Here is a 117,357-nt window from a genome sequence, read left to right on the forward strand (position 1 = left end):
GGAAAACCATTTAGGCTACTAGAAATGTACCAGAAGTCACACACACTGTGATAAAATTTGAAGCCAAGGTGAAAGTTGAGTTTGCCTAGCAAAAGAGGATACAGCAATAGTTCTCATAGTGTAGTCCCTGGACGACCACCACCACCAGCAGCATCTGGAAGCTTGTTAGAAAATCCAGTTTTTCAGGTCCCATTCCAGACCTACTGAATCAGAAACCTTGGGGATGGGACACAGCAATCTGTGTTTTGATAAAGTCTCCAGGGCATCCTGTGCACACTACAGTTTGAGAGGCACTGGGACAAAGAAAAAAAATGGAAGAGAGCTAAAGAACCCAGTTGAAGGTTTGTAAGGCTGAAGAAGACAAAAAGAAGTCCCAAAGTTGGAGAGAGGATCCATGGGAGCCAAACATTCATGGAAGCCATGGGAGGAGAGAATTTCAAGAAGGAGATAATCAGTATTGTCAAATGTTATAGGAAGTTTAGTTCAAGTTGGGGCATTTGTACTAGTTCACAAATAGTACAAATATGAACTATTGTGCAAGCTTCTTAACCTTTCTGAGCCTCAATTTGTGCACCTGTAAAATGAGTCTGGAATCATGCTCTTCCAAAAGTTTAAGATTTTTAGTGAATTCAATTATATACTAGATGTCAATTATGAAACCAGATGATTCATGAAGTAATCTTTCTGTACCATAGCCATTAAATTTGGCCATAGTTCTAAAACCTAACTTCAGTATTAAAGCTCTCAAACTGGTGATTTTGATAACAACACTCCCATATACTTGCATGAGTTAAGTGATGGTAGAGCAGATACTGGAGGATTATGTAACTTGGCTAGATATCAAGAACATACTAGTGCTGAGGGACTGGCATGGATGGTGCAGATGCCTTGTTTTCTGGATGTAAATTCTTATAAACTGCCACATGGAAGTGTGGCAGTTAAGATGGCTGGGTCAACTATTTTTCTGTTTATTAACACTAGAAACACACAGATGGGATTTGAGTCATATTTATGGGAAAGCAGCAGAAGCCATGCTGAAGAGCTATTTTGTGTTTTTTGTGAGAATTGTAAAATGATGACAAATATCACTTTGATTTAACAGATAGATATACTAAGGTATACAGTAGTCATGCTTAAAGTGAGAATATATATTATTTGTTAGGTTCTTAAATTCCTCACTGCCCCAAATTTTGTTTCATGAAAATCTTCCAGCATACTTGTAATTCTTACTATTTATTTGCTCCTTCAAGATCATTTCAAGGTTCTTAATAAGTGCTTATTTGGATGATGGACTAAATGGGAGACTGAAGACCTATATTTACTTAAATTGAATATATGCTTTATCTGAAAAGAATAACAGATTATTAGCTATTGTATTACCTAGAATACATGTATATGATTTAATCCATTATTAACTATTAGCTGAGTGCCAACCTTTATTGGAGTCAGATCCATAAGGTGACATTTTATGTAGTGAAAAGGTAGGAAAAGGTCTGGACTTTTAGAACAGTGTCCTTGACATTTAAGATATGAGGAAAAGTTGGAGAGGTAGTACACTTGACTAACCTGGATGCTGTATGAGTTCTGAAGTATCAAAAGAAGTGAATAAGGTGAGAGGCAATGCCATATACAAATTTTTGCATACTTCACAATATATTCTCTAATAAATCCTATGGCCCTATATGTTTCTGTCTCTGCACAGAGGTGGATTAAACAAACAAACATACAACAAAAAGTGTAAGCCAAGCAATTCAAAATAAAATACAAAGGAATCACAGAACTGAAGGAGACTCTATTCATAAACCAAAGCAACCCTGTTCACAAGACCATCTCTGCAATCCTAAATTCTCCTGTATTCTACAACTGCTCCAGACTCTTTCCCATGAATCTAAATAATTTTCTCCCAGCACTACCAACTATGTAGTGTGACTTAACCTCTTAGGCTAAGTCTTCCCACCTTTCTTACTGCTCCAATCCCCAGGTTTGCAAGGTGTCTCTTTTTTGGAGAGATTGGGGTAGGGGAAGATTGGAGAAATAGGGGTAAGGGAAGGGATTAGCAGTCTTACTTTAATAAACCTTACCCTGATCACTTTAAAATCTTCCTGGTTCAGTTCAGGTGATGCTTTGTGGGAGGGGATTGATACATTTGCTCAGCCCCAGAACCCAAAACAAAACCCCAAAGTTCAAATTCAAACCCTGAAGTATTGTTTCCACTCTCCTTTTTTTCATCTTTCTTATATACTGTTTGGACAACAATGACTTTGTTCACCAAAACCAATAATACAGTGTGATAGAGCTCTGTGATATATTTTAGTCAAAGACTAGTGGAGCTCTGAAGAGGAAATAATTTACATTGCCTGTGGAGTAAGGGAGGCTTCAAGAACCTGGTTTCCCTAAAGTGGCATCTGGAAGATGTGGAAGTTCATGCGTTACTCAGGGAGTTAATATCTCCTCCAGGATGGAGCATGGAGTGAATGAAGAACCGTGGCAGAAAAGGCAGGCCAAAGTCATATTACAAACGCCCTTCAATTACTTGCTAAGAAAATTAGAGTGACTACTGTAGGCAGAAAAAATAGAGAATCTCATCATTATTTATGTCTCTTAGATAACTGTCAGCAGTGTGGGAGATAGGCTTGAGTTCATAATTAATGTTTTGTTTTTGTTTTTTAAGTTTTTTGGCCGTACCCATGGCATGTGGGATCTCAGTTCCCCCCCACCAGGGATTGAACCGGCGCCCTCTGCATTGGAAGTGCAGAGTCTTAACCACTGGTCTGCCGGGGAAGTCCCTATAATTAAGGTTTTTTTTTTGTTTGTTTGTTTGTTTGTTTGTGTTGTTGTTTTAGACCCGGTGGGCCTAGATATGAGTGTTAACTAGATCAGCCTAAAGGCAGGAAGGAGATCAGGAATTTCTTTTCTAGAGGCACTTAGGGGTGAATTTAATAGATGGAAAGATGATAAGTGATTAAACCAGGAATATTTCAGTGGCAATAAAGAGGCAGGGATAGATGGAAAGATTTCAGGGATAGCATGGGAAATGTGAGTCTTATGTCACCTGCACTCTATACTATTATGTCATCTCAAACACTTGACAGTTGAAGCTTTCTCTGACTCACCCTAGCAAATGGCACACGTGGGGGGCTGTTTCCCAAGCTACCTATGGTTCATTTGCATGCCCATTAGATTGCCAGCCTCTTTAAGGCAGGGATCATCTTTTCACCTCTGTGTTCCTCGAGGTTTCTAATGACCCACAGAAAGGCGTGCTGGATGGTTGGTGACTGAGTGGAAACTAGACATTCTTAAATGACTGAAGATTACAGGCTATCTGGCAGTAAAAGCACTAGCATTAAAGGTTCACTGACACCAAGACATTACACCAATTACTATTCAACCTAAACTCTCATAGCACTTTTTCCCCCTATTTTTATTAAGCTGGTGAACTACCTGATCTCAGAGAGGCAGCAGTGAGGGGTGGTGTGAAGCGAGATCTTAATTCCCTGCCCAGGAACTGAATCTGGGTAGCCTGGATGAAAACCAGGAATCCTGGCCACCACGCCCCCTGGATCTTGCCCCCAGTGAAAAATGCATTTCTCATGGAGACAAAAACGGTAAAAACAGGTACAAGTTTATTATTAGAGACACAGCACAACAACAAGTGGGAGCGCACACAGAGAAAGTTTGTTTAGTTAAGATAGAAGCAAGGCAGAGATGCACACCTGGAGAGAAAGGGTGTGGGCAGCCTCCCTAATGAGGAGAAGCACAGTAAAGAGGCAGTTAAGTCGTTTATACAGGGAGGTTCTTCCAGGGCTTTGTTTACCTTTGGCCAATTATCTGATTTCTTTTTTCACACCTGACCTGCCCTAGGACCCTCCCCAACATAAGTGGGCAATTTTTTTCCAAGATGGATTACAGCCCAGAGGCCTATGGGATGGCCTTAGCATCACATATTGTGGGGTAGTGGCCCCTCCTTTTTAACCCCCAAGGAGCCTTTCTGCGCATGTGCAATGTCTCCCTTGCCCCAAGGATGGGAAATGTATGACCTCTTGATCTTTTAACAGGGTTTAGCCCCTCTCTGTCCCTGCCATAAAAGCGTCCAATGTCCGGTTATCTACCCTATTCCTGTTGTTGTTTCTTATATTTAAGTGCAGATCTCGAAATATAGACAGGAGTCTGGTCATAAATATGTAGTCCGGAGCCCGTTTGTCTTTTGCCTCAGGAATTGCAAACAGGGTAATGAATGTCCGGCCTGGAGCTCATCTTCTTCTCACCCCAGGAGGTGTGAACAGGAGGCCAGTTGTAAGTGCCTAGCCTGGAGCCCATCTATCTCCTGCCTCATCCCTATCCCACAAATAGAGGCTAGAGTACTGGCTTCAAAGTAACTTTTTCAAACCTGATTTTATTGAGCTGATTTTATGTGCCAGGGAGTGTTCTAAGTAGAGATCTAGAACACAGGAGCTACAGGTTTCTATATCCTTTGACGATTACTACAAACACGACTTAAGTCTCTTAATCCCATTGCAAACCAGCTTGCCGGAACCAAACGCTGAACCTCGAATTTCCCGGGGGGAAGCGTGAGTATGTTACTACGGATCGATTGCTTTTGCCTGGCGGAGACCTATCTGGAAGGGCCCTGCACTGGGAGGCCAAGGAAAGGACGTCAGTCAAGGACCTTACTCCTCGGGAGGAACCCAGAGCCACTGAGATTCGGGAGGCTACGTTGGCTTGTTTGGCTGGGCATCCAAGCGAGTCAGAGAGTTCAGTCATGTTCGCCCACGCGGTGAAGCGCAAAAATAAGACCCTTCGCTACTAAGTTCCCACGTTGGTGAGCGCAGTGAGAAAAAAGTGGGGGCGGGATTCCGGAAGGGGTGGGACCACAAGTCTGGCTGGAAGGAGAGGGCGGTGAAACTGTAACGCGTGCGACCCGGAACGGCAGTCTGGGCTAGGAAGGGGCTGGCGTTTAGGCTGTCCTAGTCTCCTAGTCTCTCCCCGCGCTGGTTGTGGGATCTCGAGTTCCCCTCTAACCTCTTTGGTAGTTACCTGGATGTGCTTCTGAGAGTGATGTCAGAACCAGATTTTAACCCAAGTCTGGATGATTACTAAACTTCCATCCACCCCCGCTCCGCGCCCGCCCGCCCCCAGCTACAGCTTGACGATACTCTGGATCATTGGAACTAGTTGTATTTACTTAATTTAACTGTATAATTTCGGGCATCTTCAGGTTTCAGCTTATTAGTTTGTGAACTGGCTTAATTCTTCCAGGGTTGTTATGAGTTAAATAAATCCTTGTGAGTTGAATGTAGCACACTGTAGCAGCCCTCAAAAGATGGTCGCTGAATTATAGTTGATATTTTTAAAGCACGTTGAAAGTAGTTTTGGTGTCTATTTCTTTGCATCTACTCCTACGCGGAGTTCACAGAAAGTTGCATTCGTCTTGAAATTTAGATTGATGTTGGCTTAACACTTTAACACCAACCCGAGTTGGAGTCCAGCGAGACCACACATTTTCTTTTCAGTTTGACCTTGGCAAGTTACTTTGCTTCAGCAAGCCTTGATGTCATAGTAAATGAAACAATTTAAATATAAAGCATGTGGACAAAGTCCACTTTCTTTTAAATAGTTTATTACTTTGGTATGGATTTGGTACAGGTGAAGTTACCAGCTTTTGCATTTAAGCAGGACTAAAGGAAAGAAGTGACCTTAGAAAAGTAATGAGTTTTTTTACTCACCTTTGATGAATGTGGATTTCTTTCTAAACTTTGGAAACTCCTTTTTATCTGTCTTTTTTAAAGTTTAAAGAAAACTGTTTATAAGACAACCACTAGTTGTCTAACCATTAGTTAACCACTAATCTACTTTTGTCTATAGATTTCATAGAATAATACAACTTATGGTCTTTTGTGACTGACTTTGTTCACTTAGCATAATGCTTTCAAGGTTCATTCATGTAACGTATCAAAACTTCATTCCTTTTAATGGCTAATATTCCATCAGTTGGAATATTTATTTTTCATTGATGAACATTTAGGAGGTTGTTTTCATTTCTTGGCTATTATGAATAATGCTGCTATGAATATTCATGTACAGATTTTTGTATGGATGTGTTTTCATTTCTCTTGAGTAAATACCTAGTAGTAGAATTGCTGGGTCATATGGTAACTCCATGTTTAACATTTTGAGGAACTGCCAAGCTGTTTCCCAAAAACTACATCATTTTACATTCCCACCAGCAATATACAAGGCTTCTGATTTTTCCATTCTTGCCAACAGTTTTCATTGTCCACTTTTTTTAAAAAAATAAACCCTTACTAGTGGGTGTGAAGTGGTATCTCACTGTGGTTTTGATTTGCATTTCCCTAATGACTAATAATGCAGGACATTTGTTCATACAGTGGATTATTGGTTATCTGTATATCTTCTTTGGGGAAATGTCTATTCAAGTCCTTTGCCCATTTCTAAATGGGGCTGTTTTTCTTTTTATTGGGCAGAGGTTTTCTTAAACACCTGGAACCAGTAAGTTTCCCAGTCTTTGTCAAGGGGCTCTGTGTGCATGATCGGGTATGCCTTCAATACTCAGGCAGGTTACAAACTGCTTCAAGCTGTTACTTCTTGCTTGCTCAGAGCCTCAAGGTTAGCCATAGGTGAGTGTTTAGGGCCTTCTCAGATCTCTCCTGAGCTTACACACTGCTCTGGGCATGTGGACAGTTCTGCTCATGTGCATGTCCTTCCAGAGTGTCAGGAATATGTTTGAGCTTTTCAGAGTCCTCTATGGACACCTTATGCCTCATATTTTCCTTTTGTTTTTTGGTTAGACTATTCCTTGCCCTGTTATCTACCACCTCAGGCAGTATGATGTTAAACAATGGCCTCTGAATTTTTTCAGCAAACACTTCCAGGGACAAGTCTGTTTGCACTAGTTGAGCTCCAGGTCAGGAAAACTAAAGACAGCCTTGTGAGTGGGTCTTCCAGGCAACCACCAGACTGGTCAAATAATGAAAATTCTCAGGGAATAAGACTTTAAGGAGCTCCACCCCATTATGCCCCTTCCAGTGGTTACTGCTTTATATCATGATTTTAGACTGTTGTTTTTCATGTTTACCAAGGAGCTGGGGTCGAGATGTGGGAATAGGTAGGTTAAAAATGCCACCAAGCTTTCTGCTTTAACTGAGATTGAGTCATTCTTCTTACGTAAATGTTCCCAACATTATTGCAGGCCTTTTTTAATTTCCAAAGATCTGAAAGAGTAGATTTTTGCCAGTGTTCTCATTGCTTTAATGGAGAGGGTTTTTGGAGATTCTTACTCTGTTTCACTGATGTCACCTTTTTTTTTTGTTTTTTTTTTTTTGGTCTTTGCTGAAATTTTCTGATTTTTCATTTGTTTATTGCTCTTTGAGGCACTTTTATGATGGTACCTTTAAAATCTTTGTTAATGTCACTTTCAAGTTGCTGTTTCCTGATTCTTCTTATAACAAGTGAATTTTTATTTTATCTTGGACATTCTGTATAGTATGTTAGGAAACTTTGTATTCTCTTTAGGTCTTCTACTTTAGCAACAGTCACCATGCTTGCGTTAAGCTTGTGGGTAGAAGTTAATGTAGGTAGAGAAGAGCAAACACTGTGCCCTGGGGGTACTCCAAGTTCAGAGGGTTGGGGTGTACAGGAGGGACCAATACAGGAGACTAAGAAGGGTTCTCAGTGAGGTAAAAGGAAAACCAGGTTTAAGGGAAGAGAAGGAAAATGTGATCAACGGTGTCAAATTTTGCGCATGAAATAAGATGAGAACAGAGAGTTAAACATTGCATTTAATAACATGGATATCAGTGATGGCTGGAATGGGTCTAAGAGAAAGTGGAAAGAGCAGCAAGCATAGACAACTTGTTTGAGAAATTTTACTGCAGGTAAGAACAAAGAAATGGGATAATAACTGATGGGGAAGTAAGGTCTAGAGAAATTTGTTAATAAGATGGGAGAAATAATAGCATTTTTTATGATGAATCATGCAGTGTGGTGAGCAAGATTTTTGATGAATCACTGCCCTTCAGTATATAAGATGATTGGGATCTAGTGCAGAAATGAAGATATTTAGCTAGGAGGGTAGATACCATGGTAATGAGTGGTCGGTAGTACAGTGCAGTTTTGACACTACTATGTAGCATTAGTGCAGACTGCATAGATTAAGTGCACAGTTCTCCATAAAACTCCCCTTATCAGACACCAGCTGAAAGCTCTGCGATATGAGGCCACCTGTGCTTCTGATCAACTGGTTACAAATTCAGTGGTTCCTAATAGCCCCTCAGGTTCAGTAATTCAGCAGAATGACTCACAGAACTCAGGAAAGCACTATACTTAGGATTAGTGTTCTATCATAAAGGTTATGAATTAGGAACAGCTGAAAGAAGAGACCCTTAGGGCAAGGTCTGGGGAGGATCCCAAGGGCAGAGTTTCCTTGTTTTCTCCCTGTGGAATCAGGGTATGCCACCATCCCAGCACATTGATGTGTTCACCAACCAGGATGCTCATCCAGAGTTTTTCACTGGGATTTTATAATTGGGATTTTCATCATCTATGGTTGATTGGATCATTGGCTGTGTGACTAAACTCAATCTCCTGCCCCCCTTTCCTCCTTGGAGGTCAGGAGGTCAGGTGGCTATCACATGGCTCAAGGTCCCAACCCTCTAGTCACATGGTTGATCATCCCAGCATGACCAGCCTCTATCCTGTGACTATCTAGGGACCCACAATGAGTCACCTCATTAGCATAATCTCAGTTATGGTCCTAATAACAAAGATGCTCCTGTCACTCAGGAAATTCCAAGTGAGTAGCTCCCTCCCAAGAACCCAGGACCAAGACCAGACAAATTCTTTATTATGTTACATGTGGGTATTGTGATGACAGTGGTCCAGAAAAGAGATGATGGTGGCTTGGACTAGAATATTAGAAGAAGATATAGTTATAAATTGTCAGATTCAAGAAATATTTTGACAGAACTCAGGGATGGATTAGATGTGAGATAGGAATTAGAGGAGCTAAAGATGACTCCAGAGAAGCTGGGTTTGAGTAATTGGATGAAAGTATTTGACCTTAATTGGGATGTGAAAGATTGAGTAGCAGCAGATTGGGGCAGAAAGAGTGTTGGGGTAAAAAATCAAGAATTTTTTTCATGTTAATTTATATATACCTGTTAAACTTTCAAGTGGAGATGTCAAGTAGGAGGGCAGGTCTTCACTTCAGTGGGATGTTTCCCATTGAAAATGTGCATTTGGAAGTTGTTAGGTTATAGAAGCTATTTAAATCCATGGAACTGGATGGCATCACCTAGGGACTCTGTTGGTTGTGAATAGGTAGAAAAGGTGTGAAGACTGAGCCTTTTGAGATACTCAGACATTTTGAGATGGGAAGGTGAGGAAGAATGAATAAAGGGAGGCTGAGAAGGAGTTAGGCAAATCACAGTTGTGTCTTTTTGTTACCACCCGGGGTTCTTGGCCTTCCTTAATCAATAGAAATTGATAAGAGGCCATACAAGAAATTCAGGCAAGGCTTTATTAGCAGGGGGGAGCAAAAACAGGTAACAGGTTCCCTTGCTTGATCCCTGAGGGTGGGGGCCAGCTGATTCCTTATATGGGGTGAGCGTAGGGATGTGTCCATGGGTGGGGCTAAAGGGGTGGCTTAGGTGGTCTGCCCACCCCTTTGGTGGTGCTGAGTGCAGGGGCATGCGCAGTACCCTGCTTTTGCTCCTGACACCCTGTTTTTGCTCCCTGCTCTTCAGAAGTGGCAGTTGGGTTTTTGGTCTTTTTGTATCTTATTGTCCATAATCTGCCCCAACTGTGCATGCTTGCAGTGAGTTTTAGTCCCTTGTACTTTCTTTGCATTTTGTTGCTGGAGGAGAAGTTTGTCCATGTGCAGGCACTGCAGCAAAGGGTCCCAGGTCCCAGGTCCCAGCGTGTCTCATTTTCATTGACACCAAGAGACAAAAAAGTTATTTTACTTATACAAAGAATGATTGCATATTGACATTAGAAGTATTATCTGGTTATATATAACAGCTGTTTTTCCTGGTTTGTTATCTTTTGATTTTATGTCATTTTTATTTCATTTATTTGCAGGTAAGAGACCAAATTTTTATGTGGTCAGATTTACTGGGTTTTTAAATTCATAGCCTCTAGGTTTTGTTGGTATTCCAACTTCAAAATTATAGAATTTTATATTTTACAGTGTTTTTATCTGTTTGTATTACTTTAATTGGTAATATTAATATATTGATGGTAGGGATCAAACTTAATTTTCTTCCAAATTGCTAGACTTTTACAGCTTTAGGATGAGAGTAGAGCCCATTAGATTATCGGAGGAGATGCTAAAGCAGTAATGGCAATTCATGGGCTCTTTTAAGGTGTACCACATACTGAGAAGGGTAACATATTTCATGAGATTGTTTTATCACTTGGTTAGAAAATGGAGAAAAATGCTCTCTAATTGTCCTATTTTGCAAAATCATAAAACTGAAAGAATTCTAGTCTTGAAGAAGCAAGGTCAGGATTTTATTCCTGGATTTACCCATTACAGTCATGGGCAAGTCATTTAGTTGGCTGTGCTTTTATTTCCTCATCTATTGAGTGTATTCTTTTTCCCTTAGCTCATAGGTCTTTTGTAAGAATCAACTAATATAATGCTTCTGATGGTGATATTTAAATCATAAGGTCAAGTACAGATGGGGGTAATGATTTTGGTATTTGCTCATGTGCTAAAATGTTTCCCAGTGATAGTGTGTACTATGTCTACTCTGAAAAGATGAATGGTAACTCACCAGGGAAAATAATCTATAGGATTTTGTATAATCTGCCACTGTTGGTGTTCAGATAAGTAATGTATAGATAGACTGAATTCTGCCCTTCTATTTTGTTTAATTGTTTCCCTGTCTTGTTTCAGTTGCTGAGTGTTGGAGGTTCTTTTGGTCTTCGTGAGTTTTCACAAATCCGTTATGATGCTGTGAAGATTAAAGTAAGAACTGTCATTGGAGTTTGACATGTGTACATGTATGTTCTGGTTTATGAGACACGAATACTCAGTAAACTAAGCTGTCTTGAGTTTTATCTTGCTTTTTAAGACTGATACATGGGGACTTCCCTGGCGGTCCAGTGGTTAAGACTCTGCGCTTCCAACGCAGGGTGCACGGGTTCGATCCCTGGTTGGGGAACTAAGATCCCACATGCTGCATGGTGAGGCCAAAAAATAAAATAAATAAAATAAAAATAATACAAACAGCTGTTAAAAAAAAGAGATTGATATATGATCTTTGGGCTCTTTTTAAAAAATTTTTATACAATTTTTAAAGGTTACTTTCCATTTACAGTAATTACAAAATATTGGCCATATTCCCCATGTCGTACATTATATCCTTGAGCCTGTTTTACACCCAACAGTTTGTACTTCCCACGCCCTCACCCCTATTGCCTCTCTCCCCTCCCCACTGGTAACCACTAGTTTGTTTTCTATATTTGTGAGTCTGCTTCTTTTTTCGTTGTATTCACTAGTTCGTTGTATTTTTTAGAATCCACATAACGTGATATCATACAGTATTTGTCTTTCTCTGTCTGATTTATTTCACTTAGCATAATGCCCTCCAAGTCCATCCATGTTGCTGCAAATGGCAAAATTTCATTCTTTTTTTATGGCTAAGTAAGATTACATTATACATATATATACGTGTGTGTGTGTATACACACACACACACACACACACACACACACACACACACACCGCACATCTTCTTTACCCATTCATCTGTTGATGGACACTTAGGTTGCTCCCATATCTTGGCAATTTTTTCAATAAATACTACGGTACTACATGATCTGCAGTTGGTTGAATCCACGGATGCAGAACTCGCAGATATGGCAGGGCAACTGTTATTTACTGAGGAAAATCCTTGTATAAGTGGACCCTCGAAGTTCAAACTCGTGTTGTTCAAGGGTCAGCTGTATTTCATTAGCAGACCTCAGTAATGTTGGTAGGAAATTAGAGTATTAAAGGCCTATTCATTTTTTTCAGTTAATTTTATGGTTTAAGAGAAATACCAATGCTAGTTAGTCTTAAAGACAGTAGGTATTAGAATAAATAGTAAATTTAAAAGGAATATATAGTTTCTATGAGGGAATAGAGCAATTATGAAATGAGTTTTAAAGTTTCTGTTAGCATCCCAATTATTGTATTAAGGAATTTTTTCCCTTTTCCTTTAAGATGAAAGTTATAATAACCTGGCTTTTGGAATAGGGATGTCATGCACATATTTGAAAAATAATTGAATATTTGTCATGTGTTTATCATGTGTTAGATCCTACAGATAAAGATTCAAGAAACTGGTTCTTATAAAGCTTATAGCATCATCAAGGCTGGGAGACATCTAATATAAAAATGTATCCAAACATACAATATAACAATGCCCAGTGAAATGCTATATTGGAACTCTGTGTAAAACATTTCTAGAACTTCAAGGAGAGGCATATGGTTTAAGACTTGGGAAAGGGGTATCAGAGAAGGTCTGCTAGAGGTATCAACCTTTGAATTAAGGTTAAGAATGAGTAAGAGTTAGCTAAATGATGGAAATGATTAGTATTATATAACATAGAGTGGCTAACATAGAGGGGAGATTGGGGGAGCAAGATAGAAGGGAAGAGATTGTTTCAAGTGGAGAGACCTGTTAAGACACTTTGGCAGTAGTATAGATGAACAATAATGGAATCTGAAATGAAACATTTGCAATGAAGATAGAAATGAATGGGTTCCAGAAAAATTTTTAGCAGCAAATTGATAGTGACATATAATATTAAAATCTGAATAAATATCAGATGACTTGAGGCTTTGCTTTTGAGGACTGGGTAAATTTTCATAGCAAGAGAGAGTGAGGGAGATTGCAGTAACAGAAGAGGTGTAGACGAGGGGGTCAAAGTAAAGAGAACAAAGTTGGGAGAAATGAGGTTGATTGAAGTTAAGAGGATGAGATTGGTCAAGGTCTATGGAAGGAGGCTGAGAGGACAAAGTTGAGGTGAGAAGGATCAGAGAACAAGACCTACTGAGATTGAGATGTCCAGGTTGGTTGCTGTTGAGAAGTCAGACTCAGGTGAAGTCAAGAGTCAGTGTTTAGGTGAGGTTGAGTTCAAATAAGGTTGAGAGGATAAGGTGGATTAAATTTGAGAGGAATTGAGAAGGTAAGATTGATTGAGGTTGACAGTTGTTACAAGGGTTGAGAGGTTGAGATTAAGGAGGAGTCGAGGGAAAGATTGCTGAGGTCAAGGGCTGGGGGTCAAGACTGTGGCTGAGAGGACAAATTCAGTTAAGAAAGATCAAGAGAGGATAAAGGATAAGTACAGCTGAGAAGTTTTGAGGAGGGTGGAAAAAGACAGTATTGATTCAGAGTGACCAGCCATTTTAGTTTGCCTGGAACTGTCCTGATTTTAGGACTGAAAATCCAGTGTCCCAGGACGTAAAAATTCCTGCTTTTCAGTCGTGGGTATGGAAGGTTGAAAGGAAAGTACAGAACCCATGAGGTGGGCTTAAACAAATAAGCTGAAAACAATAGCTTTCAATTTCTAGTGTGAAATAGATATGACATAGCTCATCTGCCTTCATTATGGCTGTTGCTCTTTTTTTCTCCTGACTCCTAATGCTAACAACTGTGGATCCACAGTAATAGATTATCTGCTTTTGCATCAGTCCAAGTAATATGATTTAAGTGTACAATTAAGTGCATTGTAATCCTGAGCATTAACAGTCTTTTTTTTTAAACCTTTGCTTGACTGTTGTAGTTTGTAAAGAAATAGTGCTTGTTTAATTTTTAACATTGTAAATATCATGACCATGTTTTTTAGGATTCAGATAATGAAAATGAGAATAATTATAGTACCAAGCACCAGTCTGTTCTCTGTATCTATGAGCTTGGTTTTTTTTGTTTGTTTGTGTGTTTTTTTAGATTCCAAATACAAGTGAGATCATTACTGACTGTATTCCCCACACTGTATGTTTCATACTCATAACTCATTTATTTTGTAACTGGTAGTTTGTACCTCTTAATTTTCTTACCCATTTCTCTCCTCCTCCTTCCCCCCTTCCCTATGGCAACTACTTGTTTGTTCTCTGTATGTATGACTCTGTTTCTGTTTTGTTATGTTTGTTCATTTGTTTTGTTTTTCAGGTTTCACATGTAAGTGAAATCAAACAGTATTTGTGTTTCTTTGCCTGACTTATTTCACTTAGCATAATCCTGTTGTCAAAATGGGGAGGTCCATCCCTGTTGTCAAAAATGGCAAGATTTCATTTTTTTTATGGCTGAATGATATTCCATTGTATATACACATCAGAATTTCTTTATCCATTACCCATCGATGGACACTTAGGTTGTTTCCATGTCTTGGCTACTGTGAATAATGCTGTGGTGAACATGGGGTGCAGATACCTCTTCAAGATAGTGATTTCATTTCCTTCAGATAAATACCCAGAGGTGAAATTCCTGGGCCATATGGTAACTCTATTTTCCATTTTTTGCAGGAATCTCCCTAGTGTTTTCCACAGTAGCTGTACCAATTTATATTCCCACCAACAGTGCACAAGGACTCCCTTTTTCCACATCCTCTCCCTCAGTTGTCATTTCTTGTCCTTTTGATAATAGCCATTCTAACAAGTATGAGGTGATATCTCATTGTGGTTTTGATTTGCATTTTCCTGATGATTAGTGATGTTGAGCATCTTTTCATCTACCTGTTGGTCATCTGTATGTCTTCTTTGGAAAAATGTTCTGATCCTCTGCCCATTTTTTTAAGCAGATTTTTTTTGGGGGGGTGCTACTGAGTTGTATGAGTTCTTTATATATTTCAGATATTAACCTTTTATGAGTTATATGATTTGCACTTATTTTCTTTCATTCAGTAGGTTGCCTTATCATTGTGTTGATTGCCTTTTTCTCCCCCCAGTATTATGTATGTGAAATTCATCTCTATTTTAGCTCTAAATTCAGGGTCAGCAAGCTTTTCCTGTAAGGAGCCAGGTAGTAAGTGTTTTAGGCTTTGTGAGCTACACTCTTCCACAACTATTGAAATCTCGTGTTGTATCACAAAAGCAGCCTTGGACAAAAACAAATGAGCATGGCTGTGTTCAAATAAAACTTTACTGACAAAAATGGATATTAGACTAGATTTGGTCCATGGACCATAGTTGCTGACCCCATGATTTTTTCATTGCTGTATGGTATTCCACTAATTATACCATAATTTATTTATCTATTTTACTCTTAGACATTTGGGTTGCTTGGCAGTTTTGGTTAGTGAAAATAATGTTGCTGTGAACATTCTTGTATATTTTTCGTGCTGCATGTGTACAAAAAAGGAATTGCTGGATTATCACCTTTATTTGATAATTTCCATACTGTTTTTCAGAGTGATTGAATCAGTTGTAGGGGAGAAAAAATAATTTTCCCTTTACCCTTCTACATTCTTGGCTGAGATCCTTCCATAATAAAATACAGATTAACAAGAGAAAAACAAACAGAAGTTTAATAACATGTATACCTCTTGTATACATGGGAGATACCCAGGAAAAGTGAGTAAAACTTTCCCCACCATCACCTTAAATACTCTCTGAAGACAGAAGAAGGATGTTGGAGGGGGAGGGCAGTTATGAGAGGTTACTGGGAAAAACACAGTAAAAGGGTAAGGTTGTTACACAGATTTAAGTGGGTGCCTTCTCGATTGGTAGAAGTTTGTTGTGATTTAGAATCATCCTTCTCTTCCTGGTACTAAAAGGGAGACGCTTATAAATGGAGATTTCCTTTATAAATGTATGTGTCCCTCACAAAAGGGTAACTTGTACTGGTTTTCAGAGCTTCTCTGTTTGCAGATGACATGATCTTGTATATAGAGCATTTTAAGGCATTCACTAAAAATTAGTATAACTAATAAAAGAGTTCAGCACTCATATGGCTATAGGACACTTATAGGGGTGGCATTAGGATTTGGTAAGACTGTAAACCTCAAGGGCAGAGAATATTTAAGTATCCTGCCTGATCTCCTCTTCTCTCTCCTCTCCACCACAATACCAAAGACAGTGCTTTCAGAGCTGACCTGATGTGCAAGTTCTTTTTCCTTGTAAGGTCTTGCCAAGCTCCTGGTAAGGAATGAATATACCGATTTAAGACAGTAAGCCTTTGAGAATCCATGGGAGCATTTCAATTTATATTTGATTGGTTATGTTCTATCATTGTCTTTGAGTTCTCCACCCTAAAGAAAACTCAGCTTTCTGACACAAAGTATTAGTAATCAATGTAAAATTTACTGAAGATTTCATAAAGAAGAGAATGTTTACACTGCATACCATACAACAAGTGACAAAAATTACACTTACTAAATTTCTGCTTCCCACAGAGTCCGTCATGGGTACTGTATCCTCTTCTCACTTAGCCATTTCCCTCTGTAGGGCCCAGCTTTAATGGATCCTGTCTTTTCTCTTTCTGGTCTTCTCTTGCTCTGCCTCCCAGCTCATTCCCTTCTCCCCATCCCACTTCAAACTCATTACTCTCATGCGCACAGCAAGTTAGCTTTTCCCCATTTCCTGCAAACCAGCACACCCATCCTCAGAAGTTCATTCTGCCACAGGGAACCAGTGAGGAATCATAGTGAGGAATGTTATATTCTATAAATTAAATACACAAGTATTATCTTGGAAAGATGATCTACTTGGTGCCTCAGTTTTCTCTTGTGGAAAATGGGAATAATAATCACAGTAGAGACATCATAGAGTTGATGGGAGCTAACTGATGTCAAGCTAATGATGCCAATAATTATGCATAGAGAAAGCTCTCTACAGATGTTAGCTATTATTAAATAGGAAGGAATTGTTAGTAACAACAAAAATTCTTATCAAAATGTCACATCAAGGATAGTATTTTAACAGCATTGCTCAGCAGTCTATTAAATTAGTAACAGTTAAACTTATGTTTCTGTATTTTTTCTCAAATCTTGTTTTGTATAATAAATGCTTTTTATATTATAATTGATTGTTGAAATAAAGGTTTAGAAGGAAAATTTTTTTTAAAAAAAGGAAAGATCTATCTAAATAATCTTTTCTCTTCTGTAGACAGCAAAGTTCAGTGGGAAAGCCTGCAAACTGATAGACCTGAATTGGAATCTTGGCTCTGTCAGTTTGTCAGATTACAAACTGTGTACAAATATTATACAAATTACATAACCCACTTAAGTCTCAGTCAACTTGTCTGTGAATTGGAGTTTTGTGGTTGTTTTATATCAGTTAACCTAAGTGAGGTATGTAAGGAACTCAGGAAAGGAAACATAGGTGATAAAAGAGTGCCTATTATTATTGACCAGTAGATGAAAAACAGTCTGTTTACAGATGATAGATATTCTATCCTAAATCACTGCTTCCGTTAATTGTTTCTAAAATATTTCTCTGGTTTGTTTTCTGCCTTTTGACCCTTAAACAATATTTAACCGGCTGGAAGCGTCACCAAATGATAGAAGGAAGGTGGACAAAAGGTTTCTGAAATGGGATTTTCGATTTCCTCTAAACTGGGAAAGTGGAGACTAGAATTTGAGGGCAAAAGTGTTGAGAGGCATAAGTAGTCTGTGGTGTTCCCAACAGAAATCATCCTGGTGTGGGAAAGCTTTGGAGTCACTGCCATCACCACTGGAGGGTGTGCTAAGACCACAGAGCACTGAATTTGGGGGTCCACCTCTTAAGTAAAGTCCAGCTCTGGTGCAGGGTGCACTCTCCAGAGGGGTCCCATAGTCATCAGTCCTGCCTTGTTCTCTCTCTCTGCATTGTCCCTTTACCTCCTGTGAGACCAGGAGACTCCAGACTGGGTGAATTGCCTTGGCTACCTCAGCTACTGCATCCTCCTTGTGTAGAGCTGCCTCTCCAGAGAGTGGCTGATGCCTGCAGCCCAGGAGAGCCGCATATACCCTGGATTCCACAGCGAAACTACAGATGAGAACGTCTTCCACATCTGGTGCTTCTAGGAGGCGCCAACCCCCTCTGTCTGAGCTGGGATCTACTCTCTGTCTTTATCTATATCCTTCTGCCTTCACATTTCATGCTCACCTTTCTCCTATTCCTTCTTGGCTCCCCTCCCCTTGCCAAGGTGTATTAACCACAAGAAACCAGGGCTCCTTGGCATCAGATGCCTCTAGGAAGTCATGATCAAATCTTCCTGCTGGTCCTTGAACCTGCTGCTCCGCAAGCATACCGACACACATATAGACACACGCACGCACACACAAGCGCACCAGCCAACCCCCCCCAGTGGGTGCCTGAGGGGGAAGAGGCCATCTGGGGCAGCAGCCCTGGGAGTTAGCTCTGAGGCCTGCCCTCAGTATACGTTACCAGTCTGTATCGTATCCCCAGTGGTGTGTTCACTCCTGTGCACTGGAGGGCCAATGTCCTTGCAAAGAGCATTTCCCTTGACCTGGGGAATCTCTTTTGGGCAAATCAAAGTTTTCCTCAGGCACTGGGAGAACAAGATAAGAAACTCCAAACCCTACGTTGGACACTGTCTGGGAGAAGACGCCCAACTTGCAGAAGTTCCAGCACTTCGCTAGCAAAGGTTCAGCAGTGAGGTTCTGTAAGGCTTATTTGGTGATTTTTTTATGGGAGGGGGCCTGAGTGAGCAGACTACTTATACTGGAGTATGACACTTTTCAAACACACAGGAAAAAATCTTGACAAAACCCTTGTAAAGGGGTCTACTCCTAACCAGTTCCTTGGATTTTACAACACTGTGAAGGCCTCAAGGGCAGCCTTCGCTCCCCTACCTGCTGCCTCCCTCATCCTTCCCCATCAAAGAAGGACAAGAAGCCACCACAGTTGTCACCCTTTTCCCCTTCTTCCTTTGCTATGCTCTGTTAATTGCTTTTACCATGAACTTTCTCTGAAGTTGTAGTATGTGAAGACCAGAGAGGCCTGTACAGATAGCCAAGCTATACCATCCCACGGGCTCAGGCCACTGTTTCTGATGCAGCCTCAGAAAATACTATCTCCTACAGTCCACTAAAAAAAAAAAAAAAATTCCAGGTTCTTCATCAATTTCCCTCATCTAATAACTTCAGCTTTTCTGACAACTGGTACAGGGCCTACATTTATTAAAGTGTCAGAGAGTTAGAGAAGGCGATAATGAGAAAGAAGCTTAAGATCACGCATCTTCGACGCAGATCCTCATTTTACAAAAAAGAGAGATGAGGCCACAGAAGAAAGGCGACATGCCCAAGGTCACACAGCTGGTTAGTGGAAGATTCTGGACTGAAATTCAGTTACCCTGACTACCAGTTGAAGACAGTCCTTCTGTTCACCCTCAGTTTAAAGGGTTGAGTGGGAAGCATTATGTTTTTCCCAAAGGTGATAAAGTCTGCATGTCTCTATTTGTGAATGTAGGTGAGGAAACAAGCCTCTGAGAGCTGGTACAGTGCTTTTGGCATTTGTAACAATGCTAGGTGAGTATGTGCTAAGAATGTTTATCGAATGAATGGATGTGTGTGAACAAGGAGAAAGGCAGTGGCCATATGTACAATATTTTCTATGATTCCACAAAAACAGACAAGTCCAGGACACATAAATATTCGGGAGTGTGTTTGTCCCGTGGGTACAAAGCCTGGGTGAGGGAGAGCGTATCTGTGTATAAGTGATGTCTGTAAGCACCAGGTGTGCAGAGAGTCCAGTGTGTGATCCCAGGATTAGCCTTAACCTCCTTGGCTCCATTTCATTATCTTCCCGAACATTGACTAGATTAGATCTCTAGGGATTGTCCCAGATCTGTGTCAGATCACAGACCTCAAGGAGGGAATGGATTTCATTTCACTGACATGTCTTGTGGTCTTGTGACACTGTGCTCTTGTGTGTGTGTGTGTGTGTGTGTGTGTGTGTGTAGGTGGGTGTTTTGCTGGAACTTGTAATGGGTAGAAAATGAGCACTTACCTCTCAACCTCCAACCCATCTGGCTCCACTCCCAAATCCCAAGCCCCATTTACTTCATTTCATATCCCAGTCCATATCCAGTGAAATCGAAGTCCTGTGACTATTTATTCTTTTACCTGTTATGGAAAATGTAACCCCCCCACACAATGGAGCGTGTTTCTTAAATTACATTTCACACTGCCATTCCCAGACCACCCATCATCACTCACGGCTATATCTGCCCCAGAGCTCCAGTGCTGCCGCATCAGGTAGACAGTGAGGCATAGGGGAGGGGACTGGAAAAAGAGTACCAGCGTAGAACAGTTCTTCTCTTTTGGAGACTAGTTCCTGGCACTTGACAAGTCAGAGGAGAGGAAGTCTCTGAAGGTTTGCTGGGCAAACTGCTGCCTGCCTCCAACATCTGAGAGCAGGCTTAGCTGTGATCCCTAGCACAAGGAACTGTAATACCATGACTGGAGGGCATCCCTGGTGCTGAGCCAAATTATAGTTTGTTTCTCTAGAATTGAGAATTAGCCTGAGCTTAATTCCAATCTCTGTAACATAAAAATCAGATGAATTAAAAGGTTATACACCCTGACTCACCATGATTTTCATTGAATTTTTGCCGGGAATGGGCTCATTTAAGTTCACTTTGATCTCATCCACTAATGGATATCAGATTTAAATTCAGGTTCCAGCCTCTGTGCTCAAATCAGTTTTATGGTACATTGCGATGCACAAAAGTACACCTGGGTTCTAGGGATTACATTCCTGATAGGCACAATGGTTACAGTGTGAAAATAAGTTCTATGAAGAAAAAATATGCTAGGAATGGAAACATTTCATCTGAGGCTGGTCAGGATGAGGCTGACTTAAATACGGTCCCCAACTGTGGGAATTTTGCAAAGCAATTGCCGATCAGTTTTTGTTTATATCACCGTGTGAGGTTAAGGAAAGGCACAAAACGCTTTATTGGCAGCAGAAACATTAGAGATCCTGGACTGAATAAAATGTTAGGAAGTCACCAGTCAGGCAGATCGGGGGCTTCTACTACAGACAAATTCCAGCAGAGAAGAGATGGCAAAGGATTAATTAATGTGACAGCTATTCATGGAGTGACTACTATGAGCCAGGCAACATTTCGAATGTCTCCCATTTTGAATACAAACAACAATGTTAACAACAGAAAAAGATCCCTGCTCTCATGGACCTGATATTCTAGCAGCCAGATGTAGACATAATAAACATGTAAATAACTAAATTCTATGGTATGTTAAAAACTGATGAGTGTTATAGGGAAAAAAGTAAAGAAAGATGACAGAATTTGGGAATCTACAGGGGAAGGGAAAGCAGGTTAAAATTTTAAATAGGGAAGATGACGTTTGACTAAACATCTGAAGTAAGTAAGGAAATTGGTCATGTGCATATCTGGGTTAAGTGGATTCCAAGCAGAGGAAACAGCCAGTGCAAAGGTCCTGAATTGGGAGTGTGATTGGAGAAACATAGGAGGTAAGTAGTACTGAAGCCAAGTGATTCAGAGGGAGAGGACCAGGAGAGATGAAGTGAGAGGTAAAGGGAGGAAGAAGGGACAGGTCATAGGCTTTCTGGCTATTTTCAAGTCTTTGGCTTTTCTCTAAAGGTAATGGTGAGCTGTTGGAGGGTTTTGAGCAGGAAAATGACATGATCTGACTTACATACAAGTATCTCTCTGCCTGCTGGGTTGAGGCATGCATCTGATTGGAGCCAAAGCCTTCCTTCAGATGTTCTTACATTTCACATCTAAATAAAGAAACAGGCAGATGAAATGTAGAATGTGGCACATGGGCAGCAAAAGAAGTAAAATTAAAGGCAGCTAGGGAGTCAGCTATGAAGAGGATTGTTTTGAACAATCCTGTGCTAAAATTTCAGAAACATTTCCCTACATGTATTCAGCGTTTTTGCAGTGGCTGTCCATTTCTGTGCCCTAGAGAGTGTGCTTAGTCCAAGTGTGCAACTCCAAGGATGTTAAACAGGCCCCACTTGGAGTAGTTCAGGCTCTTCTAGTGGGCAGTATGGAATCAGAGGCCTTAAAACCTCAACTCACCTACTCTGGCTCATTCCAGCTGTGTTTTTTCCAAAACAAGGAAGAAGTTGCCTTCAAAGTGTGCCTCAAAGCTCCTTCACAGCACCCACTTGATCAAGGCACTGACATAGAAGACTTAATGAAATCAACTACATCATTATTCATTCAGTGAACATTTATTAAGCACTTGCCATATCCTAGGGACTTTTCTAGATGCTGGGGATTGAAACAGTAAGGCTCTCTCCTCTTTTCATGTTGCTTATATCAATGCATCGTGAAGTCACCGACTTTATACATTAAAAATAAGCAGACTGAGATATGTGCCTTGTGATATATATGAGTCCTGGTTTCTGAGGAAGGATTAACTTACACCACCTGCAGAGAAGGGGAGGCTTCATGATCCTGGTTCCCTTGGAGCTGCATTTTGAAGTTGCGGAAGTTCATGGAATACTCGAGGAATGGTGTCTCCTCCAGGATGGAGTTATGGAGTGAATAGGGGGTAGTGGCAGGAAGTCGGATCAAAGTCATATTACAAAAAGCCTGATATTCCCTGCTAAGAAAATCAGAATGAACACTGAAGGCAAAAGCAGGAGAATCCCATCATCATTTATATCTTTTACGTAACTTTAAGCAGTGTCAAAGATAGACTTGAAAATCGTAAGTTTCTTTCTTTTCTTTTTTTCCTCCATATTTGACATTGTAGTTCTGTTGACATGGATATCATTAGATCAGTGCAAAGGCAGGAGGGAGATCAGGAGTTTCGTCTCTGGAGACCACTTAGGGGCGACTTTAATCGGTGGAAAGATGATAAGGGATTAAGCCAGGAATGTCTCGGTGGCAATAGAGAGGCAGGAACAGATGGAAAGATTTCAGTGATAGCATGGGAAATATGAGTCTGTCACCTGCACTCTATACTGTTATGTCATCTCAAACAGTAGGTGAGGTTTTCTCTGACTCACCCTGGCAAATGGCACTCATGGGGCTGTTTCCCAAGCTACGGATGTACTCCAGGCACACGTTCATTTGCATGCCCATTAGATTGCCAGCCTCTTTAAGGCAGGGATCATCTTTTCATCTCTGTGTTCCTCTAGCCTTATAATGACCCACAGAAAAGTATGCTGGGTGGTTGTTGAAGGAGTGGAAACTAGACATTCATAAATTACTGAGGATTATAGGCTATCTGGCAGTAAAAGCACTAGCATTAAAGGTTCACTGATACCAAGTCATTACACCAATTACCATTCAACCTAAACTCTCATAGCACTTTTTTTTTTTTTTAATCTGGTAAACTACCCCTCCCACAATTAGTCATAGAGGCTGTTAATATACTAGCTCCAAACCAACTTTTTTTCTTGGCTGATTTTATCTAGCAGCTATGTGCTAGGGAGTGTTTTGAGAAGAGGTTGGTCAAGACCTGGAACATGGGAGTTACCAGTTTCCCTATCAGTTTGCTGCGGAGGGCGAACTCAATATGAGCCTCTAAATCCCAATTGCAAGCCCACATGCTGGAACCGAACTGTGGACGCTGCAATTTCAGGACAGATGTATGAGTACGTGATGACGGACTGATTGCTTTTGCCTGATGGAGGCGTATCTGAAGAGGGCCACGAACAACGAGGCCGCCTTAAGGCCAGGAGTCTGTGATGTCCTTGTTGGGAGGGACTCTGAACCTCTGGGATTCGGGAGGCCTCGCAGGGCTTGTCTGGCAGGGCATCATGTTTGCCCATGCGGTGATGGGCGCCTTGCGCAAGAACGAGACTCTTCGCTTCGGAGTCCCCACGGTGGTGATGTAATTGAAGAGGAGAGAGTAAGAGTCTGGAGGAAGAAGTGTCCAGCGGGATTCCGGAAGGGGTGGGGTCTTAGGCTTGGCCGGATGGAGACCGCAGGGTATGTGTAATGCACAAGGCCAGAAGACTGGTCCGTGGATTGGGAGTTTTTAGGCAGTCCTTCTCCAGGGTGAGAGGGTTGCTGGGGGCAACAAAATTAACATATCAGAGGCAGATTTTGACTTAAATCTGGGTGATTACAAAGCCTGCTTTCTTCTACTTACTACACCATGACTCTTCTCAGGATCACTGGGACTAAATCTAGTTACTTAATAATTGTACAATTTTCGGCATCTCCATGAATCAGTTTCCTAGCTTGTGAAATGGGCTTAATTCGTATTTCACGTAGTTGTTGTAAGGACATATACAATGTTTAGCACCCTGTCTGCCAAATGGTAGGGACTCCCAAAGTGGTAGCTGTGTTATCCTTTGTGTTTCTTTTCTTTTTTTTTCCCAACGGAATTCTGAGTTTTTAATGAGTTCGTTTATCCCATGCCCCACTTCTCTCAGGGGTCTAGTTCCCCCTTCACTGCTGTCAGTGGCATTCCCATAGGAAAGTTTGAGAAGCACTGAAGTAGAGCGGTACTTCTCAAAGGGTGGTCCTTGGACCTGCATCAACGGCATCTCTTGCAAACTTGTTAAAAGTGCAAATTTTAGACCCCACCTCATATCTTCTAATCCGAATCTCTGGGGAAAGGGGCCAGGAACCAGTATTTTAACAAGACCTTCAGACGATTCTTTTTTTATAATTTAATTTTTATTTTTTATTAGAGTATAGTTGATTTACAATGTTGTGTTAGTTTCAGGTGTACAGCACAGTGATTCAGTTATACATATACATATATCCATTCTTTTTCAGATTCTTTTCCCATATAGGTTATTACAGAATATTGAGTAGAGTTCCCTGTGCTATACAGTAGGTCCTTGTTGATTATCTATTTTATATGTAGTAGTGTATATATGTTAATCCCAAACTCTTAATTTATCCCTCACCCAACCTTTCCCCTTTGGTAACGACAGGTTTGTTTTCGAAGTCTGTAAGTCTGTTTCTGTTTTGTAAGTAAGTTCATTTGTATCATTTTTTTTTTAGATTTCACATATAAGTGATGTCATATGATATTTGTCTTTCTCTGTCTGGCTTACTACACTCAGTATGATAATCTCTAGGTCCATCCCTGTTGCTGCAGATGGCATTATTTCATTCTTTTTTATGGCTGAGTACTATTCCATTGTATATATGTATCACATCTTCTTTATCCATTCCTCTGTTGATGGACATTTAGGTTGCTTCCATGTCTTGGCTATTGTAAATAGTGCTGCAGTGAACATTGGTGTGCATGTATGTTTTCGAATTATGGTTTTCTCCAGATACATGTCCAGGAGTGCGATTGCTGGATCATATGGTAGTTGTATTTTTAGTTTTTTAAGGAACCTACATACTGTTCTCCATAACAGTTGTACCAATTTACATTCCCACCCACAGTGCAGGAGGGTTCCGTTTTTTCCACACCCTCTCCAGCATTTATTGTTTGTAGACCTTTTGATGATGGTCATTCTGACTGGTGTGAGGTGATAGGAAACCATAAATAAAATGAAAAGACAACCCAGAGAATGGGAGAAAATATTTGCAAATGAAGTGACCAACAAGGGATTAATCTCCTAAATACACAAACAGTTCATGCAGCTCAATAAAAAAAGTCCAAAAATGGGCAGAAGATCTAAATAGACATTTCTCCAAAAAAGCCAAAAAACACATGAAAAGACGCTCAACATGGCTAATTATTGGAGAGATCCAAATCAAAACTACAAGGTATCCTTTGTGTTTCTACAGCTCTTTGTACGTACCCTTTGTATATCACTGCATATATGATATCCAATTGTGTTCTTTATGTATTTGTGTCCCGTTCTACACTGAGTGTCCTGCGAATGGGGTCTTGTTCCATTGCTCAAGGGAATGCAAGTAGACAGTAGTATAACACTGGAAGGATTAGGTCTTGGAATTAGTTATACCCCAGTTGGAATCCAGATAACTTTCTTTATTTGCTGTGTGACCTTGGGCACTTTGTTTGCTTTTGCAATCCTCAGTCTTGTCCATAAACAGCATAATTTGGATAAAGGTTTGGAACACGAGGTAGGCCTTCCAATCTGAGTTAATTATACTAATGAGGCCAAGGAGAGAGGCCACTTAATTTAAAACACAAAGTAGTCTGTGTTTGGGAAGGGTTATAAGCCTTATCCCTGGTGGCCTGTCAAATATACTAATTGACCTGTTGGCACAGTTGGAGTCAAGCAGACAGAAAATATTGGATTCAGTACTCTTGAACACAACAAAACCACTGGAATGAACTTAAGTAAATATTATATGTTCTCTTTTCCTTGTAGGAATATTATGTAAAGAACAGTATATTATTATATATTTCCCATAATTACTATAATAACTTCAAAGTGGACTGTATCCTCTGATAAATATTAGTAATCTTTATGGAACAACATACAGAAGAGGGTTTTAAAGTACCAGGTATACACTAATAATTTTCTCTTTTCCTTCTTTTATGAACCTCTTAAAAAAAATATCGAATTTGCTGCTTCAGCTTCTTCCTTACCCATTTGCTGGTATCATCAGTGATCCACTAGTTTCTAAATCCAATACTTTCTCAACTTTATCTACCCTCTTTTATATACTATATGCTACCAATGCTGACTTCATGCTTTTCAAAAACTCTGTTGTCTTACATAAACCCATCATGCTTCATTTTTTCTAGCTTGCAGCTCTTTTATTTTCTTGAGTTTGGCGACATGAAGGTCATCCATGAAAGTCATTTCAGAGGAGGAGCAGGGATAAAGCCAAATTGGAGTGGATTAAAGACAGAATGGCAAGTAAGGAAGTGAAAACAGCTAATATAGAAAACTTCTGAGGAATATTTTGCAGTTGAGGGAGGTAGAGAAATGGAGTGGTAACTGGAGAGAGAAAACTAAGTTGGTTAAGGTCATACTGTGGAGAACCTTTTTCACATTGGCATTGGGAACCCCTGAAGATTTCAAAATCAAACAATTCGTTAACAGTGTAGTGTTGAAAAGAGGAATGTGGTAGTAATCACTTGAGGGAGGGGTGAAATTGAGAGACCGGCGAGCAGATAGTCCAGGAATAAGGGGGTAAGGATATGAACCTGGGGGGTGGCCACCAGGATGGGAATTAACAAACAGAAATGAGGGCCATTATAGAATAGTGATCTTTGCTGAAAGATTTTCAGCACAATACCCAAATCACTTACTCAGACAAAACAGTAGGGCTGAAAGGAATCGAAGTATGATCTGACTTTACAGAAGAGGAAACTGAGACTCAAGAAAGGAAGGCGTTAAAGCATATATCTTACACAGAAAGAAATTATGTTATATGTACACACATACATGTATATATTTGTGCATCCAGAACATAAATGTACCTGAGGACATCCCAGTTAGGGGTCCTGGATATGATCATCTGAGCAGTTGGCTCCTTGGTCTTCAACAGCTCCCATCTGGCAAATGGCAGGATCATAGGCTTTCCTCATGCGTGTCTCTTAGGTGTTCCCCAAAGGGCAGGGCCATGGTACACATCATCAGAACTCGCCCTCTGCTCTGGAGGATGTCAGCTTAGAAGCTGGGTTCCTAGGGCCTCTTCTGCATTTCTGTTCTGTGGTCATCTTGAGTCTGTCAGCTCTCACTCTCTCTCCTCTGCACATCTACCATCCTGGGTTGACCACCTCTCCTGACACTCCCAGTGTGGTGGTGCTACCTTGCTGTGCTCCAACTCCGGTTAGGATTTGGGTACCTGCTCTCCATCTTGCTGCCACCCGGAGCTACTCACCTCTGAATCAGCTGTTGGTAAGGAGGCACTTCCTTTTGTATTCAACTCTTTTGGAAGGGGAGTTGCTTAGGGTCTGGTGGCACAGCGCTTTAATGTAGTGTCCACTCTTCCCCCTGGGTTTACACATGCTTGCTTAAAGGAGTGGGGGTTGCTGGCTGAAGGCATGTTCAAGGGTAGACTCATTGCCATTGCCATTCAGGCATCGCTGCTGACTCCAACGCAGGGTGTCTGGTTCCTTCATCACTTATGGGGTCCTTCTTTCCCTCCCAATGGCTTGGCTACCCCAACCATTAGGTAGGTATGGCTATATCCCAACTCCAAGTAGAAACCCCAATAAAGTTATTTCCTATAGATCCTTAAGCTACACATGAAGCCAAGGATGTGGTTAAGCCTGTGTTACATATCCTCATCTATTCAATGACAGTAAAGGAAGCTTTTTTGGGAAGTCTCCTCTAACTTGACACTAGTCTCTACCTAGGGCAAGTTACTTAACCATTCTGGGTCTCATTTTCCTTATCTGGGAGGGTGAAAAAAGTAAATATAGATAAGGTCCTTAGAATAATGCATCTCATTCACAGCTGGCATCTCAGCTCTGATCCAAATAAGGGGTGTGTGTATAATCACATGTTTACATATCAAACATTTACATACATGCATAGTCACTTCAATTGAAAGAGGCTTACAGAAGCGAAAGTTGTGTTTAAGTGAAAATGTTCCCAGATACTGCCTCTCCTTTCTTTCATTTAGTTTCCTCTTCCTGGAAGCCCAGAGTGTGACTGCTGCCTACAGGAAGATTCTGTACTCCTCTTAACCAGGAGAGAGAAAGCAAGGGACATTGAGGAGGAGAGGCAGGGAAAAGTTGAATGCTTAGAGCCTAGGATTGACCTGTTTGAGATCTCCATCTCCATTTGGACTTTATCTGCAAGGTTGCTTTCTGCACATGGACATGGTGTGGTGGGAGTAATGAGGCCTTCGAAAGGTGGGCTGATGTCTATGGCAGACAGCAAGAGACCCTATGAGGCAGAGACTGAGCAAAAAGCATCAGTATGTAAAACAGCATAGAATAGACTCATCTGGAGCTTACTTAGCAGGAGGAAGATGGATAGAGCCAGAGCTCTAGGTAGAATGGAGAAGTGTTTATAAAGTACAGACACTCAGCTTTGTATTTATTAATCCTCAGAGATGCTGGCCACTTGTACAACTGTGTAGAAAAAAAATGTCTTCAGTTTCTCTGTCCATTTTTAATGGGGTTTTGTTTGTTTTTTTCTTTGTTTTGTTTTTGCTTTTGAGTTGTATGAGTTCTTCATATATTTTGGATATTAATCCCTTATCAGATATATAGTTTGAAAATATTTTCTTCAATTCCATAGGCTACCTTTCCATTTTGTTCATTATTCTCTTTGCTGTGCAGAAGCCTTTTAGTTTAACGTAGACTCACTGTCTATTTTTGCTTTTGTTGCCTGTGCTTTTGGTGTCAGATCTAAAAAATCATAGCCCAGACCAATATCAATGAGCTTTTCCCCTATATTTTCTTCTAGGAGTTTTACGGTTTCAAGTCTTACATTTCAGGCTTTAATCCATTTGAAGTAAATTTTTGTGTATGGTCTAAAGGCCCAATTTCATTCTTTTGCTTGTAATTATCCAGTTTTTTTTACACCATTTATTAAAGAGACTGTCCTTTCCCCATTGTGTTTTTTCTTGGTGTCCTTGTCAAAGATTATTTAACCATAATGTGTGAATTTATTTCTGGTGTCTCTATTCTTTTACACTGGTGAATGTATTTGTTTTTATGTCATAACATTATGTTTTGATTACTATAGTTGGTAATATAGTTTGAATTCTGAAAGTGTGATGCTTTCAGTTTAGTTCTTTATCAAGATTGCTTTGGCTATTCAGGGTTGTTTGTGGTTTCATATGAATTTTAGGATTATTTGTTCATTTCTGTGAAAAATACCATTGGAATTTTGATAGATATTTCATTGAATCTGTAGATCATTTTGGGTAGTATGGACATTTTAACAATATTAATGCTTCCCATCCATAAATATGGGATAGCTTTGCATTTACTTGTTTCTTCTTCAATTTCTTTCATTAATATTTTATAGCTTTCAGTGTATAGCTATTTTGTCTTATTGGTTCAATTTATTTCTAAGTATTTGATTATTTTTGAAGCTATTGTAAAGGGATTATATTCTTAATTTGTATCTCAGAAAGTCTGAAATGCAACTGATCTTGGTGTATAGAAATGAATGTTGATTTTGTAACCTGCAAATTTACTGAATTTGTTTATTAGTTCTAACACTTTTCGGTGTAGTTTTTACAGTTTTTTTCTTTTTCCTTTCTTTTTTTAGCATCTTTATTGGCATATAATTGCTTTACAATGTTGTGTTAGTTTCTGCTGTATAACAAAGTGAATCGGCTATATGTATACATATATCACCATATCCCCTCCCTCTTGTGCTACCCTCCCACCCTCCCTATCCCACCCTTCTAGGTGGTCACAAAGCACCAAGCTGATCTCCCTGTGCTATGCAGCTCCTTCCCACTAGCTATCTATTTTATATTTGGTAGTATATATATGTCAATGCTACTCTCTCACTTCATCCCAGCTTACCCTTCCCCCAAACCCCGTGTGCTCAAGTCCATTCTCTATGTCTGTAGCTTTATTCCTCTCCTGCCCCTAGGTTCATCAGAACCTTTTTTTTTTTTTTAGATTCCATATATAGTGTTAGCATATGGTATTTGTTTTTCTCTTTCTGACTTACTTCACTCTGTAGGACAGACTCTAGATCCATCCACCTCACTACAAATAACTCAATTTTGTTTCTTTTTATGGCTGAGTAATATTCCATTGTATATATGTGCCACATCTTCTTTATCCGTTCATATGTCGATGGACACTTAGGTTGCTTCCATGTCCTGGCTATAGTAAATAGTGCTGCAAGGAACATTGTGGTACATGTCTCTTTTTGAATTATGGTTTTCTCGGGTATATGCCCAGTAGTGGGATTGCTGGGTCATATGGTAGTTCTATTTTTAGTTTTTTAAGGAACCTCCATACTGTTCTCCATAGTGGCTGTATCAATTTACATTCCCACCAACAGTGCAAGAGGGTTCCCTTTTCTCCACTATAGTTTTCTATATATAAGTTTATGTAATCTGTAAACAGAGAGAGTTTTACTGTGTTATTCCCAATTTGGAAGCCTTTTCTTTCTTTTTCTTGCCTAATTGGTGTGGCTAGAACTTCCAATAGTATATGGAACACAGGTGGTGAGAGTGGGCATCCTTGTCTTGTGCCTGACCTTTGAGGAAAAACTATCAGCCTTTCACTATTGAGTGTGATATTAGCTGTGGGCTTGTCATATATGGGCCTTATCATGTTTAGGTACATTCGTTCTATACCTAATTTTTTGAGAGTTCTTCTTATCATAAAAAGATGTTGAATTTTGCAAGTGCTTTCTCTGCATTTGTTGAAATGATCATATGATTTTTATCCTTCATTCTATTAATATGGTGTATTACATCAGTATCACTACAGTTTCTTTTCACACAAAGTAGAGATAGAAAAAAATAAAGAAAACCAATGAAACCAAAAGTTGGCTCCTCCAAAAGATCCAAAAATTTGACAAATTTTTCTCTACATGAACTAGGAAAAATGAGAGAAGATTCAAATTGCTAAAAGCAGATAAGAATATGGGGCATTACTGCTGATTCTACAGAAATAAAAAGGAGTATAGGAGAGTATTATGAACAATTGTAGGTCAACAAATTGGATAACCTAGGGGAAACTGACACATTTTGAGAAACACACACACCTATTAAAACTAAATCATGAACAAACAGAAAACCCAAACAGGCCTGTAACTATTAAGGAAATTGACTCAGTAATAAAAAAATCTCCTGACAAAAAAAAGCCCTAGACCTGATGGCTTCATGCATGAGTTCTACTAAACATTTAAAGTAGAAAACTCATACCAATCTTTTTTAAACCTTCCAAAAAATTGAAGAGGAGGGCAGGCAAGGAGAGAGCATCTCATAAAACTTAAATGTTTAAACACACTACACAGTAAATAAGTTCTTACCAACATATAAAAGAACATCAACAGAGGAAATTTGAAGCAACTATCCCAATAATTGCAGCCCCCGGCCTGCATCTAACCCCCCTTGAGGAATCCCAATCATTCCTTCCTTATTGAAAACCTCCACACAAATGCAGGCTCTACCAGGGAGCACCTTTCTGACCTGGAATGCCCTCCACCCACCCAGCAGCTCCAGAGTAAGGCTCTTCCCTCTCTCTTGGACCATCCTCAACCTTGCCTGCCCTTGGAATTCAATTTTTTCCTAACTCATTCCATGACACCAGCATTATCTGATAACAAAACCAGACAAAGGCACTGCAAAACACAAAATGACAGACCCATATTGTTATAAGCATGCATGTAAAAATCCTCAACAAAATACTAACAAACGGAATTCACCAGCATATTAAAAGGATTATACACCATAACCAAGTGAGCTTTATTCCTGGAATGCAAGGATATTTCAATATATGAAACTCTATCAATACCCCTATATATATATATATATATATATATATATATATATATATATTAATGTGGTATATGAATAGATTTTATATATACTATAGATAACATATTACAATTATTATATATTATATATGAAGAAAAAACCACAGGATGATATCAATTGAAGCAGAAAAAGCATATGACTAAATTCAACAACCTTTCATGAAAATCATTCAACAAACTAGGAATAGAAGGAAATTCCCTCAACATAATAAAAGCCATATGTGAAAAACACACAGAAAATATAATACCCAATGCTGAAAGACTGAAGGCTTTACTTTAAGATCAGGAATTATACAAAGATGCCTGCTTATCACTTCTATTCAACATAGTACTGGAGGGGCTTCCCTGGTGGTGCAGTGGTTGAGAATCTGCCTGCCAATGCAGGGGACATGGCTTCGAGCCCTGGTCCGGGAAGATCCCACATGCCGTGGAGCTACTAAGCCTGTGTGCCACAACTGCTGAGCCTGCGCTCTAGAGCCTGGGAGCCACAACTACTGAGCCTGTGAGCCACAACTACTGAAGCCCATGCGCCTAGATCCTGCGCTCTGCAACGAGAGAAGCCACTGCAATGAGAAGCCCTCGCACCACAATGAAGAGTAGCCCTCGCTCACTTCAACTAGAGAAAGCCCGCGCGCAAAAACGAAGACTCAATGCAGCCAGAAATTAATTAATTAATTAATTAATTAATTTAAAAAAAGAAAAAACATAGTACTGGAAGTTCTAGCCAGAGCAATTTGGCAAGAAAAAAAAATAAAAGGTAACCAAAGTACAATAGAAATAAAATTATCTGCTTGTAGGTGATAAGATCTTATATGTAGAAAATCCGAAAGATCCCACAAAATAACTATCTGAACTAATATATGATAATAATAAACTAATAAACTAAAAATGAACTGATACACTAATTCAGCAAAGTAGCAGGACCCTAAGTTAACACACAAAAATCAGTTGCATTTCTATACACTAACAATGAACAATCTGAAAAGGAAATGACAAGAACAATTTCATTTACAATAGTGTCAAAAAGAATAAAATATTACTAAGGAATTAACTTCAACAAGGAGATGAAAGACTTGTACATTGAAAACTACAAAACATGGCTGAAAGAATATGAGAAGACATAAAAAAATGGAAACACATCCTGTGTACATGGATTCAATTACTTAATATTGATAAATTTCGATACTTCCCAAAGTGATCTACAGAGTCAATGTAAACTTTATCTAATTCAATTATGTTTTTTATCGAAATAGAAAATCCCATCCTAAAAGTCATATGGTATCTTGAGAGACACTGAATAGTCGAAACAATCTTGAAAAAGAAGAACAAAACTGGAGGACTCACACTTCCTGATTTCAAATCTTACTATAAAGCTACAGTAATTGCAACAGTGTGGTATTGGCATAAAGACAGATATAGAGAGTAATGGCATGGGATAGAGAGCCAAGAAATGAACCCTCACTTATACGGTCAATTGATTTTTGACAAGGGTGTCAAAACCACTAAATGGGGAAAGGATAGCCATTTCTCAGATGGTACTAGGGAAACAATATCCACATGCAAAGGAATGAAATTGGACCCTTACCTAACACCATATACAAATATTAACACAAAACAGATTACAGACTTAAATGTAAGACCTAAAATAATAAAATTCATAGTAGAAACGTAGGACAAAGCTGCATGACATTGGATTTGGTAATGATTTCCTGGATATTATGTCAAAGGCACAGGTAAAAAACAGAAAAATATAGACACATTTGACTTCACAAAAATGAAAACTTCTGTGCATCAAAAAATGCTAAAAACGGAGTAAAAATGCTATCCATAGAATGGGAGATAATATTTGCAAACCATATATCTTATAAGGGATTAAGATTCAGAATATGTACACTCTGTAATAACCTATATGAGAAAAGAATCTGAAAAGAATAGATATATGTATACATAAAACTAAATCACTTTGCTGTAACACCTGAAAACTAACACAACATTGTAAATCAAATATACTCCAATATAAAATAAAATAAAATAAAACAAAAACGAAAGAATTAGATAGAGGTATATTTACTATTTTAAAACATACCTATCTCTCAATGTGCTTATTTTCTGTTGCATGTCTTGTGCAAGATTAACAAATTATTTTATGGTTAAATAAAGAGAGAAATCTTTATATACTCAAAAAAAATCTAGAGTATATTTTTAAATTTATTTTATTGAAATATAGTTGATTTTAAATGTGTCAATTTCTGCTGTACAGCAAAGTGATTCAGATATATCTATATTCTTTTTCATATTCTTTTCCATTATGGTTTCTCACAGGATATTGAATATAGTTTCATGTGCTATACAGTAGGATCTTATTGTTTATCTATTCTATATATAATAGTTTGCATCTGCTAATCAAAAACTCCCAATCCATCCCTCCCCCATGCTCCCCCCTGGCAACCACAAGTCTGTTCTCTATATCTGTGAGTCTGTTTCTGTTTCATCGATAAGTTCATTTGTGTCATATTTTAGATTCCACATATAAGTGATATATGGCAATTGTCTTTCTCTTTCTGATTTACTTAACTTACTATGATAATCTCCAGGTACTTAATCCCTAGGTCCATCCATGTTGCAAATGGCATTATTTCATTCTTTTTAATGGCTGAGTAATATTCCATTGTGTGTGTGTGTGTGTGTGTGTATACACACACACACATATATCACATATTCTTTATCCATTCATCTGTCATTGGACATTTAGGTTGTTTCCATGTCTTCGCTATTGTAAATAGTGCTGCTATGAACATAGGGGTGCATGTATCTTTTCGAATTATAGTTTTTTCTGAGTATATGCCCAGGAGTGGGATTGCTAGATCATATGGCAACTCTGTTTTCAGTTTTTTGAGGAACCTCCGTACTGTTTTCCATAGTGGCTGCACCAATTTACATTCCCAGCAACAGTGTAGGAGGGTTCCCTTTTCTCCACACCCTCTCCAGCATTTATTGTTTGTAGACTTTTTAATGATGGCCATTCTGACACTTGTGAGGTGGTACCTCACTGTAGTTTTTATTTGCATTTCTCTAATAATTAGCAGTGATGAGCATCTTTTCATGTGCCTATTGGCCATCTGTATGTCTTCTTTGGAGAAATGTCTGTTTAGGTCTGCCCATTTTTTGATTGAATTGTTTGTTTTTTGTTATGAATTGTAAAAGCTGTTTATATATTTTGGAAATTAAGCCCTTGTCAGTAGCATTGTTTGCAAATATTTTCTCCCAGTCCATACGTTGTCTTTTCATTTTTTTATGGTTTCCTTTTCTGTGCAAAAGCTTTTTAAGTTTGATTCTGTCCCATTCATTTATTTTTGTTTTTATTTTCATTACTGTAGGAGGTGGATCCAAAACAATATTGCTACGATTTTTTTTTTAATTTTTAAATTTTATTTTATTTACTTTTTTATACAGCAGGTTCTTATTAGTCATCAATTTTATACACATCAGTGTATACATGTCAATCCCAATCGCCCAATTCATCACATCCCTACCACCACCACCCCGCCGCTTTCCCCGCTTGGTGTCCATACGTTTGTTCTCTACAGCTGTGTCTTGATTTCTGCCCTGCAAACCGGTTCATCTGTACCATTTTTCTAGGTTCCACATACATGCGTTAATATACGATATTTGTTTTTCTCTTTCTGACTTACTCCACTCTGTATGACAGTCTCTAGATCCATCTACGTCTAAACAAATGACCCAATTTCGTCCCTTTTTATGGCTGAGTAATATTCCATTGTATATATGTACCACACCTTCTTTATCTATTCATCTGTCAATGGGCATTTAGGTTGCTTCCATGACCTGGCTATTGTAAATAGTGCTGCAATGAATATTGGGGTGCATGTGTCTTTTTGAATTATGGTTTTCTCTGGGTATATGCCCAGTAGTGGGATTGCTGGGTCATATGGTAATTCTATTTTTAGTTTCTTAAGGAACCTCCATACTGTTCTCCATAGTGGCTGTATCAATTTACATTCCCACCAACAGTGCAAGAGGGTTCCCTTTCCTCCACACCCTCTCCAGCATATGTTGTTTGTAGAATGCAAGGATGGTTCAATATCCACAAATCATTCCATGTGAGACACCATATTAATAAATTGAAGAATAAAAATCATATGATCATCTCAAAAGATGCAGAAAAAGCTTCTGACAAAATTCAACAATTTATGATAACAAATCTCAACAAAGTTGAGTGTGGAGGGAACATATCTCAATATATAAAATCCATATGACAAACCTACAGTCAATGTCATACTCAGTGGTCAAAAGCTGAAAGCATTTCCTCTAAGATCAGGAACAAGACAAGGATGCCCATTCTTGCAACTTTTATTTAACATAGTATTGGAAGTCCTAACCACAGAAACCAGACAAGAAAAAGAAATAAAAGGATTCAGATTGAAAAGGAAGAAGTAAAACTCACTGTTTGCAGATGTCATGATACTATATACAGAAAATCCTAGAGATACCACAAAAAAAAAAAAACTACTAGAACTCATCAATGAATTCAGTAAAGTTGCATGATACAAAATTGATATACGGAAATCTGTTGCATTTTTATACACTAACACAAACTATCAGAAAGAGAAATTAAGAAAACAATCCCATGTATAATCACATAAAAAATAAAATATCTAGGAATAAATTTAACAAACGAGGTAAAAGACCTGTACTCAGGAAAACTATAAGACACTGATGAAAGAAATTGAAGACGTACAAAAATTGGAATATATACCATACTCTTGGATTAGAAGAACTAATATTGTTAACATGATCATGCTACCCAAGGAATCCACAGATTCAATGCAATCCCTATCAAAATACTAATGGCATTTTTCACACAACTAAAACAAATAATTCTAAAATTTGTATGGAAACACGAAAGACCCCAAATAGCCAAAACAATCTTCAGAAATAAGAACAGAGGTGGAGGAATCACGCTCCCTGACTTCAGACTATACTACAAAGCTACAGTAATCAGAACAGTATGGTACTTGCACAAAAACAGACACATAGATCAATGGAACAGAATAGACAGCTCAGAAATGAATCCACAGTTAAATGGGCAATTAATCTACAACAAAAGAGGCAAGAATATAAATGGAGAAAAGACAGCTTCTTCAATAAATGGTGTTGGGAAAACTGGACAGGCACATGTAATCAAAGTGGATTATCTCACCCCATACACAAAAATAAACTCAAAATGAATTAAAGACTTATGTAAGACCTGAAACCATAAAACTTCTAGAAGAAAACATAGGCAGCATGCTCTTTGATATCAGTCTTAACAACATTTTTTGATATGTCTCCTCAGATAAGGGAAACAAAAGAAAAAATAAACACATAGGACCTAATCATACTAAAAAGCTTTTGCACAGAAAAGGAAACTATCAACAGAACAAAAGGCTACCTGCTTATTAGAAGAAGATATTTGGAAATGATATATCCAATGAGGGGTTAATACCCCAAATATACAAAGAACTCATACAACTTAACATCAAAAAATAAAACAAACAATTGATTAAAAATGGCAGTGAACCTGAATAGATATTTTCCCAAAGAAGTCATATACATGGACAACAGACACATGAAAAGATGTGCAACATCACTAATCATCAGGAAAATATAAATCAAAACCACAATGAGATATGACCTCAAACCTGTCAGAATGGCTATCATCAAAAAACAAAAACAAAAGCAAAAAACAAAACAACAACAAAACAAACAAACAAACACAAACAACAAGGAATAACAAGCATTGGCAAGGATGTGGAGAAAAGGGAAGGTTTGTGCACTGTTGGTGGGACAACAGTGGTGCAAAATTGGTGCAGCCACTATGGGAAACAGTATAGAAGTCCCTCAAAAAATTAATGCCATACGATCCAGGAATTCCACCTCTGGGTATTTTTCCAAAGAAAACAGAAACACTAATTTGAAAAGATATAGGCACCCCTATGCTCACTGCAGCAGTATTTACAGTAGCCAAGATATGAAAACAACCTAAGTGTCCATCAATAGATGAAAGGATAAAAAAGATGTGTGAGATATATGTGTGGGTATGTGTGCGTTTAATGGACTATTAACCATAAAAAGAATGAAATCCTGCCATTTTCAACAATATGGATGAATCTAGAGGGTATTATGCTAAGTGAAATAAATCAGAAAGATAACAACAAATACTATATGATTTCATTTATATGTGAAATCTAAAAGAACAAAACAAATGAACAAACATAACATAAACAGCCTCAGAGAACAAACTGGTGATTGCAGAGAGGAAGGCCTTGGGGTGAATAAAATAGATGAGGGAGATTAAGAGGTACAAACTTATAGTTATAAAATAAATAAGTCATGGGGATGTACAGCATAGGGAATATAGTCAATAATATTGTAATAATTTTGTATGTTGACAGATGATAACTATACTTATTGTGGTGATCATTTTATAACATATAAAAATAAAAAATCACTATGTTGTACACCTGAAACAAATATTGTAAATCAATTATACTTCAATTAAAAATAAATACTAGAAGCTGGGGAAAATAAAATAATTATTCTGAATATTTTTATTTGAATTGGGCAAATCCAGTTACCCAGGAAGAGGAAAGACTAAAGGAGGTATAGGGGATTAGTAATTCTATTTTCATCATGATAATTTAAGATGCCTGGTGACTGAGGAGCCTCAATATCAGTCCTATACTGTCTATTTCCAGAGTTCTTTAATGTGAGAGAAATAAACTTCCTTAGCCTATCGCATTTGAATTAAGTGTATATCTCTGTACTGGTGTTTTTTTTTTCATGATCTGTTTCTAGCCTATTTTTTGTGTCATCACCTACCAACCCATTCTGCTTTTTCACTCATAGATTATGTTCTATTTTCTTTTCCCCAAATGCTCCTTATCGCGAGCCAGCCAGGAGGTCTGTTCCCATGGCAGGTTGACCCCGGCCAGGGGCAGCCCCTTCCCAAGTTCCCAGCAGGTGCTGGAGCTCATTTTGCTCCGGGGAACTGGGAGGGACTCTCCCTGACAGGCATCAGCCGCCCCACAGCACAAGGCTGTTTGGAGCAGAGAAACATCCAGAGCTATGGTCCACATTTGGTGTCAGCTGGGGTAAGTCACTCCCCCTTGTTCAGGCTGGAAATTCTCTCCACTTCATTTGGGCTGCTTCCCTTGCAGGAAGTGAGCCACTTTAGGTCCATTCACTTTTGAGAGCTGGGCCACTCTGTTTGGAGGCCTTGATCTGTGAGTGTAAGTGGAAGTTTAGACTACGCCTCCTCTGATTTTCTGTCTGTGTGACTGTAGCTTATTTGTTGTTTGTGTTTTTGTGTGTGTCATTTTGGGGTGAGCCACTCTGGTTTGTGCTTTTGTTTGTGGGACCATGTTTGTTATTTGTTATGTTGTATGTGTGTGAATCAGTACTTGTATTGGCTAGTTGAGACGTCTTTGGTGAATAATGTAGCTCACAAGTGACGACACCACGTATCCTTCCCTATTGCATTGGGTTTCACCTGTGTTGGAACATTGGTTGGGATTTTCCCTTTGCAATGGGTGGGAATCTCCTTTTTGGTGCTAGGGAACTGTGATCCTGAGAGACCATTTTGCATTGCATTTGTTTGTTTGATATTTAATAACACCTGCCATGATAAGCAGAGCTGTATTCCATCTTACAGAGGTTACACCCCTAGGGTGTAAGAAAGAAGATTTTTTTACCACTGTGTGGCCACTATGTTCTTTAGACTCTGCGGAAAATTTGGTTAAGATGAAACCCTTCTGAAATTCCAAAACTGGTTCTTTTTGCATATGTAGTTAGAGAAAGCTGGCTTGATGAAATACTTTTTTTTGAATTCTGACCCTGAGAAAATAAAAATATTTCTAGGAGAGAGCTCGGAGTTAACTAAGTAAATTTAACTTATTCCAACTGTTTTTTGGTGTTTTTTTCTTTTTTGGTTTTGCGTTTGCCAGATCAGTTGCCATGACACATGTGGTCATGATTCCCTATCTTTCCATTTGCATGTTGTTTGTTGTTAAAAAGAGGGATCTTTGTTTGAAAAAGTTGATGGGGCTTCCCTGGTGGTGCAGTGGCTGGAAATCCATCTGCCAATGCAGGGGACACGGGTTCGGTCCCTGGTCTGGGAAGATCCCACATGCCGCGGAGAAACTGGGTCCATGCGCCACAACTGCTGAGCCTGCGCTCTAGAGCCCGCAAGCCACAACTACTGAAGCCCGCATGCCTAGAGCCTGTGCTCTGCAGCAAGAGAGGCCACCACAATGAGAAGCCCGCACACCACAAGGGAGACACAACACAGACAAAAATAAATTAAAAAAAAAAAAGAAAAAGTTGAGGAAATTGTTGACCTTCACCCTTTTTTGTCCTGCAGGAATTAGATTTTGTTCCTTGTGTATGTTTGCATTTGTCTTGTGTGTAAGTGTGCTGGCTATGGGAAACTCAAATTTGTTTCCTGAATGCAGCCCCTTGAGGTGCGTTCTCCAGAACCGGACCACTTTCAGTTATAATACGGCTAAGTTAACTTGTAAATGGGCTCTATTTAATTGACTCAAAAGTAAGTGCTTACAAATGAAATACTTCTTAATGTTTAGAAAGCTGGCCAAAATGAATTTCAGGTCCTCGTGATCTGGGAAATGTTCAGTACTGAATTGATATCTGGCACTGAAGCTAGTTTAAGCTTGTTGGTTTGTTAAGTATAATACTTCTGTTGTACCTAGGTTATTTAGAGATCAAATAAGACCTTATATCTGTTGCAAATTTGTCAGCAAGAAAAATAACTTCATATGATGAAACTTTAAGTCTATCTAAAATAGCCTCTCCAAACTGGTAACTTGAAACTGAACTAAGTTAAATGGCAAGAATTCATTGACCATCTAGGTCATTTCAAATAGGATAAAATATTGGAACACTGGTTGCTGGGAAAATCTAAGTTTACCTACCTTTGCCTTCTTAGGAGAGGAAAACCAAAGCATAAGTTTCCAATCAGAAAATTCTGGTATGACAAACAGTTCACAATTACTTGCCTCTTGGTTTTCACTAAAAATTAAGGTACTTAAGAGTTGAGGATTCTAATCTAAATATGTAATTAAAGCTACTAAAATAATTTTTTAAAACATTTCAGTTTACAGTAGGAAAGTAGGATATATGTTTTGAGTAAAAAAGGACTTTTATGCATGATCAGGCTGAGATTAGATTAAACTTAGGTAAATGGATTTTGTTATCGATATTAAAAGTAAGCTGGTGCAAGACTAGATTTGGTTCCTCTCTGCTAAGAGAACAAGTTTACCTCGAATGCTGCTTTTGATAACAGGTTATATGAACTTTCTTCCTTTAAGTGATCTGTATTTGCTTTTAAGTTCTCTTCTCGCTTTGGATAAGAAACAAGTATTGTCTTACAGTGACTGATGATCTTATTTGACCAAGTGTTTTGAAACTTTTTGACAAACTTCCCAAATATCACATTTTAATTAAAGTTCGTTTGACCTCCAGCTAACTTTGGGATTTGTTAGGGGGCCCCTAAGGCATCTCAAGGAGGAATATTTAACTAGTATTATTTGGTACATTTAATTACATGGGAAGCATTGTCAAAGGAGTGGTAAGCCTTCCTTTATTATACTGTACAGATAAATGTTACTACTATAGATATTCTACAAATTATATAAAGTTTCTGAAATGTACATATGTCCTGGTATAATCTATCAGCCATAACTCTGGTTATATCATAGCAAATTAAGTTTTGTCAACACATTGTGATCAGATCTTTAACCTTGCCTTTTTAAGTCTTTAATAGACAGTTAAGCTGATGCTTTGCAAAAGTGCTTTATCTTCAAGAAGATTCATAGGGAGGACTTTTTTGATAAGTGCAGGTCTCTAATAAATTTCAGATTATACCACTGAACTGGGTAAGAAACTTAAAATACTAATGGAAGACTTGATGGCTTCATAAAAAGATAACAAAAGGATTGGTTACTGAGTAAACTGGTGTATATGGTTATAATGATTATGCGTTTTGTCTGGAATATTACTGATTTTTATCTGTGTTCTCCAGATATAGGGAAGCCCTTCCCATCAAGTTACTCATGACTTAAAGCAATTTGGTAAATTATACTTCTGTGAGTCTGGCTACGTGGCAACAAGTCTCCCCCAGTATACCAGGTCCATACTGGTTTTCAGGCTTAGTCTCCTGAATTCCTCAGGGAATGAGATGTTTCTTATACAAGACTTGGATCCAGGACTTGGAACTTGGGATTATTTCCAACTCGGTATCCATGCCCCAAATCAAGGTAGGACTGTGTCCCATTTTAGCAGGAAGTAGCTAGAGCGGTCATCACCCTATTCCCTGAAAGACTCGGGGAAGTGTGAAACAGAATTGGAGGTTGAAACCAAGTCCCCCTAAAACCGAGTTCTTCTGCCAAGTTCATGATTAACCATGATTTATTTTAGATATAAAACATACCTACATGTTCTCCTCAAGACTGAGGAATATCAAAGAAAAGGGGGGAATTGTAATAGAGCGGGGCATACAGCCGTTGGCAGGCAGCTGTTACCAGGCAGCCATTACTGCGAGACCACTAGCATGGCGGTTGGGGGGCCCATTAGGCCAACCCTCGGGTGAGTGGTGGTCACCAGGCAGAGAGTGAGGTAAGAGGCGGATCCTGGCCTTCTCCCTCGGGCCCTACAGCTCACCTGGCCTCAGGCTGGTGGGTGAGCTGGGAGGCCCAGGGAACAGGCAGGGGGCTGTGTCCTGCAGGGCTCCACAGGCCTCACCAAGGTCACCCACTGGCCAGGCCCAGGCCTTGAGGTGGTGATGAACCTCTCCCCCATCCCCACCTCTGCGACCTAATGGCAGTGGCAGTCTGCATGGGTTGCAGTCCATTGGACCTGGCTCCCTACCCCCATTTAGGCAGCCTGAGGTGCCTGAGGACAAATTGGGTCCTAGGCACCTGGTTCCCTCAGTGATGATGGCTGGGCAGGAACTGGGCACCTGGCCCTGAGGGCACTGCCAGCTGAGATCTGCCTATTTAGCTGGGCCTGGGTACTGGCGGGAGGACCCAGACTGGGTGCTGGACGAACGCTCCTGGGCAGGGTAACTGGCCCCTGCAGGGACCCCCTTCTCTTAGCCAGGACCTGGACCTCGGAGGGTGAAAGGTGAAAGTTATGCCTTGGGACCTTGCCCTTTCTTGTCAGAACAGAGAATAACATTTGTTTGGTGGAAAGTTACAGGAACACCATCACCTGACCATGACCTGACCTCAAGAACAAAGGATCTGACACCAAGAAGTTTGCACAACTAACCACGCCCCTCCCTCACCTTTCCTATAAAGGGGCTTTGCTGAAAGCTTTCAAGGAGTTTGGGGTTTTTAAGGCATGATCCACCCGTCTCCTTGCATGGCCCTGCAATAAACCATTCTCTGTTCCAAGCTCCGACGTTTTGGTATTGTTTGGCCTCACTGTGCGTCATCAGGCACATGCACTTGTGTTCAGTAACACCATGACTACCCTGATTCCATAGCTTTTCTCAATTCTTTTCTCTTAGTGGAAACTCCTATTTCCTCTGTTATCTGCCTTCCTACATATTATAGTTTCCTCATTCTTAAAAACTATACTTACATTAAGGTATAAAGACAATTTACATGCCTTCTGTTGCTCCACTTATTACCAGCACTTCCTAAACTTATTTGGTGACCTTTTTTCTTTTACTGCTCTTTGTGTTTCTTTTGAAACTGAGGGCTCAGGTGAAAAGGGCAATCTTCCCAGGTACAGAGTAGTGACTCCCCCACCCCCAAATAGTCTACAAGAAACTTTTATTTTTCTTCAAAATTTCTTCATTAATGAGTTTCTTGATTTTCTTTTCCCATTTCTATGTGATGTCTTCTCTCTTGGCATTCCAATATCACCTACTTACTTTTTTTTTCACTTATCATACTTTTTTTTTATTATGATCACTTTATTCACTCATTCAACTAACACATGTTGAGGAGGGCTGGAAGTTGAGGATGGCATGAATCTGAGTTTGAAGTTGAGAAGTCATTTTTAAAATTTTCATCTCATTTACTCTTCTTTTTTTTTTTTTTTTTAATGGCTGTGTTGGGTCTTCGTTTCTATGCGGGGGCTTTCTCCAGTTGCGGCAAGCGGGGGCCACTCTTCATCGCGGTGCGCGGGCCTCTCACTATCGCGGCCTCTCTTGCTGTGGAGCACAGGCTCCAGACGCGCAGGCTCAGTAATTGTGGCTCACGGGCCCAGTTGCTCCGCGGCATGTGGGATCTTCCCAGACCAGGGCTCGAACCCGCGTCCCCTGCACTGGCAGGCAGACTCTCAACCACTGCGCCACCAGGGAAGCCCTCATTTACTCTTTTCAAAAACATTTTAAAGATCTATTATCATGCCCTTTTTAAGATGGGGAAACACAGTTGGGAGATATTAGGTTACCTGATCAAAGCCAGACAACTGGAAGATGGAGCTGAAACTTGAGATCAGCTCTTCTAACATCACCTCCTGTGTTCTTTCCACTATTCCATATTAACTTCTCTCAGGATTGGCAAATAAGAGGCCTTCCTGCCTAATCTGCCTCTTTCTTGTTTTGTTTGATAAACACAGTAGCTTCTGGTTTGAGAAACCACCTGGAGTTAGACCACAGGGATTGATGGAAGATTGAAAAGTTCAATTCCAATTAAGGCATTCCAATTCAGATTAAATAATCAAACCAGAAGCTACTGTGTTTACCAGTCTTACTGCAGGGACTTAAAAAAATTAAAAGATTGAATTTTCCCTGTTTTCCCTGTTACCAAAAGGAAGAGACCTTTACCCCTCTACCCTTTCATAGAGAACTTTCTTGAACAAATTTATAATTATAAATCCTTCCTATATCTCTTTTATATGTATATAAGTCTTTTTAAAAGCTAAACAAGCCTCTTACCAGGTACAACTCAGTAGTTTTTCTTAAGGTCCTGGGAGCCAACTCTTTGAAATCTAAATATCCAGGAAGATAGGTCCCCATATCCTCGCACCATAGAAGTTAGCCTAGGCTCGTTGCTCCAAGCTAAAAGTACCTTCTTGTCACAGAAATAGAAAAGTTTTCTTTTTCCCTTCGATAATGGCAATTAACGAACACAAATGGCTACCCCAAGCGTGACCTACCAAAGAAGGTACAGCGAACGGTGTGGTTACGTAGTACTATTACATGAGAACATGCACGTAATGGATTGTATCTGCTTGTCTATAAAGAAGGGTGAGATTTCTTTCTTTGCAATCGCATTAGCAATTGCCTGTGACACCCATCCCAGTCTGGTTCAGGGCTTACTGAATAATATAATTTTTTTTCTACATTCGGTGAGATTTTCTGAGATGGCAGGAGATCTTAGTTTTCATTTTTCCTTGACAATATAAATTCAGTTATGTCTCTTACCTTTCCTATCCCTACCTGCTCCCCCGCCTCCCCCGCCTCACCACCACTCGCCCCGAATAGTAAATCAGGATAGAAATGCGCTCCTTACTCACCTCTCAGTTTGCTTTGACCACCAGGTGAGATAACGCTTCAGAGCGGCAGCCAGAACCACGACTCCCAGCATTCCTGGCGCTCGCCGCTCTCCTGGCTTCCTTTTCCGGTTCGGAGGCTACTGAAACCGAAAGTGCGGTGCTGTGGCCGCCGCCGGGGTGATTTTCACCTTCGCCTGCGCGAGCCCTCGCTGACCCAGGTTGGGAAGCCAGACAAGAGTAAAATATGAACGGGAGAGTGGATTACTTGCTTACTGAGGAGGAGATCAATCTCACTAGAGGACCCTCAGGTATGTGCAGAAGTGATCATCGCTGGGAGTAGGGTACTTGAGGCTGTAATTGCAGAGCGGACACCTCTTATGCAGAGCCAGATTCTTTTGGCCTCGGAGAAGTCAGGCCCCAACCGAGATATTTCATGCAACGCTTGTGAGCACATAGAAGGCTATATTGGCATCCAGCGTTAGCCTGAGACGGATCTGAGGAGTCCACCTCATTTTGCAGTCGGATTACCACATGTATTTATAGTCAGGAAGAGTTTCTTCCTGCTAATGGTACTAGAAATTCCTGGGGGAAAGCCTGCTTTTTAGCCAGCACCCGTGGACACCACACCCTTCCTTCCATTTGCCTGCTCTATCCCTCTTTCTATGAGAGACAGTTTAGTAAAAATGGGAGCATAAACGGTGTGGACTGTAAATGCATAGCCGTTTTCTTGGTGCTAGTATCCCTCCCTCCCTCCTTTCATTTCTGGGAAATTCATTTAGACGGTTTAACTGGAATGTTAAACCAGAAAGAGACCTTAGAGATCTACTACAGATGTTCCCAAATCTGGTTTCGCCTCAAAATTATCCAAGGTTTTTTGGTTTTTCTTTTTTTTAAAAAAAAGGTTAACTCCTAGGACCCATCTCTGTGAATTTGGATTCAATGTTGGTGTTTCTTTGGTCCTTTTCATCCCTTCCTTCCTTCCAACAAGCCCGTCATGGGATTCTGATACTACCAAATCCTCACTTTCACCTACAGTGCTCTTATCTCCTGACGCACTTCACTCCACTAGGCTCTTAATAGTACTACATGCTGCCCACTTTGGCTTTTGTTGTCTTTCCTTTACAGCTGTCTAGTGTATCAATTAAGAGCTTTAGCTTTGGGCTTATGTAGGTCCAGAAATGGTATCTAACCTCTTACCAGTTCTTTGATATTTATTAACAAACTTTACTGATGTAAGACTTAATTTCTCTTATGTAAAATGTGCATGATAATAGAGTACACTTCCTGTGGTTATGAGAATGAAATCAGTTAATCTATGTAAAATATTTAGAACATTGTGTGTTCATTGTGTGTAACTACTATTGTTGTTTTTATTGTTAGTAGATAAATGGTTAGGTTAACACAGTAAATCCTGCTAAATACTGTTATTTCAAGAGTCTCCAACAACTCATCAAGTACCATGAGCTCTATCGGAAATAATCTTTTAAGTCTTTCACTCCTTTCTGTTTCCATCGCCACTACTTAGACCAGTCCATCTTTTCCCATCTGGAATTTTGCAGTAGCTTGACCACCACTCATAGATTATTTTTCATAAAATATGGCTTTCTGAATCATCCATGCTTTGTCTTTTTTCTTGTTATAAAAAAATTGGAAATCAACTTTACTTATGAGAGTGTAATTTATTGCTAATCTGTATGGTTTAATGTCATGCTTCATACGATCTCCTAAACTTTTGTCAAAGGCTCATTCAGTATGCCCAAGTCTCTGAGGGACATTTTTCTTATTTTATGTAAATTTCTCCTTCTCTCCCTGTTAATGGTTATTGACTTTTGAGGCTAACATGGAAAATTATTGTTAAACCAAAATCTGTTTTTCTGTGCTTTTCATCCATTGGTACTTGTTCTTCTCCTAGGGCCAACTGAAACAATGATAGCCTTGCAAGTATTTAAAGGCATCTGGTTGTTCTCCTGTTTTGTCTCTTCCTTCTACAGCCTAAATATCCCTAGTTGTTACATTAGCTCTCTTGTGATGTGATTTGAAGTTTGATTCTTGTCTCTTGCTTAAGAATTTAACGTATTTTGACATGGTCCTTTTGCTGCAGTATCCACAGTATTTTCAGGATCTCCTCACTGGAGCAGAGCAGAACTCTGATATTCTCTTGCATATTCCAGTCACTAAATATTTTAAAAGTTTAGTGTAATATCACTTTACCTTTTTTGGTATTTACATAACAGTGTTGATTAATGTTCAGCTCACTATTCACTGAAATTTCTGAACCTATTGATCTCGCAGACCTGAAGTCCCTAGTGTTACCATTTTTCTGCATTATTGGAATTAGGACAAACGTCAAAGGACTGATTAAGAATAATTGTATATGCTAATATATCTCACCTCAGAGCTGTTTAATTTCTGTTTTGTATGTGCATTTATTCAAAAATGAATGAATTTATTCACCTAGTGACTTTTAATTTTTTCTAAGCATTTTCATGTTTTACTCATATAAGTTGATAAACTTAAAAGTTTAGATGAGTAGAGCCACAAACTTGGATAAAAACAGTCATTTGAAGTTTGATTAGTTCAGTTAACGAGCTTCCAAGTTTCTGTTTATCACCTCCCAAAGCTAGTTACCTGCTATGTGGTATTCCTAAGAAGTCTCACAGTCTAACTCCGCTTTTCCTCACTGTGCCATCATGAAGATACATAGGGAAGAAGTCAGTTATCACCACTAGAAGCTTCCAGTAATTTTGGTAGTCCCATAGCATTCTTTCTTTCTATAGAAGAAATATGAAAAGCCTCTAGTTCCAAGTATGCATTCTGTTTGTAGACAGAATTGTCACTCTTTGTTTCAGTACAGTGTCCTTTGTAGGGACCTGATAGTTTAATCAGGTAACTGCAAGAATGTATATACTTTTGCCTTTTTGTGTCAGTGTTCTGTCAGGGGCAAGAGTCTTGGGTAATTCCCGTGTTTGGGCCCATTTTGCAAGGCAAATGAACCTATTCTGTCTGATCTTGCTTACTGAAAGGGAAATAAAATCTTGGGGAAATTATGACAATGAAGTGAGTATCTGGGGAGGCAAAAGGAAGCTTGGTACGTAGCTTGGCATCTATCCTATGCCTACTTCCTCAGCCGTGTAAGGAGAGGCTTAGGCTGGACGACTTTGTAAGTTTCTTCCACTTCCAAGAGTTCATGATTCTTTGGCCCATTCCATGTGTTGTTTTATGGTTCCTGCCATTTTGAGCCAACAGTAGGTGGTCTGAAGAATCAATCACAATCTCAAATGAAATGCCCTCAAGGGTTTGAAGAGTTTACTTTTTATCCTTTATGGAACACTCTTTTCTTTCTATGGGCATCCAGCTTGATTATGGTCTCGAAGCCTCCCACTTTTATCAAATTGAGAGTTCTTAATGTTGGAAAGACTCAGTTACTCTAAGAAGTATGACAAGAATCTAATTTAGCTTTTTTTCACTGTAACAGGTACATATTGGCCATAAAGACAACCCTACTTCATGTTGGATATTAGGATTGCTTGTTCAGGACTGAGTTATCAGTGAGTTTCAGCAAGTTGCTCCCGATTACCACCTTTAAAGAGGGAACAGAATCTCTATTTTTCTACTTTCTTTAAAGGAGTTGCAGAGGGTAATGGGTTGGTACAGTGTTTTAATAATGAATAATTAAGGAAGTATTCTCTTTCTGGCAGTGTGCTAGTTACTTTTTATATATATATAAATTTTTTTTCTTCACAACCACCGTGAATGGTGATTAATCCACATTATTAATTGAGGAAATTGTCTCTCAGAGAGGTTAAGGATTTGCCCAAGTTCTAAAGCCAGTAAGTTTCAAAAGCCAGGAATTTAACCCAGATCTGTTGATTATAGTGTTCCATATACTACCTCCCAGTGTAGTAGCTATGTCTAAGGAGTTGGCTCCCAGCCTTTCTCCTGACCTTTATTTTGTTATATCATGCCTTATTTCCAGAATGATTTGAGGCATCTTATGACTAACACAATCCGCAGTGGAAAGTTTTTATAGTTTGCTATTGACAGAGCTGACAGCGTATCAAGGTGAGAACCTAAAAACAGGAAACCTCATTAAGTCCAAGCATTTAAGCCTCTACAGACCTGCCATGTGCTTTGTGTTTAACCCTGAGACTGTTGCTAACAGTTTTCTGACCCTTCATATGCCAAATAGATCTGAGAATAAAGTGCTGTATCCTTGCCCTATTTTCTCTTGATTATATGAAGTCTAGCCCTCTTTGAATTTATGTTCCAATGGAGATATGACATTCACATGTAAAAAGTTAAATCTCAGTGCAAAGGTGCAGATGGTTAAGGACTATGATGGGCATGGATGTAATAGGAGGGCAAAGGAAGTGTGTAGGGAAGTATGTTAATCTACCCCTGTGCTAGAAAAGGTAAAAGGATGGAGGCATCGGTGGGGGCCAGACTGATCAATTACAAGAAGGTGGAACTTATGTTGCTCTTATAGACAAGCTTTAGGCTAGTGCCACAACCAGGGATGGCCTAAGAAGAAATAGAGAAAAGAAAATAAGTAAGCATATTCTGAGATCAGTGAATAAACCAGCCTGGATAGAAGGAAGGGTTCATTTAGGAGAGTTAAGGGAGAAGAGGTTGCTAAGATAGGTAGAGACTTGATTATGAAGAGTTCTCAATGCTGGTGTGGAAACTTAACCTTTCTCTAAGATTCCATCTTGATTCCTTCCCCTTCCTATTCATTGATTAAGATTCAATTCAAGAGTCACCTCCTCCAGGAAGCCTTCTTTACCCAGGCTAGATGCCCCCTTATTATGAATCTCAGACACCATTTATTATCTGTCATGTATTGCCAAACTAAGCACTTTGTCTCATCTACTCCCAACAAGGAATAAATAAAATGGTTATTATCCCATTTTGCAAAGGAGAAAACCTTGACCCTCATCACGCAACTTTTTAAGTGGCCGAGTTAAGAATTGGATCCAGCGCAGACCTACTAGGGAATGGACTTGAGGACACGGGGAGGGGGAAGGGTAAGCTGGGACAAAGTGAGAGAGTGGCATGGACACATATACACTACCAAATGTAAAACCGATAGCCAGTGGGAAGCAGCCGCATAGCACAGGGAGATCAGCTCGGTGCTTTGTGACCACCTAGAGGGGTGGGATAGGGAGGGTGGGAGGGAGGGAGATGCAAGAGGGAACAGATATGGGGATATATGTATATGTATAGCTGATTCACTTTGTTATAAAGCAGAAACTAACACACCATTGTAGAGCAATTATACGCCAATAAAGATGTTAAAAAAAAAAAAAAAGAATTGGATCCAGGTCTATATGACTTAAAAATCCAGGCTATGAACAATCCTAGAAAGATCACAGAGTCCTGTGGGAACACAGAGAGAAAAAATTAGCGTTATTTCTATATTTGCTTCCTTACTTGTGTCTCCTCTTCCCTCTACTTCAGTCTGAGCTCTTCTGATTAAAAGGATATATATTTCATCTCTTGTTTTCCTAATGCCTTGCCTGGTACATGACACAAAGTGGTCAGTAAATGTTCATGAAATGACTAGGCAAATCGATGAATAGCAGAAAAGTATAATAGGATGTTGTTATATAAAGATAACCAGTAACATGGTCTATTTCAGCTTTCAAAAAGTCATAAACAAGGTTCTCCACTAAATACAATTTAAGAGAGAAGAATCAGTTTGGTCATAATGTGATATAATGGTAGGAAACTGACTAACATTCCAGAAACAAGGAGATGGAATAAGTGGAAAAACACAGAGAGTGAGAAAAGTATATGATACAAAGAATGTGTCTCTAAAGATTGCTTCAAGGATCAATCTTATTAAGAATTTTTTCAAGATAGAAGTAGAAAGGCAAGCTGATAGATGCTCAACTATAGAAACATTTTGTAAAGCCATGTGACTAGGCAACAAAGTAGCCAATGATTGTATCTGAGTAAATGCAAAATTATTTATTAGGAAAACTATCTGTACTTGATTGATTGAATCAGAACAAACTTGGTTTCAGGAGGCTCAGAAATAAAGGGAAGCTGTTTTAAAAAATATTTATTTAGTGTTTACTATGTACACTATGATTAGGAATCATTGATACTAGGATAAAGAATAAGAAATTACCCCTATTTTAAGAATTTTGCAGTTCAGTGGGAGGATAATTATGGTAGGCATGTGCTAACTATCCTCAAGTGGTAGAATATCCAAAGACTTATGGACCTTCATAAGATATGTTCCCAGTAGAGTCAGACTCAGTGGAACATTTCAGACAAAAGACCAAAGGAAATATCAATGCCTTTAGGAAGTGTCTTAGAAACGAATTAGATAATGTCATTCTCCCCTTGTACAAAACTATGGTGTTTTCATGCCTGTTGCTATGTACAGCTTACCATATATTGGGCAAGAAGCAGCAGAATAAGAGAAAATTGAAAAGAGGGCAACAGGGTACAAATTGTAATATCAGGCAAAAATTAAGAGATCAAAACATTTTGAAAGCAAGGGAACGAGTAGAGACATGATCTAGTAGAGACCGGACATACAAATTCAGTGCTTGCAAAAGGGCTTATCCTGGAGTGAGAGAATAAGGATGCTGTCGACTGAAGAAAATGCACAATCTAAATGTTGAGAAAATGCACAATCTAAATGTTTTATTTGGCATTCTTTCTGAGGACTTCAAGCCCAGAAGACAGCCTCTCAGATACCTCTGAGGGACTGCTCCCAAGAGGTAAGGGAGGAGCCAGAATATATAGGGGTTTTGAGACAAAGGCCAGGTAGTCAGAACATCAAAAGATTACCGTTAATGATAGAAAACCAGATATCTCAAGTTAGGGAATTTAGGGCTTTTCTATGTATGGAAAGATGCAAGTCTGGGTTATTGAAATCATTCCTTTGATACACACCTTAGCTATCTAGGGCCAGTATCCTGTTCTTTCCCATCCTGAGTCCCCTCCTGGTGCACCACTGGGCGTGTCTGCAGTGGCTCAGGGCTTGGCAGTGGGTCAGCCCCTTTGTCTCCATCCTGAGTTCCCTCAGGGCTCACTGTCAGGAACAGCTGTAATTTGATGGCTTGATGGCTGCAACATCCTTTGTTCACCAAAATGGCAGGCAACACTTTTCACATACAGTCCCTCCCCTTGGTCATAAATTCGACCAACGTTTGGGAGACATTTCATGACTGATTTTTGTCCCACAGTGCTAGGAAGGCTCATTCCTAGATCAGGCAAAGATTCTGTTGATATGCCACTCAAGGTGCCAATTTCTGGATTAGGCCCTGTTGATAATTTAAAATTCTCTGGATCCCCCCGTCTTACTAGTTTATTATGATCCAGGAAATGTTTTCCCTTGTTGCTTCTTCACATACCTAGAGTTGCACTATTACAATTATTCTATATAGAGTTATATAGGTTTAACTCTCAAGACATCACTAATTTTTTGGGGGGCCTGGGTAATGCAGGAGACAACAATCTTATAAAATAGACAGGATATAAGTAATACGGCTAGTAACATTAACAAAGTCATAGTGCAGCAGAGAGACAAAAAGCACAAATAATTTGGAAACAAAGAGAACAAATTAAAACAATAATTAGTATAACTAGTTGTAATCTGGTTGCAATAAACCGTCAAGTCCGCAGGAGAGCCAGCTGGAGAAGCCAAATTCTGGAGGGATGAGGAATATGTAGATCAAATGCCTACCTAGATATTTGAAAGAGAAGCTTAGGAGCAATAAAAAGAGGCCCTGATGTACATCCTGGCACGTACTGCCTGAAACATCTTTGGTCGGTATTGACTGAAAAAAAAAAAGCACAACCTAGAAGTTGAGAGTTATGTTTTATTTAGCAGACGAAACTGGACTTCAGCCTGGGACGCAGCCTCTCAGATAGCTCTGAGAGTCTGCTCTGAAGGGGTGAGGGAGGAGCCAGGATACATAGGAGTTTTTGCAACAAAGACCAGGTAGTCAGAACATCAAAAGATTACTGTTAAGTAAAGAAAACCAGACAGCTCAAGTTAAGGAATTTAGTGCTTTTCTGTGTATGGGAAGATGCAAAAGTCTGGGCTCATTGAAATCATTCCTTTCATATGCACCTCAGCTATCTGGGGCCAGTATCCTGTGCTTTCTCACCCTGAGTCTCCTCAGGGTACATCATTGGAGATGGCTGCGGTGGCTGACTGCTTGATGGCCAGCATGCTGTTTCAATCCTGAGTTTCCTCAGGGCTCACTGTCGCGGGCAGCTGTAATGTGATGGCTTGATGGCTGCAACAACCTTTGTTTACAATGTTGCAGGCAATATTTTTTTCATTCACACAGGCCATATTCTTTGTCGCCTCCATCACATGGGGCACCAGGATGGACAGGGACTGACCATGGGCGTAATACATTTTTTGTTGCTGCGCTATCTTTCTGTTTCTTTGAGGTTTAAGAGTTTCCCTCTTTCTCTCTTTGTCATGTTACTCTCTTTTGGGAGAAGTAACAAATAACAACTGACATATTTCATCTTTGGACCAGAGAGTCTCCAGAGAATATAATAGTTTTGGGTGAAAAGATGCCTAGTCATTTAACCTCTTGAATCACTTGTTTGAATCATTCATTCATTCTTTCTTTCAATCTACACATTTATTGAGCAGTGACTGTAGGGCAAGTTTCTGTGCTAGGCACTGTGGATACAAAGAGAACTGAATTTTAATATAATTGCAGCGAGTAGTAGAGCATAGTGATTAAGAGCCAGAATGCCTGTGTTACTAGCTATGTGCCTTGGGCAAGTTACCTCACTTCTCTGTACCTTGATTTCCTTAGCTATAAAATGAGAGTATTAATAGCACCTATTCAGACTTGTTGTGAGAATTAAATGGGGGTTTTGTTTTGTTTTGTTTTACAGATACTTTTATAGTGTTGATTCTGTATCAGGCACTCTTCTAAGCAGTTTACCAAAGATAACTCATTTAATTAACTTAATGGTGCCTGTCATTACTGCTGCTGTGTGGAAAATAGATTTCAGAGGAGCAAGAGTTGAGTCATCCAGGAAAGGCAGGGTAACCTATGTCATAGGCATTTTAGGGACATTGGGCTTCCCCTTCTATATTTCCCTCCTTTTCTTTTGTGCCTTCTTTTTCAGGTTATGAAAAAGCCTGCTAGAGGCTCACAGAGACGTTATTAACCTTGCCGCATTTCCCCAGAATTAGAAATGTTAGGAATTCCTGGCTTAGGTGTTACTTCCAATGGCTTTAACAGTCGCTTGCCACCAACTGAGGTTTGTATGTGTCCTAGGTACTGTGTGGGCACAGGAGATACAAAAATGAAAAACAGCCAATCCCCTGTGCATGGATGTTTATAGCAGCTTTATTCATCATTGGAACTATTGATAATTACTGCAATAGTGTAAAGAGTTAATTAAGCAAGTAATTTAAGTGAAATGTGTTTCTAGGCAAAAGGAAGAAGACATCGAAAATCTTGGAGACATGGAACAGCTGTGTGTGTGGAAGGGTGAAAAGCAGGGAGGTGGTAATTATTATTTTTTTTAATTTAGACTTTATTTATTTAGAGCAGTTTTTGTTTCACAGCAAAATTGAGAAGGTACAGAGATTTCCCATATCCCCCATCCCCACATATGCCTAGCCTCCCCCATTATTGACATCCCCCGCCAGAGCGGTAGGTTTGTTACAATTGATGAACCTACATTGATTGACACATTGTAAATACCCAAAGTCCATAGTTCATATTAGGGTTCACTCTTGGTGTTGTACATTCTATGGGAATGTACAAATGTATAATGACCTATGTCCATCATTATGGTATCATGCAGAGTATTTTCACTACCTTAGATCCTCTGTGCTTCACCTATATATCCCTCTCTTCCCTCCTAACCCTGGTAACCACTGATCTTTGCCTTTTCCAGAGTGTCATATAGTTGAAATCATACAGTATGTAGCCTTTCCAGATTGGCTTTTTTCACTGAGTAATATGCATTTAAGGATCCCCACATCTTTTCATGGCTTGATAGTCCATTTCTTTTTAGTGCTAAATAATATTCCATTCTCTGGGTGTACTACACTTTATCCATTCATCTACTGAAGGAGTTTTGGTTCCTCTGAGTTTGGGTAATTATGAATAAAGTTGCTGTAAATATCCATGCATAGGTTTTTGTGTGGACATAAGTTTTTGACACGATTGGGTAAATACCAAGGAACGCAGTTGCTGGATCATATGGTAAGAGTACGTTTGGTTTTGTAAGAAACTGCCAAACTGTCTTCAAAAGTGGCTGTACCATTTTGCATTCCCACCAGCAGTCAGTGAAAGTTCCTGTAACTCCACATCCTCACCAGCATTTGGTGTTATCAGTGTCCTGAATTTTGGCTGTTCTGATAGGTGAGTAGTGGTATCCGATTGTTGTTTTCATTTGCATTTCCCTGATGACATACGATGTGGAGCATCTTTTCATGTGCTTATTTGACATCTGTATATCTTCTTTGGTGAGGGCAATTATTAAATTTTGTTGTTACTGTATAGTGTAGAGCAGAGAGGGTCCAAAGCTGGCTAGAAAGGTAGGTTATGAGGATTTTGAGTTTAAACTTCATCTTCTATATCAGCATTTTTCAGTTCTTCTTAACTTTCAACTTTCATTCACATTAACATCTTGAGACTGTGCTTAGAATTTTAAAAAAATCATTTCATCATATTTGCAATGAAAAGATACTGTGTGAGAAGTAGGGTACTGTAATCACATTTTTTGCCCAATTATCACCAAGTAATTGGTGCTTCAGGTAACTTTAGACTGTCTTTTATTATTGATTAATAATACGAGTCAATGATAGTTGCTTAGGATACTTGCATTTTTGCACTTAAGAATTACCAGATTCATTTTTAAATCAATTTTATTGCAGTGTGATTGACTTGTAATAAAGTGCATTCATTTTAAGTGTAAAGTTCTAAGAAGTTTGACAAATAATATACACATGTGTAATCATGACTCATCACTTTAGAAAATTCTCTGTGTGTTCCTGCAGTGGGCCCTTTCACCCCATCCTCTAGGCAACCACTGATCTGATTTCTATCACGGTAGATCAGTTTTGCCTAATATAGAACGTCATAGAAATGGGATCATATAGAGTGTATTTAGGCTTCTTTCAGTCATCTATGCATTCATTTGTTATTACTGAGTAGTATTTCATTGTGTAAATATACCACAATATACCACATTATGATTATCCATTTACCTATTAATGGACTTTTGGGTTGTTTCTGGGTTTTGATTATTAAAAATAAATCTGCTGTGAGTATTCATATGCAACTCTTTGTGTAAACACGTGTTTTAATTTGCCTTGGTTAAATACCTAATAATTGGGAGTGGGTTTGGTGGGTTTTATGGGTAAGTGTGTGTTTAGCTTTAAAAGAAACTGCCAAACTTTTTCAAAGTATGTGTGTCATTTTACAATTCTATCAGCCATGTATGACAGTTGCAGTTATCTCACATCCAACATTTGCCAACATTTGATATTATCATTCCTTTTTATTTTAGCCATCGTAGCGTAGGGGTTGTGGAGTGGTTTTTTATTTGCATTTCCCAGATAACTAATGATGATGAGCATATTTTTATATGTTTATTGGCCATTCATATATATTCTGAAGTATTTGTTTAAGTCATTTACCCATTTTTATTGGATTGTTTGTTTTCTTATTATCGGATTGTAAGAGTTCTTTATATATTCTGGGCACAAGTCCTTTGTCATGTATATGTGTTGCAGATATTTTCTTTCGGTTTGGCTTGCCTTTCCTTTTTGGGAAGTAGGGTTTGTGTTTTGAAGAGTAGAAGGCTTTAAGTTTTATGAAGAACAGTTTGTCGAGTTTTTTTTTTTTTTCTTTTATGGTTGTGCTATTTGTGTAATGTCTAAGAAATCTTAAGTACCCCAAGGTAAAGAACATCTTCTTCTATGTTTTCTAATAGAAATGTTATAGATTAGCTTTTACATTTAGTTCCAAGATACATTTCAAATTAATTTATTTTGCACGTGTTTGAGGTTAATCATTCATTTTTATCTCTATCTCATATAGATACACAGTTGTCCCAACACTTATTGAAAACATTATCCTTTCACCATTGAAATACATTATCTGTATCAAAAATCAGTTGACCATTTATATGTGGGCCCAATATTGATCTCAATTTGATTCCATTAGCCTGTCTTTCTCTATACAAATACCATAGTATGTTGACAAATGTAGCTTTATAGTAAACCTTGAAATAAAGTGTGAGTCTTCCAATTTTATGTTTCTTTTCAAAAATGTTTTGACTATTCTAGAACTTTAATAATATAAGTTTCAAAAAAAACCACCCCAGAATATTAATTTCCATGTAAATTTTAGAACCAGCTTGTCAGTTTCTACAAATATATCTCTGTTGGATTTTGATTGGGATTACATTAAAATTATCCATTTTATGAAATAATGCCATTTGCAGCACCATGGATGGATCTAGAGATTATCATACTAAGTGAAGTAAGTGAGAAAGAGACAAATACCATATGCTATCACTTATATGTGGAAGCTAAAATATGACACAAATGAACTTATCTACGAAACAGAAACAGACTCATAGACATAGAGAACAGACTTGTGGTTGCCAAGGGGGAGGGAGGGGAGGGGAGGGATAGATTGTGAGTTTGGGATTAGCAGATGCAAACTGTTATACATAGAATGGATGAACAACAAGATCCCACTGTATAGCACAGGGAGCTATATTCAATATCCTGTGATAAACCATAATGGAAAAGAATATGAAAAAGAATGTGTATATATATATATATATATATATATATATATATATGTATAACTGAATCACTTTACTGTACAGCAGAAATTAACACAACATTGTAAATGAACTATACGTCAATTTAAAAAATATAAATAAATAAATAAAAATCCATTTTGATTTAGAGAGAATTGTATCTTAAAAGTACTAAGACGTCTAGTCCAGGACATGGTGTATCTTCATTTATTTAGTTTTTTATTGTTTCCCACAATTTTTAATATATTTTGATTTGTCATTCAGCTAAAATGTTTTCTATTTTCCCTTATAATTTCATCTTTAACTCATAGGTTATTTGTTTTCCAAACATTTAGGGATTTTTTAGATATCTTATTGTTGAGGACAATGTTTGTGTCCCTCCAAAATTCACATGTTGAAGCCCTAATCTCTAATGTGACTGCATTTGGAGGCAGGGCCTTTACTGAAGTAATTAAGGTTAAATGAAGTTATGATGATGGGGCCCCGATCCTATAGAATTAGTGTCCTTATAGAAAGAGACCCAGAGAGCTCACTCTCTCTTTGTGTATAACAAAGCAGTCATAGGACCAGAGAGCAAGATGGTGGCCACCTACAAGTTAAGAGAAGAGACCTTAGAATGAAATCTGTCTTGCTGGTACTTTGATCTTGGACTTCCTTAGCCTCCAGAACAGAATTTCTGTTAAGTCACTCAGTCTGTGGTATTTTGTTATGTCAGCCCAAGAAGACTAATATAGTCATTTTTGTTGATTTCTAATTCATTTCTATCTTGAAATTTATTGAGACTTACTTTCTCGACCTACCATCAGTCCTTGTGAACATTCCCTTTGCACTACAGAAGAATGTTTATTTTATAGTTGCTGAGTATGTTGTTCTGTAAATGTAAATTAGGTCAAGTTCATTCTTAGTGTTGTTCAAGTGTTCTATATTTTTGCTGACTTTTCTGTTTACTTGTTCTATCAATTACTGAGGGAGAAATGTTGAAATCTACAATAGTCCTTTTTGACTTGCCTTTTTCTCATTTCAGTTTTTGTTTCATTGATACTCAGATTCTGTTATTGGATACATTCATATCTAGTGTTTTGTCTTCTTATGAATTGACTCCTTTTTTATTAGGAAATGCCCCTTTTTATCCCTTGTAATACTCCTTTTTGCAAAGTTTACTTTTTATTAATACGGTTAGTCCAGCTGCTTAGTATATCTATGTTCATTCTTTTAATTTTAAGTTGCATTTACCCATGTATTTATGATTTCTGGTGGTATTCATTCCTTCATAGAGATCAAAGTTTCCATTCAGTATTTTGTTTTTGCCTGAAGAATTTCCTTTAATATTTATCATAATGTAAATCTGCTTAAGACACATTCTGTCAGCTTTTGTTTTGCTGACAAAGTGTTTATTTTGCCTTACTTTTTGAAGGCTGTATTCACTGGACATAGAATTATAAGTTAACTTGTATTTTTCTTTTAGCATTTTAAAGATGATGCTTCATTGACTTATGGCTTGCATAGTTTCTGAGGAGAAGTCTATTGTCATTCTTAGCTTTACTCCTTTGTACTTAAGGTGTCCTTTTTCCCTGTGAACTACTTTTAAGATTTTCTCTTTATACATGGTTTTGAGCAATGTGATTATGATATGTCTTACTGTTTTTTTCTTTTGTATTTATCCTGGTTGGGGCTTGTTGAGCTTCTTCGATCTGTTTATATTTTCATCAAATTTGAGCCAATTGTTTTCTTCAGACATTTTTTTCTATCTCCCTTTTTTCCTCTCCTTCTGGAACTCTAGTTACATATATATTAAGCCATGTCCTGTTGTCCCACATGTTACTGTGGTTTCCCTATTATGTCTTCTCACTTATCTTTTATTCTGTGGTATCAAATCTGTTGTTACTCACATCTAGTGTATTTTTCCTTTCAGATATTCTAGTTTTCAAACCTATAAGTTTCATTTTCCTAAAAAAATCTTCCATTTTCATCAGTAGAACAGGATAGAGAGCCCAGAAATAAACCCATGCATATATGGTCAATTAATTTATGACAAAGGAGCTAAGCATATACAGTGGAGGAAGGATAGTATCTTCAATAAAAAATGTTGGAAAAACTGGATAGCCACATGCAAAAGAATGCAACTGGCCTACTGTCTTACACCATGCACAAAAATCAGCTCAAAATGAAGTCGACTTCAAGACTGGGGGAAAAACTTCCATTTTCTCATTATGTTTGACTTCCTTTAATTATTTCCACATAGTTACAATAGCCTTTTAAACATCCTTGTCTGCTAGTTTCATCCTCTATTATTTCTGGTTGTTTCTATTGACCAGTTATTTTCTTGATTCTAGGTCATGTTTTCTTGCTTCTTAGCATGTTAAAAATTTTTAATTAGATTCTGGATGTTGTGATTGTTACATTGTTCAGTGTCTGCAGTTTGTTTTCTTACATTAACATTTTTAATATTACATTGTTGAATTTGTTTTGGTAGGCAGTTAAGTAACTTGCAGGTCAGTTTCACCTCTTTAGACCTGTTTGTAAGCTTTTCTAGGGTGAGTCGAAAGTAGCATTCACTTCGGCGATACTTGAGCCCTCCAAATGTTCTAAGTGGGTCTCCATTGAATTTCCTAGTGAATCACTGAGGATTTCGATTCTGGTTGGTCAAAATTTGAAAGTCTCCCTGCCTTGCGTGAACTCTGAGAATTGTTCAGCCTATAACTTACTAGTTTTTATTTGTCTAGCCTTGTGGAGTTCCACTCAATGTATACATGGCCTCTTGGAAAGACTCATGCAAATACCTGGAGCTCTTTTTTTTATTTTTTTATTTTTTGTCTAACTTCCTCCTTTCCAGAACTTTGCCCTGCAACTTCCAGCAACCTCACCCTCCCCAAACTCTCATCCCCATTTCCTCCAACCAGTGAAGCTGCTAGATTCTATTTGGGTCTTACTCCCTGTGGTGGTGATTTAGAAATTGTCTCCACGCAGAAAGCTATGGTGATCATAGAGCTACATGGTTTTAATTCAGCAGCCTATTAAGAGGATTATATACCATGATAAAGTGCGGTTTATTCCAAGAGTGCAAAGATGGTTCAATATAAGAAAACTGGTTGATGTGATACAACATATTAACAGAATGAAGGAAAAAAAGCCCACATGATCATCTCAATATACAGAAAAAGGATTTGAGAAAATTCAACACCTTTCCACGTTAAAAACACTCAATAAACTAGGAATAGAAGGAACTTCCTCAACATGATAAAGGTCATATATGAAGAATCCATATATGGGTACGTCATAGTCAATGATGTAAGATTGAAAGCTTTTCTTCTAAGATCAGGAACAAGACAAGTATGCTTGCTTTCACCACTTCTATTCAACATAGTGTTGGAAATTCTATCCAGAACAGTTAGGCAAGAAAAAGAAATCAAAGGCATACAAATTGGAAAGGAAGAAGTAAATGGTCTCTGTTCACAAATGATACAATCTTATATGTAGAAAACTCTAAAGGTTCCACCAAAAAAACTTAGAATTAATAATAAACTTAGCAAAGTTGCAAGATACAAAATCAACACATAAAATTAGTTGAGTTTCTATACATGAGCAATCTGAAAAGGATGTTAAGTAAACATTTCCATTTACAATAGCATCAAAAATAATAAAATACTCATAAATAAATGTAACCAAGGAGACAAAAACTTGTACATTGAAAACTACAAAATTTGGCTGAAAGAAATTAAAGGCATGAATAAGTGGAAATACATTCCACGTTCATGGATTAGAAGAGTTAATATTGTCAAGGTGACAGTACTATCCAAAGCGATCTGCAGACTCAGTGCAATCTTTATCAAAATCTCATCTGCCTTTTTGCAGAAATAGAAAACCCCATCCTAAAACTCATATGAAATCTCAAAGGACTCCCTAATAGCCAGAGTAATCTTGAAAACGAACAACAAAGTTGAGGGACTCACAACATCCTGATTTCAAAACTTGTACAAAACTGCAGTATTCAAAACAGTGTGGTACTGACATAAGGACAGATATATAGAGCTGTGGGACAGAATAGAGAGCCCAGAAATAAGCCCTCTCGTATAGGGCCAAATGATTTTTGAAAGGGTACCAAGACCATTCAGTGAAGGGAAAGACAGTCTTTTCAACAAATGATGTTGGGAAAACTGGATATCCACATGGAAGAGAATGAATTTGGATCCTTGCCCTACATCATATACAAAAATTAACTAAAAATGCATCAAACACCTGAATCTGAGAGCTAAGATTAAAACTCTTAGAAGAAAAGATAGGGAAATTTTTTCATGACATTGGATTCAGTGATGATTTTTTCGATATGACACCAAATGCACAGGCACAAAAGAAAAAAGATTAATTGGGTTTTACCAAAATTAATAATTTTATGACTCAAAAGACATTATAAAGAGAGTGAAAGATAACCCACAGAATGGGAGAAGATATTTGCAAACCATATATCTGATAATGGATTAACACCCAGAATATATAAAGAACTCTTACAACTCAACAACAACAACAACAAAACAACCAGATTCAAAAATAAGCAAAGAACTTGAAGAGACATTTCTTCAAAAATATATAAATGGGCAATAAGCTCATGTAAAGATGTTCAACATCACTAGCCTTCGGGAAATCCAAATCAAAACCACAGTGAGATACCGCTTCACATTCATCAGAATGACTACTATCCCAAAACCCCCCAAAAATGAAGATGACAAACATTGATGAGGATGTGGAGAAATTGGAACCTTGGGCAATGCTTTTTGGAATTTAAATTTCTACAGCTGTTGTAGAAAATAGTTGGGCAGTTCCTCCAATTGTTAAACATAGAATTACCATGTGATCCAGCAATTCAATTCCAGATATATACCAAAAAGAATTGAGAACAGGAACTCAAACAGACACTTGTACACCAGTGTTCATAGCAGCATTATTCATAATAGCAAAAATGTTGAAACAACCAAATGTCCATTGACAGTTGACTAAACAAAATGTAGTATGTACATGCAATGGAATATTATTCAGCCTTTAAAAGGAATGAAATTCTGATACCTGTCACAACATGGATGAACCTGGAAGACATTATGCTAAGTGAAATAAGCAAGACACAAAGAACAAATATTTTATAATTCCACTTATATGAGGTATATAGAATAGGCAAACTCGTAGCGACAGAAAGTACAATAGAGGTTACCAGGGGCTGGGGGAGGGAGGAGTGAGGAGTTACTGTTTAATGTATATAGAATTTCTATTTGGTATGATGAAAAAGTTCTGGATATGGATAGTGGTGATGGTTGCACAACATTGTGAACGTACTTAATGCCACTGAATCATACACTTTAAAATGGTTAAAGTGTTAAATATTATGTTGCATATATTTTACCTCTAAACAAACAGTAAGTTGTTTGTCCAGTGGTGCTTGATTTTGTGTTACATATATTTTACCACAAAAAGATTAGATGAATAGTGGGTTGTGTGACCAATAGAACTTGACTGGTGTCTAGGGAAAATTAGTGAGATTATCTTGGGATAGAAAAACACTGCAGGTAGATAGGGGGAAAGTAGAGAGTTTGTCAATCTAGTGTTCTTAACTCAACAGTGGCTATCATCATTGGGGTTAATGGACTGTTTTGTTTCATTTTAATGAATTATTTTTTCCAGAATAACAGATTGTGAAACACTGCTCTTTTACTTATAACCTTTAGATTTTAAAGAGAAGAATCTGAAGGAAATGAAGGATTTTTCCTTCTCTATCATGATAGTCAGCAATAGGGACCCTGACTAAGGTGACAGAACTCCAGAATGACCAATTCTTCCTCTGGAATATATTATTCCTGAGGACTGTTCTACAACCATTATCCCAGCATTGCTTATTCAAGCCAGCCCCAAAACAAGTTGACTTTGCAGACTTTTTTTCTAAAGCAGTTGTTCATATTTTCTACAAAGATACAGTACAGCAAAATGGTTTGAAACTTACACTTAGCAATCAAACATCCTAACTTAGTGTCTGGGCTTTGCAAAGAGTGAACTGTGTGACCTGTTATAAAGTTACTTAATCTCTTCCTGCTTGACTTTTTAAATTCACCTGTAAAATGTGAGTGATAAACACTTCATGTGTTTGTTGAGAAGACTAAATGAGATAATGTACATAGAGTACATAGCATAGTACCTGGTACGTATTAAACGCTTAATAAATATTAGTTGTTGCTGCTGCTGTTGCTGCTCTTATTTGTAAACAAGCTCAAGATCCAGACCTGGAGACAGAAGGAGTCCACAAGACGGCATGTCTTGTTTAATTTTACAGGGCTCTTATACTAGGCACATTTTCTTTCTCTCCCAGTCCTATGATGGTGTCATTCTTATGCCATCTGTACTTTTTTGTGTTTAGACTTCTCTTCCAAATTAGAGGCCAAGCAATCCATTTTAATCTTGCCACATTTTAAAAATTTATTGGCACATTATAACCAGGGTTCACTATGGAGTACGTTTTCATTCACTCACTTTTTTAAAAAGTCTATTGAGTCCCCGTCTTTTTCTTTCTCCCGCTCCCTTCAACCCCTTTTGGATAGTAGATGCCAAGAACTGAATTAATTATACTCTTCAGCTCCATAATACATTGTCCTCATCAGTACGTGCAAGGTCCCTCTTTGGTTTTATTTTTACCTTTCATCCCTAAACCTCACCCTGTATCCTTCCCTCACAGATAATGTGTCTTTACATGTCCTTAAATATGCATTCATTTTTGTAAATAGGTAATACTGTTCTGCATGAATGTGTTTTTAAGAAGATTTTATACTATTAATATCAACATTACATTTTAAAACTCTGTTACTCTGTGTATGATTATTCAGTGCTTCTAAATTTTAATTATCTCTCAGTTACCTGTTCCCCAAAGCAGCGCTCCCCCACCTTTTTGGCACCAGGGACCGGTTTCGTGGAAGGCAATTTTTCCACAGATGGTGGGGGGGGAGGGGGGATGGTTCAGGTGGTAACGCAAGTGATGGGGAGCGGCAGATGAAGCTTTGCTCGCTTGCCCGCCGCTCACCGCCTGCTGTGCGGTCCATTTCCTAACGGACCATGGACAACTACCAGTCCACGGCCTGGGGGTTGGGGACCCCTGTCCCAAAGGAGGAACACCTAAATTACCATCAGTTCCTCAATACCACAAAACATGAGGCAATTAACATATTCTTACATTACCCTTGATAGGGTTATCACATTGGTCCAAACTGAGATGCTTTTGACATTGAAGGGGACTGTTTTAATTACAGAGACAACAGGTGTATACCAAGACTCCCAGACAAATCAAGATATGTGATCCACCCTACTTATAGAAGATTTTCCTAAGACGTAGCCAATAATCAGCAGTTATATACTGGGATAGCCCTTCCCCTTCTGGTTGTTTCTAGCTGTCATCTGGTGGGTGCATGTGCTGGCCTGGTTACTGCATATTTTAAATACCGCCATTGCTGGAAACTACTCATGAGGGAGATGTGTGGGTCACAGGTAAGAGACATCCTTAATTTCAATAAGTTTGAGTTCCAATCCATTCTTGTCTTATTAATAGATGGGTGGACTTTTTAATCTCTCTGTCTTCCTATATTTCAAGACTTTTCACATTTGTACTTTATATTTATTCATCCTTTCTCCATCAGACTATCTAGTTTGGGGTTGTCGCAGGCACTACTAGTTTATTGACAAATACTCTTAGTGCAGCTACTCCATATAGCAACCACTACATAGTTTATAAAGGATTTTTTCAGATTTTATGTTATTGGATGCTAACAACTACCTTTTGAGGTAGAGAGGACAGAATTTATCATCCTTATGTTACAGAAGAAGAAGCTGAGAATCAGAGATACACTGACTTGTTTTAGTCCGCATACCAGGTGAGTTATGGAGTTGAATTTGTGGCTAGGTCTTCTGACTTTAATTTACTTCTGCAAAATCTAAAAGGGACAGGAAAAAGGATAAATTTCCATTTGTTGTTGAAGCAGGGACTGTCCAGTTTAGCTTTATGTTTTCCTCAGAATATAATGCAGTGCCTGACACGCAGTAAATGATCAATAATTTTTAATGAATAAGTGGACTGAGGATTACGTAGGTATCCATGGGGCCCAGGTTTAAACTGGTAGTATTGCTGCTCATTTCTTGGGCGACTCCTGTTTATTGCAGCGATGCTTCAAATTATAGATAAGTTCAGTTTGTAAGTGTTGTAACCGTAGAAGGGGACTTCATGTCAGTCCAGAAGTTCTCATATTAATTGGTGTGGTTCATTTACAATTGAAGTAGCAATAAACATGGTTATAAACATGCCTGTATAATGTGATGGGGGGAGTAGACTACACTTGTTTGTTTATAGAAAATTTTGGTAAGATTTTTTTCCACTCTCCTTTTTTTTTTTAATTAATTTTTATTGGAGTATAGTTGCTTTACAATGTTGTGTTAGTTTCTACTGTACAGCAAAATGAATCAGCTATACATATACACATATCCCCTCTGTTTTGGATTTCCTTCCAATTTAGGTCACCATCCACTCTCCTTTTTTTAATCACTGTTCTGTAGCTTTAAATAACCAGTAGCAGAGTCCCTTTTCTTCCTAATTACTATATTGCATTCAGCTGCTTAACACATACTTCCTGTTCCCAGGATTCCCAGAGGCAGCTCTAGTGTTTGGTGAGGATGTTGGATTTCATTGAAAGATTTTCTCCAGATAGTTTTTTCCAGTAGTGAGAGAGGCTGGTTGGCCTCAACCACCTTGCTCAAACCTGTCACAGTCTTAAAGTTATTTCAAAGTCTTTTACAATCAAGGTCCACCTACCTTTCCATCTGATCTAAATTAACTACCTCCCATCCCCTTTCCAATACCTCCCACCCACTATGATTCAAATTAAGAGTTTTCTGAGGGAAACCATTTAGTAACATAAAATTTTCATACCCTACCCTTTAAAGAAGTTGAAATAGTCATCTTCCAGTGGAAGTTCTTTCTATTATGCATTCTTCTTTTCATTCTCTAGCTATAGGTACACTGTATACGAGGTATGATATTTCAATTAGACATTTCCTGCTGCTTCCTTCTTTGGTCATGTGTTTCCTTAAATCATAGATCTATTCGCTAGTGCTTATGTTAATACTGTGAGGTCCACTTATAAGCTTTCCTCTCACCTTTTTAAGTATCTGTTTTCTGTTGAAACCAGTAGAAGGCTACTGATTATGGCTATTTTTTCCAATTGTGCCGCCAGATATTTGTTTTTCAGTTGTTTCCTAACTATCTCCTTTGTCTTTGCACTGTGGCTTTGAATTCTACAGTACCTGACATAAAGAAAGCCCTAGGGAAGTTCCCTTTGCTTTCATTTCTTTTTATTGCATAGCTAAAATCCCTTTATAAATGGTTTTGTAAAATGAAGTCCTTCCCACAACTTAGTGTTTGGTCCATGGAAAAATTACCTTGGTAGTCAATTTTCGTTCTTTTTTTAATTCAATTTTATTTTATTGTGGTAAGAACACTTAAATGAGATCTACTCTCAACAGATTCTTACGTGTCTATTAAGGCTGTTGTTATCTATAAGGCACAATGATGGACATCAGATTTCCATAACTTCCATCTTGCATAACTGAAATTTTATCCTTGTTTAAAATAATCACACATTGAAGTGAAGAATAGAATGGTAATTGTCGGGGGCTAGGAAAAGGGGGAAATTGGTAGTTGCTAATCAATAGGTTATCAGTTATCTATAGTGAATAAAACTTGGCAATCACTGTACCCAAGGATGTGGTTATTTGTACTTGAGGTATAAAAGGAAAGAAGAGTGAATTTGGTGATTTAGTCCTGTCATGAAGCATAAGTTACCTTTTTAGTTCCCAGGTTTTCTGCCAACGCCTACAGTACTGCCCCCTCAATTCAAACTAGAAAAAAAAAAATGAACTCCCAAGGTCATTTCTTCCAAAGCACCACCATCCACAAACTCTCCTGAAGTTAGGAGAAGTATTGAGGGGATGGTTTGTTTAAGAGTCTCTCTCCCGCTAAATAAGGAACAGTTCATTTGCTGATTAGTTAAAAGCATAGCTTCTTCTAAGCAGGAAAGTCAAGATTTGGGTCCTCTGAATGCCACCAACAGAATCAAAATCAAATGTGAGCAGAAGCACATCTTAAAAGAATCACCATTATTTTTTCACTGAGCTCAGTATAGATCTTTCTTTTTATATTCACCTAACCATGTTGATCATTGTGTTTGTATTTTTAGTCCTGCCTGGTCTGAGTGGGCAACTCGCGGTACTCTTGACCTCTGTTGGTGATACTAATCATTGACCTTGCCCATGACTAGCCACCAACTACATCACAGTCTTAACTTCCCCACCTCCTACCCCCCCCACTCCCCAACCCCCACCCTTGCCACAAGGCCTTTCCTTTCTCCTTCTCCTCATCTTCTCTAATCCCTTTCCTTCTTCTTCACCCCTATCTCCTTTACAACTCCTCCATGATTTTCTTAGGGCTGGGCTTCAACATCGTCGGTGGCACAGATCAGCAGTATGTCTCCAATGACAGTGGCATCTTCGTCAGCAGCATCAAAGAGAACGGGGCTGCAGCCCTGGATGGGCGGCTCCAGGAGGGTGATAAGATCCTCTCGGTGAGAACTGGCTTCCGCCTCCTTCACTGTCCCTGGCTCTCTAGACCCTAGTTCCTACCCCCAACTCCTTCCTTGGGAAGATTCCTGCCTGACCTTTTGGATCAGGAAATACAGTAAGGAAAACTTGAGAATGGGTTGTTAAGATTAAAGTATAGTATGTAGTTAGAAACTATGCAGTTTAATATTTTGACAGATAACTGCATTCTCTCCAGAACACTGGGAACTAGGCTCCATGGTGAAGAGGGACTTGAAAAATACAGGGGTTAAGAAGAGAGCCATATTACTCAAAAGGCTTTGGTTAAAGGTAAATTATTGAAAAATGAGAATGGTTAGAAAGTTTTGAGCACTCTATGCCAAGCAATATGCTGAGAACTTTAAACTTATTTAATATTGTAGCAACCCTATGAAGTGGTACAATTATTATGCCTATTTTGCAGCTAAGGAAGCTGAGGCTTGGTGAGGTCAAACAGCTTGCTCAAGGTCATTCAACTAGTGTATGGCAGAGGACTTGGTCTGTGAATTTGGAACCTCTACTCTTAACCCATGTGCTATATTGCCTCCTAAAAGATAAGTGAGGAGCTAGGGTTCGTTATCCTAAACAGAAAGTTACATGGTTATTTAATAATAGAGTTTATGTATGGTTCTGTATAAAAATTGAAATTAGTCTTTTCTATTAAGGGTAGAATTAGGGAACAAAGAGACATAAACCTCAATGTGAGAGAATTTATTAGACGCAAGCCAAGATAAGGAGCCTTTCTTATGTGAGCCATCACCTCAGAGAGAAAATAAATTATTTGAAGGCCACTCAAGTTTTTAAAAAAGGTATGGTAGGAGATACATGTCAATGAAAAGAAAAGTAGATATCTAAAAAACTGAGCTCATTTGTCTTTAAAATTTTTAGCAAAGAGGACTTGACTTTATCAAAATAAAAGAATTATTACAAAGATCTCTACAAGATATAAAATACTACAAATATATGTACGACATTGATTCAAGATTATGTTCTAGCCAATTAAGGAAAAAGTATGTGAAAGAAGAGAGGAAGAAATGCCAGGCAAAGAAAAGGCAATAATATAAGACTGATAACGGAGAGAAAAAAAGATGACAGAGAAAGAGAAAAAGATGGAGCTTATGCAAGAGGAAAAGGCCAGCATATTCTCTATTCTATCTAGGGCTATATTCCCTGACTCCAGTTTCCCTGCCAAGAGTTTGCTCCAAAATTCAAATTCTAGATCCTATTTCTTAAGAAATATCGCCTCACCATCCTATTCCCACTGTATCCTTAAGTGAACTTGTTAGGTATTAACCATTAAATGGTTCCGGCTATTCTTGAGCTCACTTTATCTCTTTGATGTACTTAAGTACTCATTTATAATTGGCTTTGGAGTCTCTGTAAAATGCTGCTAAATTATTTATTAACCTATATTCTCATTTATTCTTTATGGGATTCCCTAGTTTCCTCACATGGTTATTTTTCCATGTTGTAAAATTTGCTCCAACTCTTTCTTTTAACTGTTGCCAGACAATCAGACTAAGAATATGTCCTTTCCTTAGTACATATCCATTTTGGGTAACAGAAGTATCATTAAGTGGTCTAGATTTCAGGTGAGTTATTATTGACTATTAATTTAATCTTTCCATTTCTCCCTAAATAATGCCCTTGTTTTATCTTAATTTCAAGTTCTAAAATTAAATAACTGCATGATTGATCATGCAGTTTCTCCTTTCTCATCAAAAGTGAAATTTAATTTTTTGTGATCACTGTGGATGAATGTAAATGATTTTTAAGACCCTGTTGTATCTGACAACCATGAAGCAAAAACAGATATTACCTAGAAGAAAAGATCTGAAGTTGAGATGAGGGTTGGAGAGTCCTTACCCAAAGTTCATTTGTGTGTGTGTGTGATGGTGAGAATGCTTTAATATTTATATAGGTTATCAGAGAACCCGGGGAAATTATATTTTTGTAAAAAAATAAATTAAGCTATCTAGGTTTCTTATTTCTCCTGTGTGTCTACCTAAATGAAGGGAGGTAGATAGTCAAGAATAGTCAATTCTCAGTGAACTCTACATGTTTAATGAAACTTATAGCTTCAGGGTGATGTAGCTGATTATTATAGGATACAGATTAATGTTCCATTTTGACCAGACCTATTATATAACAGAATGGCATGGATTGGGCCATTAGTCAGCTGCATTTCATATTCTCTTCAAACACAATTCTTACTTTGGTGAATAAAAGAGTTGAGTAGTCATCAACATGTATTAACTATTGTATTTTATGGCCTGCAGAGCACTGTGCCAGGTGCCATGGAAAATTAAAAGAAAATGAAAGACCAGTCTGTGCTCTTAGATCAATGGGGAAGACCCACCAGAAACCCTCATCCAATCAGCTACAGAGACATTGAAATATACAGAATCCTTTAGACAAAGTACCTTTAAGGAAGAGTCTTTGTCTTCTCATCTCTATCCGCAGCATGTAGGCCTGTAGCTGGCACAGAGTAAGCATCTAGTAAATTATTTGCTCTGTGAATGAATTATAACTTTTTTGGTTTGGCTTGATTAATTGGAACTAGATAATCTATTTTTTTTCTTCCTTCAACTTTAATGAAAAAAAGAGGACCCCTCCCCCCAAATTGTAATTCACTTCAAGATTTTGGGGGAAAATGAAAATATCCAGAGTATAATCTGAGGTCAGTGCTTATTAAATTGAGCCCATTCTTTCTCTATATTTTATACATCTGTATTTGTATTATCCTATAGTTAGTGCTCCAGTAACTCTTACATTATCCTAAGATAATGTTAGATTATCCTAAGGCAATCCAAAATTATTAATCATCCAAGAAAACATATTTTAACTCAGTTTACTCCTTTCCTAAGGCAAGAAATAGGAAACTCATAGATTGATAACAACCACAGTTAAAGCAAAAAATTGTATGACTCCCCATCGGTTAACTAGAATACCACAATCCCAACACGCTGAACATTCAGTTAGCAAAATTTTCTAGCATGTTGCAAATCTGTCACATCTCAAGTTTAATATAACTTACAATACCATGAGTTAAGGAAACTGAAGTAGCAAGTTTAGCAGTATTCTAAAATTTCTCAGTTGAATAGCTCTTGGTAGTAAAAGTGAGGTCCAAGGAATCTGGCCGTCGCCTGGGAGCTGATTACAAATGCAGAGTCTCAGGAAGCTCCTCAGACCCAGACCCACTCAGATAAAAATCTGCATTATAACAGATCCTTGGGTAAGCCCATGAATAAAGTTTGAGAAGCACTGCTGTAGGCAAATGTCTTTCAAACATTTTGAATTATGACCCATAATAGGAAATACTCACATGCACACACACATAACAAGCAAAGTTTAACAAAATAATACCTATTTCTTCTATATATGATGCATTCTAGTTTGTTGTGTTTTCTTCTAATTTCACTTACTTAAAATTAAATACTGGTCTTGACCCACTGGATTGACTTCACTATCTTTTGGAATGGGTCAACAGACTTATATTTGAAAAATCACTACCCAGTAAATGGAAAATCACTGATGGAATCTGTGGATGCATAGACTATGTATTAAGTAGGGTAAGTAGGCAGAGTGTGGAGAAGACTTTCAGGCGGTTAGGTTAAAGCTAACTCAAACTTCACCAGATTGCTAGGATGGGACCTAATAATTTGCACTTTTAACAAGTTCCCAAGTTAATGCTGCTGGTCCTGGGACCATACTTTGAGAACCTCTGGTCTATATTAGTAAGGATGGTGATAAAGAGAAAGTGGATTCCACATATATTTAGGGGTAAAAATCTACAGAACTTGGAGGTTAGTCAGTATGAGCTGAAATCTGTAAAAACAGAGGAGGTAAATATTGGAAAGCAAATTTGGCTTTGGAGTAGAGAGATATATTGTCAATTGAGAAAGAAATCATCATTTGTTTTATGGAGCTGGTTTACCTCCAGCATACTTGGGCAAAGGATGAGAAATGGTTCTTTAAAAAAGAAATTCCCTTTGCATTTCTAAAAGCCCTCTTTTTTTTAAAGCAATTAGAGTAACTGACCTCATATATTAGGATACCTTTAGAATTAACTAGGAGGGTTGAAAGGTATAATTGGCCTGTGCTCTTTTGCCTGATGTCACCCAGTGTCTTTCTTCCCTGCTGGCAAAAGGTAACTCACGTGAGGACCAAGATTACACACTGAGTCATTGGCAACTAGAGCTGCTATTAGAGTCTAGGCCTTTCAGCTTTGTGTAATATCAATAAATGTCACCCAGGCTTTGTGTAGTTATGGCTTTTGCAGAGTATACTCTGCAGCCAAACCTCAGGAAATCGTGTGGCATTTATTATACTCAAATGTTGTTCAGAGCAGTATTCAGGTACTATAGGGGTTATAATGATGAGTAGAGATCCAGCCTAAGTTATTTACAGTCCAATGTAAAGTGTTATAAGACAGCGTTCAGTTTGAGCTTTAAGATAGTTACATAGTATGGAGATTGAGGAAGTAAATCATTCGCATCTAGTGCAGTTATCTAGAAAGGCCTTGTCAATGAAGTGGCACTTAACTAAATTGCTTTTTTAATGTGAACGCCACTTCAATATATAAAAATGAATAAAAATATTAACATATAAACACCGTGTGTTTTCATACAACTCTAAAATTTTTTAAACGTATAGTATAACACATAAAACTGAAACTCCAAAACCAATAAAAATTTAATTTACAACATTAATGTGATGGATAGCGATAGGCTGCAGAAATAAAATTCTTGCTTACGATGTAAATTTCTAAAGTTTAGTGTTGTTAGTGAAGGTTTGGGGGCTGGGCTGCTTGAGTTTGAATCCTAGCTTTGCTACCTCCATTCTGTATGCCCATGGACAGGTTGCATAGCCTCTCTAGTTTTATTACTTATAAAATGAGGTTCCTAACTTATAGGACTATTGTGAAGATTAAATAAGTTAGTACATGTAAAATGGATAGACAGCTCCAGACATGATAATAAATATACAGTGATTCCCGGCTATTAAAACTGACTGCTACAGCAAAGATTATTTTGAGCTCAGTATTCCTGTCATTGAATGTCATGTAGTGACTCAGTTTTCCCACTTGCATTCATATCATTATGACACTTGGCTCTGATATGGAGCTATGACATCTTTGGCATTTGTTGACAAGACTGCATCACTAACTTATTTGTCTGCCTCTGAGAGAAAATACCTATTTCTTTGCAATGAGAAATGCAGTTACCCTATGGGCAGGTTTAGTTAAGTGAGTATTCCCACTACCATCAGCAATCTCATACCTATTCTCTCTCTACCAGGAATTAACTAGAAAACTGAGTCTGAGAATTCACTGTGATGGTTCTAGAAATTCTGAAGTTCTTTCCCTTTGACAAATCTACCCCCCAAAAAACCAAGACATAATCAGAAGGTGGCTTGGTAGCATGAAATCACAGTCTATCAACTAGAAAACCCTGTATTCATTTCTACACTATAGGTAGCATGACTGATCACATTTAAGATCAGTCTTGGGAGATAAATAGAATTTTTTAAAAGGGAAAGGTATTCAGATGATGGGTATAGCTTGAGCACAGGTATGAAGATAAGAATATATGTTTTATGTCCCAGGATCAGTGAGTTGTGTGATTTTAGCTAAAGCATAGGATGTATGAAAGGGTAATGAAAGATTACACTGGAAAGGTAGGTTTCCAGTCCTTCATTTCCTGGAGGACTTTGCATACCAGAATGAGAAATCAGGCATGCACTCTTTCCTCCCCTGCTCCCAGTTTTGTTTTTGTTTTTGAGCAATAAAGTGGCATGAACAGAATTATACTTTAGGAAGATTGATCTGGAGACGTAATGTTTGAATAGGTTAGAATGAGGGCGGACACAGAGGAAAGTAAATTAGAGAGAAGGCGATCCCAGTAGTTCAACTAAGAGTATTCATAACCTATAAAGAGAGAGGCAATAGAAAGAAAATAACATATGAGTAATGTTATTATGTTAGACTACAGGAGTTGGCAATATATTGTATGTAAAGATTGACAGAGTAGAGAGAGTTTTTAAATATTACCAAAATTTTAGTCTGAAGGAATGGTAGTGTCAATAAGAAAGAAGTCAGGATAGTTTTGGTTTTGTGGGAAATAAAAAAGAGGCTTTGGATATGTTGAGTTGGGGTCTTAACAGAATATGCCCCAGCTGGCAGAATAGGTACCCAGCAGGAAACCGGCAAATCCAGAAGTAGAAGTAGGGATGAAAATGTGGGAGTTGTCTAGCAGATTATAGTTGAAATTGTGAAAATTCACCATGGGAGAGAAGAGGACAAAAGACTACTGATACTGAGGAATATTTACTTACCTTAAGAAGGAAGGGGAAAAAAAAAAAAAAAAAGAAGGAAGGAAGGGGTACAGAATAGTGCAAGAACTAAGAGATCCAAGTGTTCATAAGCTAAGACAGGAGAGAACTGCAGAAGGGAGGAGGCGGTCTGAACCCTGAAAAAGGGCTATAGGATTTGGTGGTTGGAAGTTACTGCTGACCTGCAGGGGCAGCATGTTCTTCCCTGCCACACCGCCCCTCCCCACCACCACCTCATATACTGAGAGCACAAGGAAATAGAGGGAGCAGATGGTGAGGAAGTGGAGGCAGTGCATGAAACAGTTCTTGCAAAAAGATTGGCAAAGAAAGAAGATGGGAAGAGGGTGATGGTGGGTTCCAAGAAATACTTGTGTGTGTGTGTTTTAATAGATGAGGGTAACTTTAGTTGAGAAGGAGCAGAGAACAATAATAATTAAGGAGTCAAGAGGGTAGGTGACTGCTTAAGTTCTGTAAGGAGGCTAGAAAGAATATGATCAAGAGCACTAGCAAATGGGTTAGCCTAGATAAAGGAACTCTAATTCAGAAATAAGGGGAAAGCAGCACTAAGAGATATCAAGGAACTGAGGGGAAAGGAAAGAAAATGGAGAGAAGTGTTTGTCAGAAGTTCTCAGTATTCTCAAGAAAGATAAGGCAAAGGAATCTGCTGAGAAGAGAGATGTGATTGGAGTTGGAGTTGGATGGTAGAAAAGGTCTTGGAACAGCTACCACTGCATATTTATTAGGGAGTTCACCAGATGAGAAGGGTCGTAAGGATGCAGCAGGAGCCAGCTAGTATGCGTCTGTGGTAGAGAATGTGACTGTGTATCTTTCTCAAGGAATATTAAACGCACTGATGACAAGGAAAAGTAAATGCAGTGTGTTGCCCAGGACTGGAAAGATGGTAGAAGATCATGGGGATGAGGGATTCTAATAGTTTTCCAAGTGCTTTTTTGAAATAATAGGAACTCCTAGATGTGTAAAATGCTTTGATGAGGATAAAGAGGGAATTCACAGAGGTATAGGAAGTATGAAGAAAGTAGTAATTGTTTTTTTTTAAGAGTTTGAGATATTGGAGCTGTAGCATGCCTAATGTTGAAGTTGAAGGCTTATGCCAATTGGTGATTAGAATGGAATAGAGCTGGAATTCTTCACTTTGGAAAGGTAGACAGTTTATAAGGCCAAAGTGTTGATAGATTAATTCAAAAGGATATTGGCAGGAAATAGAGTGGAGGGACAATTTTGAACCTCTTGGAGAAGGAAAACTGTGACAAGGAAGATGAGAAGGTTAAATAAGTCAGTGACTTGATCTTCAGCTGAGGAAAGAATAGCTGGTGAGTCAAGGTGGAGGAATAATAGTACAGAAGGAGCAGTAAAAGGCCAGGGCACTTTAGTCTTCCTTCCAGGACATAAAACCCGTAGCTCTAGCTTCTACACTTACTATGACTTTGGGTAAATTACGTAGCCTTGCTAAGCTTCAGTTTTTTCATCTGTGAAAACAAGATAAAAATAGTGTCTACCTCATAGGATTATTGTGAGTACTCAATGAGATAATGTATGTAAAGCATATAGCACAGAACCTACCAAATATATTCAATGTTCTTGCTGCCGTTGCTGACATTGACATGTATAAAAGATACGTAGATTTTGCATAAAGTAGGCTATGCTGTGTCACTGAGTGCAGCATAGAATAGCTACCACTTGTGGCCAGTGTCACTCCTGACGCTGAGAAGTGTTAATACCAGAGTCCTTCACATCTCTCACCTTTAAGTAGTAGGACTCACCTTCACCAAAACATTTTAGAAGTTAGTATCATCACAGAAATACGGTTTTTAGTAAATTTGAGGAGGATAGGGATATCCATGGAATCAAGGGAAATTGTTCAAAAGAAAACAAGAACAATAGAAGGAGCTAGTAGATTTGTACCACATCAAACTAAATTGTGGAAGAGCTTCTCAGAGTTGTATTTCTAGAGCTGAAGCTGGCCATGCCAGGGATTAGACATATAAAGGATAGAGTGGTAACCTGGGAGACCATGTTAGCTGTAGGGAAGCAGGTTGATGCTCATGGAAGACATACAAGTACAGTAACAGAATGCCAAGTGTCAAAACAGGGCAGGCAGTAGGAGCTCAGAGAAAGGAGAGATTCCTTTTGTTGTTGTTGTTTTAAACTTAGGTGCTCTTCAGATGGCCCATGTAACCTCAGTTCTAGGAAAACATAGCTTCAAAAATGAAAAAAGTTACTCTGAGTTCTAAGTAACTTTACCCCTTCTTCTAGCCCTTGGAATTTGCTCTGTAGGAGTTTGTTTTTTAAATCTTTGATCACATGAAAGTAAATCTTTGACTTATGAGAGTTCACATTCTACGTCTCTTACTACTTTTCCTTGCTGTTTTTGGCAGGTAAACGGCCAAGACCTAAAGAACCTGCTGCACCAGGATGCTGTAGACCTCTTTCGTAATGCAGGCTATGCTGTGTCCCTGAGAGTGCAGCACAGGGTAGGTGTCATTTGCTGCCACCAGGCTTTTGTAACGTTGTGAATAAATCATGTGGTGTAATTTTCAGTAGTGTGTTTGGCTTTTTTCCTTTCACTGTCATTCTTTTGAAGAACCTGTCTGGCACAGGCAGGGGTCTTCTGAGACTTCTGCTTATCATTAAAGGAAATTTATAACAGTATGTTTGCAACGCAGGTCCTAGCTTCAAGGTAATGTGCCCTAAAGATAAAGCTTGACAACCAAATTAAAATAAATGGGGAAAAATACAACCAGAATCAATTTTATTTCTTACTAGGGAAGGAAACATATGTCTGCCCTTGAACATTCTTATTTATGAAACTCTAAGTGCAATGATGGTGGGTTTTTTGATACCCACCATGTGCTTTTCCCTATCACCACAACGAACCCTTTTCTTATCAACTTGGGGATCCTCTTGACCAAAGCTCTAGTGCTCAAAGGGGAGCTCCAGGAGAAAGGAAATGGGATTCAGAATTCAGTCAAGTTAGCACCTATTCTACATCCATTCCTTAGTTCCTAGTGTTTTATAATTTGGATGATGAGAAGAGAAGCCTGAGTGGACATAATTCCTCCCATAGCACGAAGGACTTTGGAATGCATTTGCAACACAGTTTAATTGTACCTTTAAAGTTACTCCCTCTTGAACTGATGCTGTCTTTGCTTCATTAACTCCTGAGTGAGGCTTCAAAGGCTGAAGAGTTCAACAGGAGATAGTAAAAAATGTGGAGAGGGCAAGGCACGAAAGATATCTGAGAAAACAGCTGGGGTTGCAAGCAGAATCTCAGTGTGGTGGATTAGAAAACAGGTTGATAGGAGACATATTGGTAGTCAGCTGCTTCTGCCTTGGCTCTTCTTTGTTTCGAAAGCATGGGAGAATGTATGCAATAGGTAAAGGCAAGCAAATATAGGCATATACTTTAGATAATGATTAGAGTTCTTTTTGAAGGCATGTGAGAAGTGATTTCCAAGGTTCATTTTTTAGGAAACATCCAAAATAACTCCAAACAAAACAGATTCTTCTGGTCAAGGAATTGGCCTAGCTCTAAAAACCATGTCTTTCTATTGAGCGTGTTCTCTCAGCACATCTCATCAGGAAATGAATGAAAGATGTAGAGGTGGGATAGAGGATAGAAAAGGTAGTTTGTTCAGTCTTGTCTTTCAGATTGAGGGGGTCAGAGTTTCATGGATTGTAATGAGGAGATTAAATCTAACTAAAGATGGCATCGCAGTTGCTGCCAGTTACCTATTAAAAGTTTAATGTTAATCTAATTCGAAAAGACACATGTACCCCAATGTTCATAGCAGCACTATTTACAATAACCAGGACATGGAAGCAACCTAAGTGTCCAGATGAATGGATAAAGAAGATGTGGGGTGTGTGTGTGTGTGTGTGTGTTTGTGTGTGTAATGGAATATTAGCCATAAAAAAGAATGAAATATTGCCATTTGCAGCAACGTGGATGGACTTAGAGATTATCATATTAAGTGAAGTAAGTCCGACAAAGAAAGACAAATACTGTATGATATCACTTATATGTGGAATCTTAAAAAGTGATACAAATGAACTTATTTATGAAACAGAAATAGACTCATAGCCATAGAAAACAAACTTATGGTTACCAAAGGGGATAGTGGGGGCAGGGGGGGAGAGATAAATTAGGAGTTTAGGATTAGCATATACACACTACTATGTATAAAACAGATAAACAAGAACCTACTGTGTAGCACAGGGAACTATATTCAATATCGTGTAATAACTATAATGGAAAAGAATCTGAAAAAGAATATGTATATAAGTGAATCGCCTTGCTGTACACCTGGAACTAACACAACATTGTAAATTAACTATACTTCAATTTTAAAAAACGGTTTAAAAAAAAGGTAATGTTAAGAAAGGCTACCTTTTACAAAATTGATTGAAATGAAGAAAGACCACCAGCCTCAAAAGGGAATGCTTAGGCAATGAAAAATTATAACTGTTAGGATATGATTTATTTTTACTTATTTACCTTTGAGTCTTTTACCTCCGTTCCATATAGGTTTCACCTTTATCTTTGCCTAGTATTACGGAATAGGGGATGAAGGACAGGACCCCACCTTCGGAAGGAGTGGGTACCTTTTGGGAATTGGAAAGTATTTCTAAATAATGGCATTGCACCTGTGTTAACATTGCTCAGATCTGCTCTTATTGCACTCTGATGACTGATAATCTTTCTAGAAAGATGGACACCCCCTGCCCCTGCCCGATAATTTCCAGGCTCCCTATAGGATCAACAGGCTTCACCTCATATCTTCATTTTCCTGGTATGATACACATATAGCTTGGTGGAGACAGTACAGAAATAGAAAGAGGTTATCTCAGGGGTCCCTTTAGGTCAGTAGCACAGCAAGGTTAAATGCCTCCCCATCAGATTTATTTTGTTTCCAAAGAATTGGTGAGATTGTTGTATCAACTCAGGACAAACAGAGAGGACTCCTGGTCGATAGTGCTTGGGGTTTACAGCTTTGGGTGGTATAGAGACTGTAGACACAGGTAATGTGTCAGCTTGGACATTTCAGTTGTGGTAAACACACATTGGTCACTAGAGTTAACATTTTTCTTCCCCTTCCAGTTACAGGTGCAGAATGGGCCTATAGGACATCACGGTGAAGGGGAGCCAAGTGGTGTTCCCATAACTGTGGTGGTGGTGCCAGTGTTTGCCCTCATCATGGTAGCAGCCTGGGCCTTCATGAGATACCGGCAACGACTTTGAAAAGCTTGCTTTCTTCTAGTGCTCCCAAAGAAGAAGATACATTTCTCTCTTTCTCTCACCCTCCTCCCCTGCCATTCTCCCATAACTTTCCCTCTCTCTACATAGCCAACACACAATTTAAAGAGACTGCTACCCAACCAGAACCTTGCTGCTCGAAATCTCTAAATCCTCATACTCTAGTGGGAGAGTAAAGGCATTGTTTGAAGGAAAGCTGAAAGAAGGACTTGCTTAGAACAAATGAAGAGTTATATATTTTACTAGGACCACCAATAGAAGTTCAGCTGCAACCCAGAGAGGAAGAGGTCCAGTCTTCCCATCACCATGCGTGATTCCTTTTTTCTTACCTGGCATGTGTCAAAGATCAGCTGTAATAAGAGGAAGAAAGGATTTTTCTCTTTAATGATCTTCGTTGGGAAGTTTTTGTGGCCTTTATTTAATTTCTAACTACCTACTTGGGCACCTACTTTGTATCAAACAAAGGTGAATGAGGAGAGAATTTCTACTTTTTTAAAAAAGCAAATATATATATACACACACACATATGTATTCATATATGATAGTATAACAGTGATGCCTTACGGATAATTAAAGAGGTAGAAAGCAACTCTGGTTTCTGGGTTTCTGATGTAAGAATTAAGGGATAGTCTTAATTGAAGAATTCGATACATAGCGGGAGTGAGAGAGTGAGCCTTAAGAGAGGATGCAACTAATTAAAAATCTTAGAACAATATTTCTTCTCATAATAGCTGCGGTGAAGTTGAGGTAAAATGCCATAATCCAGCTTCGTGCAAGTCAGTCTGTTTAAAAAACTCGGGAGATGTAAATATAAACCTTACTAATCTCTGGGCTACCCTAGTGACTGTTTTGGTCCCTTACAGACCTGTTAAAGGATCAGCTGGAATGACTGTGGTCAGAGCTATAACTATGGCGATGGGGCCAAACCAGCCCAGTGAAAAAACTCAGGCTGTCTACCAGTCTTTCCTGTTTCTCTTAACAGGCAAAATCTGAGAAAGGGGCTGCTCCCAGCAGGGTGGGCATGAAATCAGCTCTGCTTCAATCCAGTTAAGTTGAAAGGGTTTGGATTGCTACTGTTTTTTGAGAGGTTCTGAACACTGGTTATGGCTTTTAATGAATAAATCATTTTGCAGGGAAGGGGAAGAAAAGAGTTGTGTTTGTTGTAGGGGCTAGGGAAGTTTGGTGGATGTTTCAAGGGGAAACCTTATGGATGAATGGATGTTAGGGAATACCAAGGATATAAATGAGGTGGGAACCCTCCTGTTCATGTGGTATTGAAGGTTGGTTTTAAAGCACTAAGGAGAGCTGAACCAAGACTTAATTTTCTGGCTTAAAGAAAATCATTTGCATCCTCTAAATATACTGGCCAGGCTATAGGCTTTATATAATCTTGACAGCAAGAGTATGAAGACTTTCCCTCAGGCAGTCAGTTGTGTCCAATTTTTAGCATGGATGATCTGGTAAGAATTTTATAAATGTTGATTGGACATCAGCTTTGTTATGACTTTTACAAAGAAGCAAAATACATAGCCTCCATTCCTAAAGGGTTTTTTTTTTTTTTTTCGGTTGGGAAAGAGAACACCTTTACACATAAAATAATATACAATTACCGCCATAGGCAGGGAAATGTAAATTAGTGTCAAATTTATATTGCAAACCAAAGGGAACGGTTACTGATAATAGAGGCACTTGAGAAAGTTCCATGGAGGAAGGGGACAAGTTAAGGACCCTTGAGGAGCTCACAGTCAAGAGAATAAATAGATGAGAAGTTAAAAGTATATCATCAGGTTAAGTAATAGTTGAGAACAATAATAAAAGAAATGGTACTTTTCAGAGTATGATGCAGCTACAAAGACGTGCAGACACATTTTCTTTTTTCTTTTTTTTTTTTATTTTAGGAATTCAGAAAAAGAAAGCTGTCACGTAATGGCATCAGGCCAGAGTGGAAAGGGAAGGCTTTTAAAAATAAAAACCCCAGTTAAGACCTTGCCTCTGGGTCACCTATTGGTATAAGAAGAAACTTGCTGTAAACAATCCTAAGAGGATTTCTGCCTTCAGACCTGAACTGTTCAGTACCTCTGAGACTCACTTAGACAACTGCATTCATAGGTTCCATGGAGAAACCCTAACAGTATTCCAGTTCTGACCTCAACCAGCCCCTCTGTGGAGGCACAACCTCGGGTGCCCTCCCTGTATCTGGAGGAATGTGCGGCAGCTTCTGCAGTGGGCCTGCTTTCCTCCCAGAATTCCTTTCGGGGTTTGGACAGTAACTCCTGAGAGGACCTTGAGACATACAAAAGGAAGCAAATGGCAAGCAGGAAGGAAAGCTATTTTGTTTTTTGTTTGTTGGTATATGTAAATAAAAACACCTATCCTATCCCATCATTGGTAGAGGTTTTGCTTTGGTTGATAATAGGGATTCCAATGCACTTTAATAATCCAGGTTTTCTCTGGAATTAAATAGCATTTAAAGATCAATATAGTAAAGGTTTAGGCAAGTATGCTACTTCAATTATATTCTTATTTCTGATTCTCAAGAAAATTAAATTATTATCATAGATGAAGTATTGGAGCCCATTGTAGGTCATTACAAAATTCATCCTATTTATAGATTGAATCTAACATTTCTATCACTTTATCGATTGTAGCTAATATTCTTCCCACCTAAATTACTATGTTCAAAGTTTTAAAAATTGAATGAAAATCTTTTTTAAGACATTTACTTAAAACACTTCTCTACATTTATCATCCTGTATTATACATACAATTCTAATAAGATGTTGTTTGCTTCAATCGTCTCTTCTTTTCCTGCCAAGTTTTAACCAATGCTATTGATTTAACTTAATCACACCATCTAGACATGTATAATAGAAAAAGGAAATTAATACCTGTTACTACATTCTGTGCCAGGTACTAAACTACACCCTGATTGGTAACACTGTTTCTTCATGCCTCACAACTCTGAAGTCTAAGTATTGTTAAAAAGACACTAAGGAGAATAAATTGTTCTACTAAGATTACATAGGTGGTAATAATAGAATCAGGATTTAAACTCAGGACTTCAGGTGCCACCACCAATATTTCCTTACTGGCAGTGGTTCTCAAAGTGAGGTCTCTGGACAAAAACATCAGCATTTCCTGGGAACTTGTTAGGAAAGCAAATTCTTGGGCTCTACCCTAGACCTACTGAATCAGAAATTGAGTAGGGCACCCAGCAATCTGTTTTAATACTCCCTCCAGGTGACTGATGCACATTAAAGTTTGAGAATCACTGCTCTATGCCAATAGTCACCTTTTTCTCAGGTTAGAATCACCCAGAGAGCTGATAAAAATTCTGATGCCCAGGCTGCACCTAGATCAATTAAGCAGAATCTCTAGGGGTGGGAATACGGCCGCAGTAAAACAGAGTTCATCATGTAATTCCAGTGTGCAGTGTCAGAAAAAAAAAAAAAAACGCTCTGGCATTTAAACCTAGACACTAAATTATTGAATTACATACGTGCATTGCTCCAGCCAAAAATGAGAATTTCACTTGGGCCTTTTTGGAGCCCAGCTCTCCATTAGCTTCTGCCTCAAGTATAGATGTGGAATAAGAAGTGGAGCAATTTGGCTTCTGATTTGCTAAGGACTGACCAAACTCCAGCAAAATGCATTAGTGAGCGTGTCAGTGTGTGCATCTATTAAGTTAAAACCAAATCATAGAACATTGGAGCTGAAAGATTCTAGGATGAATCTGTCTTAAAGATGAGAAAATCAAGGTTCAGAGACGTGAACTAACTTAACCCAGATCAAAGACTTAGTCTGTGGCAGAGGTGCCCTTTCTGTCTCATATATATGTCTTGAATGTATCCACTATATGAACATAGACAAAACTATCCTTTTTATCTCAGTCCACTTCCATCTTTCTTTGGGCCTTGAATAAATATCAGAAGAACTGACTGACAGCTGAAGGGTATTGCAAGCATCATGCAGAATTGGGAGATTACAGAGTAATCTGAGAAAGACCTTGTATCAAATTCAATCAGATGAGCTCTTCTGAGACTGATTCCAATAGTTCAAAACTAGAAAAGTTGTTTTTTTTTTTTACATTGGACATTGTTTTTGTTGTGTAGATAAGCAATTTTTAAAATATTTTTTAAAATGAAACAACATAAGGTTCTCAACTATGTGGGGGAGTAGAGTTCATGTAATTTCATGTGAAGCCAATAAAGATTTTATTCTAATCTATTTTAGTTGAAATTTATCTTTGGACAGATGAGAGTTCTTTTCTTCATTCAACAAATGAGTGCCTACTATGTGCTAGGTGCTGGAAATACAAATATAAATTAAATATGGTCACTCTAAGCTGAAATAGCTCATCATCTGAAAGTGGGGGAGTATTTGTTGGTGATCTTGATGTTAAAGTATTTTTCTGTTATCACCTAGAAATAGTAGATTGAGTTGTGAAGCTCTTTACCTCTCATTTATAATAGGTTTACAGTTGGTTGCTATCCTGGGGTAAGCCCCTTTTGCTGTTTCTCTTTTTATCTGCAAATCTTTTTGAGACAAGCACTCACATCCAAAAGGGCAATTGCTATCAAAAGGAAGACAGTATTTTAAGGAATTCTATTCTGATCAGAACCAAGTTCTTAACAGCCATAGTCTCTTGCCTGATGTTGACATTTATAGAGAGACTCCAAAGCACTTGATCTGCTTACCTGATATACTTGATGATACTGTAATAACCTATATGATAAGAAAGCATTGTTGTGTCTAAAGAATCAAATTATAGCAACCACTAGGTCTTGTTTCTAAATGTTTTCCTTACTGTTCATATTCTCTTTCTTTTGCAGGGGAAAAGGGGAAAGGGAGAGAGCTGAAATGTGGTTTCAAATGCAAGTCAATCATTAACAGAGTCATTTACAAAAGAACTTTGTATTTACTGTAATCATTAAATTGCTTGACCAGTCACAGGAAAATGGGTGATCCTTCTTCCTAGTTTGCAGATTTGCAAATGGAATCACAAAATTGAATCCCATTTTAATTCTGTATCGGCAATGCTGATTTGAATATGAGTTTCTTATTACTGTTTTTGACGTTGAACATTGTTTTTATTGTGTAAAATACATGCACATTTTACCCCCAAGACATGTTAGTCTTTATAAGATTATTTTCCTTATGAACCTTATTTTATTTTGCTTCCTTTCTACTTTGATCCTAACGTCATATTGCATGCCTGGATCTAAACAGCAGTCAGTTTCTCAGATCAAATAGATGCCCTATAGCAACTTGGAAGACATATGGACATAAAACCATATTTTCTAAGGAATACCATTATAAATTAAATATGTTAATGATGCCATCAAAACAGATGATAATCTCTCTTAAGCTTTGCTATTTGATACCAGATACAGTACATGAAATAATAGCGTATCTAACTGTGCCTAACTTAGTATTGGCATTCAACAAAAACTTGTTGCATTTGTCAGTAAATCTTTACAATCTTTTCCACCTTATTTTGGGGATTGTTGAATAAATATCTCCTTATTTAACCACCAACTTCCTAGGGTAACACTCTGACAGAGCAATGGAAAGAGAAAAAGAAATCTAAATGATGAATTGGACATCAAAGCTTAGCTTTGACATAGAAGATTAAGAGATAAGGGCTCTTATCATGTACTGCTAATAATAATTGGCTAACAATTATTAAGCTCTCATCGATTTATTTCAATCTTAATCTTATTTTAGCTACTGTGCTAAGCCCTTTACATGTGTTTATTTAAGCCTCACAACAACTCTATAACTGCTGCTATTATCCCAATTTTACAGATGAGATAAGCAAGACATAGATTAATTTGCCTAAATTACACAGCTATTAAGTGCCAGAGCTGGGATTTAAACTCAGGCAGTTTAGCTCCAGAACCTACATACATAACCATGACACTATGCTGTCTCTACTCTCCATGGTTCCAGGCACTACATTGGGCCATCCTTTTCCATAACTTATAAATGTCAGTGAATTCTCACAACTATGCGAGTCAGTATCAATAATTCTATTTTTATAGATAGGGTAACTCAAGGCTTAAAGAAGTTAATAACTTGCTCAAGATACATTGCTGATTAGTGCCAGACGTGGGAATTCCCTTCAAGCCAGTGAGGAGTCTATTTCTTTTCCATCATTCCAGGAAATTAAAGTTTATTAATTATACTGAATTTGGTTCAACCATGCTAGCATAGCCTTCCATTATGGATAATAGGGAATTGACTGCATTAGGTTAAATGTTCTACAACAATAGCAGTAGTAGTACCATTTGTTTTATACAAAGTTTGAAAGCAATTACCAACATTTGCTATCTGACTTGTCTTCCCTCCATCCCCCAAAACCTTACAAGATACATAGAAGACAGAAAAGGGTTTGTGCCACAGGATGTGAAAGGACTTGTCAGAACTGAATATTGACTTTTGCCCAGGTTACCTTGTATATAGCTGACTCTGATATGAAAAGTCATTATTGCTGCGTCATATGACTTAAGCAAAGACCAGACCTGGAGTCAAAGTGCTAGTGTCTAACTGTAATGTGTACAGAATGGCCATTTTCTCCCTTGATGGGCAAAAAGTATGTAAGTTATCAATTACATAACAAACCACTGCAAAACTTAATGGCTTAAATTTTTTTAAATTATTTTTAAAAAGATTCTATGAATTGACTGTTTCTTCTGCTACCACCTAGAGTCACATGGAACTGCATTCATCTGATGGCAGAAGAAGGGTAAGTAGTCCAAGATGTCCTCTCTCTCCTGTCTGGTACTTAGTGCTAGCTATAGCCAAGGGTACCTTGCTTTTTCTCCACATGGCCTCTCATTTTCCAGTAGACTAGATTGGACTCTTCATAGCAGGGGAAGAGGGGGTTCTCAGGGAATTGTTCTAAGAAGGCAAGTCCCAATGTGGAAAGCACTAGTCAACCCTTTGTACTTGTCACACTTGCTGATGTTTTATTGGCCAGACCAGGCCATGGCCAAGCCTAGAGTCATTATCGGATGGGACCTAAACCCCACCTCTTGATGGAAGCAGGGCAAAGAATTTGTGGTCATTTTTAATCCACACAGGAAGAAACTAAACCTCAAACAGCGAAGACCAGGGGTCAGCAAATTTTTTCAAAGGAAGAGATAGTAAATATTTTAGGCTTGCAGGCCTTGGGTCTTTGCAGTTTTGGTATGAAAGCAACCATAGACAATATATATGCAAAAGGGTGTGGCTGTTTTCCAGTAAAACCTTATTTACAAAAACTGAGGTCCTGCTACACTATAGTTTGAGGACTGCTGCCAAGGACTATCGCAGGTTGAGATTGACTTTTAAGAGTGAAAACGAGACTTTTAAGAGTAAATATTTTAGGCTTGCAGGCCTTGGGTCTTTGCAGTTTTGGTATGAAAGCAACCATAGACAATATATATGCAAAAAGGTGTGGCTGTTTTCCAGTAAAACCTTACTTACAAAAACTGAGGTCCTGCTACACTATAGTTTGAGGACTGCTGCCAAGGACTATCGCAGGTAGAGATAGACATTTAAGAGTGAAAACGAGAGAAGAAAGCTCCCAAATGTTGATCCCTTGGAGTCCCAAATTGAACATTGACACATTTCCTAGGAAAGGCTCTTTTTAAAAATCTCTTATCCTACAAGAAAGAGAAGCCAGGGAAAGTTCAATGAAAATTTCCCCTGCTGTAATTTTGGAAATGAGTTGAAGAGTGACCATTGTCAGACTTCATGAAGCACCCATCATAGCCAGGATACCATCCAAAATTCAAGGATTCACATAAAAGTTATAACAATATTAAGAACTAACCAGGCACTTTATGGAAGTTATTTCATTCCATGCTTAAATGATCTCATTGGATTGAAATTATTACCCTATGTTAAAGATGGAAAGATAGAACTTTGGAGATGTGAAGTTAACTGTCTCTAGTTAATATCATTATTAATGTTAAAACCTAAACAGTCAAGGTTTGAAACCAGAACCAGAACATTTTCTGGCCCCTTATACTCCACCACATTGCCCTTGCCTTTTGAGTTTGGAGGAAAGTAATCTATGTAGAAAAATAACTTACTGGAAAAATTATTTGGTACTAGTCACACACACACACAAAATAGTGTCTCTTCAGGTGCAGAAAAAAGATAGGGAATAAAAAAGGATTGGTAGTTTTCTCCTACCTGTTTTAAATATTGTGCATTAATAGAATACTTGAGGTATAGTAAGGCCAAAAGGTCAGGAGAAAACTGACATTGAAAAGATAGTTTGTTACTCACAGTTTCCAAGAAAAGAGGACACACTATGCCATGGGGGCCACACAGGGAAGCACTGATGCTGGTCACAAGGCAGAGGCAGAGGGAGGAACTGTGGGCAAGAGACTTTATTGTGATTTCCATGAGAAGGAACAGACAAGGCCAGGTAAGCAGGCTTAGGATTGGCTAGTTTGAATACGTCAATGGTCTCTGTGGCATAGGGGCTGTCCCTAGCTATCTGGTACCTGGCCTTGGGGTGATTAGGGCATGTGGATAATGGCCCTAAGTGTGAGAGCTCAGAAAGGAGGTAGTTGGAATGTGGGCTCTGGATTGTCTGGTTTGTATTTGAAAACTGTGCTCATGGGAGCATTGTTCACTATCTCTAAAAATTGACTAACACTGGGAGGAGTAGTCCATTCAGGGTCAGGAAGGCCCCAGATGTCAAAGCATCAAAATACAGAAAATAAAAAACACTGGTTACACTGCCACTACTACTATAGTGGGATCTCTGTCCCTCTAATTTCTGCCTTTACTCCCAAACCTACAGAAATGACTGAGATAGCCAAAGGTAATCAGAACTATCTAGAAAATAGCCAAGAACAAGGAAGGAAGCAAAGCAACAACAGAGGGTTCTGGTTCAAGATGACAACATAGGAAAATCCTGATCTCACTTCTTCTCACACGCTGAGTCTACAGCTACATACAGAACAATTTTCTCTTAAAAAAACCTAAAGACTGGCTAAGTGATGACCACATCAGGCAAACAAGAGGAAAACCACCTCAGACTGGGCAGGAGGCTGGGATACAATCTTGCCATAAACCCCACCCCCAGCACAGTGGCACACAACCCAGAGAAAACTCAAAACCCGAACCTTCTCCCTGAGGAGCAAAGGGTTTTATTTCCACATCAGTAACCTCAACTTTTAGGACCTGCACCAGAGAGATGACCCCCAACATCTTTGAAGACTAACGGGACCCACAAGACTGTAGTAATCTGGGAGACATTTCTTAAAGGGCCCATGCACTGAGAAGAGCACCAGGGCTCAGCTCATCCATCAGCCAATCACACCCAGACTTAAAGTGAAAGAGGCTCAAAGAGCAGGAACAAGACAAGGATGACCACTATCACCACTTTTATTCAACATAGTATTGGAAGTCCTAGCCACGGCAATGAGACAAGAAATAGAAACAAAAGGAATCCAAATTGAAAGGAAGAAGTAAAGCTGTCATTGTTTGCAGATGACATGATACTATACATAGAAAATCCTAAAGACACCACTGGAAAACTACTAGAACTCATCAATGAATATAGTAAAGTTGCATAATACAAAATTAATATACAAAAATTTGTTGTGTTTCAATACACTAACAACAAACTATCAGAGAAAATAAGAAAACAATCCCATTTACAATCACATCCAAAGAACGAAATACCTAGGAATAAAATCTAAGGAGGTAAAATAACTGTACTCGGAAAACTATAAGAAATTAATGAAAAAAATTGAAGACAATACAAACAAATGGAAAGATATACCATGCTCATGGATTGGAAAAATTAATATTGTTGAAATGAACTTACTACCCAGGGAAGTCTACAGATTCAGTGCAACCCTTATGAAAATACCAATAGCATTTTTAGCATTTTTCACAGAACTAGAACAAATAATTCTGAAATTTCCATGGAAATACAAAAGACCCTAAATATCCAAAGCAATCTTGAGAGAGAAGAGCAAAGCTGGAAGTATCACACTTCCTGAATTCAAACTATACTACAAAACTACAGTAGTCAAAAACCCACGTTTATACAGAAATTAGCCTACAACAAAGGAGGCAAGAAAATACAATGGGGAACAGATAACCTTTTCGGTAAATGGTGTCAGGAAAACTGGACAGGAACGTACAAAAGAATCAAACAGGACAACTTTCTCACCCTTTATGTATAAATAAACTCATAGTGGACTAAAGACTCAAATGTAAGACCTGAAATCATAAAACGTCTAAAAGGAAACAGAGTGCATTCTTTGACATTCTTCTTAGCAATATATTTTTGGATATGTCTCCTTTGGCAAAGGAAACAAAAGAAAAACAAATGGAACCTAATCAAACTAAAAAGGTTTTGCACAGTGGCAGAAACTATCGACAAAATGAAAAGGCCGCCTAATGAATGGGAACAGATATTTGCAAATGATATATCTGATGAGGGGTTAATATCCACAATATACAACTCAACATGAAAAAGAAGAAAAAAAAACCAATAAGCTGATTAAAACATGGGCAGAGGACCTGAAGAGTTTCCAAAGAAGACATATAGATGGCCAAAAGGCACACGAAAAGATGCTCAACATCACTAATCAGAGAAATGCAAATCAAAGATACAATGAGATACGACCTCACAACTTTCAGAATGGTTATCAAAAAGACAAGGAACGAGTGTCGGTGAAGATGTGGAGAAAAGGGAACCCTCATGCACTGTTGGTAGGAATGTAAATTGGTGCAGCCACTATGAAAATAGTATGGAGATTTATCAAAAGCTAAAAGTAAAACTACCATATGATCCAGCAATTCCACACCTGGGTATATATAAGAAGAAAAGGAAAACACTAATTCAGAAGGCCAACAGCTGAAGTTTCTGTGGAAATTCTGGAGGCCAGAAGCGAGTGGCATCTGGCATCATATATTTAAAGTGTAGTAACCTTAAATGAGTGTAATCTATAAATATATTGAATCACTGTGTTGTACACCTGAAAACAATATAATATTGTGAATCAACGATACTTCAGTTTAAAAATAAGAAATTACGTTTTTTCTCGTGGTGAATTCTCTTCAGGCTGAGTTAGAGCATACTTGTATCTTTTTGGAGATTCCTGGGTGCACTGGAAAATCCTCCAGTATTGCATACAACACATTTACACAGTAGTACATTCTTCTTTTCTAAATATTAATGTGTGTGTTAATATGATCGACAAGAGGATTAGTCAAGTGAGATAAGCTGTTCATGGTAACTTCCTTATTTTGAGTTGATTCCATTTACAAGCAATTCTATGTAGAAATGATTTTTGAAAAGACAAAGAAAATGATGTATGAAACGGTGATGATCATGATAATGATGCACTCTTCTGGAAAGAGCTAAAAAGAAGCTAAAGTCAGAATTTTTTTATACATCAATTCTTTTGAGGTATACTCGGCATACAATAAAATGCACAGATTTAAGGATGCGGCTTGATGAGTTTTGACTTGTAAGCACCATCCTGTTTTAGTCTGTTTGGACTGCTATAATAAAATACCTTAGACTCGGTGGCTTATAAACAAGAATACTTAATTTCTTACAGTTCTGAAGGCTAGTAAGTCCAAGATCAAGGCACCAGCAGATTTAGTGTCTGGTGAGAACCACTTCCTGGCTCATAGATGACGCCTTCTCACTGTAACCACACAAGGCAGAAGGGGTGAAGGATCTCTCTGAGGCATTTTCTATAAAAGCACTAATCACCTTCCAAAGACCCCACCTGCTAATACCACCACCTTGGGGGTTAGGATTTCAAACGTTCATCTTGAGCACACCCCAATCAAGATTCAAAAGTTTCCCATCACTCCAGAAAGTTCCCTCCATCCCTCCATTACCTCACATCAGGAAAACAGTGATTTAAATTCTGTTCCCCTATATTATTTTCTGGACTATTCCAGAACTTCATACAAATGAAGTCCTATATGAAGTTTCTTTGGTCTGATTTCTTTCTATCATCATATTATCTATGAGATAGATACATCCATGTTCTTACACATGTCGGAAACTTGTTCAGATTTACTGAGGATTATCGTACTGAATGAATATGCCAGTTTGTTTGCCATTCATCTATTCGGTACTGGTTATTTGTTTCCAGTCTGTGGAATAAACTTGTGAATAATGCTGCTATGAATATCCACATACGAATCGCTGTGGGGAACGTCCTATGGCTAGAATCACTGAGATGTAGGGCAAGTATAAGTTTAACTTTATTAGAAACAATTATTATCCACCCTACCTTTTCTACTCATGACACTATTTATTCTTTTGTTCCGTTAATCACCCCCAACACATTCCATTTTTATAAAATATGAGAGGATCTGATTCTCTCCTCAAAATTCTTACAAAAAGAAGCTTCCATTCTCCTCTCCATTTTGTAATTTCTTAATTACAAATTGAAGCCTTGTCTCATTTTGGTTTCAGGAAAAAAATGCAATCACTGTCTTAAAATTGCACCACACCCACTGATTCTTCCCCTGTGACTTCTCCAAGAGACCGTGGAACCACTCAGCCCAAGATATACACTTCATTTTTCCTAATTTCTCCCATGTTTCCTCCTCTCTAAGAGCCCTGTGCCAGGATCCCCAGGATCACTTAGCACAGCCCCTCCCCCTCATGAATACACCATTGTTATGTAAGAGCTTCCCCCTCCCTCCTCCACCTCTCTGGGGATGTCCAGCCTGCAGCCCCTCTCTGCTCTCCTCAGGACTAGACTGCTGTTTAGGAGTTGCTGTTCCAGGGACAGTCTTGCCGGCCTCCCGCTGGAGTGCATTTCTTTGGTCACAGGCTTCCTCACTCATGGGGCCTGCCTGGGCCCAGGCCCACCTGGCAGGTGATCTCTGGCTGCCTCTGCTCTGGCTACTCCTGTTTCCGACCTGCTGCTCCCATGACCCCCCAGGTTGGCGCTTCACTTCCTCTGAAATTGTGATCCCCAGGAAGGTGTCCCACAGAGTGCGTGGAGCCGCAACACATGGCCAGCCCTCCTACAAGGTTCGCTTCAGTGGCCAAAGACACGTGCTTCACATGAGAGTCAAGAAGAGCTTGCTGTCCAGACATTTTCCTGTTATCACCGATAACGACCAAGGCGCCATGCAGGAGGACTACCCTTTTATCCCCCGAGACTGTTACTACTTTAGCTACCTGGAAGGGGTTCCTGGGTCCATGGGCACACTGGACACCTGCTATGGGGGTCTGCGTGGCATGCTGCAGGTGGATGACTTCACTTACGAAATCAAACCACTGGAGGCTTCTTCCAAATTTGAACATCTGATTTCTTTTCTTGTGTCACACGACATATCAGCTGAGCATGAGAAATGTACGATTGAAGGGAATGATACAAATCAAGCATATGAGGAGGCAATGATTGCTGAGATGCCTAGAGCAGCTCCTGTGTATTTGTGGTGGCCGCATAGGAAATACTTAAAAGTTCACTACACAGTTTCTCACACCTTATATCTTATGAACACTAATCATACACATTTAGTTGAGAATATAATGATTTTAAACAACATAGTCCATACAATTTACATGCATAATCTTCTCGAAGTTCATGTACGTATGTTGTGCATATGGAATAATAGAGATTCTTTTGATATAACTCAGTCAAAGTTTAGTGGTATTGCGGATGCTCTAGCTCACTTTGGTTATTGGAAAATGTATGTGTTTAGACAATATTCTCATGATACCTCAATCCTTTTTACTGGAAATAAAGTCCATGACACTCAATATTTTGCCCACCAAGATGGAATATGCAATCCCAACTGGAGATCATCATATGTATTCCTAGCAAGTTATCACATATTTTTTGGTGCTACTATTTCAGCACATGTACTATGTCATATTCTCAGCTGTCCACATGATTCAGCTGGTTGTCATTGTTTTTGAAGACATCGCTGTGTCATGGCTCGTGAGCCTGGTCTTCTAGATATGATGAGCAACTGTACTTATGACAAACTGCACTGACGGATTTCTATGTGGGATCCTTGTTTGAGTCAACAAAATGTACCATTCAACAATTTTCCTTATGAAGCTCCTCGCTGTGGTGACAAGATCATAAATGAGAGGGAAGAATGTGACTGTGGCACCTTAAAAACTGTGCTAGGGATCCATGTTGTCAGAACCATTGTGTTCTCACCATTGGCAGTGATTGCAATGAAGGAGGTTGCTGCGTTAAGTGTGAATATGCTCAACCTGGAACTCTTTGCAGAGACACTCTTGGTATTTGTGACCTACCAGAATACTGTAACAGGATATCGAATATTTGTCCAACAGACACTTATATCCAGGATGGAACCCCATGTTCGCCATTAGCTGTTTGTGTGAGAGGAGACTGTAGTGACCGTGATATGCAGTGTCAAGCCCTCTTTGGCTACAAAATAAAAGATGCTGCACCAGCATGCTATAAAACATTGAATATCATAGGTGACCGATTTGGGAACTGTGGTGTGACATTGACTTGAGGAGGAAGTAAAAGTGTTCCTTGTGAAGCAGATGATATTTTCTGTGGAATGCTGCACTGTGGTGGTATCAGTGAAGTTCCTGGTGGAGGTGAGCACACTACCTTTCGTCATATAAGTACATGATGTTAAACTAGAAAGCTACTTTGGGTTCGATGCCCACCATGGGTCACGGGTAGCAGAAATGGGGCTTGTGATGGACGGTGCAACATGTGGCCCAGGAAGCTACTGTAAGGGCCAAAATTGTACCTTTTTTCAAGACCTTGGTTTTGACTGTAATGTCAAGAAATGCAGTTACAGAGGGGTGTGCAACAACAGAAAACATTGTCACTGTCAGCAAGGTGGGAAACCACCGAACTGTAGCTCCAGAGGAGCAGGTGGTAGTATAGACAGTGGCCCTCCACCTGACAGAGAATCAGGTCTTCGAGGCAAAATAATAACTAGTGTAGACATGGGTATAGCTGCACTGTGTGTTCGTTTCACCGTTCTCTTTTCTACAATGTTTGTTGGTATCATTTTTCATGCAAAAGATGTTCTAGAAGAGAGAGAAGAGGAAAAAAATGTTAAAAATCAGAAAAACCTTGAACAGAAGAAACACTAATGGAGAAAGTCACATTGGCACTTACTGGAAGAAATGATGAATAATCACTCTGATAATTATAATTATAGCTGTAATCCTACAGCTATTCCAAGGTTGTCATCCTGAAATAAAATGAATTAAAAAGGGTTTGTGAGTTTAAACGCATTTATCGACTGTTCATATTCACACCATTCCTATAGATGATAGTGGTAACTCTTAGATTCACTAAAAAGAACATATACTTATTTAAGGTGTGGATTCTAATGTTTTATAGATGTGTCTGTAGCAAATCATGTTTGCACCAGTGTGCACTTCTTAACAGTTTATTGGGCATTTCCCCAATTGGTTATGTAACAACCTTTTTTTTTGGTTCATTTTTTGCTACTGTTAAATAAGCATGAAAAGAAATCTTGACAGATGCAGAAGGAAGATAAAAAAACTTTTGTCATAAACACGTGGATGTCAGCAGTAGTTCAACAACCTGCTAAGTATGAAGTCTGGCACAAAGTCTTAGGCTTTCAGAGATGCAAGGTCATATCTTACATGTTACATTGAGAGATGAAAAGTATTTTTCCAAAGTTTTGTGATAGTAAAAACGAAAGGACCTAAGAAGAGCCTGGAACACGTTAGGCACATAATACACACTAACTCTAACATTCTCATTATTCTCACTATTATCTTGGGTTGTGCAAAACCTGGGGTATTCCAAGTATAATAACTTTGGCATTGTACCATTATTTTAAAACCATCACACATGGAGCCATTGATCACTGATATATCACTTCTTCAAACCTCTGGTTACTAATGTCAGAGTACGTCACATTTAAAATGTTAGGAATTACCTGAGTCCATCCTGTCTATAAAGTACTGGGTGAAAATAACTATATAATACATGTACAGAGGTTAAAATTTACATTAAATGACTAAAAGAGGGTCTCATAAGTGATGGATGTTACATTCATACTATTTAAATGCCCTAGGCCCTGGACCAAATCTCTTTCTGTAAATACAGATGAGGGTAACTACCTAAGGGTAGAGAAAGGATGCAGTAGAGAATCGATAGGATTGCCACCCTGCAACATAGTAATTTGTCCATCTTTTAAACAGTTCTGTTAACCAGTATTTCTTGTCCATGTAGTTTATTTGGTAAAGTGATCTGGCTATTCATCCAGGACAGATCTGAGTCCCAGTTTACTCAACCCTTGTCAAACATATGTTTCTGCATTTGCACTTGGCACCAAAATCTACTAAAATCGAAGATGAATGACCATATACTAACACAGTTATTTCTTTTTCTTTTTAATTTTATTTATATTTTTATACAGCAGGTTCTTATTAATTATCCATTTTATACATATTAGTGTATATATGTCAATCCCAATCTCCCAATTAATCACCACCACCACCCCCCACTTTCCCCCCTTGGTGTCCATACCTTTGTTCTCTACATCTGTGTCTCTATTTCTGCCCTGCAAACTAGTTCATCTGTACCATTTTTCTAGGTTCCACATATACGCATTAATATATGATATTTGTTTTTATCTTTCTGACTTACTTCACTCTGTATGACAGTCTCTAGATCCATCCACCTCTCTACAAATGACCCAATTTCGTTCCTTTTTATGGCTAATATTCCATTGTACATATGTACCACATCTTCTTTATCCATTCATCTGTCGATGGGCATTTAGGTTGCTTCCATGTCCTGGCTATTGTAAATAGTGCTGCAATGAACACTGGGGTACATGTGTCTATTTGAATTATGGTTTTCTCTGGGTATATGCCCAGTAGTGGGATTGCTGGGTCATATGGTAATTCTATTTTTAGTTTTTTAAGGAACCTCCATATTGTTCTCTATAGCGGCTGTATCAACTTACATTCCCACCAACAGTGCAAGAGCATTCCCTTTTCTCCACACCCTCTCCAGCATTTGTTGTTTGTAGATTTTCTGATGATGCCCATTCTAACTGGTGTGAGGTGATACCTCATTCTAGTTTTGATTTGCATTTCTCTAATAATTAGTGATGTTGAGCAGCTTTTCATGTGCTTCATGGCCATCTGTATGTCTTCTTTGGAGAAATGTCTATTTAGGTCTTCTGCCCATTTTTTGATTGGGTTGTTTGTTTTTTTAACATTGAGCTGCATGAGCTATTTATATATTTTAGAGATTAATCCTTTGTCCGTTGATTCATTTGCAAATATTTTCTCCCATTCTGAGGGTTGTCTTTTCATCTTGTTTATGGTTTCCTTAGCTGTACAAAAGCTCTTAAGTTTCATTAGGTCCCATTTTTTTATTTTTGTTTTTATTTCCATTACTCTAGGAGGTGGATCAAAAAGGTCTTGCTGTGATATATGTCAAAGAGTAGTCTTCCTATGTTTTCCTCTAAGAGTTTTATAGTGTCTGGTCTTACATTTAGGTCTCTAATCCATTTTGAGTTTATTTTTGTGTATGGTGTTAGGGAGTGTTCTAATTTCATTCTTTTACATGTAGCTGTCCACTTTTCCCAGCACCACTTATTGAAGAGACTGTCTTTTCTCCATTGTATATCCTTGTCTCCTTTTTCATAGATTAGTTGACCATAGGTGCGTGGGTTTACCTCTGGGCTTTCTATCCTGTTCTATATCTATATTTCTGTTTTTGTGCCAGTACCATTTTGTCTTGATTACTGTAGCTTTGTAGTATAGTCTGAAGTCAGGGAGTCTGATTCCTCCAGCTCCGTTTTTTTCCCTCAAGACTGCTTTGGCTATTCAGGGTCTTTTGTGTCTCCATACAAATTTTAAGATTTTTTGTTCTAGTGCTATAAAAAATGTCATTGGTAATCTGATAGGGATTGCACTGAATCTGTAGATTGCTTTCGGTGGTATAGTCATTTTCACAATATTGATTCTTCCAATCCAAGAACAGGGTATATCTCTCTATCTGTTTGTATCATCTTTAATTTCTTTCATCAGTGTCTTATAGTTTTCTGCACACAGGTCTTTTGTCTCCCTAGGTAGGTTTATTCCTAGGTATTTTATTCTTTTTGTTGCAATGGTAAATGGGAGTGTTTCCTTAATTTCTCTTTCAGAGTTTTCATCATTAGTGTATAGGAATGCAAGAGATTTCTGTGCATTAATTTTGTATCCCACAACATTACCAAATTCATTGATTAGGTCTAGTAGTTTTCTGGTGGCATCTTTAGGATTCTCTGTGTATAGTATCATGTCATCTGCAAACAGTGACAGTTTTACTTCTTCTTTTCCAATTTGAATTCCTTTTATTTCTTTTTCTTCTCTGATTGCTGTGGCTAGGACTTCCAAAACTATGTCGAATAATAGTGGTGAGAGTGGACATCCTTGTCCTGTTCCTGATCTTAGAGTAAATGCATTCAGTTTTTCACCATTGAGAATGATGTTTGCTGTGGGTTTGTTATATATGGCCTTTATTATGTTGAGGTAGGTTCCCTCTATGCCCACTTTCTGGAGAGTTTTTATCATAAATGGGTGTTAAATTTTGTCAAAAGCTTTTCCTGCATCTATTGAGATGATCATATGGTTTTTATTTTTCAATTTATTAATATGATGTATCACATTGATTGATTTGCATATATTGTAGAATCCTTGCATCCCTGGGATAAATCCCACTTGATCATGGTGTATGATCCTTTTAATGTGTTGTTGGATTCTGTTTGCTAGTATTTTGTTGAGGATTTTTGCATCTATATTCATCAGTGATATTGGTCTGTAATTTTCTTTTTTTTTTTTTAGTAACCTTGTCTGGTTTTGGTATCAGGGTGATGGTGGCCTCATAGAATGAGTTTGGGAGTGTTCCTTTGCAATTTTTGGAAGAGTTTGAGAAGGATGGGTGTTAGCTCTTCTCTAAATGTTTGAAAGAATTCACCTGTGAAGCCATCTGGTCCTGGACTTTTGTTTGTTGGAAGATTTTAAATCACAGTTTCAATTTCCTTACTTGTGATTTGTGTGTTCATATTTTCTATTTCTTCCTGGTTCAGTCTTGGTAGCTTATACCTTTCTAAGAATTTGTCCATTTCTCCCAGGTTGTCCATTTTATTGGCATAGAGTTGCTTGTAGTAGTCTCTTAGGATGCTTTGTATTTCTGCGGTGTCTGTTGTAACTTCTCCTTTTTCATTTCTAATTTTATTGATTTGTGTCCTCTCCCTCTTTTTCTTGATGAGTCTGGCTAATGGTTTATCAATTTTGTTTATCTTCTCAAAGAACCAACTTTTAGTTTTATTGATCTTTGCTATTGTTTTCTTTGTTTCTATTTCATTTATTTCTGCTCTGATCTTTATGATTTCCTTCCTTCTACTAATTTTGGATTTTGTTTGTTCTTCTTTCTCTAGTTCCTGTAAGTGTAAGGTTAGATTCTTTATTTGGGGTTTTTCTTGTTTCTTGAGATAGGCTTGTATTGCTATAAACTTCCCTCTTAGAACTGCTTTTTCTGCATCCCATAGGTTTTGGGTCATTGTGTTTTCATTGACATTTGTCTCTAGGTATTTTTTGATTTCCTCTTTGATTTCTTCAGTGATCTCTTGGTTATTTAGTAATGTATTGTTTAGCCTCCATGTGTTTGTGCTTTTTATGTTTTTTCCCCCATAATTGATTTCTAATCTCATAGCATTGTCGTTAGAAAAGATGCTTGACATTATTTCAATTTTCTTAAATTTACTGAGGTTTGATTTGTGACCCAAGATGTGATCTATCCTGGAGAATGTTCCATATGCACTTGAGAAGAAAGTGTAATCTGCTGTTTTTGGATGGAATGTCCTATAAATGTCAATGAAATCTATCTGGTCTATTGTGTCATTTAAAGCTTGTGTTTCCATATTAATTTTCTGTTTGGATGACCTGTCCATGATTGTATGAGGTGTTAAAGTCCCCCACTATTATTGTGTTACTGTCGATTTCCTCCTTAATAGCTGTTAGCAGTTGCCTTATGTATTGAGGTGATCCTATGTTGGGTGCATATATATTTATAATTGTTATATCTTCTTCTTGGATTGATCCCTTGATCATTATGTAGTGTCCTTCCTTGTCTCTTGTAACATTCTTTATTTTAAATTCTATTTTATCTGATATGAGTATTGCTACTCCAGCTTTCTTTTGATTTCCATTTGCATGGAATATCTTTTTCCATCCCCTCACTTTCAGTCTGTATGAGTCCCTAGGTCTGAAGTGGGTCTCTTGTAGACAGCATATATATATGGGTCTTGTTTTTGTATCCATTCAGTGAGCCTGTGTCTTTTGGTTGGAGCATTTAATCCATTCACATTTAAGGTGATTATCGATATGTATGTTTCTATTACCATTTTCTTAATTGTTATGCATTTGTTTTTGTAGGTCCTTTTCTTCTCTTGTGTTTCCCACTTAGAGAAGTTCTTTAGCATTTGTTGTAGAGCTGGTTTGGTGGTGCTGAATTCTCTTAGCTTTTGCTTGTCTGTAAAGCTTTTGATTTCTCCGCCAAATTTGAATGAGATCCTTGCCGGGTAGAGTAATCTTGGTTGTAGCTTCTTCCCTTTCATCACTTTAACTATATCATGCCACTCCCTTCTGGCTTGTAGAGTTTTTGCTGAGAAATCAGCTGTTAACCTTATAGGAGTTCCCTTGTATGTTATTTGTCTTTTTTCCCTTGTTGCTTTCAATAATTTTTCTTTTTCTTTAATTTTTGTCAGTTTGATTACTATGTGTCTCGGTGTGTTCCTCCTTGGGTTTATCCTGCCTGGGACTCTCTGCACTTCCTGGACTTGGGTGGCTATTTCCTTTCCCATGTTAGGGAAATTTTCCGCTATAATCTCTTCAAATATTTTCTCAGATCCTTTCTCTCTCTCTTCTCCTTCTGGGACCCCTGTAACACGAATATTGTTGCGTTTAATGTTGTCCCAGAAGTCTCTTAGGCTGTCTTCATTTCTTTTCATTCTTTTTTCTTTATTGTGTTCTATGGCAGTGAATTCCACCATTCTGTCTTCCAGGTCACTTATCCGTTCTTCTGCCTCAGTTATTCTGCTATTGATTCCTTCTAGTGTAGTTTTCATTTCAGTTATTGTATTGTTCATCTCTGTTTGTTTGTTCTTTAATTCTTCTAGGTCTTTGTTAAACATTTCTTGCATCTTCTCGATCTTTATCTCCATTGCTTTTTCCGAGGACCTGGATAACCTTCACTATCATTATTCTGAATTCTTTTTCTGGAAGTTTGCCTATCTCCACTTCGTTTAGTTGTTTTTCTGGGGTTTTTTCTTGTTCCTTCATCTGGTACATAGCCCTCTGCCTTTTCATCTTGTCTATCTCTCTGTGAATGTGGCTTTTGTTCCACAGGCTGCAGGATTGTAGTTCTTCTTGCTTCTGCTGTCTGCCCTCTGGTGGATGAGGCTATCTAAGAGGCTTGTGCAAGTTTCCTGATGGGAGGGACTAGTGGTGGGTAGAGCTGGCTGTTGCTCTGGTGGGCAGAGCTCAGTAAAACTTTAATCTGCTTGTCTGCTGATGAGTCGGGCTGGGTTCCCTCGTGTTGGTTGTTTGGCCTGAGGTGACCCAACACTGGAGCCTACCTGGCTCTTTGGTGGGGCTAACGTCGTACTCTGGTAGGACTCAAGCCAAGGAGTACTTCCCAGAACTTCTGCTGCCAGTGTCCTTGTCCTCATGGTGAGCCACAGCCATCACACACCGCTGCAGGAGACCCTCCAACACTAGCAGGTAGGTCTGGTTCAGTCTCCTATGGGGTCAATGCTCCTTTTCCTGGGTCCCGATGCACACACTACTTTGTGTGTGCCCTCCATGAGTAGAGTCTCTGTTTCCCCCAGTCCTGTCAAAGTCCTGCTATCAAATCCCGCTAGCCTTCAAAGTCTGATTCTCTCGGAATTCCTCCTCCCGTTGCCAGACCCCCAGGTTGGGAGGCCTAATGTGGGGCCCAGAACCTTCACTCCAGTGGGTGGACTTCTGTGGTGTAAGTGTTCTCCAGTTTGTGAGTCACCCATCCAGCAGTTATGGGATTTAATTTTATTGTGATTGCACCCCTCCTAATGTGCCATTGTGGCTTCTCCTTTGTCTTTGGATGTGGGGTATCATTTTGGTGAGTTTCAGTGTCTTCCTGTTGATGATTGTTCAGCAGTTAGTTGTGCTTCCATTGCTCTCGCAAGAGGGAATGAGCGCACATCCTTCTCCGCCATCTTGAACCAATCTCCAACACCGTTTTTTCTTGCTGATCCAAAGACACTTGGTGAAACTAAACTGTGTCTTCCCAGAAGGAGAGCACTTTGGTTTCGAATTGAGCAGTCCATTTGCCAAGCATGATAACCGTGGTCCCTGTAGCCTTTTTTCTCTCTTACTTCCATTTTTCCATTAACTGCTGGTATCATTATGGATCTATTTGCATTTGTGAAGGACTTTCTTTTCCCTCAAGCTATGTAATTTATAGTCTCATACATTTGAGTGTATGTGGTTTTTCTCTTTGGTTATCATGCTATCTCTAAAATCTTGAACTGCTTTTTTTTTTTGAGGAAAACTCAATTTGTGTTCTTCTATACAATACATGGATATAAGCACAAAATTTCCTTAAAGAGCTTGCAACCCTGAGGCAATGTCCTTGGGTATATAAAGTACATAGCAATAGCAAATGAAATCTGAGCTCCAGGAATGAAAATGGACCTCAAAAACATAACTTAATATTTATTCCATTGCACACATACCAGTAGTATTCTATGCCTCATCCAGTCTCTTAATCCAACTACCTCAACTGCCTTGCAGTTTGTACATTGGACAGCCTGACTCTCCACATATATTTCATCATATGCAATGCCTTCCTTTCCAACTGAAATGTGATAAATTAACATGGGATTTACATATAGGGATTTCTATATGGTGAGTGCATTGCCAGACAACACACCCAGCTTTTGACAACAGCATCTGCCCACATAAAAACGTTGACTCCCAGGTGGAACTGGATGCCATCTGACTATAGTAAACTTGTGGTCCTTGGGGGTCCCCTGGGATCCACCAGAGGTGAGGTTTTTCATCTAATCTGAGGGCTGCATCAAGGGTGTGGCTGACTGGAAGAGCTGGAAGGTCATGGTGACTGCATTAAAGAACCAGTGACTGTGGTGTTCTCAGTCGTTCAGGATGCACAAGCATCTACTGTGCAGATGGGACAACAGCTAGGTTGACTGTGGAGCCTGGGGGCAGGGGCAGGGGCAGGTGGGCCTGTGTATAAGGAGAACATTGTGCTTCTTATTCATCAACTTAATGGATGGCCAAAGATCCTGGAGACCTTTACTGAATATTCAATTTCCCCAAAGTTTCATAAACTATGGTGAGGGCAAATGCTTATGAGAAACTAAAGGCGAGTTCACTATATTATTTATATATTATCGTCTGCCCTCTGAGGATAACATAGAAGTGTCAATAAAAAAGCAGACAAATGCCTATAAAGTGACTCGAGCTAGAGAGTGACTTTTGCCTTTAAACAATTGTCAGGCCTGAAAAGCAAATCTTGCAAGCAAAATCTAACTTTGGCCCACTGATACACAGTGATCCTGAGTTCCTCCTCGATTCACAAAGTCTATGTTTCTGAGGAATATCCTTCATTAATATTCATTTTGTGTCATAATTATTACAAAGGGTGACCAGTGCAGCTTTATCCTCATTTCAAGCAGTGACTCTACCCTGGTCCTACTGTCTGTCCTCTTGCTTCACTTATCAGAACTCCTGCGTGGCCGGCGGAAGCTGGATATGTTTTAATTCAGTGCATAGATCCTTGGGGAGAACTCTTCAAATTCTCCCAGAACTTGTTCATCACACTCCACTGCCCCGGCACTGTCCACGGGGATGCAGTTAAATGCTTCCAGCTGGTTGCCTGAGGTGAAGCCTGTGGCTTTCATACCGATGAACTCTTCCACTTGCTCCATGGCACAGCAGAGCTCGGCTTCAGACCCAGGGTGGAAATCCCCTCCCACCCCCGTCTCCGGAAGCAGGGTGCTGGAGGAGCCGGCCTGCTCGCTGGGCAGGAGGGTGCCGCTGACTGTGGCTGGAAACCCCGAGAAGACTTGTCCCTGTTCCTGGCTAGTGTTCACACTCACTTGGCCTCCATGTAATCTGTCTCCCAGATCTACCCCTTTTTTCTTGTTTTCTTTGGAGGTGTATAAGGAGGAAGACAGAGACATTGTCTTTCTCTCAGATTCTCCCGTGGAGGGGATGGTGGTCACAGGCTGGGCTAATGCCGAGTTGTAACTGGGGGGAGGGGTTTTGTACTCGCGTCTCTCATTCCCTGAGCTAGCCTGTTTCTGGTGTCCTTTGTCTGGTGAAGGGATCCCCCAGAGAAGTCTACATCTGCACCCCCGAATATGGAGCTTTGTATCTCTGGAACAGGGGTTGTACTGGAGGTGTGATGTCTGTTGCACCTGACCACTAGTCCGTGCTCCATGGAGTTTTTCAGGTTAAGGAGGGTTTGCCTCAAGTGTGGAGTCCCTAGTCCATGGTGTTATCTTAGCTGTGCTATATTTTTGTTCAGAAGATAGACACTGTAATCAAACTGCCACTTCTCCCCTCCTTTTGGATATAATGGAAACTCTCCTTTTCAGCTTGTCATTAGTATTATCTTTGACTGTTGATCTAGATCCCTTAAAATTATAAGAAATTATAAAATTATAAGTTGGTTGTCTACAATCACTCATTAGGATTGATTAGGTTTCTGTTAGGGCCAGACTGGTGATTTCAATGGAGATATGATATGTACAACCACTGCTGCCTCTTTTTGTCTTTAATGGTGACCCTTGTGTCCATCTTCCCACCGTGAACACAATATTGACTTTGATTCACTATCTTGGCCAGGGCCAGAAGGATGTTTAAGAGGCTTCCACCTGCACAGTGATGATGATAGCTCTTATTCCGCATGCCAAGGGCCTTATAAGGACATTATCCCCACTGCCTAAGATACCAATCCCAATTATATACCTGGGGACTTGGAGGCATGACCACTGGGTTGGACTGCAGACCACTGAACACATTGTAAAATGTATGCCAGCTAGGACTCCTCTTATTTCCTGATGTCATAAGCTCCCACTATTTCAGGGTCCATGAAAATGCTTTGGAGTCTGAGCATCAATATCAGTGCAGACACTGTGTCCATTAATCTTCTCAATTCTAGTTGTTTCTCTATCCCTACCATATTGTCTCCCAAGGAAATGGTTGTAGGTTTCTTGGGGAAAGGACTGGGAGAATCACTACATAATCTATTTGTCATGATGTTGATATGTCCTTCCTCCTAGGAACCCAGCGATCTCTTTAGTCAACAGATTCTGTATTTGAAAATTAGCTTTGCCACATGAACTGAGCAGGCATCACTATTTTCTTTTTTCTTTTTTTTTTTTGGTACAACCATTCTCAGTCTCCTGCTCCTCCAACTTTGCCTTCTTCTGATTATAGATGTTAAGCAGCACGCTCTTTGGCTACTCATCTGTTTGTCTTAGAATGACATTGTCTGTTAGCACCTCAAAAGTCCTTAGGTAAAAGGTAAATCACTTCAGCTGCCCCTCCAATATTGGCAATTTTGATGCTAATTCTGGTCCCCTAGTTTCAGGCTCTTAAGTGCAGCCCCTGACCTCTGTTACTTGGGAGAACTCATTATCCTCAGAGCTCTTAACAAACACTGGTCTGTGACGATGTATCATCAAACTGTTCTACAGATGAGAGACTCAACTGAACTCCTTAAAGATGATGTTGCCCCTTGCACCAGTACATTTTAAATAATTTGTATTGATGTATAACTGACATATAACATTCTGTTAGTTTCAGGTGTACAACATCACTAATCATTAGGGATATTCCACACTTGTCAGAATGGCTATCATCAAAAAGACAACAAATAACAAGTGTTGACAAGATGTGGAGAAAAGGGAACCCTTGTGCACTGTTGGTGGGAATGTAAATTGGTGCAGCCACTATGGAAAAGAGTATGGAGGTTCCTCAAAAAATGAAAAGTAGAACTACCGTACAATCCAGCAGTTCCCTTCCTGGTTACTTATCCAAAGAAAATGAAAATACTAATTTGAAAAGGTATATGTACCCCAATGTTCATTGCAGCATTATTTACAATAGCCAAGATATGGGAGCAACCTAAGGGTCCATCCATAGATGAACAGAAAAGGAAGATGTGATATATATGTGTGTATATATATATATGTGTGTGTGTATATATATATATGTGTGTGTGTATATATATATGTGTGTGTATTTATATATATATTGGTATTTATATATATAGGTATTTATATATATAGGTGTTTATATATATATATGTGGTACTTATTTTATATATATATACACATAATACAATATATCTATAAAGTAAAATATTACTCAGCCATAAAAAAGAATGAAATCTTGTCATTTGTGGCAACATGAATGGGCTTAGGTGGTATTATGCTTAGTGAAATAAGTCAACCAGAGAAAGACAAATATTATATGATTTCACTTTTATGTGAAATCTAAAAATCAAGACAGGGCTTCCCTCTTGGCACAGTGGTTAAGAATCCGTCTGCCAGCCACATAGCAGAGGGAGATCAGCTCGGTGCTTTGTGACCGCCTGGGGGGGTGGGATGGGGAGGGTGGGAGGGAGGGAGATGCGGGAGGGAGGAGATATGGGGATATATGTATATGTATAGCTGATTCACTTTGTTATAAAGCAGAAACTAACACACCATTGTGAAGCAATTATACTTCAATAAAGATGTTTAAAAAAAAAAAAAGAATCCGTCTGCCAATGCAGGGGACATGGGTTCGAGCCTTGGTCTGGGAAGATCACACATGTTGCAGAGCAACTAATCCCGTGTGTCACAACTACTGAGCCTGCGCTCCACAGCCCATGAGCCACAACTACTGAGCCTGCTTGCCACAACTACTGAAGCCTGCGTGTCTAGATCCTATGCTCCACAACAAAGAGAAGCCATCACAATGAGAAGCCCATGCACTGCAATGAAGAGTAGCCCCTGCCCGCTGCAACTAGAGAAAGCCCGTGCACAGCAATGAAGACCCAATGCAGCCAAAAATAAAAATAAATACAATAAATATATTTATAAAATAAATAAATAAATAAATAAGAATCAAGACAAATGAACAAACATAACAAAATAGAAACATAGTCATAGATACAAAGAACAGATGGTTGCCAGAGGGGAGGCAGGGGAGGAGAGATTGAGAGGTAGAAACTTCCAGTTACAGAATTAATAATGAGTCATGGGTATGACATGTACTCTGTGGAGTATATAGTCAATAATCATGTAATGTCTTTGTATGGTGACAGATGGTAAGTAGACTTACCGTGGTGATCATTTTGAAATGTATAGAAATGTGGAATCACTGTGCTATATACCAGGAACTAATATAGCATTGTTGGTCAATTATACCTCAAAACAAACAGACAAACAAAGAAACAAACTCACAGAAAACGAGATCAGATTTGTGCTTACCACAGGCAGGGTTGCAGGGAGGGATGAAGGTAGTCAAAAAGTACAAACTTCCAGTTTTATGATAAATAAATACAGGGATGTAGTGTACCACAGGATAAATATAATTAACACTGCTGTGTGTTATATATGAAAGTCATTAAGAGAGTAAATCCTGAGGTCTCATCACAAGGAAAACATAATTTTCTCTAATTGTTTAATATTGTATCTTTATGAGATGGATGATTACTAAACTTATTGTGGTAATCATTTCATGATGTAAGTTACATCATTATACTGTACACTTTTACAGTGCTGCATGTCAATTACATCTCAATAACCTTGGAAGAAAACATTGTGATTAAAAAATATAAAATAAAAATTGTATAGATAAAACTTTAAAAAAATGAAAAATAAAGTGAAGGAGGCTCACCTGCTTATATTAAAGCATCAGCCTGAGGGGCAGGCATCTAATTTAACACATACATCTGGGAGCCTGCTGGAATACTCTCCAGGGACAGAGACTGGCGGGTGCCATCTTTGCACTCTCCCTTTGCCATGCTCCAGAGCACCAGTATCTCCTGGAAGGGAGCTCTTACATGCGTCTGCTGCCCAGATCTCTGTGGCTGCTGCCAAAGGCATGCATCTTAACCGCCTGGCTCTGGAGGCCAGGGGAGTTTGTGTTCCTGTCCCATGGGACTGTAATAATTGATGTCACCTAGAAAGGAGCTCATACCCCTCTGTCTGGCACCCAGATATTTGTGGCTGCTGCCAGGAGATACCACTACATTGCCTGGCTCTGGAGGACAGTGGGGCTTAACCTCTTGGGTCCCACAGGATTGTAGCCAACAGAGAAAGAGTTCTTAAACAGCTACCACCCCCAGGACACAGCAAAAGGCAACAGACCCAAAAGCTTGATCTTTCTGTGAAGGAAGCCTATTAGCTAATCATTATGACTGCGACCTGAGGGGCAGGCCTCTAACTAAACATTCATCTAAGGGCTGACTATAATCCTTTTCAGAGATCTTGGAGGGCGGGCACTATCTTAAAGCTCTCCCTCTGCTACACTCCAGTGCACCAGTGTCTCCTGGAGGGGAGTTTTACTCCACCATACTGCTGGTGACTTAGTTTTTTATGTCTGGTGGCCTGGTTTTTGCAGCTGCCACCCATGGGACACCCCTTGTTCACCTGGCTCTGGGGGACAGCGACGGGGGTGGGGTGGCTTGTATTCCCATCTCTCCCCTGCTTAGAAATCCCCTAGAAGTTTCCAGCTGCCCGTAGGATTCAGTCCAAAATACTCAACACCGCTTATAATGCACTGCATGCTCTAATTCCTGCCTACTTTCTCCAAACTCATTTCACTCCACACTCCATGCTTTCTCTCTGATCCCTCTCCTCCCTGGCCTTTCAGTTACTCAAAAATACCAGATTCTTTACCTTAGGGTCTTCCTACAAATTTTAAAGTTTGTGTATTTCCTCCCCCACTGATTTTTGGGCTAAATTCTCAACTTAGTTTTATTTCCCCAGATGCCTTCTGTATTTTCAAGCTTGTTTGGTCCTGGGGGCACCTTAGACCTGGTTCCCTAGATGCATTCTCGGCACCGCCTCCTGGAGGCCACAATGCCCCTCAGAGACCTTCTCCCCATAGCCCAACCTGCACCTCTGCAGAAACCTCCAAGGATTAAACCTTTAACATCTAGATTCTCCACCCATCAGTCCATTCTAATACCAACTACTCATTTACGTTTGTTTTCAAATTTGCCTTATTTTCTCATTATCACTCTAGACTCCAATCCTTCCTCTTGGGTATCTAAATTTTCCCTGGGCATCAACTCTGGGGCTCCACAAAAAGTGATACTTTTTTTGTTTGAGGGATACCCAACATATGTAGACAGTAAAGAGCTTTGCACCTAGGGAGGACATAAAGGACAAGCCATAAGAACTCAAATTCTTCCAGAAACCTTCAAACAACTGGCAAAGGAAGTTGATATCAGGTCGGTGATCATACAGTGTTGGGGAAAAGGCTCTTGAAACCATGAAATGGTAAATTCCTTTAAGGAACCAGTAAAAGTACCTATATAATAGTTCCCAAGAAGATCTTAATAGAGGAGGAATAAAATTTTGCACTAGACTTTTGCAAGATATGGTTTGGCTCAATTAACGTGAATGTTTCTTCGTGTGTCACAGCCAACTGCCTAGTTCTTCTTAATGGTAAATTTGCAATTTCCATAGTACTTGTTATGTTTGACCTTTTTTTAAAAAATTTTATTTATTTATTTATTTATTTACGGCTGTGTTGGGTCTTCATTGCTGCGCATGGGCTTTCTCTAGTTGTGGTGAGCAGGGGCTACTCTTCGTTGTTCGTTGTGGTGCACGGGCTTCTCATTGCAGTGGCTTCTCTTGTTGCAGACCACCGGCTCAGCACGTGGGCTTCAGTAGTTGTGGCACACATGTGGGATCTTCCCGGACCAGGGCTCGAACCCGTGTGCCCTGCATTGGCAGGTGGATTCTTAACCACTGCACCACCAGGCAAGTCCCGATTTTCGACTTTTAAATGATCCTTTATGTTTTATAACTCAAACATCAATTTCTCTAGCTGTTCAATTTATTTATTGTAATAGAAGATAACTTGAAATTCTCATGTAATCCCTTTTATTTTCTTTTACACGTTTTTATTTTCTGTCTCATCCCTAACATTAAATTGTTTCCCTTAATCTATTAATTGATTCTTTGTAATAACCAGCTTTTGGTTTTATTGATCCATTCTTCTGGTTTTGTTTGTTTTCCATTTCTTTTATTTTAGCTTTTCTTTTGACTAATTCTCTCTTTATACTTTTTCTTAGTTCTTTTTTTTTTTTTGTAGGTCAGATATTTATTTTCTGTTGTCTTAAATAATAGGATTTCATATGAAATTTTTTCCTTTTTCTTACTTGCCATATAACTTATAATTTCTATTTTGATACCCTTTTTGATTTGGGGGGTTATGCAAAGTAGTATTACTAATAGTGTTATAGATCTTAAAAGTTCTCAACGCAAGGAAAAATATTGTACCTATATGAGGTGATGAATGTTAACTAAATTTATCGTGTTAAACATTTCACAATATATATGTATATCTAGTTGTTATGTTGTTCACATTAATCTTATATAATGTTATGTGTCAATTTATCTCCATAAAATTGAAAAAAATTTAAATTTTAAAAATAGTGTTATATGATTTTGAAGTGGTACTTTAGGAAGCCAATTTACTTTTGAGGTGTCAAGTTCTATTTTTATTGGATGTGCATTGTGTTCTGATGTATAGGAAACTTTGTACTACAATGATATTTGACTTTTTTCTTAAACTAGGGCAACCGATGTTACTCAAGCACTTAAAACACACATACAGTCAGGCCATTTTTTAATGGTTTCCTTTCCAAAAAATTTATCTTCAGATTAAAGTACACTTTACTTGCCCTGAATTCAAAGATTTGTCTTTACTTTTCTAAATATGTTTTCCTGCAAAGGTTTTTTAACATAAATTTCAATAGGTAAGATCCTGTTTCACCGTTGACTTATATCACAAAACACACATTCACCTGCCCAAAAAGGAAGCCCTAGTTAGCTTAACTGACAGTATTCAGAAAGCTTTCAGATGGGCTTTAGTCCCATGGCAATTGGAAAGTTAGAAGTTTCCTGATTTGCTCTACCTCATGAAACTTATTTATTTTTGAAATTTTAAAAATTTATTTAATTAATTTATTTATTTTTGGCTGCGTTGGGTCTTTGTCGCTTCACGTGGGCTTTCTCTAGTCGTGGCGAGCGGGGGCTACTCTTTGTTGTGGTATGCGGGCTTCTCATTGCAGTGGCTTCTCTTGTTGCGGAGCACAGGCTCTAGGTACGCAGGCTTCAGTAGTTGTGGCTCACGGGCTCTAGAGCACAGGCTCAGTAGTTGTGGTGCATGGGCTTAGTTTCTCTGCGGCATGTGGGATCTTCCCAGGCCAGGGCTCGAACCTGTGTCCCCTGCATTGGCAGGCGGATTCTTAACCACTGCACCACCAGGGAAGCCCGAAACTTATTTTTAACCAAGGTAGTAAGTGTACTTCAAGACAATGCATTTAACTTTGAATTCCTTTTGCTTTCACTAATCTGTACAGAAGAGATCTCTAGCACTTTTGTATAGAAGAGTTACCTTTGATTCTCTGCAAAGTGTTATGGAGCAGATTTTTGTTTGGTTTAGGAATCAGTAATGGGGGATTCTTCACTATATAGCATGGTATGGGAAACTCTTGCCACCTTTCCAGTTGCCATTTCATTTGTTTTTCCCAAAATTATGAATTATGGTTTAGGACTATGAAAAAGGTCATGGAGGACAGAAATGTATTAGACACAGTCCCATTCATCCCATAGCCTATATTCTATAAAAAGTAATAAGATATGGTACTCCCCTGGTGGTCTAGGGGTTAAGATTCAGTGCTCCCAATGCAGGGGGCCTGGGTTCAATCCTTGATAAGGGAACTAGATCCTGCATGCCACAACTAAGAGCCCCGCACGCCACAACGCATATCTCGCATGCCGCAACTAAGACCCAGCACAGACAAATAAATAAATAAATATTTAAATATTTAAAAAATAATAAGACAAAACATGAATTATTCTAAAACTAGATGTTAATGATCACTATCATAGGAGAAATATGCAATAAAGGGCAAAACAGTGAATTTCCTAGTTGAATAATGTAAAGTACTAATTTTAAGTGGTTTGAAATTGGACTGAATTGGAAACTGAGTAACCAACTCTCTACTTCTAGCCATAGAAATTAGATAGAATGGAGGGAAAGACTCCCTACCCCGTCCAGAAGGAGATCTTTGTGGAATGTTGACTTTGAGGTGTTAGAAAACCATTTAGGTTACTGGAAATGTACCAGAAGTCATCCACACTGTGATAAAATTTGAAGCCAAAGTGAAAGTTGAGTTCACCCAGCAAAAGAGGATACAGCAATAGTTCTCATACTGTAGTCCCTGGACCACCACCAGCAGCAGCAGCATCTGGAAGCTTGTTAGAAAATCCAGTTTTTCAGGTCCCATTCCAGATCTACTGAATCAGAAGCCTTGGGGATGGGACACAGCAATCTGTGTTTTGATAAAGTCTCCAGGGGATCCTCTGCACACTACAGTTTGAGAGTCACTGGGACAAAGAAAAAAAAATGGAAGAGAGCTAAAGACCCCAGTTGAAGGTCTGTAAGGCTGAAGAAGACAAAAAGAAGTCCCAAAGTTGGAGAGAGGATCCATGGGAGCCAAACATTCATGGAAGCCATGGGAGGAGAGAATTTCAAGAAGGAGATAGTCAGTATTGTCAAATGTTATAGGAAGTTTAGTTCAAGTTGATAGTCAGTATTGTCAAATGCTATAGGAAGTTTAGTTCAAGTTGGGGCATTTGTACTAGTTCACAAATAGTACAAATGTGTACTATTGTGCAAGCTTCTTAACCTTTCTGAGCCTCAATTTGTGCACCTGTAAAATGAGTCTGGAATCATGCTCTTCCAAAAGTTTAAGATTTTTAGTGAATTAAATTATATACTAGATATCAATTATGAAACCAGATGATTCATGAAGTAATCTTTCTGTACCATAGCCATTAAATTTGGCCATAGTTCTAAAACCTAACTTCAGTATTAAAGCTCTCAAGATTGGTGATTTTGATAACAACACTCCCATATAGTTGCATGAGTTAAGTGATGGTAGAGCAGATACTGAAGGATTATGTAACTTGGCTAGATATCAAGAACATACTAGTGCTGAGGGACTGGCATGGACGGTGGGGATGCCTTGTTTTCTGGATGTAAATTCTTATAAACTGCCACATGGAAGTGTGGCAGTTAAGATGGCTGGGTCAACTATTTTTCTGTTTATTAACACTAGAAACACACAGATGGGATTTGAGTCATATTTATGGGAAAGCAACAGAAGCCATACTGATGAGCTATTTTGTGTTTTTTGTGAGAATTGTAAAATGATGACAAGTATCACTTTGATTTAACAAATAGGTAAACTGAGCTATACAGTAGTGATGCTTTAGGTGAGGATACATGTTATTTGTTGTTGGGAAAACTAGTAAAATAGTCTTGTTCAGCCTTCAGAGGCAGAAGCAGGCCTCTGACCGACCTGTGACCTTGCCTGGACTGCATGCCTGCTTGCACACCTAACAATTGCTGCTAGCAAGTCAAATGGTGCTTACAATAAGAAAGGGAGTGGGTCTTGCAATTTCTTGAGCCCTGAGGACCTGGCCAGTCCCCAGGAGTCTGGAAAATCTTGTGACTCACATGGTGAAATCAACAGCATTGTTAAAGTGAATCCCAAGCTGCATTTTTGCACGCAAACTGATATCAGCTTGTGGCCTGGAATTACAAACGGAAGCCCCCAGAACTCTAATCTGAAGTCTCACCTGTGGGGTGGACGCACCACCCAGGACCCTTCCCAACTGGGGCTCCAGATTGCTGTTACTCAGGACCTCCCAGCTTCTGTTTGGATCTGGAAGTAGGTGTTGGCTCAATTCAGTGATGCATACCCTGTTATATTTCTCTAATATTCTTATTCCTTTCCTTCTAATGATTGTATATTAAAATTAAGTTAAAATCAGCTTTCATTAAAGAGTGGATTAAAGCTGTTTATTTGTGTCTAATGAGTGGTAATTTTGCCAGCGAATCCAACGAACCTTAAAACTGAAAGCAGGCTTTCGGCAAAACATTTCTTAAGTGCTTAAATGCCACACTGCCCCAAATTTTATCTCATGAAAATTTTCCAGCATACTTGTAATACTTACTATTTAGTTGTTCCTTCGAGATCATTTCAAGGTTCTTAACAAGTGTTTATTTAGATGATGGAATAAATGGGAGACTGAAGACCTATATTCACTTAAATTGAATATATGCTTTATCTGAAAAGGATAACAGATTATTAGCTATTGTATTACCTAGAATACATGTATATGATTTAATCCATTATTAACTATTCATTGAGTGCCAGCCTTTATTGGAGTCAGATCCATAAGGTGACATTTTATGTAGTGAAAAGGTAGGAAAAGGTCTGGACTTTTAGAACAGTGTCCTTGACATTTAAGATATGAGGAAAACTTGGAGAAGTAATACACTTGACTAACCTGGATGCTGTATGAGTTCTGAAGTATCAAAAGGAAGTGAATAAGGCGAGAGGCAATGTCATATACAAATTTTTGCACACTTCACAATATATTCTCTAATAAATCCTATGGCCCTGTATGTTTCTGTCTCTTCACAGAGATGAATTAAACAAACAAACATACAACAAAAAGTGTAAGCCAAACAATTCAAAATAAAATACAAAGGAATCACAGCACTGAAGGAGACTATTCATAAACCAAAGCAACCCTGTTCACAAGACCATCTCCGCAATCCTAAATTCTCCTGTATTCTACAACTGCTCCAGACTCTTTCCCATGAATCCAAATAATTTTCTCCCAGCACTACCAACTGTGTAGTGTGACTTAACCTCTCAGGCTAAGTCTCCCACCTTTCTTACTGCTCCAGTCCCCAGGTTTGCAAGGTGTCTCTTTTTTGGAGAGATTGGGGTAGGGGAAGATTGGAGAAATAGGGGTAAGGGAAGGGATTAGCAGTCTTACTTTAATAAACCTTACCCTGATCACTTTAAAATCTTCCTGGTTCAGTCCAGGTGATGCTTTGGGGGTGAGGGTTGATACATTTGCTCAGCCCCAGAACCCAAAACAAAACCCCAAAGTTCAAATTCAAACCCTGAAGTATTCTTTCCACTCTCCTTTTTTTCATCTTTCTTATATACTGTTTGGACAACAATGACTTTGTACACCAAACCCGATAATACGGTGTGATAGAGCTCTGTGATATATTTTAGTCAAAGACTAGTGGAGCTCTGAAGAGGAAATAATTTACATTGCCTGTGGAGTAAGGGAGGCTTCAAGAACCTGGTGTCCCTAAAGCGGCATCTGGAAGATGTGGAAGTTCATGCAATACTCAGGGAGTTAATATCTCCTCCAGGATGGAGCATGGAGTGAATGAAGAACAGTGGCAGAAAAGGCAAGCCAAAGTCATATTACAAACGCCCTTCAATTACTTGCTAAGAAAATTGGAGTGACTATTGTAGGCAGAAAAAAAAAGAAAGAGAATCTCATCATTATTTATGTCTCTTAGATAACTGTCAGCAGTGTGGGAGATAGATAGACTTGAGTTCATAATTCAGGTTTTGTTTTTGTTTTTTAAGTTTTTTGGCCGCACCCATGGCATGTGGGATCTCAGTTCCCCCCACCAGGGATAGAACCAGCGCCCTCTGCATTGGAAGTGCAGAGTCTTAACCACTGGTCTGCCGGGGAAGTCCGTATAATTAAGGTTTTTGTTTGTTTGTGTTGTTGTTTTAGACCCGGTGGGCCTAGATATGAGTGTTAACTAGATCAGCCTAAAGGCAGGAAGGAGATCAGGAATTTCTTTTCTAGAGAGACTTAGGGGCAAATTTAATAGATGGAAAGATGATAAGGGATTAAACCAGGAATATTTCAGTGGCAATAAAGAGGCAGGGATAGATGGGAAGATTTCAGGGATAGCATGGGAAATGTGAGTCATGTCACCTGCACTCTATACTATTATGTCATCTCAAACACTTGACAGTTGAGGCTTTCTCTTACTCACCCTGGCAAATGGCACACATGGGGGGGGGGCTCTGTTTCCCAAGCTACCCATGGTTCATTCGTGTGCCCATTAGTTTGCCAGCCTCTTTAAGGCAGGGATCATATCTTTTCTTCTCTGTGTCCCACAGAAAGGTGTGCTGGATGGTTGATGAATGAGTGGAAACTAGACATTCATAAATGACTGAAGATTACACGCAACCTGGCAATAAAAGCACTAGCATTAAAAATTCACGGATAGCAAGACAGTACACCAATTAACGTTAAACCTAAACTTTCGCAGCACTTTTCCCCCCCATCTTTTTTAAGCTGGTAAACTACCCATCCCACACATAACTATAGGGGCTAGAGTACTGGC

At 38.7% G+C, this 117,357-nt stretch overlaps 2 protein-coding genes and 2 pseudogenes across 2 annotated transcripts; 3 read left to right on the forward strand and 1 right to left on the reverse strand.

Annotated features, from left to right (window-relative positions):
- Positions 1–4,617: 4,617 nt before the first annotated feature.
- SYNJ2BP (synaptojanin 2 binding protein) lies at positions 4,618–81,216 on the forward strand. Its single transcript, XM_068543536.1, has 6 exons — positions 4,618–4,819; positions 10,919–10,990; positions 45,836–46,098; positions 69,074–69,210; positions 77,953–78,048; positions 80,676–81,216. Exons 3-6 carry the CDS (start codon positions 46,035–46,037, stop codon positions 80,814–80,816), a joined length of 438 nt encoding a protein of 145 aa, XP_068399637.1. The 5' UTR covers positions 4,618–4,819; positions 10,919–10,990; positions 45,836–46,034; the 3' UTR covers positions 80,817–81,216.
- On the forward strand, positions 81,201–94,849 carry LOC137764373 (disintegrin and metalloproteinase domain-containing protein 21-like). Its single transcript, XM_068543507.1, has 3 exons — positions 81,201–81,296; positions 87,541–87,579; positions 89,635–94,849. The coding sequence occupies exon 3, from the start codon at positions 93,484–93,486 to the stop codon at positions 94,750–94,752; it is 1,269 nt and encodes a 422-aa protein (XP_068399608.1). The 5' UTR covers positions 81,201–81,296; positions 87,541–87,579; positions 89,635–93,483; the 3' UTR covers positions 94,753–94,849.
- LOC137778134 (disintegrin and metalloproteinase domain-containing protein 20-like) lies at positions 94,768–95,925 on the forward strand (annotated as a pseudogene).
- Positions 95,926–104,582: 8,657 nt separating this feature from the next.
- LOC137749597 (UV radiation resistance-associated gene protein pseudogene) lies at positions 104,583–108,974 on the reverse strand (annotated as a pseudogene).
- Between the last annotated feature and the right edge of the window lie 8,383 nt (positions 108,975–117,357).

The sequence above is a fragment of the Eschrichtius robustus genome, chromosome 1 (genome assembly GCF_028021215.1).
Source record: "Eschrichtius robustus isolate mEscRob2 chromosome 1, mEscRob2.pri, whole genome shotgun sequence".
Taxonomy (NCBI): domain Eukaryota; kingdom Metazoa; phylum Chordata; class Mammalia; order Artiodactyla; family Eschrichtiidae; genus Eschrichtius; species Eschrichtius robustus.

Coding starts and splice junctions, on each gene's coding strand:
- SYNJ2BP (XM_068543536.1), top strand. CDS start 46,035: ATGAACGGGAGAGTGGATTACTTGCTTACTGAGGAGGAGATCAATCTC. Junction 46,099..69,073: donor TCTCACTAGAGGACCCTCAG/GTATGTGCAGAA, acceptor TGATTTTCTTAG/GGCTGGGCTTCAACATCGTC. Junction 69,211..77,952: donor AGGGTGATAAGATCCTCTCG/GTGAGAACTGGC, acceptor TGTTTTTGGCAG/GTAAACGGCCAAGACCTAAA.
- LOC137764373 (XM_068543507.1), top strand. CDS start 93,484: ATGAATACACCATTGTTATGTAAGAGCTTCCCCCTCCCTCCTCCACCT.